At 49.2% G+C, this 144,179-nt stretch overlaps 2 protein-coding genes across 2 annotated transcripts; one reads left to right on the forward strand and one right to left on the reverse strand.

The window, feature by feature from the left end:
* Positions 1-47,266: 47,266 nt before the first annotated feature.
* LOC142258725 (uncharacterized) lies at positions 47,267-93,520 on the reverse strand. The gene is made up of 3 exons (XM_075331340.1): positions 93,443-93,520; positions 56,676-56,776; positions 47,267-48,982 (listed from the first exon to the last, which is right to left on the reverse strand). The coding sequence occupies exons 2-3, from the start codon at positions 56,752-56,754 to the stop codon at positions 47,403-47,405; spliced, it is 1,659 nt and encodes a 552-aa protein (XP_075187455.1). The 5' UTR covers positions 56,755-56,776; positions 93,443-93,520; the 3' UTR covers positions 47,267-47,402.
* Positions 93,521-93,646: 126 nt separating this feature from the next.
* On the forward strand, positions 93,647-110,597 carry LOC142258733 (uncharacterized). The gene is made up of 3 exons (XM_075331347.1): positions 93,647-93,727; positions 105,568-105,668; positions 109,392-110,597. Exons 1-3 carry the CDS (start codon positions 93,666-93,668, stop codon positions 110,519-110,521), a joined length of 1,293 nt encoding a protein of 430 aa, XP_075187462.1. The 5' UTR covers positions 93,647-93,665; the 3' UTR covers positions 110,522-110,597.
* Positions 110,598-144,179: the final 33,582 nt, after the last annotated feature.

The raw sequence follows: 144,179 nt of genomic DNA on the forward strand, positions 1-144,179 counted from the left end.
AAATGGTAACATCTGGCTCCAGTACTTCAGAGACCTCTACAAAGATCCCAAAAAAGGACTAAGCCAAGAACAGTAAAACAGAACATCAAAACTAAAGGCGATGGAGGAAAAAGTCAAATATTTCCAAAACTCTCTGGATACACCAATTACATTACAGGAAGCTGCAGAAAGAATCTCTTCCATAAGGTGTAAAAAAGCCAGGGGTCCGGATGGAATCCCCCCAGAAGTACAGCCCACCGGAAATACAAGCTGCAATGGTTAAACTGTTCAATATTGTGCTGAGTGCTGGCTACTTCCCTCATACTTGGAATCAAGGCCTCATCACACCCATCCACAAAAGCGGGGACATATATGACCCTGCCAACTACAGAGGCATATATGTCAGCAGTAACTTGGGAAAACTGTTCACCAGCCTTCTGAACAAGAGGATCCTCATTTTCTTCACCAAACACAATTTCCTCAGCAAGAGCCAAACAAGGTTCATGCCAAAGCACCGCACCACAGGCCACATCTACACCCTACACAGTCTCATTCGGCTCCACATCCACAAAAGCAAAGTATGTGAAGATATACGCCTGTTTTGTGGACTTTAAAAAGGCTTTTGACTACAGAGTACTTCTCACATAGCGAGATTGCTGCTGAGTCACTGGTTTTGTGACGTACCAGTGATCTCATCAGCGATCTCGCGGTGTGTGACACTAAGCAGCGACCTGGCCCCTGTTGTGGAATCGCTGATCGTTACACAATGTTCTGGTTCATCTTTTGCTCGTTGGTCTCCCGCTGTGCAGCACGCATCGCTGTTTGACAGCGGGAGACCAACGGGCACCGACTGTGTAAGCAGCGTACGCTGGTAACCAGGGTAAATATCGGGTAACCAAGCAAAGCGCTTTGCTTGGTTACCCGATATTTACCCTGATAACCAGCATACACTGCTTAGCGCTGGCTCCCTGTACATGTAGCTAGGGTACACATCGGGTTACTAAGCAAAGCGCTTTGCTTAGTAACCAGATGTGTACCCTGGCTACGTGTGCAGGGAGCCTGTTACGGTTGCTGTGGCTCTGGAGACTATGTCCGGATTTCTTGCTACTGCACATGTGCAAGCGCTGGAGACTAAGTCCTATCTTGGAGCCATTGCACATGTGCGGGTGACATCATCGCTGACACGAGGTCACATGTCTCTGACACCTTCTAAGCTGATTGGCCACTGGTCATGTGCTTGTGACACGTGGTCACATGTCTCTGACACCTTCTATGCCGATTGGTCACTGGTCATGTGCTTGTGACGCTTTGCTCGGTGATAGGCCAGCGTGACGTCATTGCTGTCATTCTGGCAGCGGATTGGCTCTGGTGTCCTCCATCTTGGATGAGGCACAGAGTCTATATAAGACCCTGACGCACGCCGCCCGGCGCTCAGTCCTCTTGGTTCATGCATGAGAGTAGACGCTCTGTGCACGTCCCTCTAGGCATCTCTCTGTCTATGTTAGGTGAGCGCTACCGGCAGGGTAGCGTTCTTATACCTTACAGCTTCGGCTGCAGTCCGTATCCTTACCTCTTAGTGAAGCGGACATAGGCAGGTGCCTGAGGCACATGGTCCGGCTGGGCCTTGTGATTCTACTCGTAGGTGGACGTTGCTGCTAGGGTATCGTTCCTTATACTGCGTCTGGCAGTTGTTCGTATCCTCGCACACTAGGGGAGCGAACGCAGGTAGGAGCTTTGTGCGGCTTACGCTGCTGTCCGTCTCTTTTGCACCACTAGAAGAGCGGACCTAGGCAGGTGCCATATCTAGTGGTTCGTGTCCTCGCACACTAGTGGAGCGAACGCAGGTAGGAGCTTTGTGCGGCTTACGCTGCTGTCCGTCTCCTGGCACTACTAGAGGAACGGACCTAGGTAGGTGCCATTTCACACTCACTGCTTTTGTCTCTGTGATCTTTAACAGAGACCATTCCACACACCCTTCAAGTAAGAGAGGAATTGCTTTATTTTCTAATTATATTCCTCTGTGAGTTTAACAGAGGTATTGCACTCTGCACTTATGTATATATATATATATATATATATATATATATATATATATATATATATATATATTTATAATTAGCCACTGAGCAAAAAAAAATTTTTGATATTTAATCACAAAAGACAAACAATAACCACAAACACAGAAACAGTGCGCATGGCGTTTCGTTCAGGAAAAAAACTCATCAGGGGAGTCTCAGGTAACTTGCATGACCACATCATATAGTCAATGTATGACATATCCAATTTTAGGTCCCACCCTGGGTTGATAGTGACGAGCACGGCTGCTCCAGCCACATGCATGTCCTTGTGGGCTATGGGTCCAATTGCTTGGTGGGACCTAAAATTGGATATGTCATACATTGACTATATGATGTGGTCATGCTAACTGCATGCCATGCGAAAGGCAGGTTCATACCTTATGGGACCTTATAGGATTTGAGTTACCTGAGACTCCCCTGATGAGTTTTTTTCCTGAACGAAACGCGTTGGGAGGTACATCTGATCTTGTTTAGGGGTATTTAATTGACCCCAGTGATTTAAGGAATGGCACCCATATGAATTGGTGAGACAAATCCGTTTTACTAGAATAAAACGAGGTAAGACTAATTTATTGCTTTACTGATCAGTGGACTTTAATCTAAGTGGCACTTATGACTATGGTCACAAAAGTCCTTTTACAGTGGCGGTAATAGTCGATTTTCTTTTGTGGCCTATACATATCCGATGACGTAACAGGAGGGCCATGCGCACTGTTTCTGTGTTTGTGGTTATTGTTTGTCTTTTGTGATTAAATATCACTTTTTAGTGGATCTATTAAAAGTTAAATTTTAAAAGAAATATTTTTCCGGAGTAAGTTAAAGATTGCTACTTATCACTCTGCACTTATGCTATTATTATTTACAATGGCACACTTATATACCCCTTATCCTCTGCCATAGTCTGCAAAGTCTTGCACGGTGGACCCTGACTGTCTGATATTCCTTTAGGTTTTATTATCAGACAGCCCCCCGTAACATTAGGACTGAGCCAAGGGTCTGGCAGTTATGGCAGAATATCAGCAGTTACACCGTTACATACAAGTACTTGAGTCACGGCTCAAGAGTATAGAGGATAAACCTCAGACCATGCTGACATCTGCACATGATCCTCGACTTGCTCTGCCAAACAGATATTCTGGCGATGCCAGATCATGTCGTGGTTTCATTAGTCAGTGTCAGATACACCTAGAGGTCAACTCTTCTCGCTTCTCTACGGAGAGGTCCAGAGTAGGCTTTATCATCTCCTTACTTCAGGACAAAGCCTTAGAATGGGCGACTCCCCTATGGGAGCGCTCTGATGTGGTTACTCTGAGACATCAAGACTATCTTGATGCTCTTAAAGCGGTATTCATGGGTCCGCAGGTTACCCATGATGCGGCCCTGAGACTCTTAGATCTATCTCAGGGTTCGTTATCCACTAGTTCTTATGCCATTGCTTTTAGAACTCTGGTGGCAGAACTAGATTGGCCAGAGAAGGAGTTGATTCCTATCTTCTGGAGAGGGTTGGCAGGCTATGTCAAGGATGCCCTTGCTACTCGTGAGGTCCCTGCTTCTCTGGAGGACTTGATCACAGTAGCAACGAGGATCGACGTACGCCATAGGGAACGTAGACTCGAGGTCTCTTCCTCACGCCCTAAGCATCGGGCTATTCCAGTTGTTGAGGGTCCACTACCATCTTCCTCAGCATCTGAAACATCTCCCACTCCTATGGAGTTAGGTCAGACGTCCTCCAGACTACGCAGGTCTGGTCCTCCTATATATTACGTATGTCGTCAGGCTGGGCACTATGCCAACAAGTGTTCTAGTCGTCAGGGAAACTCCTAGGCCTAGTAACCATTAGAGGGGGGTTACTAGAGACGTTTTCTGCACCCTCTAAGTGTTGTATCCCAGGTCAGTTCTCATTCTCTGAGAATACATGGCCTATTATGGCTTTTGTGGATTCTGGAGCTGACGGGACTTTTGTGTCCTCAGGATTTGTAAAGAGACACAATATTCCCTATATCATGTTAGAGGCGCCTATTCCTGTCCGTGTTGTTAATGGGACTATGTTGTCTGACTCCATTACATTGAGGACAGTTCCCTTGCGCCTTTCCCTGTCTCAGGGTCACATAGAGATTTCTTTTCTTGTTTTGCCTGAGGGTATAGACGACATCCTTCTGGGTCTCCCATGGCTTCGGACTCATGCTCCTCACATTGACTGGGAGTCTGACAGCATTATTAGTTGGGGTTCGAAATGTCAGTTCCGATGTCTTCCCTTACGACCTAAGGTCGCTGCGGTTGCATCAACTGATCGCTCTCCCATACCTACACCCTATTTGGATTTCGCTGACGTGTTCTCCAAACAGGGTGCTGAGGTTCTTCCACCCCATAGGCCGTATGACTGTGCCATAGACCTTATCCCAGGTTCGGTTCCACCTAAGGGCAGGGTTTACCCACTGTCGATACCTGAGTCAGAGGCCATGTCGACCTATATAAGAGAGAGTTTAGAGAAGGGGTTCATTCGTAAGTCTGTCTCTCCCGCGGGAGCTGGGTTTTTCTTTGTTCGGAAGAAAGAGGGTGATTTGCGTCCCTGCATAGATTACAGGGGTCTCAACGCAATCACAATAAAGAACAAATACCCGTTACCTTTAATTTCGGAGCTCTTTGACAGACTGAGGGGAGCTCAGGTTTTTACGAAGTTGGATCTGCGGGGTGCGTATAACTTGGTACGAATTCGAGAGGGTGACAAATGGAAGACCGCTTTTAACACCCGAGACGGTCACTATGAATACCTCGTCATGCCTTTTGGTTTATGTAATGCACCCGCAGTATTTCAGGACTTCGTAAACGATGTGTTCAGGGATTTACTGTTATCCTCTGTAGTGGTGTATCTGGACGACATCCTGATTTTTTCTCTTGATCTGGAGACTCATCGTCAGGATGTCGTTCGTGTCCTTTCCCGTTTAAGGGAGCACTCATTGTTTGCTAAACTCAAAAAATGTGTATTCGAGCAGTCATCCTTGCCTTTTTTGGGCTACATTATCTCACAAGAGGGTCTGGCTATGGATCCTGCGAAGCTCTCTGCTGTCCTGGAATGGTCCGAACCTCATTCCTTGAAGGCGGTGCAACGCTTCTTAGGATTCATAAATTATTACAGGCAGTTCATACCCCATTTCTCTACTTTGGTGGCCCCTTTGGTGGCCTTGACTAAGAAAGGTGCTAATCCAAAAGTCTGGTCTACTGAGACATCTCAGGCTTTTGAGGCAATAAAAAGACACTTTTCAACTGCTCCCGTTCTTCAGAGACCCGATGAGAATAAGCCCTTCCTCTTGGAGGTTGATGCCTCTTCAGTGGGTGCAGGTGCGGTCTTGTATCAAAAGAACGGTGCAGGTAGAAAAAGGCCGTGTTTCTTCTTTGCTAAAACCTTTTCACTGGCAGAGAGAAACTATACCATTGGGGATAGGGAACTGCTCGCCCTGAGATTAGCCTAGGAGGAGTGGCGTCACTTGCTGGAAGGAGCGAAACATCCTTTCCAGGTCTATACAGACCATAAGAATCTGACGTACTTACAAACCGCTCAGCGTCTGTATCCTCGCCAAGCCCGCTGGTCCTTGTTTTTCTCCCGTTTTCACTTCTCCATCAACTATCTGTCTGGGAGTAAGAATAACAAGGCAGACGCCCTGTCTCGCTCTATGGTTTCTACCCAGGAAGAGATTGACGAACCTCGTCTTATCCTTCCCTCCAGGGTTTTTCATACGCTCTCCCCTGTGACGTTAGACTAAATCCCACCGGGCAAGACCTTTGTTCCGCCTGATCGACAGAATGATATACTGTCGTGGGCCCACACCTCAAAGGTGGGTGGGCATTTTGGTATTAGGCGGACACGAGAGTTACTGGAGAGGTGGTATTGGTGGCCACACTTAGCCAGCCACGTCAAGAGATATGTCGGTTCCTGCTACTCGTGTGCTCGCAACCGTCCATTACGGCAGAGACAGGCTGGGCTCTTGCATCCTTTACCAGTGCCAGATAGACCATGGGAGGTGGTAGGCATGGACTTTATGGGTGATCTTCCGTGTTCACAGGGACATAGATTTGTGTGGGTCATTACGGGCAATTTCTCCCGGATGGTTCATCTCGTACCGTTATCGAGAATCCCGTCTTCCAGGGTACTAGCCAAACTATTCCTCAAGCATGTCTTTAGGCTTCACAGGATGCCAGATCGTATCATTTGTGATAGAGGCCCGCAATTTGCTTCCCGTTTCTGGCGAGATCTTTGTAGCCTTCTGCAAATTGAGTTGAATCTCTCTTCGGCATACCATCCGGAGACCAATGGTTTGGTTGAGCGTACCAATCAATCCATGATTATATACCTTCGACACTTTGTCGCTGAGAACCACGATAACAGGTCCTCCCTCCTACCCTAGGCAGAATTTGCCCTTAACAATTCGCTGGCTGAGGCCACTGGGCAGACACCATTCGTACTCAATAATGGGCAACACCCCAGGGTACCGGTACCGTTTCCCGCTGCTGCACCTTCTCCTCTTGTGGCCGACTGGGCAACTAATGCCAGAGAGGTTTGGGATCGGACTCAAGAGTCGATCCAAGCAGCTAAGGACCGTATGAAGACGGTGTCCGATCGGTTTCGTCGCCCGGCTCCTGTCTTTTCTCCAGGGGACTTTGTGTGGCTCTCTGCAAAACACGTGAAACTTAGAGTGAGCTCTGTCAAATTTGCTCCTCGCTTCCTGGGTCCTTATGAAGTTCTTCGACAGGTAAATCCTGTAGTCTACCAATTGAAGTTACCCGTCCATCTTAGGATCCATGACAAATTCCATGTTTCACTGCTAAAGCCGGCTATTTTACCTCACGCTCGTGAAGTGCACTCACCTGCCTCTGATTCCTCTCGCTCTAGCTATGAGGTACGAGCCATAGTTGGTTCTAAGATGGTTAGAGGGCGCAGGTTCTTCTTGATAGATTGGGAGGGCTACGGCCCGGAACATCGCTCTTGGGAGCCTGAGGAGGCTGTCCATGCTCCCGACTTAGTTGCCGATTACCTGCGTCGCCGGGAGGGGGGCCCTTGAGGGGGAGGTACTGTTACGGTTGCTGTGGCTCTGAAGACTATGTCCGGATTTCTTGCTACTGCACATGTGCAAGCGCTGGAGACTAAGTCCTATCTTGGAGCCATTGCACATGTGCGGGTGACATCATCGTTGACACGAGGTCACATGTCTCTGACACCTTCTAAGCTGATTGGCCACTGGTCATGTGCTTGTGACACGTGGTCACATGTCTCTGACACCTTCTATGCCGATTGGGCACTGGTCATGTGCTTGTGACGCTTTGCTCGGTGATAGGCCAGCGTGACGTCATTGCTGTCATTCTGGCAGCGGATTGGCTCTGGTGTCCTCCATCTTGGATGAGGCACAGAGTCTATATAAGACCCTGACGCACGCCGCCCGGCGCTCAGTCCTTTTGGTTCATGCATGAGAGTAGACGATCCGTGCACGTCCCTCTAGGCATCTCTCTGTCTATGTTAGGTGAGCGCTACCGGCAGGGTAGCGTTCTTATACCTTACAGCTTCGGCTGCAGTCCGTATCCTTCCCTCTTAGTGGAGCGGACATAGGCAGGTGCCTGAGGCACATGGTCCGGCTGGGCCTTGTGATTCTACTCGTAGGTGGACGTTGCCGCTAGGGTAACGTTCCTTATACTGCGTCTGGCAGTTGTTCGTATCCTCGCACACTAGGGGAGCGAACAGAGGTAGGAGCTTTGTGCGGCTTATGCTGCTGTCCGTCTCTTTTGCACCACTAGAAGAGCGGACCTAGGCAGGTGCCATATCTAGTGGTTCGTGTCCTCGCACACTAGTGGAGCGAACGCAGGTAGGAGCTTTGTGCGGCTTACGCTGCTGTCCGTCTCCTGGCACCACTAGAGGAACGGACCTAGGTAGGTGCCATTTCACACTCACTGCTTTTGTCTCTGTGATCTTTAACAGAGACCATTCCACACACCCTCCAAGTAAGAGAGGAATTGCTTTATTTTCTAATTATATTCCTCTGTGAGTTTAACAGAGGTATTGCACTCTGCACTTATGCTATTATTATTTACAGTGGCACACTTACAGTTAGGTCCAGAAATATTTGGACAGTGACACAATTTTCGCGAGTTGGGCTCTGCATGCCACCACATTGGATTTGAAATGAAACCTCTACAACAGAATTCAAGTGCAGATTGTAACGTTTAATTTGAAGGTTTGAACAAAAATATCTGATAGAAATTGTAGGAATTGAACACATTTCTTTACAAACACTCCATATTTTAGGAGGTCAAAAGTAATTGGACAAATAAACCAAACCCAAACAAAATATTTTTATTTTCAATATTTTGTTGCGAATCCTTTGGAGGCAATCACTGCCTTAAGTCTGGAACCCATGGACATCACCAAACGCTGGGTTTCCTCCTTCTTAATGCTTTGCCAGGCCTTTACAGCCGCAGCCTTCAGGTCTTGCTTGTTTGTGGGTCTTTCCGTCTTAAGTCTGGATTTGAGCAAGTGAAATGCATGCTCAATTGGGTTAAGATCTGGTGATTGACTTGGCCATTGCAGAATGTTCCACTTTTTTGCACTCGTGAACTCCTGGGTAGCTTTGGCTGTATGCTTGGGGTCATTGTCCATCTGTACTATGAAGCGCCGTCCGATCAACTTTGCGGCATTTGGCTGAATCTGGGCTGAAAGTATATCCCGGTACACTTCAGAATTCATCCGGCTACTCTTGTCTGCTGTCATGTCATCAATAAACACAAGTGACCCAGTGCCATTGAAAGCCATGCATGCCCATGCCATCACATTGCCTCCACCATGTTTTACAGAGGATGTGGTGTGCCTTGGATCATGTGCCGCTCCCTTTCTTCTCCAAACTTTTTTCTTCCCATCATTCTGGTACAGGTTGATCTTTGTCTCATCTGTCCATAGAATACTTTTCCAGAACTGAGCTGGCTTCATGAGGTGTTTTTCAGCAAATTTAACTCTGGCCTGTCTATTTTTGGAATTGATGAATGGTTTGCATCTAGATGTGAACCCTTTGTATTTACTTTCATGGAGTCTTCTCTTTACTGTTGACTTAGAGACAGATACACCTACTTCACTGAGAGTGTTCTGGACTTCAGTTGATGTTGTGAACGGGTTCTTCTTCACCAAAGAAAGTATGCGGCGATCATCCACCACTGTTGTCATCCGTGGACGCCCAGGCCTTTTTGAGTTCCCAAGCTCACCAGTCAATTCCTTTTTTCTCAGAATGTACCCGACTGTTGATTTTGCTACTCCAAGCATGTCTGCTATCTCTCTGATGGATTTTTTCTTTTTTTTCAGCCTCAGGATGTTCTGCTTCACCTCAATTGAGAGTTCCTTAGACCGCAAGTTGTCTGGTCACAGCAACAGCTTCCAAATGCAAAACCACACACCTGTAATCAACCCCAGACCTTTTAACTACTTCATTGATTACAGGTTAACGAGGGAGACGCCTTCAGAGTTAGTTGCAGCCCCTAGAGTCCCTTGTCCAATTACTTTTGGTCCCTTGAAAAAGAGGAGGCTATGCATTACAGAGCTATGATTCCTAAACCCTTTCTCCGATTTGGATGTGAAAACTCTCATATTGCAGCTGGGAGTGTGCACTTTCAGCCCATATTATATATATATAATTGTATTTCTGAACATGTTTTTGTAAACAGCTAAAATAACAAAACTTGTGTCACTGTCCAAATATTTCTGGACCTAACTGTATATACCCCTTATCCTCTGCCATAGTCTGCAGAGTCTTGCACGGTGGACCCTGACTGTCTGATATTCCTTTAGGTTTTATTATCAGACAGCCCCCCGTAACAGAGCCAGCGCTAAGCGGTGTACGCTGGTAACAAGGGTAAATATCGGGTAACTAAGCAAAGCGTTTTACTTGGTTACCCGATATTTACCCTGGTTACCAAGCGCAGCATCGTTTCCACGAGTCGCTGATGGCTGGTCGCTGGTGAGATCTGCCTGACTGACAGCTCACCAGCGACCATGTAGCGCGCACTAGCAATACTGACCAGGTCATATCGTGGTCGGAATCGCTGGTACGTCGTTTAGTGAGACGGGACCCTAAAGGCCACTTTACATGCTGCAACATCGCTAGTGATGTCGCTAGCGTTTGCACCCATCGTTTGTGCGTCACGGGCAAATCGCTGCCCGTGGTGCACAATATTGCTAACACCCGTCACACATACTTACCTTCCTAGCGACGTTGCTGTGGGCGGCGAATAACTCCTTTTTAAGGGGGAGGTTTGTGCACTATCACAGCGCCGTCACAGCGGGCCACCAATAGAAGCGGAGGGGCAGAGACCAGCCGCATTAACGACACGCCCACCTCGTTGCAAGGGGACGCAAGAACGGTGTTGTTCGTCATTCCCGGGGTGTCACACGTAGCGATGTGTGCTGCCTCAGGAACGACAAACAACCTGCATCCAGCACGAACAACAGTATTTTGAAAATTAACGACGTGTCAACGATCAACGATTAGGTGAGTATTTGTGATCGTTAACGCTCGTTCGTAGGTGTCACACGCAACAACGTCGCTAACAAGGCTGGATATGCGTCACGAATTCCATGACCCCGGCGATGTCTTGTTAGCGATGTTGTTGCGTGTAACGGGGCCTTAAATGTGGCACCCGGGCTTCTTGAAATTTCTGGAGAGCAGAATAGTAGGAAAGTCCTACGATATTATGAAAAGCTCCTACACAGAGAACCTCTGCAGTGTGTGAACAGTAGAAGAATAGCTTATTTCCAGCAGAGCCCTGGAGTCAAAAAAGGCTGCAGCTTAAGTCTAAAGGCCGCTTTACACGCTACTGTCGCGGGCGGGGAGGATGACGCAGCGCTCACCCACTGCTCGGGTCCGGCTACTGCTGCTGCTCGCGGCTGCTCGGCGGTGGCTCAAGCGGTGTGCCGGATCCCGGGGTCTCGAGCGGCGCTCCTCGCCCGGCGAGTGAAAAGGGTGGTTTGATTTGGGGATATTGTCCGTGACGCCACCCACGGTTGTGGTGAATTTGGAACACCACCGCTGCTCTGGACGGGGATCCCGGGAGTGATGGTATAGAGCAGCTTTTATGTTAGTTCTCCCCTCCGTGGGTAGGGGGTTGGTTGTCCCGGGGCCCTTTGATGGAGGAGGTAGGGAATGGGTGGCAGGCGGGTTACGGGGCCTGATGAGGTGCAGGGTCGCGGGGGCAGCGCGGTGCCGCACGGCACGGTGGTACTCACTCAGCCTGAGACGATGACACAGTTCTCGGTAAAACACACGGCTGGAAAGACGGGTCCCACGGATGGCTGCTGTTGCTTTTTCCCCGGCAGGTTGACGGTGACTGCCTTTCCCTGCACCTATGTACGGTAAACAGTTCCAATGGGTTCCCACCGGTAACCCGCTCCCCGGCTTGGATATGGGCCGGAGGAGCCCCTTTTGCCCGCAGGCGCTGGCCCTGGGAACGGTTGCCTTGGCGGTGGCTGTGCTTCCCTTCACGGTTGGACTGTTGCCTTCTAACGGGACTTGACTGCTGGGAAACCCAGGAAGTCCCCTTTGCTAACGGATTTGACCAATTGTCGGCGACTCCAAGCCTGGTCGGGGTCCGAAACGCCCTGCCGAGTGGTGCTGGCTTCTCTTTGCGTACCGGTCCGGTACTGCCGGGCCACCGCCCGTCCACGGTCCTTACGGCAAGCTCCAATCGGCCTCTCCTGCAGACGGTCACCACCGTCTGCCAACCTTGCTGCTCCGTCCGGGCCACACACCCGGACCAACTTCAGTTTGCTCTACTGCCACTTCATCTCTGCTCACTTTCACCTCACAACTCCAACTCCAACTGAAAACTCAACTGACTGCTTTTCCCTCCTCCAGGACTGTGTACTCCTTGGTGGGCGGAGACCAACCGCCTGGCTCCACCCCCTGGTGTGGACATCATCCCCTGGAGGAAGGCAACAAGGGTTTTGTGTCTGGCTTTGATGTGCCTAACCGGGGTGTAGGGTGTGGTGATGTAGTTACCTGTGGCCCCTGGCTAGTCCAGGGCGCCACATTCCCCCTTAGCAAAATGCAGACCGTCCGCGGGCTGCCCGTCCATCACCGGTTTCCTTTTTCTTTTTCAACTGTAAAAATAGAAAAAAGTAACACACAATACAGTTATAATAACATCTTCCCACAACGGGAGGTACTCTTAAACGTTACTAAACGATACGGCTTCCGCTCTCTCCCACCCAAACAACCTGGCCCTGATGCTGCCCCTAAGCAAACAGGCAGCACCCCTTGACCCCAGTCCTGCACAAGTTGCCCGAGCGGGTTCTGTCCTTTTCAGGGGACCCGCGTCCATGGGGACCCCTGAACCCCCCCGAGGTTTGCCACCGGTTCCGGTGGTGGCTGGGCCCCAGCCTGCTCTGCTGCGGGCCCTTCCTCTAATCTGCCTCTCCGGAGGCGGTAACGGTGGAAGCCTGCACAAACATTTTTATTTACACGCCACTAGTTCGTGGTTGCCCTGCAAGTTCTCAGGCTTGTCCATAAAGAGTTCTTTATGCAGCTTGTAAACGGTCCCCACGGGGACAACGGTGCCGGCAACGACCGGTCTTAATCAACAAGTCAATCAGATAAATCTTCGGTTAATCATTCACTCTTTGCAGATTTTCAAAACTTTTTAAAACTTTTAAACTGTAAACTGCACTCTGGTGGTCCCAACGGGGACGGTGACAACGGCATCCCGCTGCCCTTACTCCGACTCTTCTGTGTCTGCTGCGGTAGCCTCATCCTCGGCTACCAGCATGTCAAACATGCAGTGGCAGGCCTGCTGGGAAAGGGGTGCCCGATATTCGTTTCCACCATTGCGCGGGCTATAGAAGACTACCGGCTTCCCTTCATAGCGGCGACACTCACTCGCCCTTTCAGACTCGGAACCAGGTCCGGTGCTGGAGCTGGAATCGCTATCATCTGCCCCTGCGCCAGGCGGGTTTCCACCAGCTGGCGCAGCCTCCGGGTCTCCAGCACTCAGCACATCGAGCTCTATCGGTGTAGCGCGGGGCAGCAGGTCAAGCCGGTCAAGACCGGGGCACTCTCTGGGTAATGGCGAGGACGGTACATGGGCCGAGACCGGACCGGGCCCCCCAGCCGCAATGGCCGGTCCCTGCGGGACATGGAGGCGTGGGTCATTCGCCGGCTCCGTTACGTCGACTCTCAGCTCACACATCGGAGCAGTCGCAACCAGCATTTCCACCTCGTTGGCCCACTGCTCCATCATGAGGTATAGCTGATACTGCTGCCGTTGATGGAATTCAATTACTCTGGCCTTCATCCATGCCACGGTCCCGGGCTCGGGTACAAAACCTGGCGTAACCCCTTCAGGGGCCTCTGATACACCACCGTTAAGGGGCTGCAGTCCCGATGGCTCCCCGAGGTGCAATTCGGGGCAACTCTGAGTGTCTGCAGCCGGTCGGTCCGCTTGGGCGGACGGGCAGGGTACCGCCACCAGTTGGGCGGGTAGCGGGCCTAGCGGCAGGGCGGCGGCGACCGTCGCGGATAGCGGGGGAGGCAGCAGGGTGGGCGAGTGCGAGCCGGGCCCCTCAGCCGCAGTGGCCGATCTGTCCGGAATACAGGGGCGTGGGTCTCTTACCCGCTCCTCCAACTCTGTCTCCACCTCGCATCTCCGCATAGTGGCCACCACATCCGCCATGTCGGCCTCCCACTCCTTCAGAAGGAGCTGCATGTGGACTTGCAGACGGTTGCTCAGCGGGGCGGACCGGTTCTCCATCCACGCTGCAGTGCCGGGCGCAGGGGTTTCGCTGTTGCTGGTTGGACTATGCATCGCTGTGGTCGCTTCTTCCAGGAACTAGCAAAAATAGCCGCAGGGTCCTGGCGTCCCCACTTTTATAGCCACGCTCACATGCGGCCTGCCGCCATTCCTTCCCCTTCAGCCTCTTTCCGGCTCCTCCTCTGCAGGGGCGGGGTCTAGGCCTTCGCGCCTCCACTGCTCGAGGAGACGCTCGAGCGGGGACTTTTCGCGCCCAAGATGGCGGCTTCTGAAATTTTTCGGCCGGACACCTCTGGCGGTAACAAGGCGCACCTCTACCAGACGGCAGAGCGGTAAGATCCTGTTCGTGACGCCAAGTTGTCTCAGGCGGGGAGGATGACACAGCGCTCACCCACTGCTCGGGTCCGGCTACTGCTGCTGCTCAGCGGTGGCTCGAGCGGTGGGCCGGATCCCGGGGTCTCGAGCGGCGCTCCTCGCTCGGCGAGTGAAAAGGGTGGTTTGATTTGGGGATATTGTCCGTGACGCCACCCACAGTTGTGGTGAATTTGGAACACCACCGCTGCTCTGGACGGGGATCCCGGGAGTGATGGTATAGAGCAGCTTTGATGTTAGTTCTCCCCTCCATGGGTAGGGGGTTGGTTGTCCCGGGGCCCGGTGATGGAGGAGGTAGGGAATGGGTGGCAGGCGGGTTACGGGGCCTGATGAGGTGCAGGGTCGCGGGGGCAGCGCGGTGCCGTACGGCACGATGGTACTCACTCAGCCTGAGACGATGACACAGTTTTCGGTAAAACACACGGCTGGAAAGACGGGTCCCACGGACGGCTGCTGTTGCTTTTTCCCCGGCAGGTTGACGATGACTGCCTTTCCCTGCACCTATGTATGGTAAACGGTTCCAATGGGTTCCCACCGGTAACCTGCTCCCCGGCTTGGATATGGGCCAGAGGAGCCCCTTTTGCCCGCAGGCGCTGGCCCTGGGAACGGTTGCCTTGGCGGTGGCTGTGCTCCCCTTCACGGTTGGACTGTTGCCTTCTAACGGGACTTGACTGCTGGGAAACCCAGGAGGTCCCCTTCGCTAACGGATTTGACCAATTGTCGGCGACTCCAAGCCTGGTCGGGGTCCGAAACGCCCTGCCGAGTGGTGCTGGCTTCTCTTTGCGTACTGGTCCGGTACTGCCGGGCCACCGCCCATCCACGGTCCTTACGGCAAGCTCCAATCGGCCTCTCCTGCAGACGGTCACCACCGTCTGCCAACCTTGCTGCTCCGTTCGGGTCACACACCCGGACCAACTTCAGTTTGCTCTACTGCCACTTCACCTCTGCTCACTTTCACCTCACAACTCCAACTCCAACTGAAAACTCAACTGACTGCTTTTCCCTCCTCCAGGACTGTGTACTCCTCGGTGGGCGGAGACCAACCGCCTGGCTCCACCCCCTGGTGTGGACATCATCCCCTGGAGGAAGGCAACAAGGGTTTTGTGTCTGGCTTTGATGTGCCTAACCGGGGTGTAGGGTGTGGTGATGTAGTTACCTGTGGCCCCTGGCTTGTCCAGGGCGCCACACTACGATGTATATAACGATATGTCGTCAGGGTCACGTCGTTAGTGACGTACATCCGGCATCGTTTGACATATCGTAGCGTGTGACAGCTACAAGCGTCTGTGAACAAGCAAAAATACTCACCTTATCGTTGCTCGTTGACACGTCGCTCATTTTCAAAAAATAGAACGTCCTTCTGGGCGTCGGTTGTTCATCGTTCCCGAGGCAGCACACATCGCTTCGTGTGACACCCCGGGAACGATGAACACAGCTTACCTGTATCCTGCCGGCAATGCGGAAGGAAGGAGGTGGGAGGGATGTTGACGTCCCACTCATCTCCGCCCCTCCACTTCTATTGGCTGGCTACTGTGTGACGTCGCTGTGACGCCGAACGTCCCTCCCCTTTCAGGAAGTGGATGTTCGCCGCCCACAGTGAGGTCGTTTGGAAGGTAAGTACGTGTGACGGGGGTTTACGACTTTGTGCGACACGGGCAACTATTTGCCCGTAACGCACAAACGATGGGGGCGGGTGCGATCGCATATGCAATTGCACGATATATCGATACGTGTAAAGCGGCCTTAACACCCTTCAATATTTACATCAATGAGTGGCCACTGCTCTGGAATGTTCCACAGCTCCAGGTCTTACCCTCCATGACGCCCAGGTGAAATTCTTGCTCTATGCAGATGACCTTCTGCTGCTGCCACCAACTGAGAAAGGCATCCAAGACGACCTACAAATCTTGGAGAAATTCAGCTCTACATGGGCGCTACCGATCAATCTAAAGGAAGCCAACACCATAGAGTTCCAGAAGAGACAAAAGAAGATCGGACCAGCATCTTCATTTGTCCTAAACAACTGCGCTCATACAGGAACGGACAAATACACCTACCTGGGCATAGAAATTCACCAGTCAGGATGGTTCAAATAAGCAATACAGATTGCTATGCCATCCAAAGGAAACTATCATCTGAAGCCACCAGTGAGGGTCTGGCTAAAAAGCTTCAATTCTATCATCACCCCAATCCTAGTGTACGGTAGTGAAGTCTCGGGCCCTCACACTTACCCAGATTGGTCAAGGTGGGATTCCAGCCCAAACAGAAATATTCCACCTGGAGTTTTATAAGCACCTTCTCCAGGTCCATCGAAGCACCTCCAATAGAGCCTGTCAGGCCGAGCTGGGCAGATTCCTTCTACACCTATCAGTTCTGAAGAGTGCACTGTTATGTCGGACTCACCTACAAAATAGCAATCCACGCTCCCATCACCATAAAGCCCCGATGCATATAGGTGATCCAGATGAAACAGGACCCTTGGCACAGGTCTCCCAAATTCAACTGGACAAAATGAAAAATCACAGCAGCCTGACAAAAGCCAGAATCAGGAAGATGGTAGACGAGGGCCAGGAGAGGTGTCAGTGACTGGAGGACCAATATCAACACCTCACAGAAACTGTCCACATACCAAACTACAGACTGGCCCCATATCTGGAGAAACTCCCAGAGACCGCAGGACTATGAGCCAATATAGACTCAGTGCTCACAGTCTAGCCATCAATTCCAACACAAGCAGAGCTACAAGCCCAGGGAGGACAGACTGTGCCAACACAGTGACCTGGAGGCTGTGGAGGATGAAATCCACTTCCTGCTACACTGCACCAAATACTCAGCAGTGAGGGACACTCAGCAGTGAGGGACACTCACTTCAGGAGACTATGATATCTTCCAGGGATTTCAGCTCCATAAAGGAGGAAGAGAAAACATATATCCTGCTGAAGGAAATATGATAAGCCATGGACTTCTATAGCCCCCACCCCGCATGTGCCCCCATCCATGCATCCTACAGTCCTCATCCCGGATGTGCCCTCATCCTTCGTTCCTATAGTCCCCACCCCGGATGTGGCCCCATCATGCAGTATCGGCAAGTGTAGGGCCCTCCAACATTGAGCTACACGCCCTGCCCTGTGTAAGCTTCCTAAAGGGCCATTTATATGCTGCGTCATTGCTAACGATATATCTTCGGGGTCACGGTGTTTGTGACGCACATCCGGCGTCGTTAGCGACATCGTAGCGTGTGACAGGCTGGAGCAACCTTAAACGATCACAAGAGAGGCAAAAATTGTTTGTCTGAGAGAGGTAGTTTATTTATGAAAAATCGTTGTCTGGTCAGTAGCGATGTTGTTCCTCGTTCCTGCGGCAACACACATCGCTATGTGTGATGAACATCTCCTTACCTCCATCTACCAGCAATTAGGAAGGAAGGAGGTGGGCGGCATATTCTGGCCGCTCATCACCACCCCTCCTCTGCTATTGGACGGCCACTTAGTGACGCTGCACGAACCGCCCCCTTAGAAAGGAGGCGGTTTGCTGGCAACAGCGACGTCACAGGGAAGGTAGGTATGTGTGACGGGTGTAAGCGAGGTTGTGCGCCACGGGCAGCGATTTGCCTGTGACGCACAAACGACTGGGGCAGGTACGCTCGCTAGCGATATCGGTACTGATATCGCAGCATGTAAAGTACCCTTAAACGTGCAGCATCGCCCACCGTAAGCCCACCCAACGCGTACCCAAGGAATGATAAAGTGCTTCTCTGGGGCTTCCCACTCCTGGAGAATCATATCTCTGATGATCTCATGCACCGGGAATCCTACTTTCTTTTGGGTTCTTAGACCCCCAAACATTTCCTCCTGTACTGACCTGGCCGATTTCTTTTCCTCAACCCCCATAGTATCCCGCACCGCTCCCAGTAGTTCATCTATAGAGAAGATATATTTGTTCTCGACTTTATCCACTGAAGAGATACCTTCTCCTCTATGACCTCATCTGGTAGTGATGATAGACCTTCTAAAGAGTCTGACTCTGACTCCTCCATGAGGCTAAGTTTCCTCTCCTTGGGTGCTGCGGCTGCAATGGGAAGACGCTGGGAGAAGGATGCTAGGGAAGACTGAACCTCCTGATGTACCAGGCTTCTTAACTCTTCAATGAGGGAGGGTTGTTTCTCTCTGACTACTCAGTCAGTACAGGGTTGGCATAGTCTCTTATTATGGCCCGAAGGAAGCCTCTTGCTACACAACACATTTACGGTGTTACGGTTGCTGCGAGCACTGGAGACTATGTCCAGATTTCTTGCTACTGCACATGTGCGAGCGCTGGAGACTAAGTCCAGATTTCTTGCTACTGCACATGTGCGAGCGCCGGAGACTAAGTCCTATCTTGGAGCCATTGCACATGTGCGGGTGACATCATCGCTGACACGAGGTCACATGTCTGACACCTTCTATGCCGATTGGTCGCTGGTCATGTGCTTGTGATGCCTTGCTCCGTGATAGGCCAGCATGACGTCACTCCTGTCGTTCTGGCAGCGGATTGGCTCTGGTGTCCTCCATCTTGGATGAGGCACAGAGTCTATATAAGACCCTGACACACGCCGCATGGCGCTCAGTCCTCTTGGTTCATGCATAAGAGTAGACGCTCTGTGCACGTTCCTCTAGGCATTCCTCTGTCTATGCTAGGTGAGCGCTACTGGCAGAGTAGCGTTCTTATACCTTACAGCTTCGGCTGCTGTCCGTATCCTTACCTCTTAGGGGAGCGGACATAGGCAGGTGCCTGAGGCACATGGTCTGGCTGGGCCTGGTGGTTCGACTCGTAGGTGGACGTTGCCGCTAGGGTAACGTTCCTTATACTGCATCTGGCAGTTGTTCGTATCCTCGCACACTAGGGGAGCGAACAGAGGTAGGAGCTTTGTGCGGCTTACGCTGCTGTTCGTCTCTTTTGCACCACTAGAAGAGCGGACCTAGGCAGGTGCCATATCTAGTGGTTCATGTCCTCGCACACTAGTGGAGCGAAAGCAGGTAGGAGCTTTGTGCGGCTTACGCTGCTGTTCGTCTCTTTTGCACCACTAGAAGAGCGGACCTAGGTAGGTGCCATTTCGCACACATTGCCTTTGTCTCTGTGATTATTAACAGAGATCATTCCACACACCCTCCAAGTAAGGGAGGAATTGCTTTACTTACTTATTATATCCTTCTGTGAGTTAACAGAGGTATTGCACTCTGCCATAGTCTGCAGCAGAGTCTTTGCACGGTGGACCCTGACTGTCTGATACTCCTTTAAGTTATTATCAGACAGCCCCCCGTAACATTAGGACTGAGCCAAGGGTCTGGCAGTTATGGCAGAATATCAGCAGTTACACTGTTACATACAAGTACTTGAGTCACGGCTCAAGAGTATAGAGGATAAACCTCAGACCATGGTGACATCTGCACATGATCCTCGACTTGCTCTGCCAAACAGATATTCTGGCGATGCCAGATCATGTCGTGGTTTCATTAGTCAGTGTCAGATACACCTAGAGGTCAACTCTTCTCGCTTCTCTACGGAGAGGTCCAGAGTAGGCTTTATCATCTCCTTTTTTTTTTTTAAATCAGATACTTTTTTATTAAAACAGAATACATACAACAGAATAACAAATCGGCATCCAAATTAAATTTATCACATCTATTACCCCTTTAACTCCCCCTCCCGCCCCCTCCCCCACCCCGGCAGCAACACTTCTCCCCGATACTACATCCCATTTAGTACACACTTAGGATACCCTTCAACTGTAGTATAGCAACCATCCCGTTGTGCAAGAGGAACAACTAGTAACACAAATAAAACAAAACATACACATCAGAGGTCTCAGACGGCTATCCCGGTCCCAGACCAGTTTATTGGTCCATCACTCGTCTTATTCGCATTGCAGCCAAGGAGACCATAGCTTCTCAAACATTTTAACATTCCCCCTTCTTTCATACACTCCCCGTTCCAGCTGAAGAATACATTTCACCCTTTTAATGTACTCGCCCCTGGTCGGGGGGTCTTTTTTAATCCAGGACCTGGCGATTAGCTTTCTTGCCGCATATAGCAGCCTAGCAATGACAATTTTCATAGTATTTTCCACCCCAAGCTCCTCAACATATCCCAATAGGCATATCACTAGTTCCCTGGGGAGGACACACCCATATGTTCTTCCTATCTTGTGGATAACCTTAGTCCAAAAGGAGACCAGTCTCGGACAAGACCACATCATGTGAAAAATACCTGCGTCAGATCCCTGACACCTTGGACACTCCGAATTCCTTTTCAACCCCATTTTAAACATCAGTAAAGGAGACCTATATACCCGGTGAATCACGTATAGGTGAGACAGTCTGGCTGGTTCGCTCATGGAAAGTTTAGGGATAAACTCTAAGATACTCTCCCACACCTCCTCCGTTATCGGCCCAACTTCCTCCTCCCATTTAGATTTAGTTTTAATTGGGTAGTCTAAAAGAAAGGTATGTAGTATATCTTTATACGTGCCAGAAATGATCCCTTTAGTGCTTCCTCCGCCCTTACACACATACTCCAGTACCAGGTCAGTCTGTATGGCCACACTTTGTTTAGCCGCTTGGGCTGCAATCGCATGTTTTAATTGGCTGTAGTGAAGCCAGCCGGACGCCGGTAACTGAAACTCACTCTGTAACTGCGGGAACGACTTCACAATTCCTCCGTCCAATATCTGATGCATGTATATCACACCCTTGCGTCTCCACTCCTCAATATTCCCCATTTTCTGAATCTCCGGGAGATTACTGTTATTTTATCATCTCCTTACTTCAGGACAAAGCCTTAGAATGGGCGACTCCCCTATGGGAGCGCTCTGATGTGGTTACTCTGAGACATCAAGACTTTCTTGATGCTCTTAAGGCGGTATTCATGGGTCCGCAGGTTACCCATGATGCGGCCCTGAGACTGTTAGATCTATCTCAGGGTTCGTTATCCACTAGTTCTTATGCCATTGCTTTTGGAACTCTGGTGGCAGAACTAGATTGGCCAGAGAAGGTGTTGATTCCTATCTTCTGGAGAGGGTTGGCAGGCTATGTCAAGGATGCTCTTGCTACTCGTGAGGTCCCTGCTTCTCTGGAGGACTTGATCACACTAGCAACGAGGATCGATGTACGCCATAAGGAACGTAGACTCGAGGTCTCTTCCTCACGCCCTAAGCATCGGGCTATTCCAGTTGTTGAGGGTCCACTACCATCTTCCTCAGCATCTGAAACATCTCCCACTCCTATGGAGTTAGGTCATACGTCTTCCAGACTACGCAAGTCTGGTCCTCCTATATGTTACGTATGTCGTCAGGCTGGGCACTATGCCAACAAGTGTCCTAGTCGTCAGGGAAACTCCCTGGTCTAGTAACCATTAGTGTTGTATCCCAGGTCAGCTCTCGTTATCTGAGAATACATGGCCTATTATGGCTTTTGTGGATTCCGGAGCTGACGGGACTTTTGTGTCCTCAGGATTTGTAAAGGGACACAATATTCCCTCTATCATGTTAGAGGCGCCTATTCCTGTCCGTGTTGTTAATGGAACTATGTTGTCTGACTCCATTACATTGAGGACAGTTCCCTTGCGCCTTTCCCTGTCTCAGGGTCACATAGAGGAGATTTCTTTTCTTGTTTTGCCTGAGGGTATAGACGACGTCCTTCTGGGTCTCCCATGGCTTCGGACTCATGCTCCTCACATTGACTGGGAGTCTGACAGCATTATTAGTTGGGGTTCGAAATGTCAGTCCCGATGTCTTCCCTTACCACCTAAGGTCATTGCGGTTGCATCTACTGATCTCTCTCCCATACCTACACCCTATCTGGATTTCGCTGACGTGTTCTCCAAACAGGGTGCTGAGGTTCTTCCACCCCATAGGCCGTATGACTGTGCCATAGACCTTATCCCAGGTTCGGTTCCACCTAAAGGCAGGGTTTACCCCCTGTCGATACCTGAGTCGGAGGCCATGTCGACCTATATAAGAGAGAGTTTAGAGAAGGGGTTCATTCGTAAGTCTGTCTCTCCCGCGGGAGCTGGGTTTTTCTTTGTTCGGAAGAAAGAGGGTGATTTGCGTCCCTGCATAGATTACAGGGGTCTCAACGCAATCACAATAAAGAACAAATACCCATTACCTTTAATTTCGGAGCTCTTTGACAGACTGAGAGGAGCTCAAGTTTTTACGAAGTTGGATCTGCGGGGTGCGTATAACTTGGTACGAATTCGAAAGGGTGACGAATGGAAGACCGCTTTTAACACCCGAGATGGTCACTATGAATACCTCGTCATGCCTTTTGGGTTATGTAATGCACCCTCAGTATTTCAGGACTTCGTAAACGATGTGTTCAGGGATTTACTGTTATCCTCAGTAGTGGTGTATCTGGACGACATCCTGATTTTTTCTCCTGATCTGGAGACTCATCGTCAGGATGTCGTTCGTGTCCTTTCCCGTTTAAGGGAGCACTCATTGTTTGCTAAACTCGAGAAATGTGTATTCGAGCAGTCCTCATTGCCTTTTTTGGGTTACATTATCTCACAAGAGGGCCTGGCTATGGATCCTGCGAAGCTCTCTGCTGTCCTGCAATGGTCCGAACCTCATTCCTTGAAGGCGGTGCAACGCTTCTTAGGATTCATAAATTATTACAGGCAGTTCATACCCCATTTTTCTACTTTGGTGGCCCCTTTGGTGGCCTTGACTAAGAAAGGTGCTAATCCCAAAGCCTGGTCTACTGAGACATCTCAGGCTTTTGAGGCAGTAAAAAGACACTTTTCAACTGCACCCGTTCTTCAAAGACCCGATGAGAGTAAGCCCTTCCTCTTAGAGGTCGATGCCTCTTCAGTGGGTGCTGGTGCGGTCTTGTATCAAAAGAACGGTGCAGATAGAAAAAGGCCGTGTTTCTTCTTTGCGAAAACCTTTTCACCGGCAGAGAGAAACTATACCATTGGGGATAGGGAACTGCTCGCCCTGAGATTAGCCTAGGAGGAGTGGCGTCACTTGCTGGAAGGAGCGAAACATCCTTTCCAGGTCTATACAGACCATAAGAATCTGACGTACTTACAAACCGCTCAGCGTCTGAATCCTCGCCAAGCCCGCTGGTCCTTGTTTTTCTCCCGCTTTAACTTCTCCATCAACTATCTGTCTGGGAGTAAGAATAACAAGGCAGACGCCCTGTCTCGCTCTATGCTTTCTACCCAGGAAGAGATTGACGAACCTCGTCTTATCCTTCCCTCCAGGGTTTTTCATACGCTCTCCCCTGTGACGTTAGACCAAATCCCACCGGGCAAGACCTTTGTTCCGCCTGATCGACAGAATGATATACTGTCATGGGCCCACACCTCAAAGGTGGGTGGGCATTTTGGTATTAGGCGGACACGAGAGTTACTGGAGAGGTGGTATTGGTGGCCACACTTAGTCAGCCACGTCAAGAGATATGTCGGTTCCTGCTACTCGTGTGCTCGCAACCGTCCATTACGGCAGAGACAGGCTGGGCTCTTGCATCCTTTACCAGTGCCAGATAGACCATGGGAGGTGGTAGGCATGGACTTTGTGGGTGATCTTCCATGTTCACAGGGACATAGATTTGTGTGGGTCATTATGGACCATTTCTCCCGGATGGTTCATCTCGTACCGTTATCGAGAATCCCATCTTCCAGGGTACTAGCCAAACTATTCCTCAAGCATGTCTTTAGGCTTCACGGGATGCCAGATCGTATCATTTGTGATAGAGGCCCGCAATTTACTTCCCGTTTCTGGCGAGATCTTTGTAGCCTTCTGCAAATTGAGTTGAATCTCTCTTCGGCGTACCATCCGGAGACCAATGGTTTGGTTGAACGTACCAATCAATCTATGATTATATACCTTCGACACTTTGTTGCTGAGAACCACGATAACTGGTCCTCCCTCCTACCCTGGGCAGAATTTGCCCTTAACAATTCGCTGGCTGAGGCCACTGGGCAGACACCGTTCGTACTCAATAATGGGCAACACCCTAGGGTACCGGTACCGTTTCCCGCTGCTGCACCTCCTCCTCTTGTGGCCGACTGGGCAACTAATGCCAGAGAGGTTTGGGATCGGACTCAAGAGTCGATCCAAGCAGCTAAGGACCGTATGAAGACGGTGTCCGATCGGTTTCGTCGCCCGGCTCCTGTCTTTTCTTCAGGGGACTTTGTGTGGCTCTCTGCAAAACACGTGAGACTTAGAGTGAGCTCTGTCAAATTTGCTCCTCGCTTCCTGGGTCCTTATGAGGTTCTTCGACAGGTAAATCCTGTAGTCTACCAATTGAAGTTACCCGTCCATCTTAGGATTCATGACAAATTCCATGTCTCACTGCTAAAGCCGGCTATTTTACCTCACGCTCGTGAAGTGCACTCTCCTGCCTCTGATTCCTCTCGCTCTAGCTATGAGGTACGAGCCATAGTTGGTTCTAAGATGGTTAGAGGGCGCAGGTTCTTCTTGATAGATTGGGAGGGTTACGGCCCGGAACATCGCTCTTGGGAGCCTGAGGAGGCTGTCCATGCTCCCGACTTAGTTGCCGATTACCTGCGTCGCCGGGAGGGGGGCCCTTGAGGGGGAGGTACTGTTACGGTTGCTGCGAGCACTGGAGACTATGTCCAGATCTCTTGCTACTACACATGTGCGAGCGCTGGAGACTAAGTCCAGATTTCTTGCTACTGCACATGTGCGAGCGCTGGAGACTAAGTCCAGATTTCTTGCTACTGCACATGTGCGAGCGCCGGAGACTAAGTCCTATCTTGGAGCCATTGCACATGTGCGGGTGACATCATCGCTGACACGAGGTCACATGTCTATGACACCTTCTATGCCGATTGGTCGCTGGTCATGTGCTTGTGATGCCTTGCTCCGTGATAGGCCAGCATGACGTCACTCCTGTCGTTCTGGCAGCGGATTGGCTCTGGTGTCCTCCATCTTGGATGAGGCACAGAGTCTATATAAGACCCTGACACACGCCGCATGGCGCTCAGTCCTCTTGGTTCATGCATAAGAGTAGACGCTCTGTGCGCGTTCCTCTAGGCATTCCTCTGTCTATGCTAGGTGAGCGCTACCGGCAGGGTAGCGTTCTTATACCTTACAGCTTCGGCTGCTGTCCGTATCCTTACCTCTTAGGGGAGCGGACATAGGCAGGTGCCTGAGGCACATGGTCTGGCTGGGCCTTGTGGTTTGACTCGTAGGTGGACGTTGCCGCTAGGGTAACGTTCCTTATACTGCGTCTGGCAGTTGTTCGTATCCTCGCACACTAGGGGAGCGAACAGAGGTAGGAGCTTTGTGCGGCTTACGCTGCTGTTCGTCTCTTTTGCACCACTAGAAGAGCGGACCTAGGCAGGTGCCATATCTAGTGGTTCGTGTCCTCGCACACTAGTGGAGCGAACGCAGGTAGGAGCTTTGTGTGGCTTACGCTGCTGTTCGTCTCTTTTGCACCACTAGAAGAGCGGACCTAGGTAGGTGCCATTTCGCACACATTGCCTTTGTCTCTGTGATTATTAACAGAGATCATTCCACACACCCTCCAAGTAAGGGAGGAATTGCTTTACTTACTTATTATATCCTTCTGTGAGTTAACAGAGGTATTGCACTCTGCCATAGTCTGCAGCAGAGTCTTTGCACGGTGGACCCTGACTGTCTGATACTCCTTTAAGTTATTATCAGACAGCCCCCCGTAACATACGGCTAGAGGTCTTCTCCTTTTTGGATGCCACATTCTTATCTCTTCTGACCTTCACCCAAGTTGCGAGAGAGAAAAAAAACTTCGGCACTCAAAAGGAAACAGTGGAAAATGTGTTTTGTTTTGAAAAAGATTGCTTTTTTAATGGTTCTTCATATGAAAAAAGAAAAGAGGAAAAAAACAGTTGTTGACGTTTCGGCTAATACAATAGCTTCTCAGTAAACTGTCTACGTATACAGGGTATAATAAAACAAAATATGCATGGAAAACCTCGTCACCAGTCTTCTTCACTCTGTCCTTGGATCAGGTGCTCACTAGATACCATCACTGGTATTACCATTGACTGGGTTCAAGAGCAGACTCTTGCTATCTTTCTCATAACAGGTCATTTCCTGACCGCATAAATCTCACTACTGCATGATTATCGTCAACTGATTTCAAGAGCAGACTCTTGCTATCCTTCTCATAACATTCCACGGAATTGTTAAACTGGTGACTAGGTTTTTCCATGCATATATTTTTTTGATTATACCCTGTATATATAGACAGTTTATTGAGAAAGGCTATTGTATTAGCCGAAACGTCAACAACTGTTTTTTCGCTTTTCTTTTTTCATATGAAGAGCCATTAATAAAAACAATCTTTATCAAAAGAAACACATTTGCCACTGTTTTCCTTTTGAGTGCTGAAGTTCTTTTCTCTCTCTTGGTTAAATTTTGACTTCTGAGCAACAATTATCATGGTTGAGCCAGATTCTTTACTTTTCTATTCCCCCAAGTTGCAGTATACTCCCTGAATCGGGGGCTGTGTTGGGCTCCACAGAAGCAGAGTAGGTAGAGCGATCTCCCTCCATCCTCAGTCCAGCCTGGAAAGTGCTCTGACATAGATCTTTATTCGGTCCGGATGATATCCCAGCTTCCCACTATGGGGTGTTTCCACCTCTACCATCGGTCGGGGGGGGGCGCCTGGTTTACCGCCACGGTGCTGTAATCACGCATGCGTATGAAATCTGAAAGTGACGCTGGCAAGGAACCCCTGATGACGTCACTTCCTACTCGCCCCAAAGCCATCGTCCGTGAGAGAGGAGGTGCCAAGGAGCTAAAGGAGGCTCTTGGCGAGTCAGCCTACCCACCTTTAGCTCTAAGAGGTGCAGGAGGGGCAGGCGGGTCCCAAATCTGAATGAGACAGAGGCAGCAATAGAGGAGGAAGCGAGTTGGCTCAGACCTCAGTTGCCCGATTGGTAAGGAAGTATGTATGCGACGTTCTCAACACTAGCCACGGAAGCACCGCAGGTCACCTTTTCGTGCCCCATAGGGACAGGAAACAACACTTTAGATGGGAGGTGGAAAAGGGGTTATTTAACCTCTTTGTGTTTCCTGTCCCTATTAGGGTAGAGAGGTAACCTCCTGTGTGCTGTCGTGGAAGGTGACTAGAGAAAAATAAAATGTTTGATATTTTACTTTTAAGCACTAGGGGGAGCAGCTGCTGAAATCCTACTGTAGACCTACTGTACTGTATAACTAGCTCACATTACAACTGCAGTAAAAGTGGGTGTAATCTGTCCATGTGTGTGATGTCACCTCCGCCTTCTGTTCTGCGTGTTTCCAAAAGGATAACAGAGAATGAAGTTAAGGATCACAGTGCAGAGCCATTTTCTTAGTGAGCGCAAAATGATCCTAATATCTAGTGTCACCAAGGACAGCTGCATAGTGCTCCTTACATAGCGCTCTGCACAACCCATACCAGCAATGCTCTGCTGCATGCTCGCCTTCAATGATCTGCTACATGCATGCCAGCCCGCAAATTTCTACCGCACGCCCGCCCACAATGCTCTGCCACACGCACGCCCCACCCCCAATTCTTTGCCGCACGCACGCCCCAATGCTCTGTCGCATACAGGCCCCCCAATGCTCTGCAGCGCGCACACCTCCCAATGCTCTGCTGCATGCACTGTCAATCTTACTCAGTTTGGGGCTCCATGCAAGATCTCGCCTCTTGGGGGTAAGTATCATTCTGAGAAAAATCAAGAATCAGCCTAGAATTACGCAGGAGGACCTGGTCAATGACCTGAAGAGAACTGGGACCACATTCTCAAATATTACTGTAACACACTATGCCTTCATGGATTAAAATTCTGCAGGGCACACAGAGTCCCCCTGCTCATGCCAGCACATCCAGGCTCATTTGAATCTTTCCACTGACCATCTGGATGATCCAGAGAGGCATGAGAGACGGTCATGTGGTCAAGTGAGACCAAACTAGAATTAGTATTACAGCATTGAAGATGGATCGTGGCTGAGTCTTAGGGGTACTTTGCACGCTGCGACATCGCTAGCCAATGCTAGTGATGCCAAGCGCGATAGTACCGCCCCCGTCGCACATGCGATATCTTGTGATAGCTACTTCACACGCACTTACCTGCCCTGTGATGTCGCTCTGGCCGGCGAACCGCCTCCTTCCTAAGGTGGCAGGTCATGCGGCATCACACGGCAGGCGGCCACTAGAAGCCGAGGGGCGGAGATGAGCGGCACGTAAACATCCCGCCCACCTCCTTCCTTCCGCATAGCCGATGGAGGCAGGTAAGGAGATGTTCCTCGCTTCTGCGGCTTCACACACAGCGATGTGTGCTGCCGCAGGAACGAGGAACATCGTATCTCCAATTGGTGAGACATTATGAAAATGTCCGACGCTACACAGATCACCGAATTACGACGCTTTTGCGATCGTTTATCGGCGCATCTAGGCTTTACACGTTGCGACATAGTTACCGGTGCCAGATGTGCGTCACTTTCGATTTCACCCCGACGATATCGCAATAGCGATGTCGCAGCGTGCAAAGTACCCCATACAGCATGACAATGACCCGAAAAACACAGACAGGGCAACTAAGGACCTAAGCCTAATAGAAAATCTTTGGAAGGAACTGAAACGCAATGCAGCCCAGAAACCTAAAAGATCTGGAGAAGATCTATATGGAGGAGTGAATCAAAATCCCTGCTGCAGTGTGTGCTAACTGGGTCAAGATTCAGAACTGTAGGAAACATCTGACCTCTGTAAGGCTAGTTTCACATTTGCGTTAAACGGCATCCGTTGCTATCCGCCGCCTTGAGGAATTACAGTAACCGTTGCAGGAAACGGTTTATTCCTCATAGACTTCCATTAGCTACGGATAGCAACGGATGGTCTTGCGTTGCATCCGTCCTGCGACGCATCAGTTGTTTTGTCACTGACCGTCAGTGATCGTCGAGCGGAGGGAACGCTGAATGTAGCGTTTTTTGTTGCTGTAGAAAAAAAAAAAAAAGGCACTCCGCAGGATTCCGTTGGGATCCGTTACGAGGCATAATGAATGTCTATGGTGCTGGATGCCGTCGCCATGTGTTTGGCGACGGATTCCAGTGCAGGACTCAGTCACATTCTACGGAGCATGCTCAGCATGTCCAGCAGAACGTTATAAATAGTTTAAAAGCACTCCTGGTCTCGCTCTCTCTCGGTCTCCAACTCTCTGTCGGTCTGTCTCTCCCTCTCTCATACTCACCGATCACCGGCGTGGCGCTGCACGGCTGTCACACTTCTCTGGCGGCTTCTTGTCTTTTGAAAATGCCAGCCGCTCATTATTCCATTTAGTATTCACTGCTTCCCCTGCCCACCGGTGCCTATGATTGGTTGCAGTCAGTCACGCCCCCACGCTGAGTGACAGCTGTCTCACTGCAACCAATCACAGCCGTCAGTGGGCGGGTCTATATCGTGCAGTCCAATAAATAAAATTTTTTTAAAAAAAACGGCGAGCAGTCCACCCCTCCAATTTTGATACCAGCCAAGTTAAAGCCACACAGCTGAAGGCTGGTATTCTTAGGATGGGGAGCCCCACAGCCTAAAAATAACAGCCGGTAGAAGCCCGGAATTGCCGCATCCATTAGATGCGACAGTCCCGGAACTCTACCCGGCTTATCACGAATTGCCCTGGTGCTGTGGCAATCAGGGTAATAAGGAGTTAATGGCAGCAGCCCATAGCTGCCATTACGTCCTAGGTCAGTCATGGCGAACCTTTTACAGGCCGAGTGCCCAAACTGTAGCCCTAAACCCAATTTTTTTTCCGAAGTGCCAACCAATCCTATTATGTAAATAATTGATTGTAACCTTACCTTTGCAGTCTTCTCTTCAGCAGGGGCCATCACGCTCATGCATGCTTACCACACATTGAAGCTGAGCCCCTGCCCTTTCCAGACACAGCAGTTGGATTGATCTTTCTGGAAAAAAATTGCAGCATATTACACAGAGATTTTAGCCTGGAATGCAATCAGATGTCACCCTGTAATCCACATCTACATGTCAAAGTCTGAACATCTTGAAAACCCATAAAGATGTACGAGTTGCTCCCCTCCCCTTCATTGTGTAGTTATGTCCCCCTTCCTGGCCACTTCCTGGTAAACATGCCCCCCATCCTGACATATATTTACTACATTCTGGTATATTAGTCCCCATCATGGCCCCATCCTGGTAAATGTACCCCATCCTGACATATTGCCCATCCTTATAAATGTTCCCCCATCCCGTCATGTACCCCATTCCTGGTAAATGTTCCCAATCCTGGTTAATTTACCCCCATCCAGGTAAATGTACCCTATCGTGGCATGTTTCCTGCATCCTGGCATGCATGTTTTCCCCATCCTGGAATGCATGTTTCCCCATCCTGGCATGCATGTTTCCTCCATCCTGGCATGCATGTTTCCTCCATCCTGGCATGCATGTTTCCCCATCCTGGCATGCATGTTTTCCCATCCTGGCATGCATGTTTCCCCATCCTGGCATGCATGTTTTCCCCATCCTGGCATGCATGTTTCCTCCATCCTGGCATGTATTTTTCCCCATCTTGCCATGCATGTTTCCCCATCCTGGCATGCATTGTTCCCCATCCTGGCAAGCATGTTTCCCCCCCATCCTGGCATGCATGTCATCCCCCCCATGCTGGCTTGCGTGTTCCCGCCCATGCTGGCATGTGTGTTCTCCCACCCCATGCTGGCATGTGTGTTCTCCCACCCCATGCTGGCATGTGCGTTCCCCCTCCCCCACCCCATGCTGGCATGTGCGTTCCCCCTCCCCCACCCCATGCTGGCATGTGCGTTCCGGTGACCAGAAAAATGCCCACAGGAAAATTGCCCACAGGAAAAATGCCCACATGAAAATTGCCCACACAGATAATTGCCCACACAGAAAATTACCCACACGGAAAATTGCCCAAACGGAAAATTGCCCACACGGAAAATTGCCCACACGGAAAATTGCCCACACGGAAAATTGCCCACATGGAAAGTTGCCCACACAGAAAGTTGCCCACACGGCAAACCAGAATGGGAACATATATACCAGGAAGGGGGCATATATACCAGGATGGACACAACGTGGACCATACATACCAGGATGAGGACCTTATATACCAGCATTGGGACATATATACCAGGATGAGGACATATTCACCAGGATGATAGGCATATATACCAGGAGGGGGAGGGAGGCAGTTCATAAGTCTTGGTAGACGTTAGGCGGGCTTTGCACATTACGACATCGCAAGCCGATGCTGCGATGTCGAGTGCGTTAGTCCCCGCCCCCGTCGTACGTGCGATATCTTGTGATTGCTGCCGTAATGAACATTATCGCTACGGCAGCTTCACATGCACTCACCTGTCCTGCGACGTCGCTCTGGCCGGCGACCCGCCTCCTTCCTAAGGGGGCGGGCCGTGCGGCGTCACAGCGACGTCACGCGGCAGGCGGCCAATAGCAATGGAGGGGGCGGAGATGAGCAGGATGTAACCATCCCGCCCACCTCCTTCCCTCTCATTGCAGCCTGGAGGCAGGTAGAAGATGTTCCTCGCTCCTGCAGCTTTACACACAGCGATGTGTGCTGCCGCAGGAACGAGGAACGACATCGTACCTGTCGCTGCACCAGCATTATGGAAATGTCGGAGAATACACCGATGATATGATAACGACGCTTTTGCGCTCGTTCATCGTATCAAAAAGGTTTTACACACTACGACATCGCAAGTGACGCCGGATGTGCATCACTTTCGATTTGACCCCACCGACATCGCACCTGCGATGTCGTAGTGTGCAAGCCGCCCTTAGAATGCTAAAGGCCCATACATGTGAAAAACATGTGTGAGTGGTGGGAGCAGGTCCAAATTTCACACTGGGGCCCGTTGGACTCTAGTTACACCACTGCAAAAACACAGGCCCGCCACTAGGAATTTCAGGACCCCATACTGGCAAAATTTCTGGGCCCCCTTGAGAACCCGCATAGGTTGCACCCCAGCTCTGCCTCCACCCCTCAAACCTTCCACACTCCTGACGCCATGCTTGGAAAAACGTGTGTGTGTGCATATATATATATAATCTAATATATAAAGCTGTATGTATCTATGTGTGTATGTCCGCTAAAGGAATCCGCACCGTCACATTTACAATCACGACATTTTCCAGATGCCTCATGTGATTCAGGGATGTTTTTATGAGAAAATTTAACCCCACGCTTTAGTTTTTCACCAAAAATCCTGCCTCCATTAAAGTCAACAGAGCTGGGAGCTACAGGTCATTAATAGGAACTGTGATTGGTTGCTATAGGAACAAAGGACATTCTTAGTATAAGAAGCTTATGTGTGAGATAATATGATATCGGAGGGGAGACAGAGAGAGAGACAGAGAGAGAAAGAGACAGAGGGAGACAGAGAGAGACAGACAGTGAAAGAGACAAATAGAGAGAGGCAGACAGGGAGAGAGGCAGACAGGGAGAGAGACAGATAGGGAGAGGGAAAGAGGCAGACAGGGAAAGAGGCAGAGACAGACAGGGAGACAGGGTGAGGCTGGGAGAGAGGGACAGTGGGGGAGAGACAGCTACCAACTCAGGCAACTCTGGATATTATATATATATATATATATATATATATATACACACATATGTTGTAGATACATACATACACACATACAAATACACACGGCCAAAAGTGTTAGCACCCTTGAAGTTGTTCCAGAAAAAGAAGTGGTTCCCTAAAAAAATTACTTTACAGACGTCACTAGGGGGGGGGGGGGGCGCACAGACATCACTAGGGGGATACACAGACATCTAGGGGGGTACACAGACATCACTAGGTGGGGTACACAGACATCACTAGGGGGTACACAGACATCACTAGAGGGGTACACAGACATCACTAGAGGGGTACACAGACATCACTAGAGGGGTACACAGACATCCCTAAGGAGGCACATACATCCCTAGGTGAGCACAGACATCCCTAGGTGAGCACAGACATCCCTAGGTTGGCACGAACATCCCTAGGGGGACACAGACATCACTAGGGGGCACAGATATCACTAGGGGGGGGGCATGGACATCACTGGGTGGCACGGTCAGCAATTGCAGAGTACAGACATCACTAGGGGAAGCAAACAACACTGGAGGTGGTACACAGCATTGGACAGAACACAACACTGGTGGTGATAAACCGCACTGGAGGGGGCTGCACAGACAGAGCACTGGGGAGCTGTACAGAGCACTGGCGGGCGGCACAGAGCCCTGGGGGGCAGCACAGAGCATGGGGCGGTGGCACAGAGCACTGAGGGAATGACACACAGCACTGGGGGGCTGCACACAGCATTGGGGGCTGCACACAGCACTAAGGGGCTGCACACAGCATTGGGTGGGCTGCACACAGCACTGAGAGCATGTACACAGCACTGGGGGCTTGCACACAGTGCTAGGGGGCTGCACATAGCACTGGAGGGGCTGCACATAGCATTGAGGGGGCTACATGCAGCACTAGAGGACTGCACACAGCATTGGGGGGGCTGTACACAGCATTAGGGGGCTGACCTCACTGGAGAGCAGGCACACAACAGAGGGGGGACTCCAGGCACACAGCTAAACCCGCTCACACAGTCCCAACCACATTTGTATGTAAGCACCGGAGCACTGCGGCCCCGGGAATCTGCACAGAAAAAGTCATTGCAGGCCCGTGGTTCCAACCCCTCAGCTAAAGCAAGGCAGGGGCGCCCCCGCCCCCCATCACCGGTTGTGTTCAGCTCACCGAGTGCCTACCTTTCCCCGCCGGATGCCGTGTCCTCGCCACCTCCGCGTTGCCCGCAGCACTGTGATGAGGCGCAGAGTGATGACCTCATCACATGGGCTGCGGGATGACGCGCCGCCTCCCTGCTCTGCTCCATGCGCCTTGTTTACGGCCTTGTTTTAGCAGTGTGTGTGTGCGCAGTGGCTGAAACAGCAGAGCCCCTTTGCTACGGCTGTGACTGGGACCCGGTGAAGAGGGGAGGCCTGGCCTGCCCAGGGCTTAACAAAGCTAAGTAATTACCCCTGGCCTGTCCAGGCCCCCTCTCTTCACTGGGCCCCCTACAGCAGTCACAGTAGTCATGCTCTGATGGCGGCCCTGCAAAAAACATATCATACATTTACAGCACAAATACGAGGTCGTACAAGCGACAGTCTCACCTTTCTGCTGTGCCTTTGGGGATTTCAGGACCAACTATCTCTGCCAACAGCACCCTGCTTTTGATGGGCTCCCACTGAGATGATAATGTATTAGATGTGACTTGCAGTCCCATGTAACTCAACAGATAATAGTTATACTTTTGTGAGTACAGATAGTAGTGATTGCTCCTCTGGATCACACTGCTGCTGGTTCTGCATGTGCTGCTGTTTTAGGCTGGTGGGAGGAGTAAGGCTACTTTCACACTTGCGTTCAGCGCACACTGCCACTATGGAGAATAGCGCAATCCGTTAACGCACTGCGCTATTCTCCAAAGACTTGTATTGACAATGCACTGTAACGCAAGTGTCTGCGTTACATCTGCTGGACGACGCTGCGTCGTTATTTTGACGCTGCGTCGAGCGGAGGAAATGCTACATGTAGCATTTTTTGGGTCGTTAAAATAACACACCTCTGTTGGAATCCGCCAAGGTGTCTAATGATTGTCTATGGTGGCGGATTCTGCCGCTATGTGCTAAGCGGCGGAATCCGCTGACGGATACCGTCACGTTCTACTGAGCATGCTCAGCATGTCTAGCAGAACGATCAAAATCGTTTAAAATCACTCCTGGTCTCACCCCCTCTCTCATACTCACCGATCACGGGCGTGACGCTACACAGTTGTCACAAAGCTCCGGCGGCTTTTCCGCTTTTGAAAATTCCGGCCGCTCATTATTCCATCTAGTATTCACTGCTTCCCTCACCCACCAGTGCCTATGATTGGTTGCAGTCAGACCCGCCCCCATGCTGAGTGACAGCTGTCTCACTGCAACCAATCACAGCCGCCGGGAGGTCTATATCGTGCAGTACAATAAATAATTTAAAAAACGGCATGTGGTCCCCCCTAATTTTGATACCAGCCAAGGTAAAGTCACACATTTAAAGAATGTAATCTCAGGATGGGGAGCCCCACGTTATGGGGAGCCCCCCAGCCCAACAATATCAGCCAGCAGCCGCCCGGAATTGCCGCATCCATTAGATGCGACAGTCCCGGGACTCTACCCTGCTCATCCCGAATTGCCCTGGTGCAGTGGCAAATCGAGGTAATAAGGAGTTAATGGCAGCAGCCCATAGCTGCCACTAAGTCCTAGGTTAATCATGGCAGGTGTCTATGAGACAACCACAATGATTAACCTGTAAGTGAAAGTAAATAAACACATACACCCGAAAAAATACTTTATTTGGAATAAAAGAATGAAAACCACCCTCTTTCAACACTTTGTTAATCCCCAAATACCCCTCCAGGTCCGGCGTAATCCACACAAGGTCCTGCGACGCATCCAGCTCTGCTACATGAAGCTGACAGGAGCGGCCATAGAACACCGCCGCTCTGTCAGCTCCAGGCAGCAACTGAAGTGAGTCACGCTGTCAGCGGGGACGTCACTGAGGTAATGTGTGCGGTGACGAAGGGAGCGGTAGTGCTGGTGTGTATGCGATGATGATGAGTGCGGTAGTGCCTGCGTGTGTGCGGTGATGATGATGAGTGCGGTAGTGCCGGGGTGTGTGCAGTGATGATGATGAGTGCGGTAGTGTGTGCGGTGATGATAGGTGCGGTAGTGCGGGAGTGTGTGCGGTGATGATGATGAGTGCGGTAGTGCCGGGGTGTGTGCAGTGATAATGATGAGTGCGGTAGTGCCTGCGTGTGTGCGGTGATGATGATGAGTGCGGTAGTGCCGGGGTGTGTGCAGTGATGATGATGAGTGCGGTGGTGTGTGCGGTGATGATAGGTGCGGTAGTGCGGGAGTGTGTGCGGTGATGATAGGTGCGGTAGTGCCAGGGTGTGTGCGGTGATGATGATGAGTGCGGTAGTGCCGGGGTGTGTGCAGTGATGATGAGGAGTGCAGTAGTGCCGGGGTGTGTGCAGTGATGATGATGAGTGCGGTACTGCTGGGGTGTGTGCAGTGATGATGGGGGGCTCTCTCTTGGCTTAATGCAACGTGTTATTTCACAGGAATCTGTTGCCTTTATATCCCACTATTTACACCGCATCCGTGACATGCGTCACACAACGCATTGTGACGGATGCCGTTCAACGCAAGTATAAAGTATCCTAAGGCAGAATCAGTGAGAGATGAGAGCAGACTGTATCTATCTATAGCTGATAATGACAGACTGTTGCTACAAACCACAGTTCTTCAGCATTTTTGCAGTTTTGCACTAGGTCAACTGTAAATCACAAGTTTATCACCTATCATGTGAACATCCTCACCTTGCACCTCAAATATCATAGATCTGAAACATTGTGATGCTGCAATTGGCGATTTTCTGTGTGGGCAATTTTCCATGTGGGCAATATTCCATGTGTGCAATTTTCCGTGTGGGCAATTTTCCGTGTGGGCAATTTTCCGTGTGGGCAATTCTGTGTGGGCAATTTTCCGTGTGGGCAATTTTCCATGTGGGCATTTTTCCTGTGGGCATTTTTCCTGTGGGCAATTTTCCTGTGGGCATTTTTCAGGGAACTGTGCGTTCCCCCACCCAATGCTGGCATGTGCGTTCCCCCTCCCCCACCCCATGCTGGCATGTGCGTTCCCCCACCCCCACGCTGGCATGTGCGTTCCCCCTCCCCCACCCCATGCTGGCATGTGCATTCCCCCTACCCCACCCCATGCTGGCATGTGCGTTCCCCCTCCCCCACGCTGGCATGTGCGTTCCCCCTTCTCCACCCCATGCTGGCATGTGCGTTCCCCCACCCCATGCTGGCATGTGCGTTCCCCCACCCCCCGCTGGCATGTGCGTTCCCCCACTCCACTCTGGCATGTGCGTTCCCCCACCCCACGCTGGCATGTGCGTTCCCCCACCCTGGCATGTGAGTTCCCCCACCCCATGCTGGCGCTGCCCCCCCATCCCCACCTTGGCACAGCCGCACACAAGTTATAAAAAAAAAAAAGCAACACACAACTTACCTTCCTGCACCCGCTCCCCCGCTGAGCGCCGCTGGGTCCTCAGATCCCACGCAGCCAGCAGACGACACCGGCGCCACTCTCCGACGCTCCTCCGTCTCCTAGGCAACACACCTGCAGCCTGGGGGAGGAGGAGTGTCAGAGCGGAGGAGAAATGTCTCCTCCGCTCCAACACAGATTTGATCTGCCGGCGCGACTGCACTAGCAGACCAAAGCTGCAGGATCGGGCGACAGCACGCGTGCCAGCAGAATGGGCTCAGCGTACCCCTGGTGGCACGCGTGCCATAGGTTCGCCATCACTGTCCTAGGTTAATCATGGCAGGCGTCTATGAGACACATTCCATAATTAGCCTGTAAGTGAAAGTACATAAACACATAAACCCGAAAAAATACTTTATTTGGAATAAAAGACAAAAAACACCCTCTTTCCCCACTTTATTAAAATCCCCCAAATACCTTTCCAGGTCCAGCGTAATCCACGAGGTCCCGCGACGCATCCAGCTCTGCTACATGAAGCTGACAGGAGCAGCCGTAGAACACGACCGCTCTCTGTCAGCTCCACGCAGTAACTGAACTGAGTCGCGCTGTCAGCAGGGACGTCACTGAGGTAATGCCTGTGGGTGTGCAGTGATGATGGGTGCGATAGTGCCTGCGTGTGCGGAGATGATGAGTGTGGTAGTGCCTGAATGTGCCATGATGATGAGTGCGATAGTGCCTGCGTGTGCCGTGATGATGGGGGCGCTCTCTCTCGGCTAGAAAAGTTAACGCAACGCGTTATTTCACAGGAATCCTGTCATTTAGAACTGTTGAAGGGTCTTCATCCCCCTCCTCTTCTTCACCAGCCACAGGTCGTAATGACGATTATCTGATTGGCCTGGAAGCTTAAGGTATTTATGACTTTGGGTAATGGTAGAACTAAAGCCAAAAGATTCAGAGAAAGACAATTCTTTGTTATATTGGCGGGAAAACTTCCAAAGCAGGTTTTAAGGGCTGTGTTAATGCCAGAAAAATGAAAAACATATCTCCAGAATCCCTGTGGAGTGCTGAGGCCAACGCACCGTCTAGTTCTACTGGGGAATCGCCGGAATCACGAAAAATTAGTATTGTCCAGTAAAATTGTACTAGAGGCGTTGTGTTTGGTATCAATGTAAATGAAAAATCGAGATATTAAATATGACGCTAATATCTTGCACCTGAGTGGCCCAGGAGCAAAGATATGAAAAATCCTAGAATTAAGAAGCTTTGTAACCATCTCAAGCACAGCCCACAAAGATTGTAAAATGATGTCACAGAGAAGGGGGGTCACCTAAGGCATAATAGGAACTGGCCCTCTCGGGGGGCCAGTCAGTCAGTACTTTGGAGGGCATCATGAAGGGTGATGCTGGCCGATTATAACATCTTCTTCTCTTGGAGTTCCCTCCACTCCCTAAGCAGACGTCACTTCTATGGCACAAGCTTAGTAAGTTTAACTTTTATACCTTTTATTTTAATGTAACTGTCTATGCCATAATGTGTATTGTTCCCTTTTGTAAATTCTTGTATATTCTTTAAACATTGCCTATTTTCGGATTAAATATATAAAAAATGTAAGAGTTTCTTTCCTTATGCTTTATATACGAATCCAAAAACCCGAAGGGCCTTATGCTATCTGAAACGGGTCCCCAGCTACCTGTAGAAAGTCTGGGTGGTGGCAGCGTAATTGTATTGCATAGAATTATTGGAGTGCTATCATTAAGGGTACCGAGATATATAAATATTCCATTAGCAGGAATCGGGGATATATACATTTACCCTTGCTGTGAGACCTCCAATATTTGGCATTATCAGCTCAGCAGCCCGATCTTATGCATTGTCCTGCAGTACCAAAAGTGGCCTGCAGACAAGGGTGGCGCTAGAGAGTAGTCGTGTGTGACAAATCAGTGAACAGCTGCAGATTTCTGAGTGACTTCCCTGGCTGTTCGTGACAAATCCGTTGCCTTTATTATCACACTATTTCCAAGGCATCCGTCACACAACGCAATGCAACGGATGCCGTTCAACGCAAGTGTGAAACTAGCCTAACTGCAAACAAAGGTTTCTGTACCAATTGCTAAGTGCTGTATTTCCATTGTATCAAATACTTATTTAACGTAATAAAATCTAAATTCATTATTTAAAGATCATGCAATGTAATTTTCTGTATTGTTTCTTTATTCTGTCACAGTTGAAGTTACCTACAATAATAATTACAGCCCTCTCCATTCTTTGCAGGTGGGAAAATTTGCTAAATTGTCCACGTATCAAATTCGAATATAGTGAGAATAAGCTTCTTACCTTTTGATACAACTTGAGTTGTCTTTCTGAGGAAGGCAAGGTGGTTGGATCAGCGGTTCTCAAAAATAGTGGGTCGCTGTTCAGGCACCAGATTTATTGTTGCCAATCAGCATGGGACATATAAGATTTTGCGTGAGTGGTCCTAATTAAATTATAAAGATCATGTATGTATGTATAGAAGACACCCCTCTGAAACAATAAAGTATCAGAAGTAGCTCTCCCTTTGTCTCAAACAAATAAAAGATTACATCATCATCACTAATTTCAATAAGACTATATAAACTTTTAGTTTCACATTCCTGAACTTCACTTTTTTTTTTTAAATTCTTTATTTTAAAGACCGACTCGAGAACATACAAAGTAACACCTGCTCCACAAAGAGCAGAATAACAGATTTCAAATATTTAACATTGACATGTAGCCCACCCTTCCGCACCCCTGTACATATGTAGTCACTGCAACTGCTCGAGTCAGGCCCAATTTAATCCTTTTATGAACCAACCCAACAAGGGTAGAATACAGAACATAGAAAGAGAGAGCAAAGCCCGAAAAGAGTTTAGAACAGGTTAAGAGAAAGAGGTAGAAAGGGGAATAGGGGGGAGGGGAGAATAGGGGAAGATAGGGGACAAAGAAGTGAGAAGAAGGGAGAGCGAGAGAAGAAAGAAGAGGAAAGGGGCAGAGGAGAGAAAAAAAAAAAAAGGGGGGGGGGGAGAGTGTTTCCCCAGAGCCTCACAGCAGCCGTGGAACAGAGAGTAATCTGGCGTATTCCGCCGAGTAAGTGAACTCCAACCATGGAAACCAAGTCCTATGAAAATCTTCCTGTCTGTCATTGAGAGAGGATGTCAGGTCCTCCATGTGCCTTAGGTCGTTAACCCTTGAAACCCACTGTGTCAGTGTGGGGGGGTACAAGACTTCCAGCCAAGCGGGATGCAAGACCTGGCAGCCATTACCAGAAATCTAAGCAAAGAGCGCTTGTATCTAGGAGCTGGGAGTTCCGAAAGCTGTAAGATAAACAGTTCCGGACCCAATGTCTCAACCGTGCCGGTCACCAGTCTAATTACCTCCCTCACTTCTGACCAAAACCGTTGCAAGGAAGGGCAGGACCAAAAGATGTGCACGTAATCACCCTCCCCTGAGCCACACCTCCAGCAAACGGGGTCGACTGAGGGGAATATCCTATGAAGTCTAGTCGGGACTCTATACCACCTAGTCAGCAGTTTGAAGTTGGCCTCCAACAGTCTGGAACTGATCGAGGTTTTATGTGCCATCATTAGGACGTTGTTTCGTTGCGTGTCAGATAGAGCCGTCCCTAGGTCCCTTTCCCACTGCCGCAAATAGACCGGGGTGGGCAAATCTCCCGGGTCTGATAGCAAATTGTATGCCAGGGAAAGTGAGTGCCGCAGGGCCCCCTCTCCCAAGCACAATTTTTCGAATCTTGTGGGAGGCCCAGCGTACCGGGCGAAGCAGGGAAGGGAGCTCATGAAATGCCTCAACTGCATGGCCCTCCATGTCCCCAGGGGGTCCGGAGGCAAGAGACCACAAATATCCGAAAGAGATAGCCAGTCACCCTCCCCTCCCAGCTGGTAAGCTCTGAATCTGCCCCTCTGTACCCAGCTCGAAAAACTGGGTCCGAAAGGCTAGGACGGAAATCCGGATCTCCTATAATTGGTGACATGGGGGAAGGCAACGGCAGGAGGAGGCGCCGAACCTCGCCCCTCGAACAGCATTCCAGAGTAGCGCCAATAGTGGGGTTAGATCTCAAAGTAGTCGGGAAAAAGCTTACGAGCCAAGGCATGGCCGGTAAATGTACCTCCGAGAAGCTCTGTTCCAGGGCGACCCATGGTTTCATCCTAGAGTGGCGGCACAAATCCAGAACCCTAACCATATGTGTGGCCCAGTAATATTTTTTCATATCAGGTATTCCCAGCCCTCCCTTACACTTAGGTCTGCACAGTAGGGAACGGGAAAGTCTCGCCGGCTTATTCGCCCAGATAAATTTAGTATATAGTGAGGCCAATTCCTTGAAGAAAGAGCTCGGGATCTTAATTGGCAGGGCCTGGAAGAGGTATAGAAGTCGTGGTAATATATTCATCTTCAATATTGCACATCTCCCAAACCATCTGAAGAGGCCCCTCGCCCAATTTGCGCAGTCTGTTCTAATGGACTGCAGGAGAGGGAGATAGTTCAGCTTATATAGTTGGCTAGTGTCCGCAGCCAGCTGGACCCCCAGGTACCTCAGAGAGTGGTTAGCCCACTTAAACCCGAACGCAGATTGTAGCGAAATAACATGATCTTGGGGGAGAGATACATTCATAGCCTCCGATTTTGACATGTTAATTCTAAAATTAGAAAAAGAGGAGTATGTTTCCAGCTCTCTCAGTAGATTGGGCAGGGAGACCCGAGGGTTGGTAATAAAGAAAAGTAAGTCGTCCGCGAACGCCGCAATTTTGTAGGTGGAACCAGCAACTATAGGGCCGGAAATGTCAATGTTACCTCTAATTCGGCTAAGCAGGGGTTCCAGGGTCAGGATAAAGATCAGGGGTGAGAGGGGGCATCCCTGCCTTGTGCCGTTAAGAATGGGAAATCTATCTGAAAGGAGACCGTTCACCCTGACCGCGGCAGAGGGGTTACTATACAAAGAGCATATCCACCTGAGCATCATCCTCCCCAACCCCACCTCCCGCAGAACCTCCTCCATGAATATCCAATTGACTCTGTCGAACGCTTTTTCTGCGTCGGTTGACAGGAGCATCAGGGGCAACCCTTCCGAATTAGCCCTGTGGATTAAGTTCAACGCCTTAGTGGTGTTGTCCCTCGCTTCCCTTCCCATCATGAACCCAGCCTGGTTCGGGTGGATAATCCCCCCCAGCAATGGAGAGAGTCTCTATGATAATATTCTGGTGAAGAGCTTCAAGTCTGTGTTGAGGAGGGAGATGGGTCGGTAACTAGAACAAGAGGTAGGGTCTTTACCCTCTTTAGGGATGACTACTATATTAGCGGCCAGAGAGTCTCTCGGCAAGTGGACTTTTTCGGAGAGTGAGATATTGTTAAAGGCAGAGAGAAATGGGAGGAGCAGCATGGAGCCCATCTTTTTGTAGTAAAGCAGGGGGAAGCCATCTGGGCCAGGGGCCTTACCAGTGGGGGAATTTTTAATTGCAGCCCAGTACTCCTCCTCTGAGATGGGTCTTTCCAGGGCGTCCGCATCCTCCGGTTTAAGGTGTTTCAAACCGGAGTTTGAAATGTACTTCTGGATACGCTGCCGTAGTTCCGTCCTGGCCCTCTCAGACCGCCCCCCATCTATTGAGTAGAGAGAGGAGTAGAAGTCTTTAAAGGCGGAGGCAATGTCTTTCGGAAGAGTGGCCCACCTGTCGCCAGAAATGTGCACTCTAGGAACATAGCCCCTCGCCCTCTGTGTCCGGAGGGCTCTAGCCAGGGTCCTGCCACTTTTATTGCCATATTCATAGAAATGCCGCCTGCACTTAGCTAGCACTCCCTTGGCCTTTTGATATAACAGGGACCTGAGCTCCTCCCTCTTCCTGGCCAGATTGGCACCCACGTTCCCTCCCAGAGACCCCTTGTGTACTGCTTCCAACTCCCTTATGTCTGCTAGGAGAGATGTAACCTCAGCTTCCCGTTCCCTTTTCAGACGGGCCCCATGTTTGATAAATAATCCCCTCACAACACATTTGTGAGCTTCCCACACAATGTTGGGGGACACGCCCTCCCTCCCACTACAGCCAAAGTATTCCGTCAAGGCCTCCCTTATTTCTTGCATTGTCACAGGCTCATTGAGTAGCGAGGTGTTCAATATCCACTGACCCTGCCTCCCGATGGGACATCCAAGAGACAGAGTGACCGTGATCAGGGCGTGATCAGAGAAAGATATGCACTCAATTGAAGCATCCACCAGAGAGTGTAGGTCCCCATGTTTAATAAAAAAGAGGTCCAACCTAGAATAGCAGTCGTGCGCTGCAGAATAAAATGAAAAGTCTTTGTCTGATGGGTGCAGCAATCGCCAAGTGTCTATCAGTTGGTGGTCATGTAGTCCCCGTCTCATCCGGCGCAGCGTCATGTGTGGCATACCGGACACCCCCTTTGAACTGTCCCTCAACGGTTCCAACACTACATTAAAGTCACCCCCGAGAACCAGAGTGCCCTCCGAGAATTCCTCTATCTTCTCAAGGTAACGCAGCAAGGTGGGACATTGGCCCGCATTAGGCAAGTATACTGCCACGAATGTAAATGTCTGAGTTGCAATGCGTCCCTTGAGCATCATAAGCCTACCTTGGTCGTCTGTCTGAGAGTCCAACAATTCCCAAGGGAGCGTACTAGACATAAGGATGCTCGTGCCCCTAAATCTAGGATCAGGGGAGGGTGAGTGGTGCACTATGGGGTACCTTCTGTCCGAGAGTCTGTAAGGTTTAGCTTCACAGTAGTGTGTCTCTTGGAGGAAGGCTACTTGGATTCGGTTTTTCCAGAGAAGGTTCAGTAGGATAGACCGTTTCTCAGGGCTATGAAGGCCTTTGACATTCAGTGAGCCCACCCGCAGTTCGGCCTGCCTCTGTTTCGCCATTCTCTGTCGCGAGACCCTAGAGAAACAAACAAAGAAAGAAGAGGGGAAGAAAAAAAAAAAAAGGGGGGGGGGAGCTGGTAAAAAGAGAGGGGGGGAAGAAAAGGTATTGACAAGGGAGGAAGTAGCAGAGACCCTTTAGCAGGGGGAAGAGAGAAAGGCAAGAAGTTCAGAGAAGAGAACAAGAAAGTGCAAAAGCAGCAGGACTGCCGCTCGCAGTACCAGGGACCAGCCCAGGGACTACTAAGGAAAAGATAGGGACAATAACTGACATGCGGCCAGAGCGCAGACCCGCGCCCCTCTTATTAGTACTAAATGACCCTTCTCCCCGACGACGAGGGAGGATCAGCCGATTAACCACCCACACACCCCACCACCCAGGACGAACGCAGTAAAGAAAAACATTCCCCCCCACCCCCAATCCTAAACTAGTCATTGCCATAGAAATAGGATTTTCAAAAACTTAAGTCAATAAACTATGTCCAGAAAAACTAGCCCAAGGCCAGGACTCCTGCTTAGGGGTCATAGAGACGTAAGAGAGCCTCCCAGCTCCCAGTTCTTTGACTCCGTCTCCCATCGAAAGCACCTCCGTCTCATAGCTTGGTCCACTCCTTCCTCCCAGCAGCACCCGGTACATGCCATGCCCCTCAAGGATCACCGCTTTGGGTAGGACGGGTGCCTCCCTTCCTCCTCCGCAGCCCCGGGGGTGCCTGGGGTTCCCACTCCATCCAGTCCGGAATTGAGCAGTCTGGTATTCCCAGGAAGGCAAAAAGATTCGGAAGCTCCGAGTGCCTCCTCAGCAAGAACACGGAGTCCCCCTTGCGTACTATCAAATGGAAGGGATGGCCCCATCTATATGAGGCGTTCACTTCTTTGATGCCAAGCAGGAGAGGATGAAGCAGGCGTCTCATATATAGTGTGTGGCTGGAGACATCAGGAAATAACTTCACCATGGCCCCATCCATCTCCACAGGTCCGTATGACCAAGCTCCCTGTAGGATCCTTTCTCTGTCTCCATAATAATGCAAACGACATAGTACATCTCTAGAGGAGGGGACAGATCTAGGGCCTGGCCTTGCGACTCTGTGAATTCTGTCGAAGAGGTAGGTAGCCTCCGAGGGGCGATCAGTGACCCGGTTGAAGATGTTTAAGACTTTAGTACGCAGGAGTTCCTGGGGCCAGTCCTCCGGTATACCCTTCAGCCTGATATTATTTCTTCTGCCTCTGTTCTCTTGGTCATCCAAGAGCAGGGCAAGGTCTCTGATGCGGGCATTGGATGACTCACAGTCTCTCTCAATCCTCTCCATTCTGCTCTCCAGGGACTCCTGAGCCTGCTCTGTGGCCTCAATTCTGTCCTCCAGTACCACCATTTCCTCCCTCAGGGCAGACAGCGCCATCTGCTGGGAGGATTCAATTCTAGCCACAACGTCCTCCAGATCTTTCTTGCTGGGGAGGGCCAAAATAAGTTCTCTTAGGGCTTGTATGTCCCCCTGTGGGGGGCCAGAGTGCAGGTTGTTTAATATAGCCTGAGGCTCCGTGTGCCCCGGGGTCCCCTGTGTGCAGAGCATAAAGCGAAATAAACTGTGGAAAGAAAAAGCGCAATAGGGTCTTACCCGGTATATATCCGGGAAAAAATTAAAGGGAATGCACTCACCTTCAGTAGTTGTGACAGTCACAACTACTATAAAAGCTTATTTTGTAGAGATGAAGTCTGCTGCAGCCCCCGTGGTTGATAACAGAGAACAATAGAGAAGGGGTTTTATGCCGCGCTGTTCATCAGGAAGGAGGACAAAGAGATGGTCAATGTTCCTTTATTGTAGCTTGTTGTCTACGCGTTTCAGGAGCTCTGCTCCCTTCATCAGGACATACAGTACAAAAAAAACATATCTCGTTTTTTTTGTACTGTATGTCCTGATGAAGGGAGCAGAGCTCCTGAAACGCGTAGACAACAAGCTACAATAAAGGAACATTGACCATCTCTTTGTCCTCCTTCCTGATGAACAGCGCGGCATAAAACCCCTTCTCTATTGTTCTCTGTGTGCAGAGCATGGCAGGTATACCCGGGTCTGGTGATCCACCCAGGGCCCCCTCTCTATCCACAGCAGCGTGCTGTGAGGCAGGCTGAGCAGCCTCCCCCCTCCTCCAGTCCTCTGTACCTGGGCCCGCTCCGTCCAGTCTCACCGCCGACTCTGTCCTCCGTTTCTCTCCACCGCTGATCCCCTGCACTGCTTCACAGGCTGTGGGAGAGTGCCGAGCTGCACCTGGGGAATCCCCCGCTGGAGGACGCCACGCGCCCGCTGGCGCCATCTTGCTCCGGGCCGCCTGCGGAGGATCAGAGCTCGGCGCCGTCAGGAACTTTGTGAGGCTCCCCTGGGGTCTCTGGCTCGTCACCGGGGAGGCAGAGGCGGGCGCTACCCCCGGTCTCTTCTTGGGGGCCATCCTGGGTAAGTGGGGACTACAGGATCTAATAAAATTTGGCTGTGGGCGCAGGAGCTCTGGAATCCAGCGTCCTCACGCTTCCATGTCAGGACACGCCCCCTCTGAACTTCACTTTTAACAAAGAAACTGAAACTATACAAGTCCTTATCTAAAGTAAACAGAGGGGTCTCTGCTGCATTACACCAGGGGAGACACAGTACAGGCTCTTACACAAAGACAAAATGGAGTGTAGATTTAACAAAATGGATTCTGCTCTCATTCAAGCAATATACAAATGGATGAATAAAGCGTACAGCTTGGCTATAACAAAAAAAAAAAAAAAATTCTCTATCAAATGAAAAATGTGTAAAAAATAATTTGTAAACAGGCGGCACGGTGGCTCAGTGGTTAGCACTGCAGTCTTGCAGCGCTGGGGTCCTGGGTTCGAATCCCACCAAGGACAACAATTGCAAGGAGTTTGTATGTTCTCCGCGTGTTTGCGTGGGTTTCCTCCGGGTACTCCGGTTTCCTCCCACATTCCAAAGACATAAAGATAGGGACCTTAGATTGGGAGCCCCAATGGGGACAGTGTTCCTGATGTATGTAAAGCGCTGCGGAATATGTTAGCGCTATATAAAAATAAAGATTTATTTTTTATTTTATTTTTAAATGATCCATTATAAAAAGTACACAACCGTAATGACATAAAATGAACTCTTTGTTAACAGATATTAATAGACTTTTACTATTTACTAAAACAGACAATCTATTAATGACTATGGCTTCACTCCTGTGTGAATTCTCTCATGTCTAATAAGAAGTGATTTCCAAGCAAAACATTTCCCACATTCTGAACATGAATATGGCTTCTCTCCTGTGTGAATGGTCTCATGTGTAATAAGATTTGATTTCCAATTAAAACATTTCCCACATTCTGAACATGAATATGGCTTCTCTCCTGTGTGAATTCTCTCATGTGTAACAAGATCTGATTTCTGAGCAAAACATTTCCCACATTCTGAACATGAATATGGCTTCTCTCCTGTGTGAATTCTCTCATGTGTAACACGATCTGATTTCTGAGCAAAACATTTCCCACATACTGAACATGAATATGGCTTCTCTCCTGTGTGAATGGTTTCATGTGTAATAAGATTTGATTTCCGATTAAAACATTTCCCACATTCTGAACATGAATATGGCTTCTCTCCTGTGTGAATTCTCTCATGTATAACAATATCTGATTTCTGAGCAAAACATTTCCCACATTCTGAACATGAATATGGCTTCTCTCCTGTGTGAACTCTCAAATGTTTAACAAGATTTGGTTTTAAAACAAAACATTTCCCACATTCTGAACATGAATATGGCTTCACTCCTGTGTGAATTCTCTCATGTGTAACAAGATTTGATTTCTTAGAAAAAAATTTCTCACATTCTGAACATGAATATGGCTTCTCTCCTGTGTGAATTCTCAAATGTTTAACAAGATTTGGTTTTAAAACAAAACATTTCCCACATTCTGAACATGAATATGGCTTCACTCCTGTGTGAATTCTCTCATGTGTAACAAGATTTGATTTCTGAGAAAAAAATTTCCCACATTCTGAACATGAATATGGCTTCTCTCCTGTGTGATTTATCTCATGTGTAATGAGAGCCAATTTATGAGCAAAACATTTCTCACATTCTGAACATGAATATGGCTTCTCTCCTGTGTGAATTCTCAAATGTTTAACAAGATTTGGTTTTACAGCAAAACATTTCCCACATTCTGAACATGAATATGGCTTCTCTCCTGTGTGAATTCTCTCATGTGTAACAAGACTTGATTTCTGAGAAAAACATTTTCCACATTCTGCACATGAATATGTCTTCTCTCCTGTGTGAATTCTCTCATGTGTAACAAGACTTGATTTCTGAGCAAAACATTTTCCACATTCTGCACATGAATATGACTTCTCTCCTGTGTGAATTCTCTCATGTGTAATGAGATTTGATTTCTGAGCAAAACATTTTCCACATTCTGCACATGAATATGTCTTCTCTCCTGTGTGAATTCTCTCATGTGTAACAAGACTTGATTTCTGAGCAAAACATTTTCCACATTCTGCACATGAATATGACTTCTGTCCTGTGTGAATTCTCTCATGTGTAATGAGATTTGATTTCCAAGCAAAACATTTCCCACATTCTGAACATGAATATGGCTTCACTCCTGTGTGAATTCTCTCATGTGTAATGAGATTTGATTTCTTAGAAAAACATTTCTCACATTCTGAACATGAATATGGCTTTGCTTCTTTGTTACTTTCACTTCCCTTAGCATTCTGTGTGGGACTCCTGGTACAGTCATCTGCCATAAATAAAATTGAAGTTATAAGCTTTTAATAATATAACCTCAAACATACACAGACACACATAAATCCATACAAATTCCAAAGTGTGTAGTGTTCTACTTTAAAAGGCCTATGTGACAGTAAATACCCAAAATGACATTTTAAAAACTGCACCCTTCGAAGTGCTCAAAACGACATTCAATAAAACATATCTACAAAAGCATATCCAGTGGCACTCAATAATATAAGGATACTTTGGCATTGCATTACTGCTGTAGAAATATTAGAAAAAAGGGATTAATACATAGGTAATGAGAAAAACGAGTAAAACGACATAGGCATTGCATTACTGCTTTAGAGATATTTGCAAAGTGAGATTCTTCGTTTATGTACAGGTAAAATAGATCTTTGTACAGTGTTAGCCAGTAGAGAAAAAAAATTGTTTAAAAGAACTGAAGTCCTCAGTGCTTGATACCTTTTAATGGCTAACTGAAAAGATGGTAATAATAGCAAGCTTTCGAGACTACTCAGGTCTCTTCATCAGGCTCAATATAACACAATCTGAAGAGTCACATATTTATACACAACAGGACATAGAATGGGGCAGTAAATAAAACAAGTTATGTGAAGCAGAACTATCACTATGGCAAGAGGACAAACTGTTGTGGCCATAAATATTGCTGCAGTTCAGTGTGAAAGTTTTATTGACCTCTGATTGAGGTCTGATCCAGGGCTGTGATGCCCCTGGATAGTCTGAGGAGCACATCTCTTAATTGATGTAAAAAGACATGAACCCATGAGACACAATCATCATTTCTGCTCTGAATGTGTCAAAGGTCATCATAAGTTTGTACTCCCATAGTCTCCTATCTCTATGGGACTTGAAGTTACCTTTCAATACCAGCAATTTCATGTCCATGATGCTGTGGTCTGGGTTACAAAAATATTTGGCCACAGGTAGATCTATCCTTTTTTCTCTAATAATGTGGCGGTGAGAATTCATCCTTGTCCTGAGCTGTTGTCCTGTCTCCCCTACATAAAGACCCCAGTTGGACATTTAGTACATATAATTAAGTACACCACATTGGTTGTGGTGCAGCTGAAGATACCTGGGATCTTGTAGTCCTGATGTGATCTGGGAATCTTTATCTTGTCCGTTGTCAATATAAATGGACAGGTCTTACATTTTTTTCTGGTTGAAGGGAAGTGTTCTTGTAGTTGTTGGAGAGAACAGGGAGCTTCTGACAATGAAGCTTCTTAGATTTGGGGGCTGTCTAAAACACAGAAGTGGGGAGGCTGGAAAAATAGATTTTAACTGGGCATCTTTTTGCACTAATGGTTGTAGTTTCCGTGTAGCTCCTCTTAACACCTCCAGATGTGGATTGTGATTGCAAGAGGGACCCAATTGTTTTCTTCTTTAGTTTTATAATGTAGGAGATGGTTTCTTGATATTCTCGTGGCTCTTGTAATCTGGTTTTCAATGGTTCTTAAGTGGTAGCCTTGATTCATAAAGGTCTTTCTGAGGCCCTCAAGGTGATTGTCTTTATCTGTACTGTTGGAACATATCCAATTGTACCTGATAAACTATTGTATACAGCCAGGCTATGTGTTTTGGATGAAAACTATCCCATTTCAGGTATGTTGGACGGTCAATTGGCTTCTTCTACAGGGATGTCTCTATTTCATTGTTCCGTAGTTTAATGATGGTGTCCAAGAAGATGATTTCAGTGCAGAAGTAGTTGAGTGTTAGGTTGATGGTGGGATGAAACGGATTAAAGTGTTCATGGAAGGTCTTCAGCTGCTCCTCAGACTCTGTCCAGATGATTAAAATATCGTCAATGTAACGGTAGGAGGCCAGAGGCATGATAGGACAAAAGGATGAAAAGTCACTCTCAAGCTTGGCCATGAAAAGCTTTGCATATTGTGGTGCCATTTTGCTTCCCATTGCAGTCCCAGTCTCCTGTAGATATATCTTATTGTCAAATGCAAAGTAATTATGGATGAGGATGAATTTTGTAAGCTTCACTACAGAATCGGCATCAGTTCCTGTATTTTCCAGGAAGACTTTGCAGGCATTCAATCCATCCTGGTGTGGAATATTAGAGTACAAGGATTCCACATCCATGGTGGCAAGGATGGTTCCCTGTGGTAGAGAACCTATTGCTGATAGTTTTCTCAATAGGTCAATAGTGTCCTGGATGTATCCCTTACCAAGGGTTTAAGGATACCCTCTACCATCCAGAGACTTGTTCATTGAGGGTGCCCAGTGCCCACACATGAAATGATGGGTCGTCCTGGATTTCCAGATTTGTGAATTTTGGGAAGCATGTAGAATGTGCCTAGTCTTGGACTTACCGGTATCAGTTCATCAGCTGTTGAGGATATGTCAGGCAGACAAGAGACCAACTTCTTAAGTTCCTTATAATAGTCCTGTGTAAGGTCAGACTCCAATTTTTTATAGTAGCGTGTGTCTATCAGTTGTCTACGTGCTTCATTCATGTAGTCTGATTTGTTTATCATGACTATTGCACCCCCCTTGTCTGCAGGTTTAATAATGATTTCTTTGTTGGTTTTCAAAGATTTTATGGCCCTTCTTTCCTGGGCACTGATGTTGGATCGTTGCCTCCTGTGTGTGTCTAGGATAGTGGATTTTACCAAATGTCTGAAAGGGTCTATATAGTTATCCAAATAAGGGTTGTGTTCTGGTGGAGGTGTCTAATCTGACCTTTTCCTGGTTGTCAAGATCCGTCTTCCTTCAGTCTGGGTGGATTCTGAAACATCTGCATCGTTAAAATATTCCCTCAGACGTAGTCTCCTGAAGTAATCTTCCATGTTGCTGCAGAGTTGTTTTGTCTAGAGCTTTAGGCTATGTGCGCACTTACCGGATTTTTCGCGGATTTTGCCGCGGATTTGCTGCATGTTTCGCTGCAGAAAATGTTCATAACATCTCTGCAGTGAATCACCAGCAAATCCTATGGAGAAAAAAAATCCTGTGCGCACTGGGCGGAATTTGACAGCTGCATGTTTTGCTGCGGGAATCCCGCAGCAAAAACAAGTGCATGTCACTTCTTTTCCGCACAGCGCTGCGGGATTTTACTCCATTGACTCAATGTTAATCAAGAAATCCCGCAGGGAATAACGCAGGCAGCAAATTCTGTGCGGTTCACTGCGTTTTCCTGCGTTATTCCCTGCGGTATTTTGCGGTTTACCTCCGGTAATGTGCATCACTTGCTTGCGGTTTTGCAGGGAAGTGATGTCATTACAGGAAGAGGAAGCCGTGCAGAGTAAACACACACACAGATCACAGACACAGACATCACAGACACATAGATCACATAGACACAGACACATAGAACACACATAGAAAGAAAACGGAAATATAGAAAAAAAAGAACGTGGGCTCCGCTGCATATTTACCTTCCAGCCGAGGTAAGCACACAGCGGCGGCCCGGTATTCTCAGGCTGGGGAGGGAGAGGGGCAGGGTTAATGTCCCCCGCCTCACTCCCCCTCCGGCAGCCGAGAATATCAGCCGCAGCTGCCCCGGCACTGTCGCATGCAATATGCGACAATACCGGCGTGTCCTCGGCTCTTCTTGCCACCGTGTAGCAGTGGTGGCAAGGTAATACAAGGGGTTAATGGTGATGGGGGACCACCGCCATTAACCCCAGGCTTGATCATGGCAGCGTCTATGTGACAGCTGACATGATCAACCCGTAAGTAAAGTGAAAAAAAACACAGACACCGAAAAATCCTTTATTTTAAATAAAACAAACAAGCCTCGTTCACCATTTTATTAACCCCCCCCAAACAAAGCTCCGGCGTAATCCAGGTCCGACGTCCAGCGCTGCTTCCATCCAGCCGCGACTGTCACAGACACAGGCTGAATGAAAGCAGCAGAGGTAATTACCGGTCATTTCCCACGGCCGGTAATGTGAACTCACTGCCGACCGTGGGAAATGCAGCGATCTGTCATCTATCTATCCTTCTATCTATCCCTCTGTCTATCTATCTATCCCTCTATCTATTCTTCTGTCTATCTACTCTCAGAATTAAATGACTTTTTTTTTTTTTTCTTCAATATGCTTTATTGCATTGAATGCAATAAAGCACATCCCAACCCGCACGCGGCAAAACCGCGGCAATACCGCGAATAATACCGCGGTAAAACCGCAGCAAACCGCGGCAAACCGCATGCGGTTTTCGGGTGCGGTTTCCCGCGGTTTTTTACCGCGGGTGCGGTAATCTTTGAGGGCATGCGGAATTTTCTCAAGAAAATTCCACTTCCCAGTGCGCACAGAGCCTTAGTAGGACAAAATGAGAGTACCCTAGAAAGCACAGCAAGTTCCACTTTCTTTCCTTTATAATCCGAGAGATTGATAACACAGTTAGATGCTTTTGTGTCTTGAATGGAGTGGTTGTCCAAGTTGTCAGGTTTTAGCTTTGTTCTCAACCTGTTTGTATTAAGTCCAGAATTGAGGCGCAGTCTATGTAGTTTCTTTTCCTTGTTTTGGATCAGAAGAGTTTGTAGTCTGTAGTAGTATTGTTGTACTTTTTGCTCTGTGCTTTCTGGAAGTGTCTTCCTTTGGGTTTCAAATTCCCTCTGGATTTTACTCTTGATGCTGTAGAAGACATGCAAAAGGTGGTTCCTTAAGCCCGCTTTACACGCTACAATATATCTTACGATGTGTACGTGGGGTCACGTCGTAAGTGACGCACATCCGGCATCGTAAGCTATGTTGTAGCGTGTGACAGGTACGTCCGATTGAACGTTAAAACGTTCATCGCACGCACGTCGTTCATTTCTCTAGAATTTAACGTCAGATTGTTCATAGTTCATAGTGTGTGACACCCCTGGAACGATGAACAGATCTTACCTGCGTCTCCCGGCCAGCAACGCGGAAGGAAGGAGGTGGGATGTTTACGTCTCGCTCAGCTCCGCCCCTCCGCATCTATTGGCCGGCTGCCGCGTGACGTCGATGTGACGCCAAACGTCCCTCCCACTCCAGGAAGTGGACGTTCGCCGGTCACATCGAGGTCGTATGGAAGGTAAGTATGTGTGATGGGGGTTAATCGTTTGTGCGGCACGTTCAACAAATTGAACGTGCCGCACATACGATGGGGGCGTTGCAAATCACATACGATATCGTATGCGAAATTGCAACGTATACAGCAGGCTTTAGTCTCTCAGAAGTCCTGTGACAAAGCTTTTGTGCATAATGGGTATTGTAGGTATGTAGAATTGGATTTGTAATCCAGAGTCCTTTGGGGGATCAGATTCTCCTTTTTGCATTTGGATAAGAAAAATATGTCGCTGTCCAGTTGTGCACGTTTCTTCAGAAGTGTCTTTAGTTCCATCTTTTCAGTTAGCCATTAAAAAGGTATCAACCACTGAGGACTTCAGTTCTTTTAAACAATTTTTTAGTTTATGTATTTACCAATCCATGTAAGACCGATAACCTTGACAAGCACCTGACCAAGCACTCCACCCTATAGCCAGGGTGTGTCCACCATCTTATTTAGCCAAGAAGCAGACATGCAGATGTTTAATCACATATAGAGGCATTTAAGGTTAGGTTCCCAATATAATGAGATCACCTTGTCGAGGTTATCGGGCTCATATGGATTGGCCAGTACATAAGCTAAGAATCTCTCTTTGCAAATATCTCTGAAGCAGTAATGCAATACCTATGTCTTTTTACTCATTTTTCATGTTAGCAATGTATTTATCCCTTTTTTGTAATATTCCTACAGCAGTAATGCAATTCCAAAGTACACTTTAGATGCATCACAGAAATTAAAGCAATGTGGAAGGAAAAAAATAAAGATTTTAATTTGTCCCACAAATTTTCATTTTCTCAAGGGTAAGATGAGGAAATGGACCATATACGGTAATTCTGTTGTGCAATTTCTCATGTGTACGCTGATAGCCCATATATGGTGTAAAACTATTGCTTGGGTCAACGGCAGGACTCGGAAGGGAAGGAGCACAATTTGACTTTTGGAGAACAAAATTGGCTGAAATAGAGGATGTCATGTCACGTTTGTAAAGCCCTTGATGTGCCTAAACAGTGGAAACACCCCAAAAATTATCTCATTTTGAAATCTACACCACTGAAGGAATGTATCTAGGTGTGGAGATCATAGGAGTACCCTTATATAGGGCAAGGGGTCTTTAGCAAACCCACAGCTATTATGGCGACCCATATGCACCCAATGATAAATGTTGCTGGGGGCGTTGGATATGTGGAAAATTGTACCCCATAGGCTGCGAGCTGCAAATGCTGCTGTCAAAGATCGAAAAGTTAACATCAGCCGGTGAAGCTTACCTCCACTGAATAACTGAATAGACATCATCTGCTGGCAATAATGGAGACTCCGCTTTTGAGCCCGCAAGAAGTAATAGGATCTAATAATATGTTACATATCGAGAAGGAGTTAAAGAAAACCTGGCAGCTACAAAAATACTATTTACCTGCAGATATAGTGGTAATCTGAGTACCTAGCATTTAAATGATATCTATCTGGTTTATTAGAACAGTGTGTGACGCTAGTCACTGCACGGACAAGCCGTGAGGCAGGGTTATCAAATGTTCTGGGGTCAGATACAAAGAGAGCATGCCGTGAACTAAGGGAAAAGACAAAGGCATAGTCAGCTCTGGGGTCAGAATATCAGGAGGATAGCGGATATGGGCAAATGGATGGTCAGAGGAGGTCCAAGGTCTGGCAGCTATAGATCAGAACACAGCATAGATAACCGAGGCCCACATTCGCAGGGAGCCGCGACGGACTGTTCACAAGCAACCTGAAACTAGCTGCTCAGCTTCAGCTGAGTCTTTTACACTGTTCTCCAGTCCTGTGGAGTGGTTTGTGGCTCCTTGAGAGGGGGGCTAATTTCTATTGAGCTGTGTTCTCCCTATTTAAGGTTTGAGATATTACTTGTTACTGCAGATGATACCTTCAGTTTATGCTCCTGTGATTCCGGTCTTTGTGGCAATCCTTTGTGGGGTTTGCATCTCCTTTCCCGGTGGGGGAGGTGGTGGGAGACGGGGTGTTAGATCAGGGTTTGGACAGGAGTTAGTGTTACGCTGGCAGTCCAGACCTGGATACCATCAAGCCTACCCCTGGGATAAGGGACAGCACAAGATCCCTAGTCTGAGGGCCCATTTCGGGGGGTCCCTTCTCCAGTTACAACGGCACCTCCGTGATACCATGGTTTTGGAACTAACTACTCAGCTAAGTAACTGATCAATCACTCAGAACAGGGAACCCCCTGAAGAAACCAAGCACCTCCCAGTTTCAGATTGGACAGTTGAGCTGACGCTCAACAAACTAACAGCTTGGCACGGTCCTGATTTAATAGAGAGGCAAAATTGTCACTCACTGCGTCCAAGACAGCGGAGAAATTGTGACACAGTGTCTGCAAGGAGAAAATGCAGTTACATTCTCCCAGCAGCTGCTCACTTTCAGTCACCAGCACAGTGGGAGAGGCTGAAACAGTCACCACTCACTAGATAGTGAGTGCCCAGTAATCAACCCTCTTGTTCGTTGGCTGACAGCCTGTGAGCGGTAACTGTTACTGTTTCCCGCACTGCATTGGTAACTGTATACGAGCAGCAGCAGGGAAAATGTAACTTTATTTTCTCCTTGCAGCTGGGAATGTGACTGTTCTCTTTGTTATTTAATGGCGACTCTTCATTGAGGAGGGTTACCTGTGGAAAGGTCTCTACTCCGTTCATCACCCCGCACATCCATTTCTCCTTTTTCCATTGTGTCTACAGCGTTCTGCATATTTTCTCCCTGAATTTCAAAGCTGTAAAATAAATAATGTAAAAGTCACGGACAGAAGGAAAAGTCATGTGGAAGGTTCTAGATGGACGCTTCTGCTTCCAGAGCCGTGTGGCCCCTGAGACCAATCCATGCATGGCCTCTACGCCTCCTATATCACCCATGCTGCCCCAGAGGCAGTTCAGCAGGGATAGAAGCAGACGTGGCAGGATCCACTTAGTGTGGTACATTATGACATTGGGATTTCCTTCATTGTTTTGTCTTCACAATTTGGACGCCCTAAGGGTATGTGCGCACGTCGCGTAAAAACATGCAGTTACGCTGCGCTTTGTAGCGCAGCGTAACTGCATGCGTCCTGCGTCCCCTGCACAGTCTATGGAGACTGTGCAGGGGCCGTGCGCACGTGGCGTTTAAGAGCGCAGCGCTTCGGCTACTGCCGAAGCGCTGCGCAAAAAGAAGTGACATGTCACTTCTTTCCTGCGCTTTGCCGGCAGCTCCTGCACGGTCTATGGCAGGAGCTGCAGGCAGAGCGCATGGAATCGGCGCTCACTACGGACATTTCTGCAGCGATCTAAAGCGCACATGTGCTCTTCAGATCGCTGCAGAAATTTCTGCAGGGCTTGTACGCAACGTGCGCACATAGCCTAATGCTTATTTTTCCGTCATTTTAGAATTGTTTTAGTCAATGTTATATTTTTGAAAGCTTTCTTTTTGAGGTACATTAGTTTTATTCAATTTTTTTACTTTAAAGGAGTTGTCCGACATAAGCGCAAACATTTTTTGCAAGCTATTCTGTGCTGTATTGTCATAAGGCTACATGCGCACGCTGCAGTTTTTTTCTGCACACAAACTGCAACCAAAACTGCACCTTGTCAGAGTGAGCCTGGAAATGTCCCAAAAACGCTTGTAATGTAGGTGCGTTTTTAGTGCGTTTTTTCTCACAGCTTTTTTTGAAGGAGAAACGAAATATGATAGGAAAGGATAATGGATAGATAGCTAGAATACATGATAGATAGTAAAAAATAGAAAGAATAGCTAGATGGATAGATAGATAATAAGAACATTTAGATTAGATAATAAGAAAGAACAGAAAGAATACATAGAAAGAAATAACAGAATAGCTTGATAGAGGAATAGCCAGCTTGGTTAGCTGTTTTTTTTTGTTGGGGGGGCGTGGGGGTAAAAAAACATGGGGTCCCCCCATTTTTCATATACAGTACAGGAACAGCAGCAGCTGCAATCCTCAGCTGTCTGCTGTACCTTGGCTAGTTATGAAAAATAGAGGGGATCGCACACTTTTTTTTTTTTAGGGTTTGATTTATTAAAAAAAAAAAAAAATAATGACGTGGGATCCCCTCATTTTTTTAATACCAGCCAAGGTGCAGCAGACAACTGGGGGCTGATAATATTAGGGTGGAAAGGGCCATCGTTATTTGGCCCTTTCCAGCCTAACAATAGCAGCCCACAGCCGCCCTAAAAGTGGCATATCCATAAGTTGCGCCAATTCTGGCGCTGGAACCGGCTCCTTCAGTTGCCCTGGTGCGGTGGCTATCGGGGTAATAAGGGGTTAATGGCAGACCATAGCTGCCACTAAGCCCTAGGTTAGTGATATTATGCGTCTATGAGACACCCCACATCACATCAAAACAGCCAAAAAATCCTTTATTTGAAATAAAAAGCCACCCTCTTTCACCAGTTTATTAACCCCCACAACACCCCTCGAGGTCCGAAGTAATCCACACGAGGTCCCACGACGCTTCCAGCTCTGCTACATCCCTGTCCTGTCACAGCCAGCGCTCATACAGCATGGCTGCCAGCTGTGAGTGTGGACAGAGACGCAGCGATAATCCCTGACATCACAGCTACGGCTCCCACAGTACGGCGGGTGTCGCAGCAATGACATCACGGGTTCGCTGCGGTTGAAGCCTGATGTCCTCCAGCTGTCACAGCAAACCACCCGAGTGTCAGCGGTGCCATCACTCAGGTGTTTGATGTCACAGTTCGAGTCCTCCTCCACTGATAGTACAGCACTGAAGAGAGTCGCTCTATGTACACACGTTCACCGTGGCTGTGATTGGTTGCTTGACTCTCTGACTGCAACCAATCACAGACGGGGGAGGAGTCAATATGTATGAGGCTAATGAGCGGGTCCGAAAGAAGATGAGAGGCGGGGGAGCAGTGTGACAGCCGTGATAGGCGAGTATGTACTGCTTGGGGAGAAAGAGAAACCAACACAGGCACCGACATGTCAAATTCTCTCCAGCATTGATTTTGTCATTATGGAACTAAGTTGGTGAGCTGCGTTTCTGTTGACAAAACCGCAGGTAAAACGCATGCAAAATGCATGCCAAATGCACCAATTTGATAGCATGCATTTTTCCTTGCCTTTTTGATGCCCTCATTGATTTCAATGGGTGACAAATGTGGTTATTTACCTTCAGCTCAACCAAACTTGAAAACTTCCTATGCCGAACCTCACAGTGAGAGCTGGCCCCACCCGGCCTCACTGTCCAGCCCCGCCCTCTTCCCACCCTCTGCACACTCATTAGGCTATGTTCACATTTCCGCTATTTAGTATCCGTCACAATCCGCCGCTCTGATAAACAACGCAATCCGTTTGGCGGATTCCGTTGTTTCCCATAGACTTGTATGAGCGGTGGATTGTGACTGATGCCATTGCGTTTCATCCGCAGCGCGACTGATAAGTCATGGAACGACTGACCATCGGGTGGCAGGAACGCAGCATGTAACGTTTTTTGATCAGTGGAATCCTTTTGATTTCACTGCGCATGGTCAAATCTTGTGTTTAATTATACAAATCAATGTCTCTCTCGGCGGACGAACGATCAGCTGATCACCTGGCTGCCGGCTTCTGTGAGCGATCAGCTGATCACCCGGCTGCCGGCTTCTGTGAGCGATCAGCTGATCACCCAGCTGCCGGCTTCTGTGAGCGATCAGCTGATCACCCGGCTGCCGGCTTCTGTGAGCGATCAGCTGATCACCCGGCTGCCGGCTTCTGTGAGCGATCAGCTGATCACCCGCCTTCGGTGAGCGATCAGCTGATCATCCGGCTGCCGGCTTCTGTGAGCGATCAGCTGATCATCCAGCTGCCGGCTTCTCTGAGCGATCAGCTGATCATCCGGCTGCCGGCTTCTGTGAGCGATCAGCTGATCACCTGGCTGCCGGCTTCTGTGAGCGATCAGCTGATCACCCGGCTTCGGTGAGCGATCAGCTGATCATCCGGCTGCCGGCTTCTGTGAGCGATCAGCTGATCATCCGGCTGCCGGCTTCTGTGAGCGATCAGCTGATTATGCGGCTGCCGGCTTCTGTGAGCGATCAGCTGATCCCCCGGCTGCCGGCTTCTGTGAGCGATCAGCTGATCATCCGGCTGCCGGCTTCTGTGAGCGATCAGCTGATCATCCGGCTGCCGGCTTCTGTGAGCGATCAGCTGATCACCCGGCTTCTGTGAGCGATCAGCTGATCACCCGGCTGCCGGCTTCTGTGAGCGATCAGCTGATCACCCGGCTGCCGGCTTCTGTGAGCGATCAGCTGATCACCCGGCTGCCGGTTTCTGTGAGCGATCAGCTGATCACCCGGCTGCCGGCTTCTGTGAGCGATCAGCTGATCATTCATAATAGCTGGCCGCTGGTTAAACAGTAAAACAAAAAAAAACAACAGATCGTTGTTTTGCAGAATCAGTCACATCAGTTGTGCCACCAGCTGCAACGTATTCGTTGCATCAGTCACACAAGTGATTGTGACGGATGCAAAACAACGGAAGTCTGAACATAGTCTTACCTGTCAGTATTTGGCCCAGCACTGACCTGTTATCACTCTAGCATTGGAAATAACAGCCCCATATCAAGCTCTGCACCCCCCACCACATCGGGCTCTGCATGCCCACACACACAGGGCTCTGCACCCAACACATCGGGCTCTGTACCCCCCCTCCCACACACACACACACACACACATCATGCTCTGCACCCCCCCCACACACACACACACACACACACACACACATACATATCGGGCTCTGCACCCCCCCGCACACACATCGGGCTCTGCACCCCCCACCACACAGGGCTCTTCAACCACCCCCCACAAACAGGGCTCTGCAACCCCCCCACACACGCACACACATCGTGCTCTGCAACCCCACACACACATCGGGCTCTGCACCCCCCCCCACACACACATCGGTCTCTGCACCCCCAACCACATAGGGCTCTGCAACCCCCCCACAGGGCTCTGCAACCCCCCCACACATCGGGCTTTGCAGGCTGCATACATATGGGGCTCTGCACCCCCCATACACATTGAGCTCTGCACCACACACACACACACACACACACACACACACACACACACACACACACACACACTGGGCTCTGTACCCCTCACCACACATCGGGCTCTGCACCCCTCCCCACACATCGGGCTCTGCACCCCTCCCTACAACTGGTGCTCTGCACCCCCCCCCACATGTTGTTCTGCACGCCCACACCCACCGTGTAGGGAATACACACTTACCTCTCCTCGGTCCCTACCGCTACTCCACGTTCACCCGCTGTCTGTGCTCGGGACATATCACCACAGTGGTGACATTACCGCTGTCCTGAACTGTCAGAGCAGACAGCGTGACAATGATGACAAGCAGCGAGGTGCTGCCTGTCATGTGTGCTTTCAAATGTATTAACATCTGTGATGCTGATACATTTGAATGTGCAATCCTGAGCAGGGGCCCCATGCTGGCGGTGACCTGGCGGTAGTCGCCGCCAGGCCCCTCCCCTGAGTTCACGGGCCCCACAGCAGTGGAAGGGGAGAGTACGGAGTGTGGGGAGGGTGCCGGGGAATGTGAGGGAGGGTGCGGAGGAATGGAAGCTGGGACTCCACGCACTGTACCTGCCCAGCAGGGCGGCTACATGACGTTGGCTGTGATACACGGCGTCGACAAGGCAGAACATAAGCTTCTACCCCTGTCGTCGTGACATCACAGGAAGCAGCAAAATCACGGCAGGAGCCGTCACATGACCGCTCTGAGCCGGGGGAGAGGGGCTGACAGCAGGGCGGATAGGTAGATACTGTCTACTTACCTGCCCTAATATAGCCCAATAGTGTAATTACAAAAAAAAGGCGAAATAAGCCGGATAACACCTTTAAGAGGGTGGACAGAGGCGTACATAGAAATCATGGGACCCCATAGCGGAGGTTCTAATTGGTACCCCCTCCCCCAAAAAATAAAAATGTAATTAATATTCAGCTGGGTCATATAAGAACCTATCTCACAACTTTACAGCCCTTACAAAGTAATTTTCCTTCTAATGAAGCCCATTGATTCCCCTTTCATTTCTCCCATAATGTATAATACCAACAAAAGTGTCCCACAAGCATTGTATGATACCTCCACAGCGACTTCCTCCACACCAGGGCTGAGGAGTCGGTAAGAAAGACCTCCGACAACTCAATTTCACTGATTCCAACTCTGACTCCACGACTCCTTCATACAGTTCAAACCAGAAGTTTCCATCCACTATCTATAAAGACACATCTGCAGGTTTTCCCTCCGCTCTCTATACAGACACATCTGCAGGTTTTTCCCTCCGCTCTCTATACCAGGGGTGGGGAACCTTTTTACTGCCGGGGGCCATTTGGAATTTTCTACCAACCTTCGGGGGCCGCACAAAATTATCAACTTGAAAAGGACCAGGCTATATTTGGTCAAACAATTAACTCACCCCTAATGTGGTGGCCGGAGCTGCTGTGATGTTCGGTGATATTGATCATTTTGTTTCTCACAACTGCTTTTCCAGGTTTGTCTTGGTCTGGAGAGGCTGGGGGCATACACATCACAGGAGACAATGAGGCATATACATCACAGGAGACACTGGGGCGCATATACATCACAGGAGACACTGAGGCATACACATCACAGGAGACATTGAGGCATACACATCACAGGAGACATTGAGGCATACACATCACAGGAGACATTGGGGCATACACATCACAGGAGACACTGAGGCATACACATCACAGGAGACACTGAGGCATACACATCACAGGAGACACTGAGGCAGACATCACAGGAGACACTGAGGCATACACATCACAGGAGACACTGAGGCATACACATCACAGGAGAAGCTGGGTCATATACATCACAGGAGACACTGAGGCATATACATCACAGGAGACACTGACATCACAGGAGACACTGAGGCATACACATCACAGGAGACATTGAGGCATACACATCACAGGAGACATTGAGGCATACACATCACAGGAGACATTGGGGCATACACATCACAGGAGACACTGAGGCATACACATCACAGGAGACACTGAGGCATACACATCACAGGAGACACTGAGGCATACACATCACAGGAGACACTGAGGCATACACATCACAGGAGACACAGGCATACACATCACAGGAGAAGCTGAGTCATATACATCACAGGAGACACTGAGGCCAACACATCACAGGAGACACTGAGGCATACACATCACAGGAGACACTGAGGCATACACATCACAGGAGACACTGAGGCATATACATCACAGGAGATACTGAGGCATATACATCACAGGAGACACTGAGGCATACACATCACAGGAGACACTGAGGCATACACATCACAGGAGACACTGAGGCATACACATCACAGGAGAAGCTGGGTCATATACATCACAGGAGACACTGAGGCATACACATCACAGGAGACACTGAGGCATACACATCACAGGAGACACTGAGGCATATACATCACAGGAGACACTGAGGCATACACATCACAGGAGACACTGAGGCATACACATCACAGGAGACACTGAGGCATACACATCACAGGAGACACTGAGGCATACACATCACAGGAGACACTGAGGCATACACATCACAGGAGACACTGAGGCATACACATCACAGGAGACATTGAGGCATACACATCACAGTAGACATTGAGGCATACACATCACAGGAGACATTGAGGCATACACATCACAGGAGACAATGAGGCATACACATCACAGGAGACACTGAGGCATACACATCACAGGAGACACTGAGGTATACACATCACAGGAGACACTGAGGCATATACATCACAGGTGTGGCTGCGTCATATACATCCCAGAAAAGGCTGGGGCATATACATCACAGGAGAGGTTGGGGCGTATACATCACAGGAGGAGCGTATAGATCACAGGAGGGGTGTATACATCACAGGAGATGCTGAGCATGGACAGCACTAGTGGCGGGCAAAGACAGCACTAGATGGCAGCACGAACAGCACTAGGTGGCACAATGGACAGCACGAGGCGGCACAACGGACAGCACGAGGCGGCACAACGGACAGCACGAGGCGGCACAACGGACAGCACGAGGCGGCACAACGGACAGCACGAGGCGGCACAACGGACAGCACGAGGCGGCACAACGGACAGCACTAGCTGGCAGCACAGAGAGCACCAGTTGGCAGCACAGAGGGCGCTAGATGTCAGCAAAGAGCGCTAGTTGGCAGCACAGTCAGCGCTAGTTGGCAGTACAGAGAGCGCTAGCTGGCAGCACGGAGAGCACTAGGTGGCACAACGGAGAGCACTAGGTGGCACAACGGACAACACTAGGTGGCAGCACAGAGAGCACCAGCTGACAGCACAGAGAGCACCAGCTGGCAGCACAGAGGGCGCTAGTTGGCAACGCAGACAGCGCTAGTTGGCAGCACGGAGAGCACTAGCTGGCAGCACGGAGAGCACTAGCTGGCAGCACGGAGAGCACACTAGGTGGCAGCACGGAGAGCACTAGGTGGCAGCACGGAGAGCACTAGGTGGCAGCACAAAGAGCACTGACTGACAACATTAGAAGGCAGCACGGAGAGCATTAGGTGACAGCACTTGGAGGCAGCAGGGAGAGGCACTATGTGGCAGCACTGGCAGCACTAGGAGGCTGCACAGATTACACAGCATTGAGGGGTTACACACAGTACTAGGGGGTACACAGCACTTGGGGGTACACAGCACTTGGGGGTACACACAGTACTAGGGGGGGTACAGAGCACTGGATGAGGGGCAGCCATGGGTTGTATACTCACAATACTAGGGGAGGAGGAGTCACACAGCACAGGTCCGGGAGGTATGTACAGCAGGGAGGCATCTGCTGCACCTCTTCTGCTGTGACAGGAGCACAGCACGCTGCTTACCCCGCCCACAAGGTAAACTCTCAGCATGCGAGCACAGTCCCGGGTTCAGTCTAGAATGTACGGGCTGTAGTCAGGTCCCGAAAAGAGCACGTACATTCTAGTACGGGCTGCAATCAGGATCTGGAAAAAGCCTGTACATTCTAGCATCTACCCAGAACGCACTGGGATTTTAAAGGGCCGGCGGCCGGCAAAAGCTCGAGTGCCACTCAAGCACTGGGGTAGCCTGGAATGTGCCCGGGGGCCGCATTAAATGTCATCGCGGGCCGCATACGGCCCCCGGGCCGGAGGTTCCCCACCCCTGCTCTATACAGACACATCTGCAGGTTTTTCCCTCCGCTCTCTATAAAGACACATGTGAAGGTTTTTCTCACTATATGACATGAAATCAGAATAAATCTTTCCCGTTTTAGGTCATTTAGGAACCAAAATTATTTCTATTGCCAAATGCCGGAATAATGAGAGAGAGGGAATGTCATACACAGGCTCCCCCTGATGTCATTACACCTATCAGGGGCCCACAGCTGCAGAGCAAGTGCGGAACAGGGAGCCAGTGCCCATCTGCTCCTCAATGGTGTTTAACCTGCATCCGAGGAAATAGTAATGGCCCCCATCACTCACAGGCCTGGTCGTTGTGCCCCTGCATAAATTACACACACATAGATACTATATGAAAGATAGATAGATGGATACATTAGATAGATGGCTGCAGGGTGAGACTGGGGTGTCTGGGGTCCAAAGGAGGAGGTAACTCTAGGGGCCACACTACAACTATATGCAAATACCTGCAGGAGCCCCCAACACTGCCTCCTATGCACGGCAGGAGCCCCAAACACTGCCTCCTATGCACGTCAGGAGCCCCCACACTGCCTTCTATGCACGGCAGGAGCCCCCACACAGCCTCCTATGCACGGCAGGAGCCCCCACACAGCCTCCTATGCACGGCAGGAGCCCCCACACAGCCTCCTATGCACGGCAGGAGCCCCCACACAGCCTCCTATGCACGGGAGGAGCCCCCACACAGCCTCCTATGCACGGCAGGAGCCCCCACACAGCCTCCTATGCACGGCAGGAGCCCCCACACTGCCTTCTATGCACGGCAGGAGCCCCCACGCTGCCTTCTATGCACGGCAGGAGCCCCCACGCTGCCTTCTATGCACGGCAGGAGCCCCCACGCAGTCTCCTATGCACGGCAGGAGCCCCCACACAGCCTCCTATGCACGGCAGGAGCCCCCACACAGCCTCCTATGCACGGCAGGAGCCCCCCACACAGTCATAGACCTGTAGCGGTCTGCAGCTTAGGAGACGGGGAATGATAGAGCATAGAACTCTTGCTCTGTTACAGGATTGGACTGTATTGGGGGCAATGTGACACCAAAACAGTTCAATGCGGTAGTTGCAAAAGATTCAGGGCTGCAGGCAAGAAGTTCGGAGCTGGAGCCCCGAGTCTTGGATGCCAGCAATGCCCCTGTCGCCAGGTGCCCTCTGTGTCCAGTTTGGGGGCGCACCAGGGCATTGACTGTGTCTGTGCGCCAGATTGATGCTTAATAGATAGACAGATAATAGGATGGATGTATAGACAGACAGAATGTATACACAGAAAAACAGCTACATATTGCACACTATCAAGTACAAAATTCTCAACATTAGAACCTAGGGCAATTATGCTGAGAGCTGGTCACAAGGAACCAATATCTCAGATAAGCACTACTCATATGAATATATAAGAACAACGAGTACCGTATTTTTCACTTTATAAGATACACTTTTGTTCCCCCAAAATTTGGGGGAAAGTAGGGGGTGCGTCATATATAATATTAAGCGTTAGGGGCACTTTGCACACTGCGACATCGCAGGTGCGATGTCGGTGGGGTCAAATTGAAAATGACGCACTTCCGGCATCGCATGCGACATCGCAGTGTGTAAAGGCTGGATGATACGATTAACGAGCGCAAAAGCGTCGTAATCGTATCATCGGTGCAGCGTCGGCGTAATCCATGATTACGCTGACGCGACGGTCCGATGTTGTTCCTCGCTCCTGCGGCAGCGCACATCGCTGTGTGTGAAGTCGCAGGAGCGAGGAACGTCTCCTACCGGCCTCACTGCGGCTTCCGTAGGATATGCGGAAGGAAGGAGGTGGGCAGGATGTTTACATCCTGCTCATCTCCGCCCCTCCGCTCTGATTGGCCGCCTGCCGTGTGACGTCGCAGTGACGCCGCACGACCCGCCCCCTTAACAAGGAGGCGGGTCGCCGGCCACAGGGACGTCGCACGGCAGGTGAGTGTGTGTGTGAAGCTGGCGTAGCGATAACTTTCGCTACGCCAGCTATCACCACATATCGCTGCTGCGACGGGGGCGGGCACTATCGCACTCGGCATCGCAGCATCGGCCTGCGATGTCGTAGTGTGCAAAGCCCGCCTTAGATCTCCTGCTCCCGCTCATATAATATGCACAGCCGCTGTCCATCACCGTGCTGCTGAAACCGCACCGCAGCGACGGGCTGGGGGAGCGGTGCATATTATATGAGCCTGCGCCCCCCTGTGATGGCACATGCCCCCCTGCGTTAGCTATGGCCCCCATGCTGCTGCTCATCCTAAAATAAAAAAGCTTTACTTACCCCCTCCAGCGTTTATCCCCGGTGTCCCTGCTTCCACTGTGATCAGGCACGCAGAGATCTCACTCTGCTGTGCCGATGACATGACCGCACCGAGAACCAGGAAGTGGAGGAACAAAAGCACGGAGGGAGACAGGAGGGAGATCAGCGCTGGAGGAGGTAAGGAAAGAGGGTTTTATTTTACTATGGGCAGCAGCATGGGGGCGATATCTAACACAGGGGAACGTGTGCAATCCATAGGGGGCCATAGGCAGCACAGGGGAACGTATGCAATCCATAGGGGGCCATAGGCAGCACAGGGGAATGTGTGCAATCCATAGGGGTCCATAGGCAGCACAGGGGAACGTATGCAATCCAAAGGGGGCCATACGCAGAACAGGGGAATGTGTGCAATCCATAGGGGGCCATAGGCAGCACAGGGGAATGTATGCAATCCATAGGGGGCCATAGGCAGCACAGGGGAACGTGTGCAATCCATAGGGGGCCATAGGAAGCACAGGGGCACGTATGCAATCCAAAGGGGGCCATACGCAGAACAGGGGAATGTGTGCAATCCATAGGGAGCCATAGGCAGCACTGGGTATGTGTGCAATCCATAGGGGGCCATAGGCAGCACAGGGGAACGTGTGCAATCCATAGGGGGCCATAGGAAGCACAGGGGAATGTGTGCAATTCATAGGGGGCCATAGGCAGCACAGGGGAACGTGTGCAATCCATAGGGGGCCAAAGGCAGCACAGGGGAACGTGTGCCAGCACAAGGGGGCTATATTCAATATAAGGGGGCCATATCCAGATTAAGGAGGCTAATTTTAGGATGGGGGGCTATGAGGGACATATACCCTATATGATTTGTTAGACGGACACTGGCATTATATAAGATGGACCCCATTTAACATTATAAAAAAAAATAAAAAAATTGTCTTTTCCTTCACCAAACTGGGGTGTGCGTCTTATAATCAGGTGCGCCTTATAAAGCGAAAAATACGGTATATGTGCAAAATAGACAACTTTTATTTCATATGAAATGAATCATCTGGGGGAGATGTGAGAATTGTTACACAGGCAGGGCTTTTCTCAGAAAAACACCAAGATCATTCAAAATGCACAGGATACAAATGAATCCGAGAAGTGAATCAACCACAGTGTCTCTAAAGGGTGCTTTACACGCTGCAACATCGCTACCGATATATCGTCGAGAGTCACGTCGTTAGTGACGCACATCCGGTGGCGGTAGCGACATCGCAGCGTGACACCAAGGAGCGACGATCAACGATCGCAAAATCGTTCAAAAACGGTGATCATCGGCACGTCACTCCTTTCCTTAATATTGCTGCTGCCACAGGTACGATGTTGTTCGTCGTTCCTGCGGCACCACACATCGGTATGTGTGACACCACAGGAACGACACACATCTCCTTTACCTGCGTCCACCGGCCATGCGGAAGGAAGGAGGTGGGAGGCATGTTACGTCCCGCTCATCTTCACCCCTCCTCTGCTATTGGACGGCCGCTTAGTGACGTCACGGTGACGCCGAACGCACCTCCCCCTTGAAGGAGGGATTTTTCGGCGATCACAGCGACGTCGCTGACGAGGTATGTTCGTGTGACGCGATGTCGCAGCGTGTAAAGCACCCTTTAGTGCAATTAAAATTCAGTCGGGTAAATCCGAGACCCCTAGTCTGTGTGAAATTACAAACTGAAGGATTGAAACAGGTGTCAAGAAGAATAGAAACTAACCAGGACTATATAGTTAATAAATAGCTATATAAAGCTAAAAAGTCCATGCGAAACGCGCGTCGATGAAGTCCAGGTTCCCCATTGGTGGTTTTTCAGTCTGAAGGTTTATTTTTGATATACATCAGAGCTCCAGGTAATACCCTGTCCATATTTGGGAGTCTACAAGAACGGTCTATTTATATACATATAGTCTACATGTGATGAGTATACTCCTGCATTGGACTTTTTAGCTTTATATAGCTATTTATTTACTATATAGTCCTTGTTAGTTTCTTTTCTTCTTGACACCTATTTCAATACTTCAGTTTGTAATTTCACACAGACTAGGGGTCTCAAATTTACCAGACTGAATTTTAATTGCACTAAAGGGTGCTTTACACGCTGCGACATCGCGTCATACAAACACCTTGTCAGCGACGTTGCTGTGACCACCGAAAAATCCCTCCTTCAAGCGGCTGTCCAATAGCAGAGGAGGGGCAGAGATGAGCGGGACGTAACATGCCGCCCACCTCCTTCCTTCTGCATTGCCGGTGGACGCAGGTAAGGAGATGTTCGTCGTTCCTGTGGTGTCACACATACCGATGTGTGGTGCCGCAGGAACAACGAACAACATCGTACCTGTGGCAGCAGTGATATTAAGGAAAGGAGCGACGTGTCAACGATCACCGTTATTGAACGATTTTGCGATCGTTGATCGTCGCTCCTTGGTGTCATACACTGCGATGTCACTACCGGCGCCGGATGTGCGTCACTAACGACGTGATCCCCGACGATATATTGGTAGTAATGTCGCAGCGTGTAAAGCACTGTTTAGAGACACTCTGGTTGATTCACTTCTAGGATTCATTTGTATCCTGTGCATTTTGAATGATCCTGGTGTTTTTCTGAGAAAAGCTCTGCCTGTGTAACAATTCTCACATCTCCCCCAGATGATTCATTTTGGTGATGTCTTAATCATGTTTTTAATTGTCTATTGTGGTTTTTTCATATGAAATAAAAGTTGTCTATTTTGCACATATACTCCTTGTTCTCTTGTTCTTATATGGTACCACAGGAGTCAGTATTGGGCCCACTTCTTTTCATCATATTTATTAATGACCTTGTTGGGGGCATGCGGAGTAGAATTTCAATATTTGCAGATGATACTAAACTCTGCAGGGTAATCAATACAGAGGAGGATAATTTTATATTACAGGGAGATTTATGTAAATTGGAGAATTGGGCTGAAAAGTGGCAATTGAAGTTTAATGTAGATAAATGTAAGGTCATGCACTTGGGTAGAGGAAATAAAATGTATAATTATGTACTTAATTGTAGAACACTGGGTAAAACAGACACAGAAAAAGACTTGGGTGTATGGGTGGATGGTAAACTTCACTTTAGTGGACAGTGTCAGGCAGCTGCTGCCAGGGCTAATAAAATAATGGGATGTATTAAAAGAGATTGCGATAGAAAATTATTACCAAAGATAAATAGGTATACAGCAAAAGGTAATAAAGCTAAAATTTAACTTTTAATTCTAAATATTAAAACGACTCAAAGTCTAAAAATTCACCCGTGAATGTGATCACACAGATAGACAGACAAAATTTGAGTATTCAATTCCAGCAGGCAAAAAATAACCTTACTAGAAAGATATAAATCAGATATCAATTGCCCTCATGGTACCTTATTAATAAGTGTTCTTTGACCAAAGGGTACTACAATTTGCACAAAATATCTGCTTTTTATATTTCACCTCAAATTACTTATGGTGGAATCCATAAGAAGCGTGGTCCCTGGACCTGGTGTGTTATGGCAGCGCACACCTAGGACAACATAGGCTCCATGCTCCTCTGATAAGCCTCCAAATGATAATTTTCCCCTGATGAATCGATAAGAGGAAACGCGTTGGGAAGAAAACAAGGAGGGCTATGAGCATATTCTAAGTATTATCTTTTGGGCTGAATAGACAATTTGCCTGCTGGAATTGAATACTCAAATTTTGTCTGTCTATCTGTGTGATCACATTCACGGGTGAATTTTTAGACTTTGAGTCGTTTTAATATTTAGAATTAAAAGTTAAATTTTAGCTTTATTACCTTTTGCTGTATACCGATGTATTAAAAGAGGTAGAAGTGTTCATGAAAAAAATATAGTTCTACCTCTGTACAAGTCACTAGTGCGACCACACTTATATACTGTGTACAATTCTGGCCACCGATATATAAGAAGGACATAGCTGAACTGGAGAGGGTGCAGAGAAGAGCCACCAAGATTATTAGAGGAATGGGTGGGCTGCAACACCAAGACAGGTTATTAAACTTGGGGTTATTTAGTCTGGAAAAACGAAGGCTTAGGGGGGATCTAATCACAATGTATAAACATATGAGGGGACAGTACAGAGACCATTCCATAGATCTTTTTACACCTAGGCCTGCGACTGGAACACGGGGGCATCCGCTACGTCTTGAGGAAAGAAGGTTTAATCATAATCACAGACGAGGATTCTTTACTGTACGAGCAGTGAGACTATGGAACTCTCTGCCGCATGATGTTGTAATGAGTGATTCACTACTAACATTTAAGCAGAGCCTGGATGCCTTTCTTGAAAAATTTAATATTACCAGTTATGTATATTAGATTTTATGACAGGGTATTGATCCAGGGAACTAGTCTGATTGCCGGATGTGGAGTCAGGAAGGAAATTTTTTCCCCATTGGAACTTGTTTACCACATTGGGATTTTTTTTTGCCTTCCTCTGGATCAACATGTTAGGCTATGGGTTGAACTAGATGGACTTAGAGTCTCCCTTCAACCTTAAAAACTATGATACTATGATATATTGCACACTATACAGGACAAACATATCTTATACATAACACAGACAGACGGCACATAATACATGATTCACATTATACTCACCGCCTTCCTGGCCTCCTGGAGTACAGAGGGTCTTTAGAAGCAGCTTATCCAGCTGCAGCAGTGCAGGTGGCCCTCCCCCCTCTGACTGGTGAAGACGGGAGAAGACAGGACGCAAAACACACAGGAGGGGAGGGCGCCCCCTGCTGGAGCCTGTGCACCGCAGCAGCAGCAAATGAAAGTGAATTGATGCTCCCTCCAGCACCCCCTGTGCTATCTGCCGGCTGGCGCCCTGTGCAACTGCACTAATCGCACATACCTAAAGCCGGCCATGAATGCAACCTCCATATTCCTCTAAATATAATGCACACCCATTAGCTCTCCATTTAGTATAATGGTCTTCACACTGCCTTTCATATATTACTATATAATATAATGCACTCCATAGTCTTCCATATATAATACAATATATGAAGGATTATGGGAATGTAACACACCCCATAGCCTGCAATGTAGTATAATTCAGCCCTCATAGTCCTCCACATATTCTAATGCATCCCTATAGTCCGCCATATAATATAATGTAACAACCATAGTCCTCCATATTGTGTAATGCACCCACCATAGTCCTCCATATAGTATAATGCACCCCCATAGTCCTCCAAATAGTATTATAGCCAATGGCCACCAATGTACTCACTCATCTAATATATAAAGCTGAATATGTGTGTGTATGTCCGGGATTGGCATCTGCACCGTCGCAGCTACAGCCACAAAATTTTGCACACTCACACGTCTGGACCCCGAGAGCATCATAGGCTATGTTTTGAGGGGAAATTTTAACCCCGTGCTTTACAGTTGTTCACCAAAAAACCTGCCTCCATTAAAGCGAATGGAGCTGGTAGCCACAGTGCAGCCAGAACTTCAGAAGAATGCGCAGTCACGCCCTTAAATGGAATGTTGGTGTGTCACAATGCAGCCAGGGAAAGAGACAGACACAGACAGGGTAAGAAACAGACATAGCTTAGCTTCTATTTTGCTACAGTTCTCTACCCCAAGAGCGTCATAGGCTATGTTTTGAGGGGAAATTTTAACCCTCCGCTTTACAGTTGTTCACCAAAAAACCTGCCTCCATTAAAGCGAATGGAGCTGGGAGCCAGATATGAAAACAAGAGCAGCTTCCTCAAGGGCCAATGAGCCCTCTGAGGAGAGGGAATCGAAGCTTGCAGATATGAAAACAAGAGCTGCTTCCTCAAGAGCCAATGAGTCATCTCAGCAGAGAGAAGGCCGTCTTGCCACTAAGAGAATTGCTATTTCTTCCTCCAGGGCACAGGAAATGGTTGGAGATTTGAAACATGCTGCCTTTTGTTACCAGTCAGACATAAACTATCAGGATCATCCTAAAGTTCAGATAGGAAACATGGATGTGGTCTGTATGTACTGCAGTGCCCTGAAATGGAAAGATGAACCGCCGAGTTTATGCTGTGCAAGTGGCAAGATAAAACTTCCACGTCTACTGTCACCACCAGATCCCCTAAAGTCTCTGATGACAGGTACCAGTACAATATCAAAGCATTTCTTGGACAAGATTAGGAAGTGCAACTCCTGCTTCCAAATGACATCATTTGGTGCAACAAAAGAAATATTTACAAGACGATTTATGCCGACATTTAAAGTTCAAGGACAGGTTTACCACTCAATTGGGTCACTGCTTCCATTACAAGGAGAAGAACCTCAATTTCTTCAACTCTTCTTCATGGGAAATGCAGAAGCGGAGGCTCAGCAGAGATAGTCTTTAATTCCTAACACTCGCCTTGATATTGTCACTATTTTGCAGCAGTTTCTTCACTCCAACAATCCATATGTTCAACTTTTCAAGACTGCACTTGAATGCATGACAAATGACGATTACAAGGTTGTCATTCGAGCTGACAAAACACCACAAGGTGAACATCAGCGACGTTTCAATGCTCCCACATTTGATGAGGTAGCCATCTTGATTGTAGGCAATGATTTTCAAAGCCGTGACATTGTGCTTCAAAAAAGGAACAATAGTTTGCAACGAGTAGCAGAAACTCCACATGTAATTGAGGCAACCATTATGACAGGATCTGCCACAGGAGAAGAGGTTTTCATTCCAACAATTCCTCTTATTCCATCTGATTTGCCTTTTGATTTTAAACGCCTCCAGTTTCCTGTTCGACTGGCATTTGCTATGTCCATCAACAAGGCTCAGGGACAGTCTTTGAAAGTAGTGGGAATTGATTTACAATCTCCATGCTTTTCTCATGGTCAACTTTATGTGGCCTGTTCAAGAGTTGGAACAGCCAAAAATTTGTTCGTCTTTGCACCTGAAGGAAGAACTAAGAATGTCGTCTATCAAAAGGCTCTCGAATAAGGAGTAGAAGATTACTTCACATTACTTGGCCAATTTAAATAAACAATTTCATAATTACATTTCTATCTATTTGTTTTGTGTTTTTTGTGTGCAGAATACATTTTTGTTAATACATTCTATTTTGTTAACAGCAGTTATTAACCCGGGCGAAGCCGGGTAGTACAGCTAGTATATTATATAAAAGAACCAATTGAATGACCAAAAAGTAAAGATAGCTACACTCATTTAAGCAGTAAGAACCTATAAAGATGTGAGTGAACCAGCCAATATAAAAGTATATAATCTTTATTGAAAAATTTGTTAAAAGACAAACACATAAAACAGACAATGATGAGGACACATACGATTAACCTCAGGTGAACCAAAATATACAAGCAATAAATAGCATAAGTGCATAATGGTCATGTATCGGAAAAAAAAAAAAAAAAAAAAAAAAAAGTGCACCAAAAAAGGTGCTGTCCAAGTTTCTTTGAAGAGCCAATAGTCTTTAGGTAAATGAAGAGTGTCCCAAAGAACACCAATAAGGTGGAACTATATTAAATTTCAAGCTAAACAAAGCTTTTTTCTTCATTCAAGACTAAATGTATGAGAGCCACAATCCTATTGCTACAAAACGTGGCATATGACAGGGGAAACAAAGAATACATGTGTCTATGATATTACCAGGATATAATCCTATAAGATGCAAACATAATAGTTTATAAAAAGCAAATCCTGAATGGATCAGGTGGTATAACCACAACAATGTTTCCAAATGCCTACAGTCCCAAACAGGGAAGAAGCAGGATCTCAACCATACATATAAAGAAAAGGCAGAAACTGACACAAGTGTCAAAATATAACACTTTTTTCCACAGGGCTGGACTAGGAGGCCATATTCCCAGTGTTATAATCAGAAAAAAGGGCGGAATGGCTGCATTGCCACAGTACTATACCTTTACAAGGAAACAAAGTCAGCCATAGGACCGACCCAAACACTGTGGTGAATCCACAAAAACACACACCAGAAGGGTGTTACAGGGCCCAGACTAAAAAGCCATATTCCCAGTACTATAGCTCACAGAAAGGCAGCATGGCTGCAATACCACAGTAATTTGCCCCTACAAGGGAACAAAGTCAGCCATAAGAACCAACCTTAGCACTGAGTGGCAAGCCCACAAAGACACAGACCAGGAAGATAATAACCTGAGGATAAAGGTACCCCGACACGTGTTTCGCAGAAAAGCTTCTTCCAAGGGAAGACCCCTTGGAAGAAGCTTTTCTGCGAAACACGTGTCGGGGTACCTTTATCCTCAGGTTATTATCTTCCTGGTCTGTGTCTTTGTGGGCTTGCCACTCAGTGCTAAGGTTGGTTCTTATGGCTGACTTTGTTCCCTTGTAGGGGCAAATTACTGTGGTATTGCAGCCATGCTGCCTTTCTGTGAGCTATAGTACTGGGAATATGGCTTTTTAGTCTGGGCCCTGTAACACCCTTCTGGTGTGTGTTTTTGTGGATTCACCACAGTGTTTGGGTCGGTCCTATGGCTGACTTTGTTTCCTTGTAAAGGTATAGTACTGTGGCAATGCAGCCATTCCGCCCTTTTTTCTGATTATAACACTGGGAATATGGCCTCCTAGTCCAGCCCTGTGGAAAAAAGTGTTATATTTTGACACTTGTGTCAGTTTCTGCCTTTTCTTTATATGTATGGTTGAGATCCTGCTTCTTCCCTGTTTGGGACTGTAGGCATTTGGAAACATTGTTGTGGTTATACCACCTGATCCATTCAGGATTTGCTTTTTATAAACTATTATGTTTGCATCTTATAGGATTATATCCTGGTAATATCATAGACACATGTATTCTTTGTTTCCCCTGTCATATGCCACGTTTTGTAGCAATAGGATTGTGGCTCTCATACATTTAGTCTTGAATGAAGAAAAAAGCTTTGTTTAGCTTGAAATTTAATATAGTTCCACCTTATTGGTGTTCTTTGGGACACTCTTCATTTACCTAAAGACTATTGGCTCTTCAAAGAAACTTGGACAGCACCTTTTTTGGTGCACTTTTTTTTTTTTTTTTTTTTTTTTTTTTCCGATACATGACCATTATGCACTTATGCTATTTATTGCTTGTATATTTTGGTTCACCTGAGGTTAATCGTATGTGTCCTCATCATTGTCTGTTTTATGTGTTTGTCTTTTAACAAATTTTTCAATAAAGATTATATACTTTTATATTGGCTGGTTCACTCACATCTTTATAGGTTCTTTTATAGTATATAAAGCTGAATGTGTGTGTGTGTGTGTGTGTGTGTGTGTGTATGTACAGTTAGGTCCAGAAATATTTGGACAGTGACACAATTTTCGCAAGTTGGGCTCTGCATGCCACCACATTGGATTTGAAATGAAACCTCTACAACAGAATTCAAGTGCAGATTGTAACGTTTAATTTGAAGGTTTGAACAAAAATATCTGATAGAAATTGTAGGAATTGTACACATTTCTTTACAAACACTCCACATTTTAGGAGGTCAAAAGTAATTGGACAAATAAACCAAACCCAAACAAAATATTTTTATTTTCAATATTTTGTTGCGAATCCTTTGGAGGCAATCACTGCCTTAAGTCTGGAACCCATGGACATCACCAAACGCTGGGTTTCCTCCTTCTTAATGCTTTGCCAGGCCTTTACAGCCGCAGCCTTCAGGTCTTGCTTGTTTGTGGGTCTTTCCGTCTTAAGTCTGGATTTGAGCAAGTGAAATGCATGCTCAATTGGGTTAAGATCTGGTGATTGACTTGGCCATTGCAGAATGTTCCACTTTTTTGCACTCGTGAACTCCTGGGTAGCTTTGGCTGTATGCTTGGAGTCATTGTCCATCTGTACTATGAAGCGCCGTCCGATCAACTTTGCGGCATTTGGCTGAATCTGGGCTGAAAGTATATCCCGGTACACTTCAGAATTCATCCGGCTACTCTTGTCTGCTGTTATGTCATCAATAAACACAAGTGACCCAGTGCCATTGAAAGCCATGCATGCCCGTGCCATCACGTTGCCTCCACCATGTTTTACAGAGGATGTGGTGTGCCTTGGATCATGTGCCGTTCCCTTTCTTCTCCAAACTTTTTTCTTCCCATCATTCTGGTACAGGTTGATCTTTGTCTCATCTGTCCATAGAATACTTTTCCAGAACTGAGCTGGCTTCATGAGGTGTTTTTCAGCAAATTTAACTCTGGCCTGTCTATTTTTGGAATTGATGAATGGTTTGCCTCTAGATGTGAACCCTTTGTATTTACTTTCATGGAGTCTTCTCTTTACTGTTGACTTAGAGACAGATACACCTACTTCACTGAGAGTGTTCTGGACTTCAGTTGATGTTGTGAACGGGTTCTTCTTCACCAAAGAAAGTATGCGGCGATCATCCACCACTGTTGTCATCCGTGGACGCCCAGGCCTTTTTGAGTTCCCAAGCTCACCAGTCAATTCCTTTTTTCTCAGAATGTACCCGACTGTTGATTTTGCTACTCCAAGCATGTCTGCTATCTCTCTGATGGATTTTTTCTTTTTTTTCAGCCTCAGGATGTTCTGCTTCACCTCAATTGAGAGTTCCTTAGACCGCATGTTGTCTGGTCACAGCAACAGCTTCCAAATGCAAAACCACACACCTGTAATCAACCCCAGACCTTTTAACTACTTCATTGATTACAGGTTAAGGAGGGAGACGCCTTCAGAGTTAATTGCAGCCCTTAGAGTCCCTTGTCCAATTACTTTTGGTCCCTTGAAAAAGAGGAGGCTATGCATTACAGAGCTAGGATTCCTAAACCCTTTCTCCGATTTGGATGTGAAAACTCTCATATTGCAGCTGGGAGTGTGCACTTTCAGCCCATATTATATATATAATTGTATTTCTGAACATGTTTTTGTAAACAGCTAAAATAACAAAACTTGTGTCACTGTCCAAATATTTCTGGACCTAACTGTATATGTGTGTGTGTGTGTGTGTGTGTGTGTGTGTCTCTGGGATTGGCATCTGCACCGTCGCAGCTACAGCCACAAAATTTTGCACACTCACACTTCTGGACCCCGAGAGCATCATAGGCTATGTTTTGAGGGAAAATTTTAATCACGCGCTTTACAGTTATTCACCAAAAAACCTGCTTCCATTAAAGCGAATGGAGCTAGGAGCCACAGTGCAGCCAGAACTTCAGAAGAATGCGCAGCCACGCCCTTAAATGGAATGTTGGCGTGTCATAATGCAGCCAGGGAAAGAGACAGACACAGACAGGGTAAGAAACAGACATAGAGAGGGTAAGAGACAGACACAAAGAGACAGACACAGAAAAAGAGACAGAGACAGGGAAACAGACAGACAGGGAAAGAGAGGTAAAGACACAGACAGGGTAAGAGACAGACAAAGACAGGTAACGAGACAGACAAAGTCAGACACAGGGAAAGAGACAGAGGGTAAGAGACAAACAGGGAAAGAGAGACAGGGAAAGAGATTGAGACAGACGGAGAAAGAGACAGACAGTCAGAGACAGACAGGGAAAGAGACAGACAAAGAGAGAGACAGACAAAGAGAGAGACAGACAAAGAGAGAGAGACAGATATATACAGAGGGGGAGACAGATATTACATTTATATCTATTTGTTTTGTCTTTTTTTGTGTGCAGAATACATTTTTGTTAATACATTCTATTTTGTTAACAGCAGTTATTAACCCGGGCGAAGCCGGGTAGTACAGCTAGTATACTATATAAAAAAAAAAAAAGACAAAACTCTCCTCTTCCCCCCCCACTGCTCCAGTCTCTGCAGTGGTGCGTGTTCTGCAGCTCTGCACATCTCGGCACAGCGGGCACACAGTAGTGACGTCATCGCGCCCCCCTGTGCTGAGACGCCAGATCTCAGACGCCGAAGGAGAACGATGGAGGAGGAAGCAGAGAGCTCCATCTTTCATCATTGCTTTCAACTGTGGCGACATCTGCAATGCTGATACAGTTAAAATTGCAATGCTGGGCAGGGGAACGAATGGTGCCAGCGCTGACATCACGCCAATACTCCCCCTCCCTCCCCCCCCGGATCTCTGCTTTATGTGTTATTTTACACCACACTGGGCCGCTCCAGAAACATCAAAAAGCTGTTTCACATGTATAATTTTTTTATGTTTTCTTTAGATTTTTTTGTATGAAATATTTTTTTGATTTATATAAAACCTTTTTGATCTTATTCACTTTCTTTTCTCCCAGTTTGGGGTGTTGAGTAGAGATAAGTGAACCTGTGAAAGTTCAGTTCGTCGGCAGCAGTCGTACCTCCACTAGTTGGAAATTGACCCGGGCCCCAATGGAAATCACTGATTGGCCGTTCGAGTGTCCGCCCACATAATGCCAGCCATAAGCAGAATATTTCTGGGAGATGGTGGATGGGGTGTTTCCATTTTTGTCTTTTACGAGAGGGGGGGGGGTTGCACATTACATGTGATCCCGCTGTTACCCCCAGTGTGAGCAGTTTAAACACTGCAAGAGGCTCGCACCGGGCTGAGCACAGCGATGCTGGCGCCATTGGTCAGCTTACGTAAAGCATCCAAACTCTGTTTTTTTGTTGTTTTTTTTTTAAAGTTGGCTTTTGGCTCGAAAAAAAAACAAAAAAAAAAACACCGAACATCAGGGTCATCTCTAGCCCTGAGATCCTCTGCTCGCTGATATAATACACTGGGCTCTGTATTGTGATTATTTGTCCATCAGTGTAGACCTCATATGTGCACACACCGCTTCATAGACTCCAGCGAGTGCGAACATGACCATGCTCCGGTGCTCGGAACAAGCATTTTGATGCTCGGACGGGATCGACTTGTTTACCGAGTATAGTGGAAGTCAATAGACAGATATATAATAGATATATAGACAGATAATAGTGCTAAATAGATAATAGATACCGTATTTTTCGCTTTATAAGACGCACTTTTCCTCCCAAAAATTTGGGAGGAAAATGGGGGGTGCGTCTTATAATCCGAATATAGCGGTACCTGGCGGTCCTGTCTGTGCGGCGATCGGGCGGCTGGGTGCCTGTGTGCAAGCTGCCGGGTACCTGTGCTTGCGTGCGGTGGCAGCCGGGTACCCGTGGCTGTGTGTGGCCGTCGGGTGCCCGTGCGGGCGGCAGACGGCTGCCGCCCTGACACAGGCACCTGGCTGCCGCCCGCACAGGTACCCGGCCGCTTGCACGCAGGGTGGGCGGGCAGCCTGCTGGCTGCCACTCTGTGCGTGTGGGGTGGGCGGCTGTGCAGCAAATTACCCAGTTTGTCCGTGGTCTCACTTTCAAATGATGGCGTCGGGAGCGGGCTCGTGCACAGATGGAGCTCTTGGATGAGAGTTCCATCTGCTCACGCGCTGCTCCGGGAGTCAGCGCGTGCGCAGATGGAGCCCTTGGATGAGAGCTCCATGTGCGCATGCGCCGCTCCGGGCGCCATCACTTGAATCAAGACCGCGGATACACTGGGAAAACACCGCATCGGTCTGCTCCACCACTGAGCAGTCGCCGCTGCCGCCACTGAGCCGTCACTGCCGCTGCCACCACTGAGTCGTCACTGCCGCTGCCACCACTGAGCCATCATTTGAACCGGGACCGCGGACACTGGGACACTCACTGCACCGGCATGCTGCACGACTCACCCGCCGCCGCTGCTGCCGCCACCACGGACCCCGCGGCTCCTGCCACCACAGACCCGCTCCCACTTAGCCGCCGCGCCTGCCAGCACAACCTGTTCCTCCTGTGACCTCGCTTCACCACCACTGCTGCCCCCCTCCGGTAAGAGAACACCGGAGTATAAGACGGACCCCATTTTTCTTTTTTTTTACCTTTTTTTATGTCTAAATTTGGAGTGCGTCTTATAATCCGGTGCGTCTTATAAAGTGAAAAATACGGTAGATACAGGGCCAGATTAAGGTTGGTGGGGGCCCCTGGGCAGAAAATCTGGTGGGGGCCCAATAACCTTAACATATTTAGCCATAACAGTAGAGCGCGAACTGTAGCATTTAGATATAAATCCAATGAGCATGGATCTTATCCTCTTGTTCTGCCACATTCAGATTTACAGTACTACAATACAGATACAGTCCAGGATAACTCACAGCCGTCACTTATACACAGAAAGTAGAATTACTCACATTTTTTTATTGATCCCAATGTTAAGAAAGTGAAGGAATAGTAAAAATGCAGAAAGGGGAAGTTTTCACTGGCAGCAATGGTTGCTAAAAATAACAATGTGCTCTCTATTGTATTATCTCCGGAGTAGTACATAGCAGCTGATGTCTGTACACAGTATACCATACACAGTATCAGAGGTGGATCTAGGTTTTCCTGTCCATGGAGTAGGAGTTCAGTTTGGCGCCCCCTTCTATACATGGCTTATGTGGTTTGAGTAGTCGTCATGTGACCGCACATACGTGATTTTCACACTTAGCCACGTGCCGATGAGCTGCTCTTCCTAATTCTCTCAATGTTAAGTGAAATACTACAGCCCATAAAGAGAAGCAGGAAGAGAAGCAAATTGTGACTCGAAGTATTAAAATGACCTGCAAGTGGTCATGTGACCACTTCTGGAATTAGCAAGCAGAGCTGAATCCTTACATAGAGTATATTACAGGTTGTTGGATTGGGCATGCTACCGAGCTTACTTTTATTATTAAAGGGGTTGTTCAGGTCGACAAGGAAAATTTGTAGTTATTCTATATAACTGCAGACTTCTGAATTCTCACAGCTTGCGGACTGCACACTGTCATGATTTTCCCGTGCCATGGGCAAGTAGTCATGGGACTGCAAGTATGCGATTTGCCTACATCTGGCCACATTCAAATTAGACGTGTGCACCCTCACTCAATAGTTACGTGCCCTCAAGCTCTCACTGCTGGCATCAGAGCGTCCTTACAGTGTGCACACTGAGGATTCAGAAGTCTGCAGTCACATAGAAACTTTCATCACAAACCTGGACAACCCCTTTAATGCTACTAACATAAATACTAATGTAGAAACCCTTGCGGTCATGTAATTTTACATATTATCGCTTGCTACATGTGTACAGGCTCAGAACCAGTAAAATGTATATAAATACACTGTGTGCAGAATTATTAGGCAAATGAGTATTTTGATCACACAATGCTTTTTATACATATTGTCCTACTCCAAGCTGTATAGGCTGTGAGCCAACTACGGGTTAATAACTGCTGTTAACAAAATAGACTGTATTAACAAAAATGTATTCTGCACACAAAAACCACAAAACAAATAGATAGAAATGTAATTATTAAATTGTTTATTTAAATTGGCCAAGTAATGTGAAGTAATCTTCTACTCCTTATTCGAGAGCCTTTTGATAGACGACATTCTTAGTTCTTCCTTCAGGTGCAAAGACGAACAGATTTTTGGCTGTTCCAACTCTTGAACAGGCCACATAACGTTGACCATGAGAAAAGCATGGAGATTGTAAATCAATTCCCACTACTTTCAAAGACTGTCCCTGAGCCTTGTTGATGGACATAGCAAATGCCAGTCGAACAGGAAACTGGAGGAGTTTAAAATCAAAAGGCAAATCAGATGGAATAAGAGGAATTGTTGGAATGAAAACCTCTTCTCCTGTGGCACATCCTGTCATAATGGTTGCCTCAATTACATGTGGAGTTTCTGCTACTCGTTGCAAAGTATTGTTCCTTTTTTGAAGCACAAATGTCACGGCTTTGAAAATCATTGCCTACAATCAAGATGGCTACCTCATCAAATGTGGGAGCATTGAAACGTCGCTGATGTTCACCTTGTGGTGTTTTATCAGCTGGAATGACAAGCTTGTAATCGTCATTTGGCATGCATTCAAGTGCAGTCTTGAAAAGTTGAACATATGGATTGTTGGAGTGAAAGAACTGCTGCAAAATAGTGACAATATCAAGGCGAGTGTTAGGAATTAAAGACTATCTCTGCTGAGCCTCCGCTTCTGCATTTCCCATGAAGAAGAGTTGAAGAAATTGAGGTTCTTCTCCTTGTAATGGAAGCAGTGACCCAATTGAGTGGTAAACCTGTCCTTGAACTTTAAATGTCGGCATAAATCGTGTTGTAAATATTTCTTTTGTTGCACCAAATGATGTCATTTGGAAGCAGGAGTTGCACTTCCTAATCTTGTCCAAGAAATGCTGATATTGTACTGGTGCCTGTCATCAGAGACTTCAGGGGATCTGGTGGTGACAGGAGACGTGGAAGTTTTATCTTGCCATTTGCACAGCATAAACTCGGCGGTTCATCTTTCCATTTCAGGGCACTGCAGTACATACAGACCACATCCATGTTTCCTATCTGAACTTTAGGATGATCCTGATAGTTTATGTCTGACTGGTAACAAAAGGCAGCATGTTTCAAATCTCCAACCATTTCCTGTGCCCTGGAGGAAGAAATAGCAATTCTCTTAGTGGCAAGTCGGCCTTCTCTCTGCTGAGATGACTCATTGGTTCTTGAGGAAGCAGCTCGTTTTCATATCTGGCTCCCAGCTCCATTCGCTTTAATGGAGGCAGGTTTTTTGGTGAATAACTGTAAAGCACGGGGTTAAAATTTCCCCTCAAAACATAGCCTATGACGCTCTCGGGGTCCAGAACTGTAGCAAAATAGAAGCTAAGCTATGTCTGTTTCTTACCCTGTCTGTGTCTGTCTCTTTCCCTGGCTGCATTGTGACACACAAACATTCCATTTAAGGGCGTGGCTGCGCAATCTTCTGAAGTTCTGGCTGCACTGTGGCTCCCAGCTCCATTCGCTTTAATGGAGGCAGGTTTTTTGGTGAATAACTGTAAAGCGCGAGGTTAAAATTTCCCCTCAAAACATAGCCTATGATGCTCTTGGGGTCCAGACGTGTGAGTGTGCAAAATTTTGTGGCTGTAGCTGCGACGGTGCAGATGGCAATCCCGGACAGACACAGACACACACACACACACACACACACACACACACACATTCAGCTTTATATATATATTAGATTATAATATATATTTATTCATTGATATGTCACTATTAATTCCATAGCGCTTTAAATACATTGACAACACTGTCCCCATTGGGGCTCACAATCTAAATTCCCTATCAGTATGTCTTTGGAGTGTGGGAAGAAACCAGAGAACCCGGAGGAAACCCACACAAACACGGGGAGAACATACAAACTCCTTGCAGATGTTTTCCTTGGTGTTATCTGAACCCAGGACCCCAGCATTGCAAGACTGCAGTGCTAACCACTGAGCCACCATGCCGCCCCATAGATATAGATAGAGAATAGAGATAGATAAATAATAGATAGTGATGAGCGGACTCTCAGATACCCGGGAGGCAGGTCCATATGGGTTTAACATAAAAAACCTGATTCGGGCCTGGAATTGATACCGGATATCTGGCCGGATGGCGGTCTCCATATAAGTCTATGGAGACCAGAGTCCTGTGCTTTAAAATTGTGGTAGAAGGGATAGTGGGATTGGAGCAGACACATTATACTTAGAGTTTCTGAACCGCAATAACCTCATTAACCTCACACACATTCACTGCTTCTCCGCCCACTGCCAATCCCCACATCGCTGATTGGTTGCAGTCAGACGCGCCCCCATCCTGTGTAACAGTGTGTCTGACTGCAATATATAAAAATAAATAAAAATTGGTGTAGCATCCCCCCGTATTATGAAACCCAGTACAGATAAAGCATACAGCTACAGGCTGAAGCCCCCAGCCGTACCCTTACATTGGCTGTGAATTAAAAAAAAAAAAAAAGAAAAACCGCATGCAGCTTTTTTAAAATTAAATAATTTAAAAAAAATCTGCTTGCACCCCCCCTAATTTTGATACCCGGCCATGATAAAGGTCACAGCTGGAAGCTGGTATTTTCAGGCTGGGGAGACTCCTGGTTATTGGGCCCCCTCGGTCTAAATATAGCCTGTAGCCGCCTGGAATTGCTGGATCCATTAGATGCGCCAGTCAGGCACTTTACCCATCTCATCCCGATTGCCCTGGTGTGGTGACAATCAAGGTAATCAGGGGTTAATGGCAGCCCAGAGCTGCCACTAAGTCCTGGATTAGTAATGGGGAGGTGTTTATGAGACCCCTCATTAGTAATATGTAGGTGAAAAGAAATAAACAAACACCAAAAAAATCCTTTATCTGAAATAAAATACAAAAAAAGCACCCCTTTATTAACCCCCAAAACACCCAGGACCGACGTAATCCACACAAGGTTCCACGACGGCTGCAGCTCTGCTACATCTGAAATCACAGCGTGTGGCCATAGAACATGGCTTCAGGCAGGAGTCACACTTGTGTATGACTCGCACAAGTGCAATGTGAGAAAATATCGCATTGGCCTCAAAACAAAATTAATCAATGAGGCAGCTCCGATCTGCGTTTTTTTTCTCAGCTCCAATTGGACTGAGGAAAAATAAAATAAATAAAAAAAAAATCACAGAATGCTGCGATTGCACAGGTATCTCGCTCGAGACTCGCCAATGCAAGTCTGTGGGTGCGAGAAAAAAAACAATGTCACACGGACCATCCTAGTGACATCCGTTTTTCTGGATACAATTCTATCATGTAGCAGAAAACACTGCCCTGTGCGCACTAGAAAATGGAATTTTCTTAAGAAAATTCCGCACCTTCTGAAAGATTACCGCACCTGTGGTAAAAAAAACGCAGCAAACCGCACCTGAAAACCGCATGCGGTTTTACCGCGGTTTGGCTGCGGTATTGCCGTGAATTTTCTGCAGGTTGTTCCCTGCGGTTTTGTAGCATTATCTATGGCAACAACCGCAGGTACCTGCGGAAAAGGAGTGACATGCACATTCATTTTGCTGCAGAAATTCTGCAGCAGAACCTGAAGGGGAAAAAACGCAGTGTGCGCACATCTTTTTTTTTTACCATAGGTTTTACTGGGAAATGACTGCAGAAAGGTTACAGAAAGGAACATTTTTTGCAGCAATTCATGCAGCAAAACCGCAGCAAAAACCGCAGCATGCGCACAAGGCCTTAATGCTCCTATAAAAGGTCCTGTAAATGACTAAGGGTATGTGCGCACTAGGCATTTTTTTCACGCTGCGTTTTTATGTGCGTTTTTGTCTCAAAAAACGCACCCGCGGCTAAAAAAAGCATGCGTTTTTGCCGCGATTTGGTGCGTTTTTTGCTGCATTTTTGCTCACTGCGTTTTTAATCAGTGCACAATGCCATTAAAGACTGTTGATGGAAAAAAAAAAAAAAAAGGTCTGATGTAATTTCCTTCTTCAAAATGTTCATTGTATGCAGGAGAGCAGACAGCAGCTGGAGAACTACAAGGCTCAGCATCCTCCATTCACTAGTGTATGCAGGAGAGCAGACAGCAGCTGCAGAACTACAAGGCTCAGCATCCTGCATTCACTAGTGTATGCAGGAGAGCAGACAGCAGCTGCAGAACTACAAGGCTAAGCATCCTCCATCCAGGACTGTATGCAGTTTTTTGCCCAAAAAGAAAAAAAAAATGACATGGGCTTCGCCATACTTTTGTATGCTAGCCGGGTACAGCAGGCAGGTACGGGCTGCCCCCAACCCCCAGCTGCCTATTTGTACCCGGCTGGGAACCAAAAATATAGAGAAGCCCTTTTTTTTAATTATTTCATGAATTTCATGAAATAATTAAAAAAAAAAATGACGTGAGCTTCGCCCAATTTTTGAGTCCAGCCGGGTACAACTAGGCAGCTGGGGATTGGAATCCACAGTGCAGGGTGCCCAAGCTTTCTGGGCACCCCCACTGCGAATTGCAGTCCGCAGCCACCCCAGAAAATGGCGCTTTCATAGAAGCGCCATCTTCTGGCGCTGTATCCAACTCTTCCAGCTGCCCTGATGCCGGGTGGGTAGCTGGGTAATAATGGAGTTAGGGCTAGCTGTATATTATCAGCTAGCCCTAAGCCCGAAATTCATGGTGTCACGCCAATATTAGACATGGCCACCATGAATATCTAGTAATGATAAAAAAAAAAAACACAACACACAGAAAAATATTTTTATTAGAAATAAAACACAACACAATTAGTGACTCCATCTTTATTGAAATAAAGAACCCCCCTCCGCAGTAATCCTGGGTGAGGGTCCCGCGCCGTCCAATCTGGATCCAATATCATCTGATCGGTTTGCTGGAAGGCAGAGCGATCAGATGATGTGTCAGGATCCAGGATGTGAATCACATGATACAGCAGCTGATTGTATAAAAGCCGATTATACAATCAGCTGATGAATCAGTGCAAAAAAAAAAATAATACTCACTTATGTGCTGTGCTGATTACCAGCAGCTCCTGGAGCGATCGATTGGACAGGAGTCTGATCCTGTCCGATCGCTGCAGGAGCTGCCTGTAATCAGCTGATGAAGTCCCCTGACGGCAGGATCAGCTGATAGCCGGCCGGGCGTGAAAAAGCCGGCGAGACTACGATCAGCTGATGCGTCAGGTGACTGCATCAGGTGATCCACCGCCAGGTCCTGCAAGCAAGGTCCTGCCCCGGAGAGACTGCACACAGCCAGAGCGGAGGTACCGAGACAGGGGCTGGGAGCGGGCATGGCACCGGGACCCTGCAGACAGGTGAGTATATATGACATTTTTTTTTTTTCTACTGTTCACTTTTGTTTTCGCCGCTGCCTCCACCTCCCGCCCAGACATGGCGCCGCACGGCAGCATACATGCCCAGGACGGGAGGTGGAAGCAGCGGTGACGGTATTGGGAGGATTCATGCTTCTGTGTTTACCAACAGAAGGAATCCTCTTCCTGTACACGTCACTTTACTGCCCACCCATTGCGTTTATAGCTGCGTTTTTAGTCATAGAAACGCGGCTATATGCGTTTTTCATTGCGTTGTTGAACATCTCATTGAACTCAATGGGTGAAAAACGCAGAAGTAATTGACATGCTGCATTTTTGTGGTCACCACAAAAAAAAACGCTGTGTGCGGACAGCACTTATGAAAACCCATAGACATTGCTGGGGAAGCAATGTCACTGCGTTTTCAGCACAAAAACGCGCTAAAAACGCGACAAAAACGCCTAGTGCGCACAAGGCCTAAAAGCTGCTGAGAAAACAAACAGATTGCACACGGACAGCACAAGGATGACAAGTGGCAAACAATCGTCCTAATCTCCGGCATGAGAATCGGACCGATTTTTCATACGCAAGTGTGACTCCAGCCTCAGGCAGAGAATGACTGAGCTGTGATGACATCACTCAGGTTACTTTAGAGACCTCTACAAAGACGTCCCAAAAGAAGGACTAAGCCAAGAACAGGAAAACAGAACATCAAAACTAAAGGCGATGGAGGAGAAAGTCAAACATTTCCTAAAACCCTCTGGATACACCAATTACATTAGGGGAAGATGCAGAGAATCTCTTCCATAAGGTGTAAAAAAGCCAGGGGGCCGGATGGAATCCCCCCAGAGATGCTGATATAAAGCCACCGGAAATACAAGCTGCAATGGTTAAACTGTTCAATATTGTGCTGAGTGCCGGCTACTTCCCTCGTACCTGGAAGCAAGGGCCCATCACACCCATCCACAAGAGTGGGGACAGGTGTGACCCTGCCAACTACAGAGGAAGACGTGTCAGCAGGAACCTGAGAAACCTGTTCACCAGCCTCCTGAACAAGAGGATCCTCAGTTTCCTCACCGAGCACAATGTCCACAGCAAGAGCCAACCAGGGTTCCTGCCAAACCACCGCACCACGGATCACATCTACACCCTGCACAGTCTCATTCAGAGCCACATCCACAAAACAAAGTACGTGAAGTTATACACCTGTTTTGTGGACTTAAAAAAGGCTTTTTACTCCGTCTGGCACCCGGGTTCTTGAAATTTCTGGAGAGCGGAATAGGAGGAAAGTCCTACGATGTCATCAAAAGCTCCTAAAAGGAGAACCTCTGCAGTGTGAGTGTGAACGATAGAAGAATGGCTTATTTCCAGCAGAGCCGAGGAGTCAGACAGGGCTGCAGCTTAAGTCTAAGGCCCGCTTTAGACGCTGCGATATCGTTACCGATATCGCTAGCGTGCGTACCCGCCCCCATTGGTTGTGCGACACGGGCAAATTTCTGCCCGTGGCGCACAACGTCACTAGGAACAGTCACACTACTTACCTGCCTAGCGACGTCGCTGTGACCGGCTAACCGCCTCCTTTCTAAGAGGGCGGTTCATACGGCGTCACAGCGATATCACTAAGCGGCCGCCCAATCAAAGCATAAAGGCGGAGATGAGCAGGACGAACATCCCGCCCACCTCCTTCCTTCCTCATTGCTGGCGGGACGTGGGTAAGGAGATGTTCCTCGTTCCTGCGGTGTCACACACAGCGACACGTGCTGCCGCAGGAACGACGAACAACATTGTTACTGCAGCAGCAACGATAATTGGGAATAGGGGGTGATGTCACCGATCAGCGATTTTGAACGTTTTTGCGATGATTCAAAATTGCTCATAGGTGTCACACGCAACGACATCGCTAAAGCGGCCATATGTGCGTCACAAATTCCGTGACCCCAACGAGATCGCTTTAGCGATGTCGTATCGTGTAAAGCCACCTTAACGCTCTTTAATATCTCCATCAATGAGTGTACACTGCTCTGGAACGTTCCACAGCTCCAGGCCTTACCCTCCATGACGCTCAGGTGACATTCTTGCTCTATGCAGATGACCTCCTGCTGCTGACACCAACTGAGAAAGGCCTCCAAGACAACCTACAAATCTTGGAGAAATCCAGCTCTACGTGTGCGCCACTGATCAACCTAAAAGGAGGCCAACATCATAGAGTTCCAGAACAGAAAAATGAAGATCGGACCAGCACCTTCATTTGTCTTAAATAACTGCGCTCATACAGGAACGGACACATACACCTACCTGGGCCTGGAAATTCACCAGTCAGGGAGCTTCAAATGAGCAATAGAGATTGCTATGCCATCCGAAGGAAACCATCATCTGAAGCCACCAGTGAGGGTCTGGCTAAAAAGCTTCAATTCCATCATCACCCCAATCCTCCTGTACAACAGTGAAGTCTGGGGCCCTCACACTTGGCCCGATTTCACACATCCGGCTTTTCGCTGGTTTGGCGGATGCGGCGCACGCCACTACAGTGTATACAGTACAGTGGCAGCGCGACAAGCTCTGGTCACATGCTGTCATGTGACCGGCGCATGTGACCCGGACGTTACAGCGCTGTCATTGTACTGTATACACTGTACGGGAGTTCGCCGCATCCGCAAAACCAGTGAAAAGAAGGATGTGTGAAACCGGGCTTACCCAGATTGGTCAAGGTGGGATTCCAGCCCAACATAAATATTCAACCTGGAATTTTGTAGGCGCCTTCTCCACGTCCATCAAAGCACCTCCAACAGCGCCTGTCAGGCCGAGCTGGGCAGATTCCCTCTACACCTAGCAGTTCTGAAGAGGGCACTGTCATGTCAGTCTCACCTACAGAATAGCAATCCACGCTCCCATCACCATAAAGCCCTGATACATATAGGTGGTCCAGATGAACCAGGACCCCTGGCACAGCTCTCCCAAACCCAACAGGACAAAATGACCAATCACAGCAGCCTGACAAAAGCCAGAATCAGGAAGATGGTAGACGAGGGCCAGGAGAGGTGTCAGTGACTGGAGGACCGATATCTACACCTCACAGAAACTGACCACGTACCACAGACTACAGACTGGCCCCATATCTGGAGAAACCCCCAGACCCCAGAGACCGCAGGACTATGAGCCAATATAGACTCAGTGCCCACAGTCTAGCCATCAATTGCCACACAAGCAGAGCTACAAGCCCAGGGAGGACAGACTGTGCCAACACTGACCTGGAGGCCAAGGAAGGATGAAACCCACCTCCTGCTACACTGCACCAAATACTCAGCAGTGAGGGACACTCAGCAGTGAGGGACACTCACTTCAGGAGACTATGATATCTTCTCGGGATTTCAGGTCCATAAAGGAGGAAGAGATAATATATATCCTGCTGGAGGAAATATGATAAAGGGAACCTATCACCACTTTTTTGGCGTATAAGCTGCGGCCACCACCGGGCTCTTATATACAGGATTCTACCATGCTGTATATAAGAGCCCAGGCCGCTGTGAGAACATAAAAAACACTTTATAATACTCACCTAACGGTCGTGCGGTGGACCATATGGGTGTCTCCGTTCTCCGGTGCCGCCTCTTTCGGCCATCTTCGTCCTCCTTCTCTAGCCGCGGTGCACGACGGGTCCGACATCATCCACACTCACCGGCATTCAGGCCCTGAGCAGGGCAGATCAAAGTATTGTAGTGCGCCTGCGCAGGATCGGCGAGTGTGTATGATGTAGACGCGTCATGTACACAGGCTTCAGAAAGAGGACGAAGATGCCGATAGAGGCGGCGCCGGCACCGGAGAACGCAGACACCCATATGGCCGACCGCACAACTGCTAGGTAAGTATTATAAAGTGTTTATGTTCTCACAGCGGCCTGGGCTCTTATATACAGCATGGTAGAATCCTGTATATAAGAGCCCGGTGGTGGCCGCAGCTTATTCGCCAAAAAACTGGTGACAGGTTCCCTATAAGCGATGGACTTCTATAGTGCCCACCCCCGATGTGCCCCCACCCATCCTTCCTACACTCCACACCCCCGATGTGGTCCCATCATGCAGCATCAGCCCCTCAATGTTCAGCATCGCCCAGTGTAAGCCCCCTACAACATGCAGCATCGCCCAGTGTAAGCCCCCCAGCGTGCAACATGGCGAACTGCTCAGCACACCCTGCAAGCTCCCCCAAAGTGCAGCGTTGCACCCAAATATGCAGCATCGCCCCCTGTCAAGTGCGAGTCCCCCAAAACGTGCAGTCGCCCCCTGCCCAGTGCGAGCCCCTCCAAACATGCAGAGTGGCCCCATGCCCGGTACGAGCCCCTCCAAACGTGCAGAGTCACCCCCTGCGTAGTGCGAGCCCCCCCAAACGTGCAGTCGCCCCCTGCCCAGTGCGAGCCCCCCCAAACGTGCAGTCGCCCCTTGCCCAGTGCGAGCCCCCCCAAACGTGCAGTCGCCCCCTGCCCAGTGCGAGCCCCCCCAAAACATGCATCGCCCTCTGCCCAGTGCGATCCTCTCAAACGTGCAGCATCGCCCCTGCGAGCACCCCGAAAGTGCAGCGTCACCCCCTTGCGAGTCCCCCAAACATGTAGCGTCGCCCCCTGCCTAGTCCAAACCCAAATGTGCAGCGTCACCCCCTGGCCAGAGTGAGCCCCCCCTAAACTGCAGCGTCACCCCCTGCAAGCCCCCAAACGTGCAGCACCACCCCCTTGCGAGTCCCCCAAACGTGTAGCATCGCCCCGTCCAGTGCAAGCTCCCCCAAACATGCAGTCACCCCCCTACGAGGCCCTCAAACAAGCAGCGTAGCCCCATGCACAGTGAGCCCCCCAAACGTGCGTCGCCCCCTGCGAGCCCCCCCAAATGTGCAGTATAGCCCCCTGCCCAGTGCAAGCCCCCCCAAACGTGCAGCGTCGCCTCCTGCCTAGTGTTACTCTCACATTGCTTATGAAAGCTTCCACAGCATCGCCCCCTGCCCTGTGTAGCCCCCATATCCCCCTTCCTTATGGAAGCCTCCACAGCATCGCCCCCTGCCCTGTGTAGCCCCCCAATATACAGCATCGCCCCCTGCCCTGTGTAGCCCCCCAATATGCAGCATCGCCCCCTGCCCTGTGTAGCCCCCCAATATACAGCATCGCCCCCTGCCCTGTGTAGCCCCCCAATATGCAGCATCGCCCCCTGCCCTGTGTAGCCCCCCATACCCCCCTTCCTTATGGAAGCCTCCACAGCCCTGTGCTGCAGCTTCAGCCCCTTCCCTGTGATATATACACGAGCTGCAGCCCCCAGTAGTGACAGGAGACACTTTTATTTCTTACCCCAAAATCCAGATCGGTTGAGCCTAGAGCTACAGGCCGCGCTGAATAAAGGACACGCCCCCTAACAGTACCTGAATACGCCCCGGAAGTGACGTCATAACATGCAAGCAGCCTGTATTCTCTAGGTAGAGGCTAGATCGGAGTTGATTTTTTGAGGTGGGAGGAGTGATCTCATGAAATCATGATGTCACCGGAAGGGGCGGGGCCTCCTCGTGCTGGGCAGATGTGTGACCGGAAGCAGCGGTGCCCGGGCTCCTGTGCAGACCGGAGGATCCTGACCCTGAGGTGGGGAAGATTCAGCTTTTCCTCATTAGTTATAGCTCTGAGGTCTCAGACTGGATGTTGGGGGCACAGAGCAGTGTCTCCTGTCTGTGTTGGGAGCTGCAGCTCGTGTATATGTCACAGGGAATGTACGGAGGCTGCAGCACGGGGCTGTGGAGGGTTCAATAAGGTAAGTGGCTTATGGGGGGGGTTACACGGAGCAGGGGGTGATGCTGTGGAGGTTTCATAAGGAATGTGGGGGTTACTCTAGGCAGGAGGCGACGCTGCATGTTTGGGGGGCTTGCAGGAGGCAATGTGGAACGTTTTGGGCGGCTCGCACTTGCCACAGAGCGACTCTGCATGTTTGGGGTGGACTCGCACTGGACAGGGGGTGAAGCTGCACGTTTGGGGGAGGGGGGGGCTGGCACTGGGCGATGCTGCACGATGGAGCGGGCTAACGAAAAGAGGCTGTACATTGAGGGGCCTCGCAGGGGGAAGAGACTGCACGGGGGGGGGTCTCGCAGCGGGAGAGACTGCACATTGGGGGGGCTCGCAGGGGGGAGAGACTGCACATTGGGGTGGCTCGCAGGGGGGAGAGACTGCACGTTGAGAAGGGCTCGCAGGGGGGAGAGACTGCACGTTGGGGGGTGCTCGCAGGGGGAGAGACTGGACGTCTGCACGTTGGGGGGGGTTCGCAGGGGGGAGAGACTGCACGTTGAGAAGGGCTCGCAGGGGGGAGAGACTGCACGTTGGGGGGGGGCTCGCAGGGGGGAGAGACTGCACGTTGGGGGGTGCTCACAGGGGGAGAGACTGCACGTCTGCACGTTGGGGGGGGGTTCGCAGGGGGAGAGACTGCACGTTGGGGGGGGGGGTTCGCAGGGGAAGAGACTGCACGTTGGGGGGGGTTGGCAGGGGGGAGAGAATGCACGTTGGGGGGGGTGTTGGAAGGGGGGACAGACTGCACGTTGGGGGGGTGTTGGAAGGGGGGACAGACTGCACGTTGGGGGGGGTTGGCAGGGGGGAGAGACTGCATGTTTGCACGTTTGGGGGGGTTCGCAGGGGGAGAGACTGCACGTTTGGGGGGGTTCGCAGGGGGAGAGACTGCACGTTTGGGGGGGTTCGCAGGGGGAGAGACTGCACGTTGAGAAGGGCTCGCAGGGGGGAGAGACTGCACGTTGGGGGGGGGGGCTCGCAGGGGGGAGAGACTGCACGTTGGGGGGTGCTCGCAGGGGGAGAGACTGGACGTCTGCACGTTGGGGGGGGGTTCGCAGGGGGGAGAGACTGCACGTTGAGAAGGGCTCGCAGGGGGGAGAGACTGCACGTTGGGGGGGGGCTCGCAGGGGGGAGAGACTGCACGTTGGGGGGTGCTCACAGGGGGAGAGACTGCACGTCTGCACGTTGGGGGGGGGTTCGCAGGGGGAGAGACTGCACGTTGGGGGGGGGGTTCGCAGGGGAAGAGACTGCACGTTGGGGGGGGTTGGCAGGGGGGAGAGAATGCACGTTGGGGGGGGTGTTGGAAGGGGGGACAGACTGCACGTTGGGGGGGGTGTTGGAAGGGGGGAGAGACTGCACGTTGGGGGGGGTTGGCAGGGGGGAGAGACTGCATGTCTGCACGTTTGGGGGGGTTCGCAGGGGGAGAGACTGCACGTTTGGGGGGGTTCGCAGGGGGAGAGACTGCACGTTTGGGGGGGTTCGCAGGGGGAGAGACTGCACGTTTGGGGGGGTTCGCAGGGGGAGAGACTGCACGCTTGGGGGGGGTTCGCAGGGGGAGAGACTGCACGCTTGGGGGGGGTTCGCAGGGGGAGAGACTGCACGCTTGGGGGGGGTTCGCAGGTGGAGAGACTGCAAGCTGTGGGGGTGCTCGCAGGGGGAAGAGACTGCAAGCTGTGGGGGTGCTCGCAGGGGGAAGAGACTGCAAGCTGTGGGGGTGCTCGCAGGGGGAAGAGACTGCAAGCTGTGGGGGTGCTCGCAGGGGGAAGAGACTGCAAGCTGTGGGGGTGCTCGCAGGGGGAAGAGACTGCAAGCTGTGGGGGTGCTCGCAGGGGGAAGAGACTGCAAGCTGTGGGGGTGCTCGCAGGGGGAAGAGACTGCAAGCTGTGGGGGTGCTCGCAGGGGGAAGAGACTGCAAGCTGTGGGGGTGCTCGCAGGGGGAAGAGACTGCAAGCTGTGGGGGTGCTCGCAGGGGGAAGAGACTGCAAGCTGTGGGGGTGCTCGCAGGGGGAAGAGACTGCAAGCTGTGGGGGTGCTCGCAGGGGGAAGAGACTGCAAGCTGTGGGGGTGCTCGCAGGGGGAAGAGACTGCAAGCTGTGGGGGTGCTCGCAGGGGGAAGAGACTGCAAGCTGTGGGGGTGCTCGCAGGGGGAAGAGACTGCAAGCTGTGGGGGTGCTCGCAGGGGGAAGAGACTGCAAGCTGTGGGGGTGCTCGCAGGGGGAAGAGACTGCAAGCTGTGGGGGTGCTCGCAGGGGGAAGAGACTGCAAGCTGTGGGGGTGCTCGCAGGGGGAAGAGACTGCAAGCTGTGGGGGTGCTCGCAGGGGGAAGAGACTGCAAGCTGTGGGGGTGCTCGCAGGGGGAAGAGACTGCAAGCTGTGGGGGTGCTCGCAGGGGGAAGAGACTGCAAGCTGTGGGGGTGCTCGCAGGGGGAAGAGACTGCAAGCTGTGGGGGTGCTCGCAGGGGGAAGAGACTGCAAGCTGTGGGGGTGCTCGCAGGGGGAAGAGACTGCAAGCTGTGGGGGTGCTCGCAGGGGGAAGAGACTGCAAGCTGTGGGGGTGCTCGCAGGGGGAAGAGACTGCAAGCTGTGGGGGTGCTCGCAGGGGGAAGAGACTGCAAGCTGTGGGGGTGCTCGCAGGGGGAAGAGACTGCAAGCTGTGGGGGTGCTCGCAGGGGGAAGAGACTGCAAGCTGTGGGGGTGCTCGCAGGGGGAAGAGACTGCAAGCTGTGGGGGTGCTCGCAGGGGGAAGAGACTGCAAGCTGTGGGGGTGCTCGCAGGGGGAAGAGACTGCAAGCTGTGGGGGTGCTCGCAGGGGGAAGAGACTGCAAGCTGTGGGGGTGCTCGCAGGGGGAAGAGACTGCAAGCTGTGGGGGTGCTCGCAGGGGGAAGAGACTGCAAGCTGTGGGGGTGCTCGCAGGGGGAAGAGACTGCAAGCTGTGGGGGTGCTCGCAGGGGGAAGAGACTGCAAGCTGTGGGGGTGCTCGCAGGGGGAAGAGACTGCAAGCTGTGGGGGTGCTCGCAGGGGGAAGAGACTGCAAGCTGTGGGGGTGCTCGCAGGGGGAAGAGACTGCAAGCTGTGGGGGTGCTCGCAGGGGGAAGAGACTGCAAGCTGTGGGGGTGCTCGCAGGGGGAAGAGACTGCAAGCTGTGGGGGTGCTCGCAGGGGGAAGAGACTGCAAGCTGTGGGGTGTTGGCAGGGGGCAGAGACTGCATGTCTGCACGTTGGGAAGGGGGTTTGCAGGGGGAGAGACTGCACGTTTGGGGGTGCTCGCAGGGGGAAGAGACTGCACGTTTGGGGGTGCTCGCAGGGGGAAGAGACTGCACGTTTGGGGGTGCTCGCAGGGGGAAGAGACTGCACGTTTGGGGGTGCTCGCAGGGGGAAGAGACTGCAAGCTGTGGGGGTGCTCACAGGGGGAAGAGACTGCACTTTGGGGGGGAGTGACTGAACGTTGGGGGGAGTTCACAGGGGGAAGAGACTGCACGTCTGCACGTTGGAGGGGGTTCGTAGGGGGAGAGACTGCACGTTGGGGGGGGGTTCGCAGGGGGAGAGACTGCACGTTGGGGGGGGGTTCGCAGGGGGAGAGACTGCACGTTGGGGGGGGGGTTCGCAGGGGGAGAGACTGCACGTTTGGGGGTGCTCACAGGGGGACGAGACTGCAAGCTGTGGGGGGCTCGCAGGGGGGAGAGACTGCACGTTGGGGGGGGCTCGCAGGGGGGAGAGACTGCAAGTTGGGGGGGTGCTGTAGGAAGGATAGATGGATTGATGGATGGGGGTGCTGTAGGAAGGATAGATGGATTGATGGATGGGGGCACACCTGGGGTGGGCCTGTAGGAAGGATGGATGCACATCTAGGGTTTTTATATCCAGTGACAAAAGACCACAATGTGTGTCAATCAGTGACGTTTCGGTTCTTCCTTGGACCTTTATCAAACTCACACTATAAAGATACGTAAGAAAAATACAAAGTGAACATTCTCTCAAAGGTACCGTATTTTTCGGACCATAAGACGAACTCCCCCCCCCCCCCAAATGTTGGGGGAAAGTGGGGGGTGCGTCTTATGGTCTGAATGTAGGGCTGCGGGGAATGAGGGTGCTGCGGTGGAGCGGGTCATCGGGGGCACGAGCAGGCTGCAGCAGCGCCTGCCGTGACCACGTGGGCCCACTCATTCCATATGCACGCCCATCCTCCCGCCCATCTCTCAGCGCTGACAGGTGGACGGGATGATGGGCGAGGGATAAACAGCCGGCCGCATGATCACCCCTGGCAACTACAGCCTGGAGTGATCATGTGCGGCTGTATTCACTGCTCCCCGTGCATCATCATCAGCGCGGGGTGCAGGGAATCAGTATACTCACCTGTCCCCGTTCCCCTACAGTACCGCGTTCTCCTCCTGGCTGGCCGCCGGCAGCCAGGAGGAGATCGCGGTACTGCAGGGGAACGGGGACGGCTCCACTCAGCGGCGCTGCTGCTGACACAGACGGGAGGAGGGGCTGCAGGGAGTGAGGTAAGGTGAGTATGAACGTTTATTTATTTTTTTTTTTTATGTGCCATAGGATGCGGGCCGTATACCAGCATGGGGGTGTATAGCAAGATGGGGGTATATTATGAGCAAGGATGGGGGTATATTATGAGCAAGGATGGGGGTATATGAGCAAGGATGGGGGTATATGAGCAAGGATGGGGGTATATGAGCAAGGATGGGGGTATATACAAGGCAGGAGGATCATTACCAGGATGGGGTATCCTAGTAGAGAATTTGGGGACATTAACCCATAACAGTGTCAGCAGCAGATCCTCGCCCTATAATAAGTGTCATGACCACATTTTTTGCTTAAAATTTTATTTTCTATTTTTCTGCTCTAAAACCAGGGTGCGTCTTATGGTCCGAAAAATACGGTGCATGAATATTAGAGCAAAAATCATACATATTACTTGTGGAAAGATAGAAAAGATTTATCTATATAACAGAAAATGGGCACGATTGGAACATGGCCACGTCCCCAGCGGCTGCAATATCCCATAATATTCACTTTGTATTTTTCTTATGTATCTTTATAGTGTGAGTTTGATAAAGGTCCAAGGAAGGATCGAAACGTCACTGATTGACACACATTGTGGTCTTTATTCACTGGATTTAAAAAATAAAAAAAAAAATTGAAAATATTTTGAATGCCAGATTTATTTCTTCACTTTATTCTGATTTGATGTCAGATAGTGAGAAAAACCCTGCAGATGTGTCTGTATAGAGAGCGGAGGGAAAAACCTGCAGATGTGTCTGTATAGAGAGCGGAGGGAAAAACCTGCAGATGTGTCTGTATAGAGAGCGGATGGAAACTTCTCGTTTTTCTCCTCAGCCCTGGTGTGGAGGAAGTGACTGTGGAGGTATCATACAGTGCTTGTATTATACATTATGGGGCAGTGAAAGGGGAATCTTTGGGCTTCATTAGGAGGAAAGTTACTTTTTAAGGGCTGTAAAGTTGTGAGAGAGGTTCTTATATGACCCAGTTGAATATTAATTACATTTTTATTTTTTGGGGGAGGGGGGTACCAATTACAACTTCCGCTATGGGGTCCCATGATTTTATGTACACCTCTGTTCGTCCCGTTAAAGAAAAACAATTGAATAAAACTAATTTTTTCCAGCACCCATGACTGCACCACGAGAGAGGGGATCCGCCCTTCAAGGACAGTAAACCTCCAGAATAAAAAGGGGCGGCACCTCTCCCCGCATCAGTTGGTTTCCTGTCCTTGAACAGGGAGCCTCCAGGGATCCACTGGATCCAAGAAGGTCCTGATGGGCCGAAGATTCAAGTCTGGCGCCCGGCCGGCCGACTCTGGCAGCGGCACGGGTCCTGCTGCGGTCGGCCGAGGTGCTGTGGAGCTGCCGCAGCGGACCAGTGGGGGTCAGGATTGCGTGCGGCGCGCCCAATAGGAGCGCCATGAGCCTGCGGGGACCAGGTATGTCCGGTCGACCGCAGGGCTCTCCCGACGCAGCATACCCACGGGGGTCCTGTCTGCGCGTGGGCTCCTTCCCTCCCTGCTCCCGGCCCCCCCCTCTCCTTACCACGTCGTATCAGCACCAGGGGCTGGGATACGGGTGGCTGCTGCTGCGCTCCCTGCGGGGCGTCCTCATGGCGGCAGATGCTATGGCGCTTCCGGGTGACTGAGCGCCATGTTGTGTGTGGCGGCGGGGATGTCCGGGCGGTGCGCATGCGCAGCGCGCCTTTTCCTGTTGGACGCGCGGATGGGTTGTCATCTACCGGAAATAGGGGGCGGAGTTGCCAAGGTTTTTTTTTTGAAAATCAGAGCGGCAATCTTCTCTATGGTGCCTGTGCTCGGTTACCATGGCTGACAAGCAGTCAGCTGCGTCTCCTTCGCCTCCCTCCTCCCCAAAGCCTCCCTCTGATCATGGATACTGCCTCCCTGAAGCGGCAGCAGAGAGGTGGCAAGGATGACAGTGTCACTGGCTCGGGGGTCAAGCGTGGGATGTCTGACGACCGGTCCTCCAAGTGGAAGGACCCTGACTCTCCTGACAGAAAAAGGCCCTCTAAAGGAGGGAAGTCAGATGATGTCCCTGCTGACCCGGTATAGCCTCTTGCATCTGTGGGTGAGTGCTACCTCATGAGTTCCGCTTCTAACCGGCGGTCGTCTTGTCTGTGTTTTTTATAGGATCGCAGTAAACCTAAGAAGTGTTTATCTAAATCCAGCCATAAGGAATGTGCCTTGTGCTGTAAAGAACTTTCTGGTTCCTGGACTAAGAGGCTGTGCAAAGGCTGCATTCAGCAGACTTTGTCGGTGGAACAGCCGGGATTTGCCTCCGATCTCCGGTCCATCATAAGGGAAGAGGTCAGGGACTCCCTCCGATCCCTGTCTGGGGCGCAGAGTGCTGGGGGTTCTAGGCCCCCTTCGCCTACCCTCGAGGACTCTGATAGGTCTGATGGGGATTGTGATTCCTCTGGCTCTACTTCCCGCTCCTCTTCAGATAGCGACTCAGGGGGTCGCCAGTGCTTCCCAATCGAAAATATGAAGAAGTTGGTTAAGGCGGTGCGGACCACTATGGGCATCCCGGATGAGAAACCTGAAAAATCTATCCAGGATAGGATGTTCGGGGGCATGGAGCAGAAAAAACGACGCTCCTTCCCGGTGGTGGATAAAGTACAGGCCTTGATTGCCCGGGAATGGAAGAGACCTGATAAGAAGCATTCCCTTCCAGGCGCCTTTAAGAGAAAATATCCGTTTGAGGAGGCCTCCTGCTCCACATGGGATAAGGCGCCAAAATTGGATGTGGCTGTCGCTAAGGCGTCCAAAAAGTTTGCCTTGCCATTTGAGGACATGGGCTCCTTGAAAGACCCGTTGGATAAGAAAGCTTATCACTTCCTGAAGATTACCTGGGAAGCTTCTGCTGGAGGACTGAGACCCGCAATTGCGGCTACATGTACGGCTAGATCCCTGACTATATGGATTGACGAACTGGAAGACCAGTTTAGATCACGGGCACCTAAGGAGGAGATTGCTTCCTCCCTCTCCAAATTGCGGGGGGCGGCGGCCTTCCTTGCGGAAGCCTCGGCGGACTCCACTAAGTTGGCTTCAAAGTCAGCGTCCCTCTCCAATGCGGCTAGAAGAGCTCTCTGGCTGAAATGCTGGCCGGGGGATCTGCAAACTAAGTCTAAACTTTGCAATATCCCCTGTCAAGGTGAATATCTGTTCGTCCTGGATGACATCCTGGAAAAAGCTAGCGACAAGAAAGGTGGTTTTCCCTTTCCGTCATTTCCTTCTTCACGGCGGTCCTTTCGCCCCACCCGGCCCCGGGATCGGAATACCTGGTCCGATAGAAAGAATCCGGGAAAGGGGTTCATGTTCAAGGGCCCCTCAAAAGATCAGAATAAGTCGTCCAAGTGACTCGCTTTCCCAGGTCGGAGGGAGGCTCTCTCAGTTCCTTCGGGCTTGGGAAAGGACTTCATCCAGTGCATGGATCCTGGGCCTCATACGCTCAGGCCTCCGGCTCCCCTTCCATCACCCTCCTCCTCCCCGATTCCTGGTTACCCCTCTGCGTCGTTCTCTGGCGGAACAGCTGGCTTTGGAAGCAACCTCCTCTTCAAGGGGGTTCTCATGGAAGTTCCCGCACGGGAACAAGGAGAAGGATTCTACTCCACCCTCTTTCTGGTGGGGAAGCCTGACTGTTCTTATCGCACAATCATCAACCTGAAAGCCCTCAACCGGTTCCTTCAAATAGACAGCTTCAAGATGGAGTCCGTGCGGTCCATCGTGAAATATCTGTATCCCCATTGTCACATTGCTGTCATAGACTTGTGCGATGCATATTATCATGTCCCAATCCACTCTCTCTTCCAATGCTTCCTCAGAATAGCCCTCCACATGGACGGTCGGGTCTGCCACTTTCAATACAAAGCCCTCCCCTTCGGTCTGGCCATCGCCCCGAGAATTTTTACGAAGATAATAGCAAAAATGTCGGCATATCTGCGTCAGAGAGAGATCCTTCTGATTCCTTATCTGGACGACTTCTTGATTGTGGGCGCCTCAGCTCGCCATTGTGCGGCCCTTCTACGGCAGGTGCAAGCTTCCCTACTGGAGTTGGGCTGGTTGATCAACGAGGAGAAGTCCAGATTAATCCCCTCCAAGGTTCACCTGTTTCTGGGACTCACTTGGGACTCCAACACTCAACTATGTCGGTTGCCTCCTTCCAAAGTGGAAGCCCTCCAGACCCAGATAGACCGGACTCTGCGGCACCAGCGCATGTCTCTCCGGGGTGCGATGTCCCTCCTGGGCTCCCTGACTGCGGCCATCCCGGCAGTCCGATGGGCTCAGGCACACACCAGGGTCCTGCAGTGGAATATCTTGCAGCATCAGACCGCTCACGGAGACCATCTGGACAGACTCATCATTCTCGACCATAGCACATTGCAGTCCCTCTATTGGTGGCTAGATCCGGTCCACTTGGGCGGAGGGGTGCCTTGGATGGCGCCGGAGCCCATGGTGGTAACCACCGACGCCAGTCTCTACGGTTGGGGTGCACACTTGGACACTCAGTTCATTCAGGGACGATGGTCTGGAGGAGAAACTCAAAGTTCCTCGAATACAAGGGAATTGCTGGCGGTGGAAAAGGCGTTAGGTCGTTTCCTGCCGTTATTGCGGGGTCGCCATGTGAAAGTTCTGTCTGACAACCAAGCGACAGTAGCGTATCTCAACCACCAGGGGGGTACTCGCTCCAGGCACCTAATGTCCATCACAAGCAGGATCATGTCTCAGGCAGAAGCTCATCTGGGCTCCCTGTCGGCAGTGCACATCCGAGGGAAGGAGAACATTTTGGCGGACTTTCTCAGTCGCACCCAGTTTCACCAAGGCGAATGGTCTCTAAATCAGTCCGTTTTCGACAGGATAACGGAGATGTGGGGGGTTCCTGAGATATACCTCTTTGCAACCCGAACCAACAGGAAGGTTCCCCGATTCTGTTCCCTGGATCCGAGGGATCATCCCCACTCGGTGGACGCCCTATTACTCAGATGGGACTTCCGCCTCGCATATGCCTTCCCTCCGATCATCCTCCTCCCTGCAGTGCTCAGGAAGATACGGGAGGATCAAGCAGCCGTGATTCTCATAGCACCCTTTTGGCCAAAGAGACCTTGGTTTTATTGGCTGACGCATCTGTCCATCACCAATCCGTGGGTTCTCCCGGACCTACCGGATCTCCTATCCCAGGGTCCAGCCTTCCACCCGCAGAACACCAGGTTACACCTGACGGCGTGGCGCTTGAGCGGTCACTGTTAGGCCACAAGGGGTTTTCTCCAGGTCTGATCTCCACCTTGATGCAGTGTCGAAAGCCTGTCGCTACTCGTATTTATGGGCGCGTTTGGGCCAAATTCCTGGCCTCTACGGGTGCGGATCCTACTAAGCCACCCTCTGTCCCGGTTGTCCTAGAATTGCTCCAGAGGGGTTGGGAACTGGGTCTGTCGGTTAGTACCATAAAGGTGCAAATCTCCGCACTGAGCGCCTTGTATAACCATGCCCTGGCCGGAAATCCCTGGGTGTCTAGGTTCGTTAGGTCCTGTGCTAGGTCTAGGCCTCGGGGCAACATGCCACTGCCGTCCTGGGACCTTAACTTGGTCCTTTCAGCTTTAACACGGCACCCGTTTGAGCCCTTAGATTCTATCTCACTCAAGCATCTGTCCCTCAAAACGATTCTCCTGGTCGCACTCACTTCCGCTCGTAGGGTTAGTGACCTTCAGGCCTTATCCATTTCTCCTCCGTATACCCAGTTTTTTGATGACCGAGTGGTTTTAAGAACTGACCCTGCCTATTTGCCGAAGGTGCATTCCCACTTCCATAGATCACAAGAAATAGTGCTCCCCTCTTTTTATGCCAACCCTTCTACTCCGGAGGAGATGGGATGGCACTGCCTGGATGTTAGGCGTTGTCTTCAACGGTATCTGTTGGTCACCTCAGAAGGGAGGAGGGATAAGTCTCTGTTTGTAGTCTTCCAGGGTTGTAGGAAGGGGCTTAAGGCTTCTAAATCCACCTTGGCCAGGTGGATCAGGGATGCCATCTCTGTTGCTTACACGGCCGGGGGTGAAGTCGTACCTCCTGGTATGAAGGCGAACTCCACGCAAGCGATGGCATCTTCCTGGGCGAAGAGGTCAGAGGTCTCTATCGAGCAAATATGTAAGGTAGTAACCTGGTCTTCTCCGTCCACCTTTTTTAATCACTATCGCCTTGATTTGTCATTCACCGACATCACCTTTGGGAGACGGGTTCTGCAAACTGTTGTCCCTCCCTAGGTCTTCCTCTCTGTAATTCTCTCGTGGTGCCATCATGGGTGCTGGAAAAATACGTAATTACTTACCGGTAATGTGTTTTTTCTGAACCCATGACGGCACCCTTACATTCCCTCCCTGCACTTAGGGGTTGCTAGTTTGCTTCCTTTTTCGCTCCTCTTCACTGGGCGGTTCTGGTGGCGGGATATGTTTTAACGATGTTCCTTGTTTCGGAGGTCCTGTCATGCTCGGTAATCAACTGATGCGGGGAGAGGTGCCGCCCCTTTTTATTCTGGAGGTTTCCTGTTTTGTAAGGGCGGATCCCCTCTCTCGTGGTGCCATCATGGGTTCAGAAAAAACACATTACCGGTAAGTAATTACGTATTTCCTCAAAAAGACTTTCAAAAATATAACATTGTTGACTAAACCAATTCTAAAATGATGGAAAAATAAGCATTAGGGCATCCAAATTGTGAAGACAAAACAATGAAGGAAATCCCAATGTCATAATGTACCACACTAAGTGGATCCTGCCACGTCTGCTTCTATCCCTGCTGAACTGACTCTGGGGCAGCACGGGGGATATAGGAGGCGTAGAGGCCAAGCATCGATTGGTCTCAGGTGCCATAAGACTCTGGTAGCAGAAGCGTCAATCTAGAACAGTGTTTCTCAACTCCAGTCCTCAAGACCCACCAACAGATCATGTTTTCAGGTTTTCCTTAATATTAGAAAGGGAATAATTCCATCACATGTGCAACATTAAGGAAATCCTGAAAACATGATCTATTGGTGGGTCTTGAGGACTGGAGTTGAGAAACGCTGATCTAGAACCTTCCACATGACTTTTCCTTCTGTCCATGACTTTTACATTATTTATTTTACAGCTTTGAAATTCAGGGAAAAGATATGCAGAACGCTGCAGACACAATGGAAAAAGGAGAAATGGATGTGCGGGGTGATGAACGGAGTAGAGACCTTTCCACAGGTAACCCTCCTCAGTGAAGAGTCACCATTAAATAACAAGGAGAACAGTCACATTCCCAGCTGCAAGGAGATAATGAATTTACATTCTCCCTGCTGCCGCTCGTATACAGTCACCGATGCAGTGCGGGAAACAGTAACACTTACCGCTCACAGGCTGTCAGCCAAGGAACAAGAGGGTTGATTACTGTGCACCCACTATGTAGTGAGTGGTGACTGTTTCAGCCTCTCCCACTGTGCTGGTGACTGGAAGTGAGCAGCTGCTGGGAGAATGTAACTGCATTTTTTCCTTGTAGTTACTGTGTCACACTCTATCCGCTGTCTTGTACGCAGTGAGTGACAATTTTGGCTCCCTATGGAATCCGGGTCGTGCCAAGCTGTTTGTTGAGCGAAAGCTCAGTTCAATCTGAAACTGGGAGGTGCTTGGTTTCTTCAGGGGTTCCCTGTTCTGAGTAATCAGTCCTAAACCCAGAGTATCATGGAGGTGCCAGGATAGCTGGAGCAGGGACCCTAAAACTGGCCCTCAAACTAGGGAACTTGTGCTGTCCCTGATCCCAGAGGTAGGCTTGATGGTATCCAGGTCTGGACCTCCAGCTTAACCCTAATGACCCGCCCCAGGGCCGTGGGGTACTCGGTTCCAGGTGTTGGTTAATGGGATTATGTCACGGGGGCCTGTGCCCAGTTCCATGGCCCTGGTGTTCGCTGAAACTCACTAAATAATAAAAATAAAATAAAAAAAATAATAAAGAAAATTAAAAAAAAATAAAACTTTCGTGACGCCACCTACGGTTCCAGTATGGTTACTGGGGCTGCAGGTCAGACCTCTGGGGTGATGGTTAGGCAGCCAGTTGTTTATGCTTCCCGTAGGTGAAGCGGGGTCCCCAGGGCAGTTTTAGCAGTCTCTACACAGATATGGCGGTTTTTCCTCACAGCCTTTTCAACTGTCACTTTAGTGCAGCAGCCTATGGCTCCTCAGATGAAGAAATAAAGTGCGTTACACCAATTCATTAACTCTGACCAGGTTTTACTTGCAGGTGTTATTAAAAATGGGTTCAGTTTCTGATGTGACAGTTTTTGGGTAATCTGGAAACAGTTCAGGATCTCTGCACCATGTTAGTTGTGAGACCTCCCTGCTGCGCTGTCTCTCTCCTTCGTACTAGGCTGCCTGTAGCTATACCTTGTCCCTCTCTCACTGTCTTCACCTGTATGGCAGGCGGCGGGAGCTTCTTTAAGGGGCACTGCTGTACTCACTGCGGTCCCTAAGCTCTGTGTAGCGGCTTTGCCTTCAGGTGCTGCTGCGGCCAGGAGACCTGGAGTCTTCCTGGCCTCCGGTCTTTATTGCTGGGTAGATTAGATCCCTCACAAACTCGGACGCCGGTGTCCGGTAATCAGCGCTGTTCCTTGGGGATGAACCGATCTGGCTCCACCTTCCCGGTCACTCCTCTTTTGCCTCACTCCTGACCCCTCAGGCGGTCACACAGTTGCTCGTACGGGCTAAGCACAGCCCTCTCTATTTTGATGTCTTCCCTCACTCTCTGCTCGCACTGTCTCCTTTTCTCCAACTGTCAACTGTCTTTTTAACTCCGCCTCCAAACCTGGATTTAAAGGGGACCTCACCTGAACTCTGCTTGTAGAGCTCCCCCTCCAGGCTTGGAGTGGAAGTGTTGTATGTGGGACTACCTGATGTGGAGATCCTTCCCTGCCCCGGGTACAGGTATATTTGTGGCAACTGAAGCCTGGGGTGCCACACTAACACCTGTCCAAACCCTGATCTAACCCTCCCCCCCCCCCCCCTCCACCGGGAGTGGAGATGCAAACCCCACAAAGAATCGCCACAAAAACCGGAATGACAGGAGCATAAACTGAAGGTATCATCTGCAGTAACAAGAGGAATCTCAAACCTTAAATGGGGAGAAGACAGCTGAAAAGAAATTAGCCCCCTGAGTCTCAAGAAGCCACAAACCACTCCACAGGACTGGAAAACAGTGTAAAACACTCAGCTGAGGCTGAGCAACTAATTTTAGGTTGCCTGTGAACACAGTCAGATGCCACTGTGGCTCCCTGCGAATGTGGGCCTTGGTTATCTGTGCTCTGATCTATAGCTGGGAGACCTTGGACCTCCTCTGACCATCCATTTGCCCATATCCGCTATCCTCCTGATATTCTGACCCCAGAGCTGACTACGCCTTTGTCTGTCCCCTTAGTTCATGGCATGTTCTTTGTATTTGACCCCAGAACATTTGATAACCCTGCCTCACGGCTTGTCCATGCAGTGACTAGCGTCACACACTGTTCTAATAAACCAGATAGAGATCATTTAATGCTAGGTACTCAGATTACCACTATATCTGCAGGTAAATAGTGTTTTTGTAGCTGCCAGATTTTCTTTAACCCCTTCTCGATATATAACATATTATTACATCCTATTGCTTCTGGCGGGCTCAGAAGCTGAGTCTCCATTATTGCCAGCAGATGATGTCTGAGTTATTCAGTGGAGGTAGGCTTCACCCACTGCTGTTAACTTTTCAATCTTTGACAGCAGCATTCGCAGCTTGCAGCCTATGGGGTACAACGTTCCACCTATCCAACGCCCCCAGCAACATTTATCATTGGGTGCATATGGGTCGCCATAATAGCTGGGGTCTGCTAAAGACCCCTTGCCCTATATAAGGGTACTTCTATGATCTCCACACCTAGATACATTCCTTCAGTGGTGTAGATTTCAAAATGAGATAATTTGTGGGGTGTTCCACTGTTTAGGCACATCAAGGGCTTTACAAACATGACATGGCATCCTCTAGTTCAGCCAGTTCTGTTCTCCAATAGTCAAATGGTGCTCCTTCCCTTCCGAGTCCTGGGATATCGGCGTACACACGAGAAATTGCACAACAGAATTATATGGTCCATTTTCTCATCTTACCCTTGGGAAAATAAAAATTTGTGGTAACGCAACACTTATGTGGAAAAAATTAAAATGTTTTTTTTTTTCCTTCCACATTGCTTTAATTTCTGTGATGCATTATTGCTGTAGGAATATTACAAAAAAGGGATAAATACATAGCTAATGTGAAAAATGAGTAAAAAGACATAGGCATTGCATTGCTGCTTTAGAGATATTTGCAAAGAGAGATTCTTAGCTTATGTATTGGCCAATCCATGTGAGGCCGATCACCTTGACAAGGTGATCTTATTCTATTGGGAACCTAACCTTAAATGCCTCTGTGTGGTTAAAAAATCTGCATTTCTGCTTCCTGGCTAAATAAGATGGTGGACACACCCTGGCTATAGGGCAGAGTGCTTGGTCAGGTGCTTGTCACGGTTATCGGGCTCACATGGATTGGTCAATACATAAACTAAGAATCTCACTTTACAAATATCTCTAAAGCAGTAATGCAATGCCTATGTCGTTTTACTCATTTTTCTCATTACCTATGTATTAATCCCTTTTTTCTAATATTCCTACAGCAGTAATGCAATGCGAAAGTATCCTTATATTATTGAGTGCCACTGGATATGCTTTTGTAGATATGTTTTATTGAATGTCATTTTGAGCCCTTCGAAGGGTGCAGTTTTTAAAATGATGTCATTTTGGGTATTTTCTGTCACATAGGCCTTTTAAAGTAGAACACTACACACTTTCTTTGGAATTTGTATGGATTTATGTGTGTCTGTGTATGTTTGAGGTTATATTATTAAAAGCTTATAACTTCAATTTTATTTATGGCAGATGACGGTACCAGGAGTTCCACACAGAATGCTAAGGAAAGTGAAAGTAACAAAGAAGCGAAGCCATATTCATGTGCAGAATGTGGGAAATGTTTTGCTAACAAATCAAATCTCATTAAACATGAGAGAATTCACACAGGAGAGAAGCCATATTCATGTTCAGAATGTGAGAAATGTTTTACTTGGAAATCAGATCTTGTTAAACATGAGAGAATTCACACAGGAGAGAAGCTATATTCATGTTCAGAATGTGAGAAATGTTTTGCTTGCAAATCAAATCTTATTAGACATGAGAGAATTCACACAGGAATGAAGCCATATTCATGTGCAGAATGTGAGAAATGTTTTGCTTGCAAATCAAATCTCATTAAACATGAGAGAATTCACGCAGGAGAAAAGCTATATTCATGTTCAGAATGTGAGAAATGTTTTGCTCGGAAATCACATCTTATTAGACATGAGAGAATTCACACAGGAATGAAGCCATATTCATGTTCAGAATGTGAGAAATGTTTTGCTGACAAATCAAGTCTCATTACACATGAGAGCATTCACACAGGCGTGAAGCCTTATTCATGTTCAGACTGTGAGAAATGTTTTGCTGACAAATCAAGTCTCATTACACATGAGAGAATTCACACAGGAGAGAAGCCATATTCATGTTCAGAATGTGAGAAATGTTTTGCTTGCAAATCAGATCTTGTTAAACATGAGAGAATTCACATAGGAGAAAAGCTATATTCATGTTCAGAATGTGAGAAATGTTTTGCTCGGAAAGCACATATTATTAGACATGAGAGAATTCACACAGGAGAGAAGCCATATTCATGTTCAGAATGTGGAAATTATTTTGCTCGGAAATCAGATCTTGTTAAACATGAGAGAATTCACATAGGAGAAAAGCTATATTCATGTTCAGAATGTGAGAAATGTTTTGCTCGGAAATCACATCTTATTAGACATGAGAGAATTCACACAGGAATGAAGCCATATTCATGTGCAGAATGTGAGAAATGTTTTGCTGACAAATCAAGTCTCATTATACATGAGAGCATTCACACAGGCGTGAAGCCATATTCATGTTTGTTTTGCTCGGAAATCAAGGCTTATTACACAGGAGTGAAGCCATAGTCATGAATAGAATGTCTGTTTTAGTAAATATTAATAGACTTTTACTATCTGTTAATAAAGAGTTAATTTTATGTCATTACGGTTGTGTACTTTTTATAATGGATCATTTACAAATTATTCATTTTTTTTACACATTTTTTTAATTTTTGATGGAGAATTTTTTTTTTCTTTATTTTTTTTTTATAGCCAAGTTGTATGCTTTACTCATCCATTTGTGTATTGCTTGAATGAGAGCAGAATTCATTTTGTTAAATCTACACTCCATTTTGTCTTTGTGTAAAGCCCCCGTCACATGTAACGACTTACCAGTGATCCCGAAAACGATGTGACCTGATAAGGATCGCTGGTAAGTCACTGGGAGGTCGCTGGTGAGATGTCACACAGTCAGACCTTACCAACGATGCAGTAACGATGAGCGAACTGTATAGGAGGTCATTGTTAGGTGTCAAACACAGCGATGTGTCCTGCCCAGCAGGACATCACCTTTGAAGAAAATGCTCCGGACCCTTCGGCAACGATTAGCGATCTCACAGCAGGGGCTTAATCGCTGGTAGGTGTCACACATAACGAGATCGCTGGCAAGATCGTTACTGCGTCACAGAAACGGTGACACAGCAACGATCTCGGTAGCGATCTCGTTGTGTGTGACGGGACCTTTAAAGCCTAGGTCACACGTAGCGACGCAGCAGCGATCACGACGACGATCTGACCTTATCTGGATCCCTGCTGCGTCGTTACCTGGTCGCTGGTGAGCTGTCAAACAGGCTGATTTCACCAGCGACCAGTGACCAACCCCCAGCCAGCAGCGACGCGTGGAAGCGATGCTGCGCTTGGTAACTAAGGTAAATATCGGGTAACCAAGCAAAGTGCTTCGCTTGGTTACCCGATATTTACCTTGGTTACAAGTGCACACCGCTTAGCGCTGGCTGAATGCACTCGTAGCCAGAGTACACATCGGATTAACATGCAAACCGCTTTGCTTATAGTTACCCGATGTGTACCTTGGCTACGTATGCAGGCAGCCGGCTTCAAGAAGCTGCGGACGCTGGTAACAAAGGTAAATATCGGGTAACCAAGCAAAGCCTTTGCTTCGTTACCCGATATTTACCTTGGTTACCAGCGTCCGCAGAAGCCGGCTCCCTGCACGTTTAGTTTGTCTCTGTCTCACACACATCGATGTGTGCTTCACAGCGGGAGAGCAACGTCCAAAAAATGGTCCAGGACATTCAGCAACAACCGGCGACCTCACAGCAGGGGCCAGGTCGTTGCAGGATGTTACACACAGTGACATCACTAGCACGGTCGCTGCTACGTCACAGAAAATGGCGACAGCAGTGACGATGTCGCTGTCGTTGTGTGTGACATGACCATAAGAGTCTGTACTGTGTCTCCCCTGGTGTAATGCAGCAGAGACCTCCTGTTTACGTTGGATAAGGACTTCTATAGTTTCAGTTTCTTTGTTAAAAGTGAAGTTCAGGAATGTGAAACTAAAAAGTTTATAGTCTTATATAAATGAGTGATGATGATGTAATCTTTTATTTGTTTGAGACAAAGGGAGAGCTACGTCTGATACTTTATTGTCTCAGAGGGGTGTCTCACATACATACATACATACATGCATACATACATACATACATACATACATACATACATACATACATACATGATCTATTTAATTTAATTAGGACCACACACACACACAAAATCTTTTATGTCCCATGCTGAATGGTGACAACAAAATCTGGTGCCTGAACAGGGACAGGGATTCCTGAGAACCGCTGATCCAACCACCTTGCCTTCCTCAGAAAGGCAACTCGAGCTGTATCAAAAGGTAAGAAGCTTATTCTTACAATATTTGAATTTGATAATGTATAAAGAGAAAACACAGGAGCAATTGCGTATTTAAAAATTAAGAAAATTACTTTTATTACAAAATAATTACAACAACATTAAAAAAGACATACATAAACATAAAATTGAAGTGTGACAGTGTACAAAACACACATAGATGACTCCCTGCTGCATGCTGGGTCTAGTCAACATTACACAACCATCAAAGCCATTCCAGTTGGTCAGTTCATGAGAACGAAGCGGATCTGTTCCACCCCACAAAAATTTGAACATCAGGCAGAGATATTGAGAAAGAGATTCCAGTCACGAGGGTACAGTAACAGAGCCATCAAAGAAGGCTACAACAGGGCAAAGAACTCTACCAGAGAAAGCAGACTCCAGTCTTCAAAACGAACTTCCAAGGATAATGACCATATTAGATTAATTTCGACCTTCTACTCACAAAGTGAGGAAATTAAGAAAATCTTACAGCGTTACTTGTCAGTTCTCCAAACTGAACCAACTTTGAAGAACTACCTATTGGATTACCCCCAGATGTCTTATAAAAGAAACAAAAATCTGAAAGATTTGTTGGTTAGAAGCCACTATGTGGTAACTACCAACAAACCATTTGGGACGGGCCCACCAATCGGGGTTTTATCTGTATGGTGGATTCAAGGCATGTGCCAATATGAGTAAAATGAAAACGTTTAAAGGGGGCTTTACACGCTGCGACATCGCTGATGCGGAGTCGTTGGGGTCACGGAATTTGTGACGCACATCTGGCCGCATTAGCGATCCCGTTGCGTGTGACACCGATAAGCGATTTTGCATCGTTGCAAAATCGCTAATCGGCGACATGGGGGTCCATTCTTAAAAATCGTTACTGCAGCAGTAACGAAGTTGTTCCTCGTTCCTGCGGCAGCACACATCGCTGCATGTGACGCCGCAGGAACGAGGAACCTCTCCTTACCTGACTCCCGGCTGCTATGCAGAAGGAAGAAGGTGGGCGGGATGTTACGTCCCGCTCATCTCCGCCCCTCCGCTGCTATTGGGCGGCGGTTCAGTGACGCTTCAGTGACGTCGCTGTGACGCCGCACGGACCGCCCCCTTAGAAAGGAGGCGGTTCGCCGGTCACAGCGACGTCGCCGGACAGGTAAGTATGTGTGACGGCTCTGGGCAATGTTGTGCAGCACGGGCAGCGAATTGCCCGTGTCGCGCAACAGATGGGGGCGGGTACCCACACTAGCGATATCGGGACCGATATCGCAGTGTGTAAAGTAGCCTTAAGTCTTCTGGGGGTGATAAAGAATTTACAATCCGACAGTATATCACCTGCTCCACTACGCAGGTTATATACTACGCGGTTTGCGGATGCAACCTGATTTATATCGGGTTGACATCTCGCCAACTGCGAGTCCGGACGAGAGAACATGTCCGTGACATTCTTGCGGCAAAAACTGTTACCAGTTTGGAGGATTTAAAAACAATCCCACGACATTTCAAACTTAAAGGTGCGGGGATCACATCCATGTTTAAGGTGAGGGGTATTGAACAAGTGTCAGTAGGAATTCGTGGTGGTAACATAATAAAACTGCTGCAGCAGGAATGTAAATGGATCACCCTGCTGCAAACGGAATCAACTATAGGGCTAAACGAAATTAACTCATTTGCATGTTTTTTGTGAATTAGTCCATGGTCCACCTTAGTCTTAAAATAGATCTTAAAATTGGCCTTCTAGGTCTGGTTTTGGATTTTTGCGCAGCATCTATGATACTTATTAGTACTTTAAACAGTTGTTATATTTCCATTACTCTCCTACACTGTTTGTTTTTAAGCTATTTTAATTTGTGTATTTGTTGACAGGTAATTTCTCCCTTGCCATCCTGAGGAGCACCTTGTATGTGAAACTGATCCCAATGGAACTGCATTTATCTCCTGGTGATATCCCACACCACCTGGGAACCAAGTCATTACGAACATTAATCACCCTGTATATATTTTGTGAGGCAAACATGTCACATACCTTGTATCCACATAGAATGACATGCGGAGTACTGGTGTGTATGGTGCCGCATTCTAGTGGATGTGATCAGTCCCAGGTGTGTTCCTGTGCGCGTGCCCGCTGCTCTCCACCCATCCCCCGGGTGGCACCGCTGTCATGGGCGACGCACGTGATCATTGGCGTTCTGAGCCACTGAGCACGCACGTGCGATGCTGACGAGCGGCGCTCCCGGGAGGGCCGGTGGACGTCAACGCACATGCGCCGGCGTGTGATCGCAGGTGAGACTCATTTGGGTGACCACACTATAAAAGGTGAGGGTATATCGATTAACAGCAGACCCCTGAGGAAGCATTCTATTGTGAAATGTACATTCGGGTGGATGTTGAACAGTGCTGATCCACCAATTTACAATGGGTAATGTGATGCCATGATTGCCTGAGCCATTTAGGTCATATGGTAACCTGCACTGAATGAGATGTGAATTTTTACGGATGACAGATTACTAACACGCGCAGGTCCTCTTTTCGAGCCAATTCTATGACCTCTATTCCAGGAATATAGTATTCTTACCTATACTGGTTTATACTGTGATGATTGTATTTTACTATAACCATGTTATTTGACCGGATGTAGTGGCTATATATATATTTATTAGTGATGAGCGAGTACTAAAAAGCTCGGGTGCTCGAAGCTCGGGCCGAGCCTCCCAAGATACTCGTGTACTCGGCCCGAGCACCGAGCCCAATGTTATCCTATGGGAGAACCGAGTATTTTTATGAAATGACCCCCGGCAGCATGTAGAAACCCTAAAAATGTCACAAAAGTCTCAGAAGAGTGCTCAAATGACATGGCAACAGCATGGGGAAGACCCCTTGAAGCATTTATCACTCAAAAGTCACAGCTGTGAACAATTTTGTCCGCGTTTTACGCCATTTTTACGGACTCACCAGAAAACCTTCAAAATGACACCAAAATGAATTTTCATGGCGGAAATGTTAAGGGCACATACCCAATAGTGAGATAGAGCTGGTGTATGTTACTTTTTGAGATTAATACATGAAAGATTTTACGTAAAACATTGTGTGGCACTCCGATGTCCCTGAGAAGAGACGTACATGAAGGCCTCTTGAGTCTAATGTGCCCATTTTGAGGAAGTGAGTCTTTGTAGTATTTTCCTTTGCCAGGGCAGTCCAAAATTGTGAGGTTCACCAATGCCCCTGCATACAGACGTGCATGAGGGCCTGTAAACCTGAAGTGCCCATTGTAAGGAAGTGGGTCTATTGTAGTATAGCCCTTTGGCAGGGCAGCCAAAAATTGGGAGGCTCCACATTGTCCCTGGATAGAGACGTGCATGAGGGCCTGTAAACCTGAAGTGCCCATTGTAAGGAAGTGGGTCTATTGTAGTATAGCCCTTTGGCAGGGCAGCCAAAAATTGGGAGGCTCCACGTTGTCCCTGGATAGAGACGTGCATGAGGGCCTGTAAACCTGAAGTGCCCATTGTAAGGAAGTGGGTCTATTGTAGTATAGCCCTTTGGCAGGGCAGCCAAAAATTGGGAGGCTCCACGTTGTCCCTGGATAGAGACGTGCATGAGGGCCTGTAAACCTGAAGTGTCCATTGTCAGGAAGTGGGTGTATTGTAGTATAGCCCTTAGGCAGGGCAGCCAAAAATTGGGAGGCTCCACATTGTCCCTGGATAGAGACGTGCATGAGGGCCTCAAAACATTGTTCCCATTGCAAAGGAGCGGGTCTCCTGTCGTTGTAATGTCCATTCTGAAAGAATGGGCAAAACAATTTACCACTGGGGGTATACCTGAAACAAAGGCCTAACTATTGTAACGGTCATCATGGTGGCGCATGAGGAGAAGGAGGAGCAGTCCAGCGATTATCCAAAGTCCAGAAGTGTGTACCCATGGGTGAGTGGAGGTACATGGCAAATTCCCGTTACAAACTTTAAATTCCGCTCTCATTTGCTGGTGGTGTGGTGAAGTCTGGCCCAATCCAACCCTTGTTCATCTTGATCAGAGTCAGCCTGTCAGCATTTTCAGTTGACAGGCGGGTGCGTTTATCTGTAATGATTCCACCTGCGGCACTAAAAACACGCTCTGACAAAACGCTAGCGGCAGGGCAGGCCAGGACTTCCAAGGCGTAGAGAGCCAATTCATGCCACGTGTCCACCTTGGATACCCAATAATTGTAAGGCACAGAGGAATGTCGGAGTACAGTTGTTCGATCTGCAAGGTACTCCTTGAGCATCTGGGCAAACTTAGGATTTCTTGTGGCACTACCCCGCACCTCAGGGGCTGTGGTACGTGAGGGGCTGAGAAAACTGTCCCACATCTTAAAGACTGTTCCCCTACCTCTGGCGGATTGGACTTGTGCCTCTCTCGGCTGTACGCCTTGGTTGTCTACTGATTCCTGACCTATGCCGCTAGCGTTTTGTGAGGGGAATGCTTTGCCTACTTCCGTGACTATGGCCTTCCGGAACTGCTGCATTTTGGCTGACCTCTCCGCCTCGGGAATAAGAGACATAAAGTTCTCCTTGTAGCGTGGGTCTAACAGTGTTACCAACCAGTAATGATTGTCGGCCAAGATGTTCTTAACGCGAGGGTCACGAGACAGGCAGCTTACCATAAAGTCAGCCATGTGCGCCAGACTCTTAACAGCCAGTACTTCAGTATCCTGACCAACACGATGACTGAACATGCTGTCCTCCTCCTCCTCATCTACCCTGTCCTCTGGCCAGCCACGCTGAACCGAGGATATGACTGGTGTGCATGTCATATCCTCAATTTGGCCGGAGAGTTGCTCCATGTCTTCATCTCCTCCTTGTCATAGTCCTCCACTGCACATTGTGATGAGACGAGGCTGGGCTGTGTGTTATCACCCACACCCACTACTGTTTCTTGCTCCAACTCATCGCGCTCCGCCTGCAATGCATCATGTTTGTTTTTGAGCAGAGACCGTTTTAGAAGGCAGAGAAGCGGTATGGTGACGCTAATAATGGCGTCATCACCACTCACCATCTTGGTGGAGTCCTCAAAGTTTTGTAGGATGGTACATAGGTCGGACATCCATCTCCACTCCTCAGGTGTTATGTGTGGAGTTTGACCCATTTCCCGACGGCTTAGGTGATGCAGGTACTCAACAACTGCCCTCTTCTGCTCACATATCCTGACCAACATGTGCAGAGTTGAATTCCAACGCGTGGGGACATCACACACCAGTCTGTGAGCCGGAAGATGCAAATGGCGCTGAAAGCCGGCAAGGCCGGCTGAAGCAGTAGGTGACTTTCGAAAATGTGCAGACAGGCGGCGAACTTTTACCAGCAGATCAGACAGCTCTGGGTATGACTTTAGAAACCGCTGAACCACGAGGTTGAGCACATGGGCCACGCATGGAACATGTGTCAGCTGGCCTCGCCTCAAAGCCGCCACCAGGTTCCGGCCATTGTCACACACGACCTTTCCTGGCTTTAGGTTCAGAGGTGTGAGCCAGTGATCTGCCTGCTGTTTCAGAGCTGTCCACACCTCTTCTGCATTGTGGGGTTTGTCACCTATGCAGATTAGCTTCAGCACAGCCTGTTGCCGCTTCGCCGAGGCAGTGCTGCAGTGCTTCCAGCTTGGGACTGGTGTGGAGGGTAAAGTGGATGAGGATGCGCAGGAGGAGGAGGAGGCTGAAGAGCATGACATTCCGGAGCTGTAGAGTGTGGGTGAAACCCTGACTGAGGTAGGGCCTGCAAACCTTGGTGTGGGAAGGACGTGTTCCGTCCCTCGCTCAGACTGGGTCCCAGCTTCCACAATATTAACCCAGTGTGCCGTCAACGAGATGTAGCGGCCTTGCCCACAAGCACTTGTCCACGTGTCTGTGGTTAGGTGGACTTTGGGTGAAACAGCGTTGTTCAGGGCACGTGTGATGTTTTGTGACACGTGGTTATGCAACGCGGGGACGGAACACCGGGAGAAATAGTGGCGGCTGGGGACCGAGTAACGTGGGACAGCTGCCGCCATCAGGTCGCGGAATGCTTCTGTCTCCACCAGCCTAAAAAGCAACATTTCCAGCGCAAGCAGTCGCGAAATGTTAGCATTTAGAACTGTGGCATGTGGGGCGTTGGCAGTGTATTTGCGCCTGCGTTCAAAGGTTTGCTGAATGGATAACTGAACGCTGCGCTGGGACAAGGACGTGCTTGATGATGGTGTTATTTCTGCGTAGGCAACTGCAGGTGCAGGACCGGAGGAGGCTTGTTCGCAGGCAGCATGGACAGGGGATTGGCTCGCATGCACAACAAGCGAAGACGTAGCAGTGACATCAGCAAGCACTGCTCCTCGACTCTGTTGTACATCTCACAAAGTCGGGTGCTTGGCTGACATGTGCCTGATCATGATGGTGGTGGTCAGGCTGCTAGTTTTGGTACCCCTGCTGATGCTGGCATGGCAGGTGTTGCAAATGGCCTTTTTAGAATCATCTGGAGCCAACTTAAAAAACTGCCAGACTCGGGAAGACCTAACATTTGTACAGGCACCTTGTGTCGTGTTGTTGTTCCGGGGAACGGTTGCCTGACTTCTGCCTGGAGCCACCACCCTGCTTCTTACTGCCTGTTGGGATGCTACGCCTCTCTCCCCCTGTGCACTGCTGTCCTCGCTCTGCATATCCTCCTGCCAGGTTGGGTCAGTTACTGGATCATCCACCACGTCGTCTTCCTCTTCCGCACCCTGCTCCTCCTCCTGACTTCCTGACAATTGTGTCTCATCATCGTCCACCCCTTGTTGAGACACGTTGCCAACTTCGTGAGAACGTGGCTGCTCAAATATTTGGGCATCTGTACATACGATCTCCTCATGACCCACTTCAACATGAGCTGGCGAGAGGCCAGAATGTGCGAATGGAAACGTGAACAGCTCTTCCGAGTGTCCAAGTGTGGGATCAGTAATGTCCGAGGACGTGTACTCAGCCTTGTGGTAGGAAGGAGGATCAGGTTCTGAAATGTGCGGTGCAGTATCACGGCTACTGACACTTGACCGTGTGGAAGACAGAGTGTTTGTGGTGGTGCCAATCTGACTGGAAGCATTATCCGCTATCCAACTAACAACCTGTTGACACTGGTCTTGGTTCAAGAGCGGTGTACTGCTGCGGTCCCCAAGAATTTGGGACAGGACGTGCGAGCGACTAGATGTGGCCCTTTGTTGTGGCGAAATTAGAGCTTGCCCACGACCTCGGCCTCTGCCTGCACCACCATCACGTCCACTTCCTTGTTCGTTGCCAACGCCCTTACGCATTTTGCAATGCTGTGCTGACGTGTATTCACTAGACTTGTGCGTTATATCCAAGTTTGTGCAAAACGCACACAAGTGCACCTGTACGCTGCCACCGACAGGCACACACGTGCGGTTTTTAAATGCAAGCACGGACGCACTAAGAACCTAACAGGTTTTTAGGAGCGACAATTACTGAGAAGTCTGACACTATCTGGACTTTTAGACTGTGTACACCAGCCCCAGATATGATGAAGGCTGGTATACGGTCACCACTAGGAATGGCTATATACCCTGCCTGCCTGCCTGCCTGCCTGTATACTGCTACAATAGTCCTGACAAGGACTCTTCTGGTCACTAGCCTGTATTCCGACCTGGCTATACCCTGCCTGTATACAGCAACAATAGTCCTGAGAAGGACTCTGCTACTGTACTCCGACCTGGCTATACCCTGCCTGCCTGTATACAACTATAATAGTCCTGAGAAGGACTTCTGGTCACACTGTTTGCAGCCCTGCTACGGAAATAGCTATAAAGGGCTGCAAACCTTTCCCTGAAGCAGCAACACTCTCCCTGCACTGACTGTCTGGATGGCTGTGAGCAGAGCACAGCGCGCCCACCGGTATAAAGGCTCGGTCACGCTGTGCGGGCCGGCCAATCACTGCAATTCCACAACTAACAGGGCTGTGGCATTGCAGTGGTCTGCCAGCCAATCCCTGCATGAGGGCTGGCTCTCAAAAGAGCGCCAACATGCAGGGATGAAGACCACGAGTACAGCACGAGTATCGCGAGATTACTCGGTCCCCGCCGAGTAGCCCGAGTACAGTGATATTCGTGCGAGTACCGAGTAGTAACAAGCATACTCGCTTATCACTAATATTTATCTATTCTCTGGATCACATAGCATCAGTTTACATGCTGTATGCACTAAGCACTTTAATTGTATATTCTATGGTGTAATGCTGTCTGTGGGTATGGTCGTTTGGATGCAGAGGCGCACCTCATGAACTTAACCCTTTAATGGCCACGATATGAAACCGTATACTGATTGTTTTTCGTATATACGCATTTGCATCCATGTAGCTCATGCTCCACAGTTCTGCACTCCGTTGCTATGTAATAGCAGAGGGATATAACCAATGTGGGTTCCTTCACTTTTTACTTGCAATAAGCAAATAACATTATAGCATCGGAAACTCAGCCAGTTTCAATCCTCCCCATCTATGTGTGTTTTATACACTGTCACACTTCAATTTTATGTGTTTATGTATGTCTTTTTTTATGTTGTTATTATTTTGTAATAAAAGTAATTTTCTTAATTTTGAAATGCGCAATTGCTCCTGTGTTTTCTCTTTATACATTATCAAGTAGTGGAGTTAGCATATAATATATTTATGGGGGCGTGGCTAGACATGGCCGTGTAGAGACGTGCAGCTCCTGAGCTCCGCTGCAGAATCCCACGATCCACCGGCATCCCCACACCAAAATGGTGCGTACCGCTGCCAAGAAAGCCCGGTCCCGTTCTGCTGCCTGCCCGACGTCCACACAGCACACTATGGAGGCTTACCTCACCAGTGCGGGGAGTGAAAAATCTGAGGCCTCCATGCGTCCTGCCCGGGGACCAGATTGTCAAGCTGAATCCGCCGCCGCGGCGAGCGGGACCCTGGCACCGGAGGAAGCGGGAAGCACCCCAGCTCAGACCCGGAGGAATGGGTCCGTAATCGGAACGATCGGGACCCCCATACCGGAGGCGGAGAGGCCTGGCGCGGCAGCGGCGCCATTCCAAGATGGCCGCCGCAGCAGATCCCCAGCCGAGACGGACCGGGTAAGCAGGCCCCAGACCCTGCAGCTGAAGCAGCTGACAAGCGGCGATCAGGCCGCACAAGAGGGAGGGGGAGGACTATGCCTGGGACACCAGTCGCCCCTGATCCTGGCAGAAAATCCGGAGCCACAGATGGGAGTAGCTGGAGTCTGTCCAGGCCCCCCTCCACCCCAGCTTACGATCCCAATGGGTGTAGAAGCACAGAGCCCGGGGTCTCACAGAGAGCTGGGGACACCTGCCCCCCACATATGGGAGAGGAGGATGGGGAGTCCCCCCCCAGAAAGATGAGGCTGTCATGCAAGAAAGGTTACAGAGGGAGGAGGCAGCATCAAGCCCCCCAACCAGATGGTCCACTGGCTCATCATGGGCAGACAGCCCCCCCGCTAAGCACCCGGTCACACCTGAGAGGCATCCCACCTTGCTTCTAGCGGGCCCTGACACTCAAATGGTACCTCACACCCCAATCATGATCGCAACTCCGAGAGAGGGGAGACCACAAATATACAGGCCACAGTCAAGCTTCCATACCTCCCATGTGGCCTTTTCTCCGACTGCAGGGGGTGAGGATAGGCCGGCCTCCCTGGCGGACCTCCGAGCATTCATGCAGGCGATACCTACCAAAAGTGACATCGCGGCTCTAGCGAACCAAGTCATTGCGGAATGCAAACTGGAATTTGCTCAATTCAGAGCGGAACTCTCATCTCTAACAGATAGAGTGGATACGGTTTCCACGATACAAGAAAATAACTCTACCTCTATTCATGCCTTACAAGCTACAGTGACAGAACACGCCAAACAATTGTTCTCCCTGCAGCAAAATATGGACGATCTAGAGAACCGCAATAGGAGAAACAATCTCCGTGTCAGAGGATTGCCAGAATCTATTGCTTCCGTGGATGTACCATCGGTGCTCACCACAATTTTCAACAGGCTGCTCGGGCGCCCGCCAGGGGTCAGAATAGAGCTGGACAGAGCCCATAGAGCACTCCGCCCTTTCAATCCGGAGGACCCCCACCCAAGGGATGTTATCTGCCGGGTCCATTTCTACGCTCTCAAGGAGGCGATCCTACTGGCGAGTAGGAAAAAAGCTGACCTCTCCTATAATGGGACCCCTATTAGAATCTTACCGGACCTTTCTCGCCATACACTAGCTCAAAGAGCGGCCCTCAAACCTCTATTAGATGTTTTAAAGGATAGAGAGATCCAGTTCCGATGGGGATTTCCTTTCTCCCTTTCGGTCCGCCAGGGCTCGAAATACTTCACCCTCCGTACACCCGAGGACTTGCCCTCTTTTACTACGGGCCTTGGCTTGCCGCCGATTCTTCTCCCCCAGTGGCCTAACACGCTGCTCCGTCCATGGGGTATGGGGCTACGCACGGGTCCTCCTGAGAGCCCTCCCACGAATCGGCAGTCTGCGGGACCCCCTCGGAGAGAGGAGAGATTCCGGGGCAAGAGACACCCACATCTGAGCCGCAGTAGTCTGGACCCCGCCTGAAGGAACCTCTCTAAGATATCTATAGTACATGATATTGATTACATGAGATGCCGATGGTTTCGTACCATGCTAATGTTATTTGTCTCTCTGTATTCATGCTCAATTGGAAAGGAGTTGTCTTTTGGTTATGTCTGACCAGTTTCTCCCCCCAATAGGTTGGAAGCCCCTGCCCCGCCGGTGTGCGGCGGGCATGCTCCCGTTGATTGTATTAACTTGCTTAGTGTTAAGTGCGGAGGCTTTCCCTCTGCTTTTGTTTTGTTCCTCTGAATCGTCTCCCTTCCTCTTTTCTCTCTTTTTCCTAATCTTCTTTCTCTGTACTAGACCTCGCCATGGGGACTGTCCACCAAAACTGCAGCCCTGCCCTCCTTTCATCGCAACATCCGGATTCCCCTCTAAATGGCGGACCTGAACATTACATGCTTCAACGTGAAGGGTTTCAATACCCCAGAGAAACGGGCCCAGATCCTTTATCACCTGCACAAACGTAAGGTACACCTGATCTGCCTCCAGGATACGCACTTTAAAACTAACCACACCCCAAAGATCAAAAACAAATACTACACCACATGGTTTTTTACCAACAATCCAGAGACACGTTCAAAGGGGGTGGCGATAGGCATACACAAATCACTCCCTCACCAAGTATTGGACGTTAAAATAGATGAGGCGGCACGTTATATTGTTTTATCATTATCTCTCAGTGGACAGGATTTTGCTATAATTAATGCGTACGCACCCAATCAGAACCAAGACTGCTTTGTCGCCGGATTAGTACGTTCGGCCCTCCCTTTGGTTAGGGGTTCAGTGGTTCTCTGTGGGGACCTAAACATTACGCTCGATCCGGCTATGGATAACTCCAAGGGTCGATCAAGCCTCTCCTATGCACTAATTAAACGAGTTAAAAAATCTTTATTACAGCTCCAACTGTATGATGCGTGGCGCATACAGCACCCCTCGGACAGGGATTACAGCTTCTACTCACACTCGCAGGACTCGTACAGCCGCTTGGATTATATTCTGGTTCAGCATAATGTTTTATCTTGGCTGTCCCATACGGGGATTGGAAACATCCTATGGTCGGATCACGCTCCAGTGTTCTGCTCCATGCATGTTCCATCCATGGCAAAGACGGCAGGATCCTGGCGGCTTAACGAGTCCCTGCTTTTGGATGAGAGCTGCACTTCAGATATCTGCACCTCTATCACAAATTTTGTTGGGGACCACGCATCAGACAGCACTGCGCCTGTGTTTAAGTGGGAGGCCCTGAAATGTATCCTCCGTGGGACTCTCATTAAACACGGCTCTCGAATTAAAAAAAGTAGGGCACAAGCCATCAAAGACGCTCTTCAAAAAGTCACAACACTTGAACTCTTCCATAAACGTGCTCTGGCGGCCTCGACACTCCAAGCACTTCTGAGAGCGAGGTTGAGGTTAGGAAATTACTGGACTCCTCATATAGACACATTATCCAATTGGGCAGGAGCAGATTTTACGAGTTCGGCGACAAACCAGGCAAAATGCTAGCCAACGCGTTACGAGCCAAAAGGGCAACAAACCTGATTTCACATATTCAGGACTCATCGGGTGGCCTGGTGCATACTACCCCAAAAATTTCAAGTGCCTTTCATAAATATTATTCTAGGTTGTACAATCTACCCCCTCCTAGGGTGTCCCCCAACGCCTCAACGGGTGCCCCCCCTTCCCCCTTTAAAAAACTGAATAGCGCCATAATAGAAAATCTTGAGGCCCCGTTCACGATAGAAGAACTATTGCAGGTTATCCAGAGCGCTCCTGGCAATAAAAGTCCAGGTCCGGACGGGCTAACGGCAAAATTCTATAAATCCTTTTCGACCCTACTTGCGCCTCTGATGTTGGAGTCTTTTAATTCAATTTCAGACACCACCCTCTTTCCAACGGACTCTACAGCGGCGCACATTACAGTTATTCCCAAAGTGGGCAAGGACCCGGGCGTTTGCGGTAGCTACAGACCGATTTCCCTGCTCAATGTAGATGTCAAGTGCTATGCTAAACTTATTGCCAATAGGCTGAATCCTCTCCTTCCGGATCTGATCCACCTAGACCAGGTTGGGTTTGTCCCGGGACGAGAGGCTAGAGACAACACTCTTAAAACTCTAGATATTATTCAATTTGCTCGCAACCGAGGGATCCCATTGATGATCCTGTCCTTAGATGCAGAGAAGGCCTTCAACAGGATTTCATGGGAGTCACTCGCCCAAACATTAAATCATCTGCAGCTGGGCCCAAACCTAACGGCTAAAATCCTTGCTCTGTACCACACCCCATCGGCGCGTATAAAAATCAATGGCACCCTGTCGGACCCTGTCACCATCCATAACGGGACGAGACAGGGATGCCCCTTATCCCCTCTTCTATACATCCTAGTGATGGAGCATCTCATGGCGGCCCTGCGAGCCAACCCAGACATCCACGGGATCAAGATAGCGAACCATGAATATAAATGCTCGGCTTTCGCCGATGACCTATTAGTTTTTCTCACTAATCCGCTTGAGGCACTTCCATCCCTGATGTCAGAGTTGGATAGCTTTGGGAGATGGTCCAATTTCCGGATAAACCTCGACAAATCAGAGTCTTTGAACATCTCCCTCCCTCCAAATCTAGTTTCTTCCCTACAATCCAAACACCCTTTTAAGTGGCCACAAAACAATAGTATCCGATATTTGGGTATCACCATTCCATCTGACCTGTCCAAACTGTTTCCACTTAACTTCCAACAATTTCTTATCAAATTAGAGAGGGACCTAGCCACCTGACATCAGGGGGTGGTGTCCTGGTTTGGTAGGGTTGGCGCCCTCAAAATGACAGTTCTGCCCCGATTATTATACCTCCTGCAGACGGTACCCGTCCACATCCCTGCGTCATACTGGTACAAAATTCAACAATTATTTATCCAGTTTGTCTGGGCCAAGGGCCGACCTAGAATACAAGGTAGTGTTCTGACCAGACCAAAGGACGCGGGAGGGTTGGGACTGACGGACTGCCGAAAGTATCACCTAGCAGTGGCCCATGCCCGTGTCCTGGACCTGCTGCACGGTGAGGGGTCTAAACTATGGGTGTGTTTGGCCCATGATCTATGCTCTCTGTCGGCATCAACTCTGCCTTGGACGTGGCCACGGCTGAACCGTCGCAAACTTGTGGTGGGGTACAGTGTCGAGCAGACTCTGCGCACCATACATGCCCCTGGAAGGAAATGCGATTTGATTCGTGCATATGGACCGCTGATGCCGGTGACCGATAGTCCGGATTTCCTTCCGGGTGCCTCTGTTACCCGCTTCCTGGAAGGAACTAAACGGATGCCTCTTCGGCTCATCCATATTGCCCCACAGGGACGGACACTACCACTCTCTGTAATTTTGGGGGAGAAACCCCAAAAACTACGCCCCAATTTCGAATACGCCCAACTCCAGCATTTATTACATCACTTACACAGACGCATGAGCTTTCACTCTCTCCATCCCCTTATGAGGCCATGTGTACAACAAAGACTGCCCCGAATCACAACATTTCAGTTATATACAAATTGCTGGTCTCCGGGGGCTTGGACAATCCCCCCCCCTTTTGCGGAGCATGGGAGGGGGAACTCAACCAAACATTCTCTAGAGAACAATGGGGGCGATGCTTCCATTTGTCACACAAGTCGGTGACTGCTACTAAGTCCCAGGAGACCAGTTATAAAGTCGTATCACGATGGTATCGGGTCCCTTCCCTCCTACATCGGTGGTGGCCTGAGACCCCAGATAACTGTTGGAGGTGCGGAAGCCAAGGGGGTACCATGACGCATATATGGTGGTCGAGTTTAGCCTTGCAGTCCTTTTGGGAGGGGGTGCTAGAGGCGATCAGAGAGGTTTCAGGAGTGATCGTGCCTAGACGCCCTGAGGCGGTTCTGCTCTACATGTTCCCTATGCCGCAGGCTGCGTACAAAAAATCTGTTCTGCGACACCTCCTACAGGCGGCCAAGATGGCTATACCCCGTCACTGGAAGAAGGCAGACTCTCCAACCTTGGAAGAGTGGATTGACGAGGTGAATGCAATATATCGGATGGAGAGGGTTCTGGTCCAGTCGCGGGGGGATGCAGAGTCTGTGATCACAAAATGGTCTCACTGGGAGTCTTATTTGGCAGGGTCTGGCTCAAACCCATGACATGACTCAAATCCCCTTTTTGATCGGAACTTTTTACCTCCTTACATAAACATGGCGGGCAGGTGAAGGCCCCATGGCACCCTCTTTCGATACTCTTTCTCCCTTTCTGTCTTCCTTCCTTTCTCCTTCCACTCTCTGACCTTTCTTATTAGGAGTTTTCTTTCATGGTAAGTTTCCTTTAGGAGGGTAAGAGAGGGGTGGAAGGGGGAGTCTGTGCGCCAGGAGTTCTTTTATGTGGCGTATTGGATAATTGTCACAATATCGTCTACGTGCAATGCCCTCCAGCCCCCTCTCTCCCCTTCTTTCCTTTGCTTGTTGGACCTCATGGTCCCAATACTCATAGTTGTTATGCAACATGTAACTGTATAACCTGACCCATTATGTTGTCTTTTTTCATGAAAACCAATAAAACACTTAAATTTCAAAAATAATATATTTATAATGAAAATCTGGATATATGTACTAATATTCGAATTTGATACGTGGACAATTTTGCAAATTTTCCCACCTCCAAAGAATGGAAAGGGCTGTAATTTTTATTGTAGGTAACTTCAACTGTGACACAATAAAAAAACAATACAGAAAATTACATTGCATGATTTTTAAATAATGAATTTATATTTTATTGCGTGAAATAAGTATTTGATACAATGGAAATACAGAACTTAGCATTTGGTACAGAAACCTTTGTTTGCAGTTAAAGAGGTCAGACGTTTCCTACAGTTCTTGACCCAGTTTGCACACACTGCAGCAGGGATTTTGGTTCACTCCTCCATACAGATCTTCTCCAGATGTTTCAGGTTTCTTGGCTGTCACTGGGCTGCATTGAGTTTCAGTTCCTTCCAAAGATTTTCTATTAGGCTCAGGTCCTTAGTTGCCCTGTCTGTGTGTTTCGGGTCATCGTCATGCTGTTAAGGCCACTTTACACGCTACGACATCGCTAAAGCGATCTCGTTGGGGTCACGGAATTCGTGACGCACATCCGGCTGCATTAGCGATGTCGTTGCGTGTGACACCTATGAGCGGTTTTGAATCGTCGCAAAAACGTTCAAAATCGCTCATCGGTGACATGCCACCCTAATCTCGAATATCGTTGCTGCTACTGCAACGATGTAGTTCATCGTTCCTGCGGCAGCACACATCGCTATGTGTGACACTGCAGGAAGGAGGAACCTCACCTTACCTGCCGCCGGCTGCAATGAGGAAGGAAGGAGGTGGGCGGGATGTTTATGTCCCGCTCATCTCCGCCCCTCTGCTTCTATTGGGCGGCTGCTTAGTGACGTCGCTATGACGCCAAACGAACCGCCCCCTTAGAAAGGAGACGGTTCGCTGGTCACAGCGACGTCGCTAGACAGGTAAGTAATTTGATGGGTGCACGCGATTTTGTGCGCCACGGGCAGCGATTGTCCCGTGACGCACGAACGATGGGGGCGGGTGTGCACACTAGCGATATAGGTCACAATATCGCAGCATGTAAAGTGGCCTTTAGACTCAGTCACAACCCATCTTCAATGCTCTAATACTAATTCTATTTTGGTCTCCCTTGACCACATGACCTTCTCCCATGCCTCTCTGGATCATCCAGATGGTCACTGGCAAGATTCAAATGAGCCTGGATGTGCTGGCATGACCAGAGGGACCCTGTGTGCACTGCAGAATTGTGTGTTACAGTAATATTTGAGAATTTGGTCCCAGTTCTCTTCAGTTCATTGACCAGGTCCTCCCGTGTAATTCTAGGCTGATTCTTGACCTTTCTCAGAATTATACTTACCCCCATGAGGCGAGATCTTGCATGGAGCCTCAAACCGAGTAAGATTGACAGTCATTGAGGGACGTGCATACAGCAGAGCATTGGGAGGTGTGAATGCTGCAGAGCACTGGGGGCCTGCATGCAGCAGAGCATTGGGGCGTGCGTGCAGCAAAGCATTGGGGGGCGTACATGCGACAGAGCATTGGGGGCATGCGTGCGGCAGAAATTTGACGGCTGGCATGCATGCAGCAGATCATTGAAGGCGGGCATGCGGCAGAGCATTGCTGGTATGGGTTGTGCAGAGCGCTATGTAAGGAGCACTATGCAGCTGTCCTTGGTGACACTAGATATTAGGATCACTTTGCGCTCACCAACAAAATGGCTCCGCACTGTGATCCTTAACTTCATTCTCTGTTATCCTTTTGGAAACACCCAGAACAGAAGGCGGAGGTGACATCACACACATGAACAGATTCCACCCACGTATACTGCAGTTGTAATGTGAGCTAGTTATACAGTACAGTAGGTCTATAGTAGGATTTCAGCAGCTGCTCCCCCTAGTGCTTAAGTGTGCAAAATATTAAACATTTTATTTTTCTCTAGTCACCTTCCACGACAGCACACAGGAGTTTACCTCTCTACCCTAATAGGGACAGGAAACACAAAGAGGTTAAATAATCCCTTTCCACCTCCCATCTCCAGTGTTGTTTCCTGTCCCTATGGGGCACGAAGAAGTGACCTGCGGTGCTTCTGTGGCCGGTGATGAGAACGTCGTATACATACTTCCTTACCAATCGGGCAGCTGAGATCTGAGCCAACCTGCTTCCTCCTCTATTGCTGCTTCTGTCTCATTCGGATTTGGGACCTGCCTGCCCCTCCTGCGCCTCTCAGAGCTAAAGCGAGGCAGGCTGACTCGCCAGGGGCTTCCTTTAGCTCCTCGGCACCTCAAGGACGGTGGCTGTGGGGAGAGCAGAAAGTGACGTCATCAGGGGCTCCTTGTCAGCGTCACTTTCAGATTTCATACGTTCCACTGTGGAACGCATGCGTGATCACAGCACCGTGGCGGTAAACCAGGCACTCACCCCGTTAGATGGCCTGCGTCCCCCTTACCAATGGTAGGGGTGGAGTCACCCCCACAGTGGGAAGCTGGGATATCATCTGGACCACATAAAGATCCCAGTCAGAGCACTTTCTAGGCTGGACTGAGGATGGAGAGAGATCGCTCTACCCACTCTGCTTCTGTGGAGCCCAACACAGCCCCCAGTTCAGTGAGTATACTGCAACTTGGGGGAATAGAAAAGTAAAGAATCTGGCTCAACCGTGATAATTGGTGGTTAGATGTCAAAATTTAACCAAGAGAGAGGAAAGAACTTCGGCACTCAAAAGTAAACAGTGGAAAATGTGTTTCTTTTGAAAAAGATTGCTTTTATTAATGGCTCTTCATATGAAAAAAGAAAAGAGAAAAAACAGTTGTTGACGTTTCGGCTAATACAGTAGCCTTTTTCAATAAGCTATATATACAGGGTATAATCAAAAAAATATATGCATGGAAAACCTCGTCACCAGTTTGACAATTCCGTGGTCTGTTATGAGAAGGATAGCAAGAGTCTGCTCTTGAACTCAGTCGATGATAATCATGCAGTAGTGATATATATGCGGTCAGGAAATTTCCTGTTATGAGAAAGATACCAAGAGTCTGCTCTTGAACCCAGTCAATGGTATACATGCAGTGATGGTATCTAGTGAGCACCTGATCCAAGGACAAAGTGAAGAAGACTGGTGACGAGGTTTTCCATGCATATATTTTTTTATTATACCCTGTATACATAGACAGTTTACTGAGAAAGGCTATTGTATTAGCCGAAACGTCAACAACTATTTTTTCTCTTTTCTTTTTTCAAATGAAGAGCCATTAATAAAAGAAATCTTTTTCAAAAGAAACACATTTTCCACTGTTTCCTTTTGAGTGCTGAAGTTTTTTTCTCTCTCGCAACTTGGGGGAAGTTGGGGGAAACAAGAATGTGGCACCCAAGAAGGAGAAGACCTCCAGCCATAAATGTGTTGTGTAGCAAGAGGCTTCCTTCGAGCCATAATAAGAGACTATGCCAACCCTGTACTGACCAAGTAGTTAGAGAGGAACAACCCTCCCTCATTGAAGAGTTAAGAAGCCTGGTACGGCAGGAGGTTCAGTCTTCCCTAGCATCCCTCTCCCAGGCTCTTCCCATTGCAGCCCCAGCACCCAAAAAGAGGAAACAGCCTCATGGAGGAGTCAGAGTCAGACTCTTTAGAAGGTCCATCATCACTACCAGATGAGGTCATAGAGGAGAATGAAGGTATCTCTTCAGTGGATAAAGTCGAGAACAAATATTTCTTCTCCATGGATGATATGGATGAACTACTGGGAGCGGTGCGGGATACTATGGGGGTTGAGGAAAAGAAATCTGCCATGTCAGTACAGGAGGAAATGTTTGGGGGTTTAAGAACCCCAAAAAAAGTAGGATTCCCGGTGCATGAGATCATCAGAGATATGATTATCCAGGAGTGGGAATCCCCAGAGAAGCGCCTTATCATTCCTCGGGAATTGAGGAACTGGTTCCTGCTAGAAGACAATCCTGCCTGCTGCTGGGAGGTGCCTAAGGTGGATGTACAAGTAGCCTGAGCGGCCAGAAGGACGACTCTTCCCTTTTGGGGATTCATCACAATTTAAGGATCCCATGGACCGTAAGATTGACAGCGTTCTTAAGAAGTCCTGGGAGACCTCCGCGGTACTACATAGGACCGGGGTGGCCTCTACATGTGTAGCCAGATCACTGTTCAGGAGCATCTCGCCCAAGACACACCAAAGGAAGATCTCTTGGCTTCCCTTCCACCTCTACAGATGGCGACAGGATGTCTTGCAGATTCATCACCTGAGTCAGTCCAGGTGGCAGCAAGAAGTGGGGTTCTTTCAAATTCTACAAGACGAGCCATTTGGCTTAACCTTTGGAGCTGCAAAGCGGCTTCTAAAGTTAAGCTATGCTCTATCCCTTTTCGGGGAGAATATGTTTTTGGCCTTGCCCTGGATGACATCCTGGAGATGGCAACAGATAAAAAGAAGCTTGCCAGAGGAGAAGCAAAGGAAGAAATGTTTTCGTCCTTCCCCCAGAGTCAGCCTACCCAGTACCAAGGGAAAGATAAAATGGGTCGGTGGAGTTATCAAAAAGGGGGCAAAGGTAGGTACATCTTTATGTTCCAGAAGTCCGAATATTGGAGCCATCATCAAGAGAAGCAATGACGCCATCAGAAGAGGGGTTCGTCTATCCAGTTTTCTTCATCGGTGGCAAGAGATTTCTTCAAATCAGTGGGTCATAAACACCATCAGGGATGGTCTAAAATTCGAATTTGCCACATACCTACCACAATGTCTAAAGCCCGCTACACACGCTTCAATATATCTCACAATCCGTCGTTGGGGTCAAGTTGTAAGTGACGCACATCCGGCATCGTTTGTGAGGTATCTGCGTGTGACATCTAAGTGCGATCAGGATTGAACGCAAAACCGTTGATCGCAAACACATCGTATCTTTGTCTAGAATTGAGCGTTTTGTTGCACGAACCTAGTCAATTGTAACGTGTGACATCCCTCATACGATTTTGGTGTCTGATGCTATGTGCGCAGGTGTGCGCTCTGCACCACAGCTTAAAAAAGGTCCGCTTCAGAGCGCAGCTGAAAAGCTGCGTTCTGAAGCGCCTCACAATGTCTGTCAGTCACTAATCTCTGTCAGTCGGTCACTATCTCTGTCCCTCTCTCTCAGTCCATGTCAGTCTATCCCCCTCTCTCATATACTCACCGATCCCCGATCCCCGGCGCTGCACGGCGTTCACACTGCTCCGGCGGCTTTTACTGTTTTGAAAAAGCCGGCCGCCCATTAAACAATCTTGTATTCCCTGCTTTCCCCGCCCACCGGCGCCTATGATTGGTTACAGTGAGACACGCCCCCACGCTGAGTGACAGGTGTCACACTGCACCCAATCACAGCAGCCGGTGGGCGTGTCTATACTGTGCAGTGAAATAAATAATTAAATAATTAAAAAAACCGGCGTGCGGTCCCCCCCAATTTTAAAACCAGCCAGATAAAGCCATACGGCTGAAGGCTGGTATTCTCAGGATGGGGAGCTCCACGTTATGGGGAGCCCCCCAGCCTAACAATATCAGCCAACAGCCGCCCAGAATTGCCGCATACATTATATGCGGCAGTTCTGGGACTGTACCCGGCTCTTCCCGATTTGCCCTGGTGCGTTGGCAAATCGGGGTAATAAGGAGTTATTGGCAGCCCATAGCTGCCACTAAATCCTAGATTAATCATGTCAGGCGTCTATGAGACACCCTCCATGATTAATCTGTAAATTACAGTAAATAAACACACACACCCGAAAAATCCTTTATTAGAAACAAAAAACACAAACATATACCCTGGTTAACCACTTTAATCAGCCCAAAAAAGCTCTCCATGTCCGGCGTACTCCAGGATGGTCCAGCGTCGCATCCAGCGCTGCTGCATGGAGGTGACCGGAGCTGCAGAAGACACAGCCGCTCCTGTCACCTCCACACAGCAACTGAAGACAGCCGCGCGATCAGCTGAGCTGTCACTGAGGTTACCCGCTGTCACTGGATCCAGCGGTGGCCGCGGGTAACCTCAGTGACAGCTCAGCTGATCGCGCTACTCACCTCAGTTGCTGCGTGGAGCTGAGAGGAGCGGCGGTGAGTAGCGCGATCAGCTGAGCTGTCACTGAGGTTACCCGCGGCCACCGCTGGATCCAGTGACAGCGGGTAACCTCAGTGACAGCAGCTGATCGCGCCGCTGTCTTCAGTTGCTGTGTGGAGGTGACAGGAGCGGCTGTGTCTTCTGCAGCTCCGGTCACCTCCATGCAGCAGCGCTGGATGCGACGCTGGACCATCCTGGATTCCGCCGGACATGGAGGGCTTTTTGGGGCTGATTAAAGTGGTTAACCAGGGTATATGTTTGTGTTTTTTATTTCTAATAAAGGATTTTTTCGGGTGTGTGTGTTTATTTACTGTAATTTACAGATTAATCATGGAAGGTATCTCGGGGAGACGCCTGACATGTTTAATCTAGGACTTATTGGCAGCTATGGGCTGCCAATAACTCCTTATTACCCCGATTTGCCAACGCACCAGGGCATATCGGGAAGAGCCGGGTACAGTCCCAGAACTGCCGCATATAATGTATGCGGCAATTCTGGGCGGCTGCTGACTGATATTGTTAGGCTGGGGGGCTCCCCATAACGTGGAGCTCCCCATCCTGAGAATACCAGCCTTCAGCCGTATGGCTGTATCTGGCTGGTTTTAAAATTGGGGGGGACCGCACGCCGTTTTTTTAAATTATTTAATTATTTATTTCACTACACAGTATAGACACGCCCACCGGCTGCTGTGATTGGGTGCAGTGAGACACCTGTCACTCAGCGTGGGGGCGTGTCTCACTGTAACCAATCATAGGCGCCGGTGGGCGGGGAAAGCAGGGAATACGAGATTGTTTAATGAGCGGCCGGCTTTTTCAAAACAGTAAAAGCCGCCGGAGCAGTGTGAACGCCGTGCAGCGCCACGCCGGGGATCTGTGAGTATATGAGAGAGGGCTGCTCAATTCAGTTACTCAGGAGTTTAGCGGTCACCGGTGAGTCCTTCACTGGTGACCGCTAATCAGGACGCGACACAGACAGAGCCGCAGCATGACAATGAAGTCGGGGGAAGTTCACCCGAGTTCATTCTGACAGTGCGGCTCTTTCTGTGTCTGCTGTCATCTGCCATTCAGCTCTGCTACATGGCTGCCTGTGTCTGCTGTTAGCGGCCATGTAGCAGAGCTGAATGGCAGATGACATAATAAAAACGCATCCCTACACATTACACACGCTTGTCAAGTCAATAAATAAAAAAAAAAAAGGTGCCCAATGCATAAGTCACAGAACACATGATCTAAAGCAGGGGTCAGGAACCTTTTTGGCTAAGAGAGCCGTAAACGCCACATATTTTGAAATATAATTCCGCGAGAGCCGTACAATATGTTTAAAGGCCATTGACAGATCAATCGCTCCAATGTTCACTTAGTACAGCAAGGAATGCTCCTCCCTGCTGTATAAAGCCACAACTGGACTGAAACAATGGTAATTAGCAGTAAAAAAATCAAATAAATAACTTACATTGTGAACTTGCGATGCATGACATCAGTCCAGCAGTCTGGCTTCTTCTTTTTCCTGCGCATGACTGGAAGCTGGCATTCTTCCCACCTGATGTTGAGAGAATGCCAGCTTTGAGGCATTCGCAGAAGAAAGAAGCTGGAATATTGGACATGTGTAATGAGGCGCCAGGGGCGCCTCCGGCCTTGTAGTCGTGGCCTTTGTTGATGCAAGGCTCACCCCTGGCTCCATCACTACTTCAAGGTCGGGAGCTGACTTGGTGGGGCAGAGTGTGGTGGTGTCGTCGTCGGTAGTGGTACAAACAGTCTTCAGGCAAGATGTGATGCAAACAAAAGACATATTTATTGACACACTTGACACACGTAGTCTCAATCCGGCTGTTGCAGACAAGAAAACACTTCCTGGGCTGGGGGACAACCTGCCCTAACGAATCCTCACGTGGGGCTGTGCCCTGATTACTCCGCTTCACCGGGCTCCCACTAGCGGTTACACACACACCGGACCCACACCGGTTGCTTCACTCTCTCGAGGTTCCGTACACTCCTGTTCTCTCCGGCGTCCCCTCTTGATTCAGCCCCCACACTCTGCCCCTTGATCTTCACTCTCTCACGTCCCGGATCCAACTCACTCTCTCTCACACATACACACACTCTTCCCTCTGGTTTCTGCCGGCTCCTCCTCTCACTGTGGCGACAGCCGTCCCACCTGGCCACTAGGGGGTGCCCTAACACAGTATAAATAAAACATTTTTATTAACAATAACTCCGGTTAACTGACTCTCTTTGTAGGGGGTATGCTCACCCACTACACTCCTCCCCTCTTAAAACCCGAGCCTCCCGGCAAGGCTCCATACTAAAATTACAACTTTTAAAACTATATAAAACATGTGCAATCAACTGCGAACCTGTCCCGCGCCCGGAGGCTTAGCAGCGCTCCCGGTCTTTGGTGTATGCCCGGAGGCTTAGCAGCGCTCCCGGTCTTTGATGTGCCCGGAGGCTCAACAGCGCTCCCGGTCTTTGGTGGTCAGCGCAGGAACACAGCAACTTCTTCCTCACTAACACGGAGGAGCCCCTGGCTCAGTCCAGCAAGCAGGCTCTCTCCGGAATCAACAACTGGAACAAAACTTTCTCCGGCTCAAACATGCCGGCATCAAACAAACAGGCCCGTCATCTCCCGGTCTAGATGCCTATTCCGGGTGGTAGGCCCGTTGCCACTCGGCCCTCTGCGCCTGGATGTACTCCGACAGGGACTGCCCGGGTAATCGGCGCAGCCGCCGGAAAGGCTCAGGACGGGTGAGCTGTTCCGCCGCTTCGGCCTCCGGCTTGAACTCCTCAGTCTCTGATGGAGGTGAGGGGGTCGCTGCGCGAGACGGTGGCGGGCTACCCATCACAATCGTCGGATGTGTCGTAATAGTCTGGTTAATCGCCAGCACCGGCGAGGTTCCCTTCTCCGGATCGGTATTTGGCACGGGCATGACTGCCGGAGCTACAGCTACTGTATGTCGAGGTCGGGAGGCTTCAGCCAGCACCGGTCTTCGTTGTACTTGTCGCCGGGCCTGGTGCTCTTCCCACTCTACCTCCTGTTGCCATTGGGCAGCCTCCTGTTCTGTGGGCGTACGATGCACCCCCACCGCAAACAAGCCCACTTCTCTCAGGAATCGGACCTTTTCCCCTGGGTATAGGGTATGCAGCCGCTGGGGAAGGCCCTCTGTATCGAGGTGGACGCGATTATAAAAATAATCATCGCCGGTCTCTCCGTCCCGGATAAAGCCATATCCTTCCCTCTGGTTGAACTTGACGACTATCCCAGTAGTATACTGGTGTTCGAATTCTTCACCATGAGGACCGGCCATTATCTCCCGAGCGACGGTTTCAGCCAGCAGCCGCTCTCGCACTGGGTCCGGCTCAGGTGACGGGGATCTTCGGGTCGGTAGGGGAGACGGCTGCACCGGATCCCAATAGAAACCCCAGTCGTCTCGCTCCAGCTTCTGGGCGTATACCTCCGCCGGAATTCGAGTTGGACCAGGCGTTTCAGACTCCACCGCGGCTGGCGGGGATCTCTCTGGGCAGGGATATGGGGCTCCCAGCATCCGGCTCCCTGACGGTATTTGGGCGGCGTAGGTCGCCCGGACCTCCGTGGTGGTTGCACCGGTCTCCGCATCCCACGTCGTGAGCCAGGTTACCCTGGTGGCTCGTCCCGGTCCTCCGGGTACGGCCGGCAGGTGGGCGGGGAATCCCTCCGCGGACACCAACTGCTTCTGGCGGTTCTCGTCCAGGTTCTCCATTTTTTCGGCAGTACAAGGCTTCAGTAAGTGCGTCAGGGTCAGTGGCGAGACTAGAGGAAGTGGAGGCGGGCTCACTTTTCCCGCTCTTGAAGACGCTCCACCCTTGGTTCCACACCACAAATCAACCCCTCCGCGGCGGCACTTCTTTCTTCTCACAACACCGCCCAGTGTACACGTCTTTGTTCGTGCCCTGGGACCGGCACCTCCCCTCTTTGGGCGGAGTACTCCGAACTTCTTTTTCGGCACCGGCCAGCCCCAGGCTCTTCTTGTGGCGCCACTTTTTCGCGCGCTTTCTGTTTCTTCACAGACGACAGCCACCTTGCTGCCATCTTGTGCCCGGTCCAACGCTACAGGCACTGTTTCTTCTTCCCACCATGGGACTGGAAATCTTCTCTCATAGTCCGGATCCTGTGCCCTAGGCACCACTTGGTCTCCGGCTTCTTGGGTCCCTGGCAGGGAATTCGCATCCTGCCGACTACGCCACATGTAATGAGGCGCCAGGGGCGCCTCCGGCCTTGTAGTCGTGGCCTTTGTTGATGCAAGGCTCACCCCTGGCTCCATCACTACTTCAAGGTCGGGAGCTGACTTGGTGGGGCAGAGTGTGGTGGTGTCGTCGTCGGTAGTGGTACAAACAGTCTTCAGGCAAGATGTGATGCAAACAAAAGACATATTTATTGACACACTTGACACACGTAGTCTCAATCCGGCTGTTGCAGACAAGAAAACACTTCCTGGGCTGGGGGACAACCTGCCCTAACGAATCCTCACGTGGGGCTGTGCCCTGATTACTCCGCTTCACCGGGCTCCCACTAGCGGTTACACACACACCGGACCCACACCGGTTGCTTCACTCTCTCGAGGTTCCGTACACTCCTGTTCTCTCCGGCGTCCCCTCTTGATTCAGCCCCCACACTCTGCCCCTTGATCTTCACTCTCTCACGTCCCGGATCCAACTCACTCTCTCTCACACATACACACACTCTTCCCTCTGGTTTCTGCCGGCTCCTCCTCTCACTGTGGCGACAGCCGTCCCACCCGGCCACTAGGGGGTGCCCTAACACAGTATAAATAAAACATTTTTATTAACAATAACTCCGGTTAACTGACTCTCTTTGTAGGGGGTATGCTCACCCACTACACATGTCACACAACGCATTGTCAGTTATGTCAATTATCTATTTTATTATTTTACAGCGAATTATTGTTTAGGTCCAGCGGTGGCTTAGTGCAGCAGAGAGCAACACTCCTTTGTGTACTAAGTGACCGCTGGAGCAATTGTATCTGTCAGTGGCCCTTTTAAAAGTGTTGGTCTTACAGAAAATGAACAAAAAAGAGAGGCTCAGACCCAGGAGATACACACACAAGCCATACACAGCACTCAACATGCCGTATACACAGTACATAAGGAGAAGAAAAAAAGCTCTGCATGTAAATATATGCACACCAGGAATTAGATATACCAATAAACCTCACAATATGAAACTTTATTAAGTGCCAAACACAACAAACACAGCACACATACACACCATATACACAGCACACACTCACACACGCCGAATACACAGCACACGCACGCGCCGTATACACAGCACACGCACGCGCCGTATACACAGCACGCGCCGTATACACAGCACACGCACGCGCCGTATGCACAGCACACACAGATATAAGTACCTGCTGCTTAGTTGCCCTGTAAGATCAGGTCCAGCACAAGTGATGGATGCAGCAGTTCAAGGGCTGGCTTCATTCTCCTCTTTTCTCTCCAAGAAAAGACCTTATAGACCTGAGCAGCAGAGCACAGAACTGGAGGGTGAGAGGCAGAACGCACGGCACTATACAGGCCCCTGCCCCATCACTCTGCTTCTATCTGCAATTTCACAGGGGAGCATGTAGGAGCCGGAGGGAGGAAGTCCCACCCCCAGTGCTGTCTGCCGGCAATAGACAAGATCAGCGGCTGCCCGAGCACTCGCCCCTCCCGCCTGTCAGTCCGGGCCTGATCAGCGTGCACCGCGGCCTGATGGAGCGCGGTGCATGCATCCTTCCCATAGACAGGTAGGAGCCCTGTCTGCGAGCCAGATACGGCCATCAAAAGAGCCATATCTGGCTCGCGAGCCATAGGTTCCCGACCCCTGATCTAAAGGATCGCACACAAAATTGATCAATTTAACATAGACTACTAACGCACGTGTGACAGCAAATGAACGACCTACGTGCAATCTCATAAGTAGAGTTGAGCGCGGTTCGCGGTTCGAGGTTCTCCAGTTCTAGGCTCGAGTGATTTTGGGGGCTGTTCGAGATCGAACTAGAACTCGAGCTTTTTGCAAAAGCTCGATAGTTCTAGATACGTTCGAGAACGGTTCTAGCAGCAAAAAGCAGGGCTTTTTACAGCTACAGTGTGCAGGAGCCATCGCTGGCAGCTTGCCAGAAGCTGGTAACCAAGATAAACATCGGGTATCCAAGCAAAACGCTTTGGTTAGTAAGCCGATGTTTATCTTAGTTACGTGCAGGAAGCCGACACTTCCCCGCTCAGCTCGCTCTGCCCCCTCCTGCCCTCGGCATGTACACATACATACATACACACACACACACACGCGCACACACACACACACACACACACACACACACACACACACACACACACACACACACACATGGTCCCACTCGGCTTACCTGCGGTGATGAAGTCCCGCCATCCCGACCTCAGCGCTGTCACTGTCCTCCATGGCCGCCGCTTGTCACATCACCTCTCGCTTCCGACCCGAGACTGACTAGCGGTGACGTCACGGACCTCTCGCGATACTTGATGTGAAGGCGCCGGTCATTGACCTCAGTGACAGGGGCTGTCGGCAGTGCAGGAGATCAGCGCAGGTAATGTACCTCACTGACAGCAGCACTTGTCATGCCCTGCAGTGACCTGGGCTGACCCATTGATGTTAGCTCAGGTCACTGCACTGCTCTCCCAGCCAATGGGGAACATTCTGCTCTTCATTGACTGGGACAGTGTGGATCGTCATGGCAACCCCTTGGATTACACCAGACCTGGATTTGTTTTTCATTCTAATAAATTGGTTAAAGAGGGAATGTTTTGGGGAGTGTTTTTTCAAATAAAAATGTGGTTGTCGTCTATTTTTTTTTATTACTGACTGGGTTGGTGATGTCGGGTATCTGATAGACGCCTGACCTCACCAACCCCAGGGCTTGATGCCAGGTGACATTACACATCTGGTATTAACCCCATATATTACCCCGTTTGCCACCGCACCAGGGCGCGGGATGAGCTGGGGCGAAGCACCAGGATTGGCGCATCTAATGGATGCGCCACTTCTGGGGCGCCTGCGGCCTGCTATTTTTAGGCTGGGGAGAGTCCAATAACCATGGACCTCCCTAGTCTGAGAATATCAGGCCCCAGCTGTCTGCTTTACCTTGGCTGGTGATCCAATTTTGGGGGACCCCTACGTGTTTTTTTTTTAATTATTTATTTAATTTAAAATAACAGCATGGGGTGCCCTCAGTTTTGGATTACCAGCCAAGGTGAGGTTGCCAGCTGTGGTCTGCAGGCTGCAGCCGTCTGCTTTACCCTAGCTGGATACAAAACTATGGAGAACCCTACGTCATTTTTTTTCATTTTTTTGGCTAAATACAAAGCTAAGCACCCCTTAGTGCCACATGAAAGGTACCAAAGGGTGCTCCACTTTTTCTCCATTTTTTTCTCCACTTTTTCTCCACTTTTTCTCCATTTTTTTCTCCACTTTTTCTCCACTTTTTCTCCATTTTTTTCTCCACTTTTTCTCCACTTTTTCTCCACTTTTTCTCCACTTTTTCTCCACTTTTTCTCCATTTTTTTCTCCACTTTTTCTCCACTTTTTCTCCACTTTTTTCTCCACTTTTTCTCCATTTTTTTCTCCACTTTTTCTCCACTTTTTCTCCACTTTTTCCTCCACTTTTTCTCCACTTATTCTCCACTTTTTTCTCCACTTTTTCTCCACTTTTTCTCCACTTTTTCTCCGTTCTTTTTCTATGGTCGGTCTACCCATTAGCTCTGCCATGCATACTGTAGCTCTACACCTACTGCACATGTTACTTTATGATTGACATCTCTTTCGTACCAGAGCTGTCTAAGTCTACTCTGACCCCATATTTGTCATTACTATATTGTCCTTGTACTGTATTATGACATTTGTATCATGTGTTTCATTTCTTGCTGTGTTGCAATTTTTTTGCTGCATCCCAATTGTACCTCTACATTGTTCGAGTTTATGTTATTGTTCTCTCACTCTTATGTGATACTGATTATTGTCATTTTTCATGATTACAAGCAGATAAGTCCAATCTGACGAAGGCTCAGGCCGAAACGTCATTTGTAACTTGTTTTGGACAAAAACATATATGCTTCTGAAAAATTTTTTTTTCTTAATACGGACCAATAAAGAGTGATTTTGCATTACTATCCGTTGTGACTTACTGACTTAGTCTGGGAGATTTAGAGTGCCGAGGTTACTCACTAATTTTATCTATTATTACCTCTGAGCACCTATATACCAGTGAGCAGAGCTTCCTCTACAGTAGTTCTCCTGATTAGGCATACCCTTACCTCATGAGCAGGGCATTGCAGCTTTGGTAGCAACCATTACGACATGGACTCTGCTGCTGTGGACCCGGGGAGAGTGAGTGCAGATTCATTGCACCCACACTCCTCACATGAAGGGTCCGCACTCCTAGAAAATGGGGGATACGTTCCCTGAGTGTCTCCCCCCCATATTCTAGACGGTCCAGAGTCGTCGTGGGACCCCTTTATTTTTTTTCTTACAATAAATTGGTGAAAGAGGAAATGTTTTGGGGACTGTTTTTTCAAATAAATTTCTTTTTTCGATTTTTTGTTTTTGTTAGTACTGACAGTTTATGATGTTGGGTATCTAATAGACGCCATGACATCACAAACTGCTGGGCTTGATCTCAGGTGACTTTACAGCTAGTATCAACCCGATTTATTACCCCGTTTGCCACTGCACCAGGGCACGGGATGAGCTGGGGTGAAGCGCCAGGATTGGAGCATCTAGTGGATGCGCCACGTCTGGGGTGCCTGCGGCCTGCTATTTTTAGGCTGTGAAGGCCCAATAACTATGGACCTTCCCACCCTGAGAATACCAGACCACAGCTGTCCGCTTTACCTTGGCTGGTGATCCAATTTGGGGGGGACCCTACTTTTATTGTGTAATTATTAATATTTATAAAATAATTATAAAAAAGAGCCTGAGGGGACCTCCACATTGGATCCCCAACCACGGTAAAGCTGCCAGCTGTGGTTTTCAGGCTACAGCCATCTGCTTTACCCTAGCTGGCTATCAAAAATGGGGGGACCCAACGTCATTTTTTTTTTAACCATTTTTTAAATAGAAAAAATTAATGGGCTTCCCTGTATTTTGATTGCCAACCAAGGTAACGGCAGGCAGATGGGGGTGGCAACCCATAGCTGTCTGCTTTATCTGCGCTGAGAATCAAAAATACCGCGGAGCGCTACGTCATTTTTTTAAAGATTTATTTTTACAGCACTGTGATGTCCAGCAATCAAAATACAGGGAAGCCCATTTTATTTTTAGTTATTTAAATAAATAATTAAAAAAAATATATATGGGCTCCCGCTGCATTTTTTGTATTGCTAGCTAAGGGTAATCCAAGCAGCTACTGGCTGCTAACCCCCACTGCTTGGTGTTACCTTCACTGGCAATGGAAAATCCAGGGAAGCATTTTTTATTTTTTTTTTGCCAAAAAACTACAAAAAAAAGGACGTGAGCTTCGCCATATTTTTGTATGCTAGCCAGGTACAGCAGGCAGCCACGGGCTGCCTCCAACCCCCAGTTGCCTATTTGTACCCGGCTGGGAACCAAAAATATAGGGAAGCCCGTTTTTTTTTAATTATTTCACTTATTTCATGAAATAATTAAAAAACAAATGACGTGGGCTTCGCCCCATTTTTGTGTCCAGCCGGGTACAACTAGGCAGCTGGGGATTGGAATCCGCAGCACAGGTTAGCCCGAGGTTTCTGGGCGCCTCTACTGCGGATTTCAGTCCGCAGCCGTCCCAGAAAATGGTGCTCTCATAGAAGCGCCATCATCTGGCGCTGTATCCAACTCTTCCAACAGCCCTGGAGCCGGGTGGCTTGTTGGGTAATCATGAGTTAATACTGGCTTTGTTTTACTAGCCAGTATTAAGCCAGAGATTCTTAATGTCAGGCACGTTTGACCCGGCCATTAAGAATCTCCAATAAAGGGTTAAAAAAAACACCACACAGAGAAAAAATACTTTAATAGAAATAAATACACAGACACATTAGAGACTCCATCTTTATTACCCCCTGTCACCCCTCCACGATCCTGCTCTTCTGTCTTCTTTCTTTCTAGTGTAGTAGTAGTGACGATTGTAGTGAGGATGAGGTGCACCAGCTCATCACTTGGGGCTGGGGAACCTCCATCCTCACTACAATCCTCACTAGTGTAGTAGTAGTGACGATTGTAGTGAGGATGAGATTCACCAGCTCATCACTTGGGGCTGGGGAACCTTCATCCTCACTACAATCCTCACTAGTGTAGTAGTAGTGACGATTGTAGTGAGGATGAGATTCACCAGCTCATCACTTGGGGCTGGGGAACCTCCATCCTCACTACAATCCTCACTACAATCGGGAAGCAGCGTGCAGCCTTCACTCCGTGAGTGATCAGTGCTGGCTGTCAGCGGTAACAGCGGTAACGCTGACAGACGCGTTACCATAGCAACGGTGCTCTCGGAGCCGCGGTTAGCGGTGACATCACCGCTAACTGCGTTGCTATGGCAACGGTGATCTCCGTTAATGA

The sequence above is a fragment of the Anomaloglossus baeobatrachus genome (genome assembly GCF_048569485.1).
Source record: "Anomaloglossus baeobatrachus isolate aAnoBae1 chromosome 3 unlocalized genomic scaffold, aAnoBae1.hap1 SUPER_3_unloc_3, whole genome shotgun sequence".
In the NCBI taxonomy this organism is placed as follows: Eukaryota; Metazoa; Chordata; class Amphibia; order Anura; family Aromobatidae; genus Anomaloglossus; species Anomaloglossus baeobatrachus.

What these genes read in the sequence shown, in the direction of transcription:
- LOC142258725 (XM_075331340.1), bottom strand. Translation starts at nt 56,754, where the DNA reads ATGCAGAACGCTGTAGACACAATGGAAAAAGGAGAAATGGATGTGCGG. An exon ending in GAGTAGAGACCTTTCCACAG is followed by an intron (nt 48,983 to 56,675) that starts GTAACCCTCCTC and finishes TATTTATGGCAG; the next exon opens with ATGACTGTACCAGGAGTCCC.
- LOC142258733 (XM_075331347.1), top strand. Translation starts at nt 93,666, where the DNA reads ATGTGTGACCGGAAGCAGCGGTGCCCGGGCTCCTGTGCAGACCGGAGG. An exon ending in CGGAGGATCCTGACCCTGAG is followed by an intron (nt 93,728 to 105,567) that starts GTGGGGAAGATT and finishes TTTATTTTACAG; the next exon opens with CTTTGAAATTCAGGGAAAAG. An exon ending in GAGTAGAGACCTTTCCACAG is followed by an intron (nt 105,669 to 109,391) that starts GTAACCCTCCTC and finishes TATTTATGGCAG; the next exon opens with ATGACGGTACCAGGAGTTCC.